Raw genomic sequence first — 144,179 nt, 5'->3', positions numbered from 1 at the left:
TGTATCCGCTGAGATGTTTGCAGAGGTCTTCTGAAGTTTGTGCACTCTTAATCTGTTACAGCTTTGTCGGTGTGGCTGGCAAACTGTCTACTACACTGTCCAGATAGACTTTGCATAGACTTGCATTCTCTTTCCAAGTCTGGCTTTGCATCTGTAGCTGTGGCTGGAAGAGGCGCTCTGGACAGGGTGTCAGCTGTTATCACTTTTTTACCTGGGACATGGATGATGTTGAAATTAAGTCTGAGCAGCCTAAGTCTGAATCTGATCATCCTTGGCAGGAGGTCATCCAATGCTCTGGACTTCAGGCCTCCTTTTCTATTTGAGCATATCTTGATTCAGTTTTAGTCAGACTTCTAGAAATGAAAAGGACAGGTCTCCACTCACCATCTGTCTGTGTGTCAAGACACCTCCTAATCCATATGAAGAGGGATCAGCTGATACCATGGTTTCGTAATTTGGGCTGTACTGGGCTAACACCATCTCTGACCCGAATTCTTTTTTTGTCTCAAGAAATGCTTTCTGTTGAGGTGCTCCCCATGTCCAGCTGTTCTCTGTCCTTAACAGGTCACGAATGGGCTTTGTCAGATCAGGCAGGTGTGGCAAAAATTGTTTACCATGCCCATGAAACAGCAAACATCCTTTGGCTCAGGCATATCAAGGATTGCCTTCATTTTACCATGGTCTGCTCTGATGCCTTGATTATTTATGACATGACCCAGGAAGCGGATTTCTGTCAAAGCAAACTGGCATTTCTCGTTCAGTGTGAGTCCAGCCTCTCTGAATTTTTGTAACACCCTGTGCAGCCTGTCATCGTGCTCTCCCCAGTCTTTTTCTATAACAAGGACATCATCAGCATGGCATAGAACCCCGTCAACACCACCAATCAGCTGAGAGATCCTCTTCTGTATATGTTCTGGTGCCGAACACATACCGATAGGTAGCCTTTTGAATAACGCCCCTCTGGCGTAATGAATGTGGTCAACAGCATTGAGTCTTTGTGGAGTGGTACCTGCCAGAAGCCTAATGTCGCATCAAGCTTTGTAAAAAAGCTCCTTCCAGCTTGGCCAGTGTCTCGTTCATTGCCGGTAGGATATGTCTCTCTCTGATGACACTCTCTGATGACTCTCTCGTTCAGTCCACGTAAATGCAAATTTTCCTTGACAATTTCACTATCGGGACCATGCCTGCGCACCATTCTGCCGGTTCTTCAACACAGGCTATGACTCCCATCTTCTCCATTCGGTCTTGTTCCTCTTTGACTTTGGCCCGGAGAGGAATGGCTACACGTTACGGTGCAGAGAGGGCATAGGGAGTTGCATTTTCCCTCAGCTTAATTTTGTACTCCCTCTTAAGGTTACCCAGCCCTTTAAATACATCTGGGTAAGTTGAGCGAAAGTGAGTCTGTGCATCGTCAATGCTATTGAGCTGGGGGATCATCTGTAGTCTCGGATAGCAGGAAGACCCAATCAGAGTGTGGTCAGGTCTTTCACAATGAACAACTCGTCAATCTTTTTTGTCCCCTCTCTGAATGACTGCATGCACTTGCCCTTTAACATCCAGAGGTTGGTTCAGCGGGACCCAGTAGCGGTCTGTGCAGTGCTGCGTGTCTGCCATATCTATCCAGTGTGAATTCTGATTCTGGGATCGCAGTCACAGACGCACCAGTGTCCATTTTAAAACGCAATGGGCTGCTGTTTATGGTAAGTATTTCAGTCCATGTGGATGACTGTGGATAGTCAAGCGCCCCAAGATAAGCTGCTCCATCCTCTTCAATTGAATCCAGCTTTTGAACTGATCTGCACAGTCTTTTGCTGGGCATTCAGTCCATGAATATTTTGGGTTTTTTACCACACTTCCTGCACTGTTTTGACTTAGTTGAGGTAGACTGAGGCTGATAATGGCTTCCAGGTTGAAAAGATTTTGTTCTTTGAGCCTGTCTCTTACTGTAATGAGAAAGTGCATCTATTTGTCCTGGCAAATCAGCTGACCGCAGAACAGTTTGTGTCAGGATGGGCCGGAAGGGAGGACTCAAATGCAGGACACCGATGTAAATAATAAAAGTCTTTAATGAGCTCAACACAATAATCAAGCAAGGCAGGCAAACACTCAGAGTGATAAACAGTCCAATAATCCAGTACACAGGCAGGCAGAGTAATACAGGGCAGGCAAAAACACAGAGTAAAGAACATTCCAACAATGCGGTATACAGTACAGGCAGGCAGAGTAACACAGGGCAGGCAAAACACAGAAACTAGAAACAAACTGAGTCAAACCAGACAGGGCAGAACAGGAACAAGGCTGGGTGAATCGCAGATCATGAGGCTAGCTAACGATCTGGCAAGGAACCATGTGAAAGCAGCATCCTTATATAGTGCCTGACACCTAAAATGGTCGCCGCCCTGGAAATGCAAATCCAAGATGGCCGTAGACCTGGAAGTAGTGCAGCAAACCAGGAAGTGCTGACAGCTTGTTGCTTTTTACTTCCTCGTGCTGCCTCACATTGATCTATAGCTGTAGCTAAATCCAAATTTGGGTTGAGCTGCAGTTTCTCAGACAATTTAGCATCATGTATGCCAACCACAATCATATCTCGGATCATTTCCTCATGTAAGATGCCGTATTTGCAATGTTCAGCTAGCTTATAAAGTGAGGTAATAAAGTTTTCTGAAAATTCGCCGACACTTTGACATCTTTTATTAAACTTAAATTACATTATGCATGCATAGTCCTGGTGGCGTGACAGTAAACACATAGTCCATGCTGTTTGCTTTTAGCTTGCCGCTAGCCTGTTGTTAGCTCTCACTTGCTCTCTCTTGCTCCACACACAGGGGGGAAGTAACGGAGTAAAAATACTTCGTTACTGTACTTAAGTAAATTTTTCTGGTATCAGTACTTTACTCCACTATTTATTTTTCGGACAACTTTTTACTTTTACTCATTACATTTTTACACAAATATCTGTACTTTTTACTTCTTACATTTTCAAAACGGACTCGTTACTTTTAGTATTATTTCTTCTCATTGAGCGCTGTTTCCAGCCTATCATCCTATCATTGTGCGTCTTTTTCCCCATGTGATTGGTGTACTGTATTATTTACTGGCTATCAGACATAGACTAAGGATAGCGGAGCTAACAATGAGCAGCACGCCTACAAAAGGAATGGCTAATGTTAATTCAGAGGGAGTCACCAATGTTAAAATAACTAACAACGAGGACATTCCTGATCACACATGGCCATATATGAGGGAGATGTTTGAAATAATTGGCGTCAAAAAGGATTCCTGGCGAATGCGTTGCAAATTGTGTCAACCAGGAGTGGTTCTAGTCCTTTTTTAGGTTGGCTTAAGCCCCCTGTCTGTAATCTCAGCCACCCTAAAACTATAAGTATAATTTTTATTTTCATAAATAAACAATAAAAATTACATGTCGTCGGTGGGAAAGAAAATTATTTATCAGTTTGATCCAAAAGCAATTTTTTTTACTTTGCTTTTACACGCATGTGTTGTAGTCTTTCAAAAGTGCATCTTCAGCTGTCTGCTTTATTAGAACGGAGAAGCACAGGTATGCGCAGTGTGCACGTGCAGTCAGAGATGGAGGCGTTTGTCTATAACGTTAATCGGCGGAAAGACGCAAAGACGGCAACCAGAAGCAGTGAAATTTCACTTATTACCAGAGTTGTCATATAATATATAATATATAACTCTTGTTTTACATTCTCACTGAGGGCTAAACCCCCCTAAAGATGAAATCCTAGAACCGCCCCTGGTGTCAACCCAAAAAACACGAAGTGCTTAATTTAATTAACATTAATTTTTTCATTTATAAAACATCACAATAATTTTGAGTTGTTTTCAAGGTCAGAGCTGGATTCTCCCTACTGTTTGGGATATGGCCTTGGTGATACACTTGGTATACATTATATAACATATATTTTATAGTACTTTGTTTATATTCCCCTTTTTTCCTCATCCTTAATGTCATTTATTATCCCATTTAGGATTTTCGTTCTTTTCCTGTCTTCTAATTTGCTTTTCCTTTCATTTCTGATAAAAATTATAGGTACCTGCTCCTGCCCAAAAAAAACAAAATAACTTGGCATAATTTGCACAATTGTTGGTTTATTTATCTTCATTATTTGTTTCATGACAGTGTATAAGATGAGTCTCATCATTTGATTAATCACAGTTGAACAACATGGAGACTCATTGAAAATTTCTGGATTTATTTTGCAGCGGTGCTGATATTCAGGTTTCTTGCACTTTCCTGCTGCATCTTGTGTTCTGCAAATAAATATATGAGGAAACAGACAAACAACATAACAAAAAAGAGAATGTCAGAGGATTTGTAGATGATTGTGTGTTTAAAATCGTAATACGGTATACTAGAAATGGTCATCCTGTGCTTGTATAATCACTGTTGTGTTTACTTACCCCATACAGCAGGTCAGAGCTCCAGGCTCGCATTTGCAAAAGTGACATTTGCTGTTCACCCAGGTTTGTCCAGGACCGTACATTTTATTATCAATCCTATCACGACAAATTGAGAAAACTGAAAAAGAAAGAAGTTATGGCAGCTCAATATGAGCAGACATGAGCACAGCATGACATTTACATGTGTTTATTTACCTGCTTTCTGTTGCGTGCATTGAGCAGCGTTGGTCACAGAAATGACCGCAAACAGGACAAAACACAAGAGCACTGCCTTCTTCATCATGGACTGTCCAACAAACCAAGTAAATAAAGTAAATAAATATATCAGCATGACATGTAATTATATATAGAGCAGAATCACAAGCAATCCCAATAATGTTGGAATGCACACTCACTGTTTCGAAGTTAAGTCTGGATGATCCGATACTCCAAAATCTGCAACTGAAATCTGTCTTTATATACAGCAGAATAGGGGGCTGTGACAGGCATGTTAATATGGCTTTGTTAGTCTAATTATAATGTTTATATAAGGATTTGGTGTTTGTTTGCCTCTACTGGTAACATACCATGTAAGCCAAATTAAACTGGTTAGAAAACGGGAGTGGGTTGTGGGTGGGTCTTTGTAGGTACAATTTCCGTTTTCATTTATCTTACATGACCAAAAAGAATACAATTTATGCATATGCTATTTTAACTGAAATGTTTTATGACATTTGTAGTATTTGAATTCAGAGGTTATTATGAAGGTTGTTTTGTGTATTGATTAAGAGGTTTTTCTCTTCAAAGTCCTCATGACATTGAAACTGATGGTTATTTGTCACACTGTACAACACAGTCCCAAGAATTCATTATCAGACTGTATATTAACATGTTCTCCAGATTGCACTGTAAAAGCCCTCTTCTCTCAATTAATTAACTGTGGTATGTGAACCTTGGTACAATATCACTATTACTGTGAGCTTGAGATAATAAGTATATTTTCCTAACATTAACGTTGTTTGAATTTCAGTTGAAATATGTATTAAAAGTAATGTAATAAAAGTGTCTGTTTTCCAATCAGGCATGACATTAAAATCATTGACTTCTGAAGTTAATAACATTGATAATCTTGATACACTGCCTCCAGTCAAGGGGCAATACATAATGCCCCAGGTAAACAGTCAGTTCTCAAACTTAATGTTTTGGACAATAGTAAAAAAAATCATACTATGGTGACCAGCTACAATGAGATCAACCTGGTGGCCTGAGTTCCCGAATCTTTGCCCTCTAGCTCTTCCTGGAGGCCCCCTGTGCTGAGCTTTTCTAGAGGCCAACAAGGCGGCATACAGCGCATGCATTACACTGAGATGTGACATCCCCAACCATACTCCATGCCGAAACCAAAGTGATAGTTTCTCAGGACCTGTTTCCAACCATACTTCCTGCTGAGGACAGATTGGCAGCCTCATACTGTAGATCCTGTTATGAGCCCTGTTACTGCAGAGCCTAACACAGTAGCCTCCCAGGCCCTAATCCACACCCCACCCCAGGCCCTGTCCCAGGCCGTGCTCCACAGCCCACATGTTAGAGACATTTTTCCCACAGGAGCAGGACTACTGTATGGGTGCTTTTGGTTGAGAGCAGAAAAATTAGCTGTCCAGTGTCTACAGCTTTATGGAGCTCACTTCAACCTCTGTTCTGTGTTGTCCGTTGTTTGTTTTTGTAGCCATGTGCCTTTGGTTTTGATTCTTTTCCTGTCTCCTGTTTCACTCATGCGTCATGATTAAGCTGGCCGGTTTTCAGTTTCGCTCTTGATTACCGAATCTATTTAAACCCTCATGTGTGTTATAGTCTTTGGGAAGCAATGTACTAAAGAGAGTAACAGAGTACATTGTACTTCATTACAAAGTACTTCAAGCTTTAGAACACAGAACTTCATTCTGAAAACGAAAAAGCAATGTAAGCATACAAACTATTCAGCTTGGACAGACAATTATTTCCTTTCATAAATATTCATTTCATCCATCAATATAATTTATTTGATAGCATATTTGCCTTGCACCTCTAGTGTTGGGATTCCCACCTTCACCCTTTGTATGCAGAGTTTGTTTGATTTCCCTGTGCTTCAGGGGTTTCCTCTGTATACTCTGTATACTATGTGATTTTGAACCAGTCGAAAGATATTCGCTGTGGGCTTGTTGATGTCTCTAAATTGGTCATGTGTGTACCTTGCCCAGTGTGTCTTCTGCCTTATGATCATATTTTCTTGTCCTGGTTAGAACTCTGGCAGCTGCATTTTGAACTAACTGTAGTCTATTTACTTAAGATGTAGGACAACCACCTAGTAATGCATTACAATAGTCAAGTCTAGAGGTCATGAATGCATGAACTAAAACTCAAGTTGAACAAAAAAGACAAGTTGCAGTCTAATATAACACCCAGGTCATTCACTGTTGAGCCAGCAGTTACAGTACATCCCTCTAAATGTAAGTAAGTCCAAACCAGTCTGGAACCAGTCCAAAGATATTTGCTGTAGGCTTGCTGATGTCTCAAAATTGGCCATGTGTGTACCCTGCCCAGTGTCTCCCGCCCTATGCCTCGAGTCCACTGGGATAAGCTCCAGCGTCTGTACAAACCTGTATAAGAAGTGCAGTGCAGTAAACGGTTTATGTTTTAGCTTATTTAGGTTTTGCTCTATTTAGTCTTATGTGTTAATGGTGATGACACAACCTTGTTGCTTTATGGTTTAAGATACAACCTTTCATCACTCTTACCATAATTAATGGCACAAGGACCATGAAATATAGGAAATAATATTTCACCTTACAAAACCAGATTGATGATTCTTCTCATCCTCCTGTGATAAAACTCCAGTATTTCATAGGCTGTCACCTACAGTAAATATCCTTCAGCTCATAGCTGGTTATCCTGCAGATTTATTAGACTGTCGAACCATTTCAAGGATATCAAAGATAAAGGCGAGGTTTAATACTAACATAGAGTTTGACAGCCAACAAGGGTCAAAGTTATTTTAAATCATTGGTATAATAACCTGCTAGCTTAAATGGTTTATCTGTCAGAAATTAAATTATATTTAAGTTACATATATTATATTTAAGTTAATAAATTAAAGGTAGCTGTTGCAGTCCAAAAGAAAACAAAACAAAATTGCGCAATTTGCATAATGCATTGTTGCTTTATTATCAATCATATTTGTTTCATGACATTGTATAAAAGGAGTCTCATCATTTGATTAATCACAATTGAACAACATGGAAACTCAAATCCGTCATTGTAAATCTCTGGATTTCTTTTCCAGCGATGCTGCTATTCACGTTTGCACTTTCCAGCTGCATCTCTTGTTCTGCAAATAAATAAAATAGAAAACAGACAAACAACTTAACAAAAAAGAGAATGTCAGAGGATTTGTAGGTTTTACAGGCCGTGTGTTTAAAACAGTTATATTAGAAATGGTCATCCTGTGCTTGTATAATCATTGTTGTGTTTAATTACCCCATACAGCAGGACGTAGCTCCAATCTCGCATTTGCAAAACTGACATTTGCCGTTCACCCAGGTCTTTCCAGTACCGTACACTTTATTATCAATCATATCGCGACATACAAAGGAACCTGAAAAAGAAAACAGTTATGGCAGCTCTATATAAACAGACATGAGCACAGCACGACATCTAAATGTGTTTATTTACCATGCATCTGTTTTATGCATTGAGCAGCGGTGGTCACAGAAATAACCGCAAACAGGACAAAACACAAAAGCACGGCCTTCTTCATCATGGTCTGTCGAACAAAACAAGTAAATAAAGTAAATAAATATATCAGCATTACATGTAAATATATAGATCAGAATCACAAACAATCCCAATAATGTTGGAATGCACACTCACTGTTTCGAAGTTAAGTCTGGATGATCCGATACTCCAAAATCTGCAACTGAAATCTGTCTTTATATACAGCAGAATAGGGGGCTGTAACATGCATATGTTAATATGACAATGTTAGTCTTATTATAATGTTTAAATGAGAAGTTGGTCTTTGTTTGCCTCTAATGGTAACATACCACATGTTTGCCCAATTAAATTGGTTAGAAAAAGGGAACAAGGTAGATGGGGCTTGGTGGGTACAATCTCCTTTATAATTTGTTTTAAATGACCAAAAAGAAGACACTTTCTGCATATGCAATTTTAACTGAAATGATTTATGACTTTTGTAGTGTTTGAATTTGAAGGTTATTGAAAGACGTTTTGTGTAATCTGTATTTCAATGGTACAATATCACTATTATTGTGAGCTTCAGATAAGTATATTTTCCTAACATCAATGTTGCTTTCAATTTCAGTTGCAATATCTATTAAAAGTAATGTAATAAAAGTGTATGTTTTCCAATCAGCCATAACATTAAAATCACTGACTTCTGAAGTTAATAACACTGACAAAATTGATACACTGTCTCTAATCAGGGGGCAATACATTATGCCCCAGGTAAACAGTCACTTCTCAAACTTAATGTTTTGGACAACAATAAAACAAATCATACTTTGGCGACCAGCTACAATGAGATCAACTGTGCTGAGCTTTTCTAGAGGCCAACAAGGCGGTATACAGCGCATGCATTACACTGAGATGTGACATCCCCAACCATACTCCATGCCGAGACCAAAGTGGTAGTTTCTCAGGACCTGTTTCCAACCATACTTCCTGCTGAGGACAGATTGGCAGTCTCATACAGTAGATCCTGTTATGAGCCCTGTTACCAGCCGAGGCTAACACGGTGGCCTCCCAGGCCCTAATCCACACCCCACCCCAGGCCCTGTCCCAGGCCGTGCTCCACAGCCCACATGTTAGAGACATTTTGCCCACAGGAGCAGGACTACTGTATGGGTGCTTTTGGTTGAGAGCAGAAAAATTAGCTGTCCAGTGTGTGCAGCAGTCTACAGCTTTATGGAGCTCACTTCAACCTTTGTTCTGTGTTGTCCGTTGTTTGTTTTTGTAGCCATGTGCCTTTTGTTTTGATTCTTTTCCTGTCTCCTGTTTCACTCATGTGTCATGATTAAGCTGGCCGGTTTTCAGTTTCGCTCTTGATTACCGAATCTATTTAAACCTTCATGTGTGTTATAGTCTTTGTGAAGCAATGTACTAAAGAGAGTAACAGAGTACATTGTACTCATAGTTTTAATGTATCAGACACTTTCAGCTATTCTTACTGTTTCAGCTACTTTCAGAAATGTTCTACTATTATCATCAATTCTTGAAGAATTCATTCAGCATTCCAGCTTTCACAGGGCAAAGAGACACATCGTGCAGCCACTGTGAGCCAATACACAAATTCCAAGGGGCCATTAAGTCACAGACAAATGCCTGGCTTGTCTATTGTATCAATGCCAGGCCATTAAGATGTAGATGTAATGATCGTAACATCTACTATGTAGTGATGGGAACTATTCATTGTGCCGAGCCATATCTTTCTACAATACATGTAGAAAGTCACAGTGTTGGGAAACGAGTCTGTCAAATTGACCAGTGACTTAAAATCAAGACAAATGAAAGTAACTTTTATTTGAGCATTGTTTTTAAACCAAAAATGAACACAACAGCCAACCACAATATAATATTGACTGGTTCTGGCATGTGCTGCTTTCAGCATTTTTGTGCAAAGTGCTCATGAGAATAAAGTTTTTCCCTTGTTGGGGCATTACAGTAAGACATTATTGTTGTTACTGGCTGTTCTGAGCAGTATGTGAAGACAAACATAGACTTTCTCTTTAGAAGCTCCTGGCCCAGGTTGTAGTTTGTGTTCAAATTGTTACCATTTATGTTGTTCCAATCAAAAGTCATAACAAAATTGCATTTTTGCACATTATAGATGATGTCAAGACAATATAGGTGTGTGTGAGACTTAAATATGTCTCACAGCTGCAAACAAAAAAGTCCTACAGTATATGACATTTAACCCTACAGTACTCTAACCCTACGACTGTAGGGAGGGTTATGTGATATTCAACAATTATATTTTACATGTTGAGGAAGTTTTAAGCGGAAAAAATACTTTTAACTATTTGCAAAAACTTGTAGGTCAATTTGCCCTGCAACATACTGTAATAAGAGGGTTAAAGTCTAAACAGGTCCTAGATGCATGTCCTGAAAATATCTTGTCCTCGGTTCAAATCACACTCTTGGCATACAGTATATTTGTCCTAGTTTTCATTTTGGTAAGTAAAAACACATCAAATTTGTAAGAATGCTTGATGGTAATAAATGATCCAAAATCATTCTTTTTTAATTTAAGCATAATATGTCTGTGAAGATTCTCAGTCATCCAGGTGAAGTTTTCTGAAAGTTGTTCTCAAGGCACATCATTCTCCCAGAAGGCAGAACAGTAAAAGGAGGATGGTGAGAACATTGCTGATAACACCAATCTCTGCTCCCCTAGTAAGCATAACAATGGGGTGTTCTCTCCCTCACGTCTCACAGACAGATACTGTAGGTCAATTTGCAAGCTCTGGTATTCACCTCCTGCAAATCTGGGGATTCCTATTAAAACTGATGTCTCTAATAGTACAGTGTTGTTACGCTTGGTGATGCATGTTTTAATATATATATAATAAAAACTGACTTTAATTTGCACAAGTTCAAAACCCACAGTGTCACCAAATACAACATCCTGTCTGTCTTCTCTCTCCAGTGTGTGATAATGTCAATAAAGTTTCAGGTCCTTCCTACTATCTTCCTGCTGGACAGGTAAAAGGTGAAAGAGAAAACTGCTTCGATACTCTTAAAAAATGTTGTCTCTCACCTGTAAGGTCAGGGTCAGAAAGTGTTTGTGAGCAAATCCCCATCTTCTGGTTGTGCCCTGGAATTGCATTATAACAGCTAAAAATGGGGGTGGCTACATTAGAATATTCACACATCCTTGATTGCCTGTAGAGAGGGGGGCTCATGACAACCGCCTGATAACCGTGTGATGAATGTCTGACTAATGTCAGCTACACGTAGAAAAAGAACAATTTTGAACCGCTACATCTGTATTTATATATTTTATCCAGAAGGCACAGTAATTTATTTGATAGCATATTTGCCTTGCACCTCTAGTGTTGGGATTCCCACCTTCACCCTATGTATGCAGAGTTTGTTTGATTTCCCTGTGCTTATGGGGTTTCCTCTGTATACTCTGTATACTATGTGATTTTGAACCAGTCGAAAGATATTCGCTGTGGGCTTGTTGATGTCTCTAAATTGGTCATGTGTGTACCTTGCCCAGTGTGTCTTCTGCCTTATGATCATATTTTCTTGTCCTGGTTAGAACTCTGGCTGCTGCATTTTGGACTAATTAGGCAAACATGGTATGTTACCAGTAGAGGCAAACAAAGACTAACACCTTATTTAAACATTTTACTAAGACTAACAAAGTCATATTAGCATGCATGTCACAAATGCAAAAGCAAATGTCAGTTTTGCAAATGCGAGCCTCTAATTATGACCTGCTGTATGGGGTAATTAAACACAACAGTGATTATACAAGCACAGGATGACCATTTCTAGTATATTGTATAACTGTTTTAAACACACAATCATCTACAAATCCTCTGACATTCTCTTTTTTGTTAAGTTGTTTTCTCTTTTATTTATTTGTAGAACACGAGATGCAGCTGGAAAGTGCAAACCTGACGACGGGCCCTCACAACCAGACTGCGTAACAGTTTCTTCCCACAAGAAATCAGACTTCTCAATAACTGAACTGTACTATACTGAGCACAACATACACACACATCATCTGTATGGACTGCATAGACCCTCACAAAACACACACTGTTTTGCACACTTTTCTGCTGTTTTTGCACATACTGTCCAACATTTCAGTTGTTTTTGCATATATTGTACAATATCTCAGCCATTTCGCACATACTATACAATATTTCAGTCATCTGCTGTTTTTTGCACAACTATATATTATCCAAAGGACCTGCTGCTAAGAACCTGCTGCTGTTCATTCTTTTACTGCACAAAATATTGTTTGAACATTCAGTATTTACACTGGTCGGTCGGCGCTGTTTCTGTTACTGTTTATTGTCTTTTGTGTATTGCATTATTGTACTTTTTGTATTGTCTTGTAACTTAATGTCTGCACTGTTTTTTGTACTGCACTGTCTTTTGTCCTGCACTGTATTGTTTGTCTTGTCCTGCACTGTTTGCACCAGGTTGCACAGTTGCACTTTATGTGGCTAAGACTACTTACATGTCCTTAGCCCTGTCTTTGTTTTATGTAGCACCTTGATCCTGGAGAAACGTTGTCTCATTTCACTGTGTACTGCAACAGCTATATATGGTTGTAATGACAATAAAAGCTTCTTGACTTGACTTGACTTGACTTGACATGAATAGCAGCACCGCTGGAAAAGAAATCCAGAGATTTACAATGACGGATTTGAGTCTCCATGTTGTTCAACTGTGATTAATCAAATGATGAGATTCATTTTATACAATGTCATGAATCAAATATGATTTACAATAAATCAACAATGCATTATGCTAATTACGCAAAGTTTTTTTTTTGGCAGCAGCAGCTGCTTATAATTTATTAAGAAAATGCACATTAGAAGACAGGAAAGAACGAACATTTTGAATGGGACAATAAATGACATTAAGGATGAGGAAAACAAGGGGAATTTAAACAAATTACTGTGAACGTAATAAGCTAGGGCAAACACAAAGAGCACACACAGAAAACTTCACTACAACTCGCTAGGAGCACTTTGCATTCTGAAAGTCTGTATAATTTAAAGTGTGTGATTTCAAACTGGTGTTTCATGAGTGCTGTAGTGTAGTGGTGAATCCTGGGAAGTGGAGTCCAAGGTGGTAATCGGCAGTGACATGACATTTTCATGTCCATAAATGTTATCCACTGTCTTTGTAACTTTACACACTCTTAAAATAACATAGGTAGCAGAAATTGATAAGGCATGAAAATTAAAACCTTTTAATCTGACAACTATTTTAAAAATAAAGTCGCTCCAGTTAGAATTTCTTTGATAAGGCATTTTTATAATGGTGTGTGTGGTCTCGTATAATACCCCCCATCTCCATTCACAGTGAATACTGTAGATGCCACTCTGCAAATTAAAATATGACAATCAAATGCAATGATCTTCATCAGATTTCATCCCTGTTGAACATGACAGGAGATTTTGGAGCAATGCGCTAGACAGTGCTGACGGTGCTACCATCACCATCATTTACTTTAGGCCTATGCAACTGTGTTTACTGGGCAAGTTTTTTAAAAGGAAGGCCTGTGTTCTTAAGTCCTTGAAGTACTTTACTACAGACAGAGCTATGTCACTTAATCGTCAGGGGAACTGAAAGACACAGTGACATAACTTTGCAAATACTACAACACACATGAGATTCTAAACAGATACGTTAAACAAAAACAATACTGAAAATAGGTCAGCTTAATCATGACAAACAAGGGAAATAGGAGACAGGACAAGAATCAAAACAAAAGGCACATGGCTACTTACAAAAACACTGAACAATGCAGAACAAAAGTAGAAGTGACTTTCATAAGGCTATAGCCTGCTGCACACACTGAACAGCTTAGTTCACTGCTGTCAGCCGGTAGCAGCCATACAGTAGTCCTGCACCTGTGGGACATTGTCTCCACTTCAAAACATGGTCACAAGGCAGGCACAGACTTTATACAGGTTTCTTGTCCAGGAGCAGGCAGTAAGTTCAGGGCATGGGAGAATAACCGGAGCAGGGCAAGAGACGGGGCCTGGAGTGGAATGTGGTGTGGTGCAGGACTTGGCAGAGGGCCTGGTATGAGGTGTTTTATCACAACCTGGGACAGGGCCAGGGTGGAGTGTGGATTAGGTGCTGGGAGGCCAACATGTTATCCTTGGCAGGAATGAAGGCTTGGAACAAGGGCGCTAATGCTAAAGAGGCGCTAAGTGAGCTATACGAAGCTATTAGCGAGCTACAGAATGTTCACCCCGACGGACTGTTTATCATCGCCGGAGATTTCAATCACGCAAATCTAAAGTCAGTGCTCCCTAAATTCCATCAACATGTGGACTTTCGAGATCGTCAAAAGCACCAAATTTCTGGGTGTTCATCTAGCGGAGAACCTCACCTGGTCACTCAACACCAGCGCCATCACCAAGAAAGCCCAGCAGCATCTCTACTTCCTCCGAAGGCTGAGAAAGGCACATCTCCCTCCCCCAACCCTGACCATGTTCTACAGAGGGACCATTGAGAGCATCCTGAGCAGCTGCATCACTGTCTGGTTTGGGAACTGTACGATCTCGGATCGCAAAACCCTGCAGCGGATAGTGAGGACAGCGGAGAAGATCATTGGGGTCTCTCTTCCCTCTATCATGGACACTTACACCACACGCTGCGTCCGCAAAGGCAACAGCATTGTGGATGACCCCACACACCCCTCACACACACTCTTCACCCTCCTGCCGTCTGGAAAAAGGTACCGAAGCATTCGGGCCCTCACGACCAGACTGCGTAACAGTTTCTTCCCACAAGCCATCAGACTTCTCAATAACCGAACTGTACTATACTGAGCACAACATACACACACATCATCTGTATGGACTGCACAGACCCTCACAAAACACACACACTGTTTTGCACACTTTTCTGCTGTTTTTGCACATATTGGACAATATCTCAGTCATCTGCTGTTTTTTGCACAACTCCATATATAATCCAAAGGACCTGCTGCTAAGAACCTGCTGCTGTTCATTCTTTTACTGCACAAAATACTGTTTGAACATTCAGTATTTACACCGGTCGGTCGGCGCTGTTTCTGTTACTGTTTATTGTCTTTTGTGTATTGCATTTTTTGTACTTTTTGTATTGTCTTGTAACTTAATGTCTGCACTGTTTTTTGTCCTGCACTGTCTTTTGTCCTGCACTGTCTTGCTTGTCTTGTCCTGCACTGTTTGCACCAGGTTGCACAGTTGCACTTTATGTGGCTAAGACTACTTACATGTCCTTAGCCCTGTCTTTGTTTTATGTAGCACCTTGATCCTGGAGAAACGTTGTCTCATTTCACTGTGTACTGCAACAGCTATATATGGTTGAAATGACAATAAAAAGCTTCTTGACTTCTTGACTTGACTTGACTTTGCTACGAGAGGTGAAAACACACTGGATCTTGTTTACACAAACATTCCCAGCACATACCGTGTGGAACCCCGCCCCCACCGTGGCTACTCAGACCATACAGACCACTCGTCAGGCGCTCAAAACCGGTTCTGAAGCAGGTGAAAACCTGGCCAGCAGGAGCCACCTCTGCTCTGCAGGACTGCTTTGAGTGCACTGACTGGAACATCATCAGGGAGGCTGCAACCAATGGCGACTCCAACAACTTGGAGGAGTACACGTCAGCAGTGACCAGTTACATCGGCAAGTGCATTGATGACGTGACCGTCTCCAAGACCATCACTACACGCTCCAACCAGAAGCCGTGGATGACTGCTAATATGCATGCGCTGCTGAGGACTAGAGACCTAGCCTTCAGAAAAGGGGACAGAGCAGCCCTAAGAACAGCAAGGGCCAAACTGTCCTGAGCCATCAGAGAGGCAAAGCGTGCACTCGCCCAGACAATCCACAGCCACTTTCAGGACATCAGAGACACCCAGCGCATGTGGCAGGGCATACAGGCGATCACGAACTACAAGATCTGCTTCACCTGATTGTGATAGCGACGCCTCCCTCCCAGATGCGCTGAACGACTTCTTCACTCGGTTTGAGGTGCAGAACAACGTAGCGGCATGGAAGACCATCCGTCCCCTCGACGACCAGATACTCTTGTTCGTCATGAGGCACATCAAGACCCAGCTACCACCCTCACTGGACCCCCTACAGTTTGCGTAACATCCAAACCGCTCCACAGATGATGCCATTGCCACGGCCCTCCACTTAGCCCTCACCCACCTGGACAATAAAGACCCTTATGTATGAATGCTGTTCATAGACTTTAGTTCAGCATTCGATACAATCATCCCTCAGCACCTGATTGAGAAGCTGAGCCTGCTGGGACTAAACACTTCCCTCTGCAACTGGATCCTGGACTTCCTGAATGGGAGATCTCAGTCAGTCCGGATCGGAAACTGAAAACTGGAGCCCCTCAGAGCTGCGTGCTCAGTCCACTGCTGTTCACCTTGCTGACTCACGACTGTGCAGCAATGGCCATGGTGGGTCTCATCAACAAGAACGACGAGTCAGCATACAGGGAGGAGGTGCAACAACTAACTGCCTGGTGTAGAGCCAACAACCTTTCACTGAATGTGGATGAAACTAAAGAGATGGTTGTGGACTTCAGGATAGCACAGAGCGACCACTCTCCGCTGAACATCGACGGATCATCCGTAGAGATCGTCAAGAGCACCAAATTTCTTGGTGTTCATCTAGCGGAGAACCTCACGTGGTCACTCAACACCAGCGCCATCACTAAGAAAGCCCAGCAGTGTCTCTACTTCCTACGAAGGTTGACAAAGGTACATCTCCCTCCCCCCATCCTGACCATGTTCTACAGAGGGACCATTGAGAGCATCCTGAGCAGCTGCATCACTGTATGGTAAACTGTACTGACACATCAAACTGTTTGCATGCTGCTTACAACCCATCAAACTGTTTACATGCTGTTTTGCACACTTTTTCTGCTGGTTTGCACAAACTGCCCAATATCTCAGCTGTTTTTGCACATAGTGTACAATATCTCAGCCATTTTGCACATACTATACAATATTTCAGTCATTTGCTGTTTTTTGCACAATTCTATATATTATCCCAAGGACCTGCTGCTAAGAAAAATTGTTCATTCTAATGTTACTGCACGAAATATTGTTTGAACACTCAGTATTCACACGCAGTAGTCACACACAGTATTCACATACAGTATTTACAATGGTTGGTCGGCACTGTTTCTGTTATTGTTTATTGTCTTTTGTGTATTGTATTTTTTGTACTTTTTGTATTGTCTTGTAACGTTTTGTCTACACTGTCTCTTGTCCTGCACTGTCTTGTCTTGTCTGTCTTGTTTTTTTTGTCTTGCACTGTTTGCACCAGGTTGCAAAGTTGCACTTTATGTGGCTAAGACTACTTACATGTCCTTAGCCAAGTCTTTGTTTTATGTAGCACCCTGATCCTGGAGAAACGTTGTCTCGGGCAAACATGTGGTATGTTACCCTCCTTATTTAAACATTATACTAAGACTAACAAAGTCATATTAACATACATGTTACAGCCCTCTTTTCTGCTGTATATAAAGACAGATTTCAATTGCAGATTTTGGAGTATCGGATCATCCAGACTTAACTTCGAAACAGTGAGTGTGCATTCCAACATTATTGGGATTGTTTGTGATTCTCCTCTGTGTATATGTACATGGCATGCTGATGTATTTATTTATGTTATTTACTTCTTTTGTTCGACAGACCATGATGAAGAAGGCCATGCTTCTCTGTTTTGTCCTGTTTGCGGTCATTTCTGTGACCACCGCTGCTCATTGCAAGAAACAGATTCATGGTAAATAAACACATTTAGATTTCATGCTGTGCTCATTTCTGTTCAGATAGAGCTGCCATAACTGTTTTCTTTTTCAGGTTCCGAAGTATGTCGCGATAAGATTGATAATAATATGTACAAACCTGGACAGAACTGGGTGAACAGCAAATGTCATTTTTGCACATGCATGCCTGGAGCTATGAGATGCTGTATGGGGTAATTAAACACAACAGTGATTATACAAGCACAGGATGACCATTTCTAGTATATTGTATAACTGTTTTAAACACACAATCATCTACAAGTTTTCTGACATTCTCTTTTTTGTTAAGTTGTTTGTCTGTTTTCTCATGTATTTATTTGTAGAAAACGAGATGCAGCTGGAAAGTGCAACAAACCTGAATAGCAGCACCGCTGGAAAATAAATCCAGAGATTTACAATGAGGTATTTGAGTCTCCATGTTGTTCAACTGTGATTAATCAAATGATGAGACTCATTTTATACAATGTCATGAAACAAATATGATTGATAATAAAGCAACAATCCATTATGCAAATTACGCAGTTTCTTTTTGGCAGCAGCAGCTACCTATAATTTATTAAGAAAATGCACATTAGAAGACAGGAAAAGAAGGAAAATCTTGAATATGATAAAAAATGACATGAATGACGAGGAAAACAAGGGGGAATATAAACAAATAACCATAAACGTAATAAGCTAGGGCAAACACAAACAGCACACACAGACTCACAAAACTTCACTACAACTTGCTAGGAGCACAATTTTGCAGTCTGAAAGTCTGTATTATTTAAAGGGTGTGATTTCGAACTGGTGTTTCATGAGCGCAGTACTGTAGTGGAGAATCCTGGGAAGTGGAGTCCAAGGTGGTAATCGGCAGTGACATGACCTTTTCATGCCCATAAATGTTATCCACTGTCTTATTTACATTACACACTCATAAAATAACATAGTTTATCTGGGTAGCAAAAATTGATAAGGCATAAAAATTAAAACCTTTTAATCTGACAAATATTTTAAAAATAAAGTTGCTCCAGTTAGAATTTCTTTGATAAGGCATTTTTATAATGGTGGATATGGTCTCGTATAATATCCAACCCACCTCCATTCACAGTGAATACTGTAGATGCCACTCTGCAAATTAAAATATAAAAATCATATGCAATGACCTTCATCAGATTTCATCCCTGTTGAACATGCCAGGAGGTAAAGGTAAGGCTCGCACTCACTGCTTGCCTGGTGCTCGTGTTCTTGATGTCTCTGCACAGGTACCTAGAGTCATGAGCAGAAACACCAGGGGTCTCATTTATAAAGCGTGCAAAGTTTTCGCGCAAAGGTTGTGATCTATAAAAATCAAACTTGACGGGAAAATGTGTGCACCTATAAGCAAACTTTGAGACGTGCGTACGCACATTCTGGAGGCAAAGGGAATTGGCGACACAGATGGTGAGGTCGTGAACTGAAGTTAGATTGTAGAAAATTCATGTGAGAAGAACGATTATAAGAATTATTAACATTTAATTTTCCATTTCATATGTTATATCCACATTATCATGAAGATTAAATCCAACAGTGTTATTTGTGCCGATTGTTTTAGGCTATATACATCTAGCAAAATCCAAACGTAATTCAAAATGTATTAAAAATAAAATAATAATAATAATCAGCGCTACTCCGTCCAGGGTGTATCCTGACTTGATGCCCAATGACGCCTGAGGATAGGCACAGGCTTCCCGTGACCCGGGTAGTTCGGATAAGCGGTTGAAGATGAATGAATGAATGAATGAATGAATGAATGAATAACCAGCGCTTACAGTCACATTGTCCACAACGGGAGCGCAGATGGAGATGGCGCGACTACGTGATACATAATAGTATGAAATACCCTTTTATTAGAGAACTACAGAACACAGTGTACAAACAAAATATTTTCCTTTATGTACATTATATCATAAAATGTCAAAGTCTGCAAATACAGTCATGAAGCACAATCGCTACTAATCATCGGTCCTAACTATTACGGTGTTCATTACAAGAAGAAGTTCACTATAACATTTTCGTCTTAAATCTTCGCCCATGAATTAATTCTGTGATTTTGTCAAGGTGTTAACGCCCAGTCTGATTGCTAGAAACATATAAATCCTCCGGTGACCCGGGTATGTAACACTTCATGATGGCACTGCTGGCACTGTTGGAGGTTTATGCCAATGGCAGAATAAGGAGAGAACAAGTTTTCAGGGACCATGATGATTTCCTGGCCCATGATGATGACTGGCTAATAAGCCGATTTAGATTCCCTAGAGCTGTGCTCTTAGATATATGTGTTGAATTGGGTCCAGTATTAGAGAGGGCAACATGCCGGAACCATGCCATCCCAGTCCAAATGCAAGTCCAGTGGGAATTGGCAGACAGGTAAATTGTTTATATAAAAAAACTACAAGTAATCCTCAACTTTGTGTCTAAGACCTTTTTGTATATGAAATAATTCTATTGGAATCTATCATCTCACCCTATAGGTCTGGTATATCACAGCCGTCCCTGAGCACCATAATATCTGTCGTTTTGAATGGTATACTTAATATGGGTAGTCGATACATCAGGTTCCCCTACACTGTGCAAGAACGGGCCGAAATTAAAATGAAATTTTGCAGCAATGTCTGGTTTCCCAAATGTAATCGGCATCTGAAATGAAAATGAATTTGCTTATGTTAATAGAAAGTAAGTGCATTTTATTAATGTGCAAATCATATGTGACTCCAACATGACCCTCACAAACATTGTGGCACGCTATGGTTCAACACATGATTCCTTTATCTTGACATATAACAGTGTAGGGAACAGACTAAATGCAGGCGCAGTAGCTACGTGATGGCTGGCTTCTTGGTGAGTTTAACAATATTAAAAAGTAGAAAATGTAACAATTTTGTTTTTAATATAATTATAACAGTGTTGCTTTTAATATGATTGTAACCTGCAGGCGACAGTGGCTACCCCTGAGACGCTGGCTCCTCACCCCATTTTTAAACCTGTAGAGTGCAGAAGAAACTCATTATAACAAGGTCCACTCTCATGCCCGCGCAGTGATTTGCATTGACTATTTATGGTTAAAAATGGGCATGTACAGGGCGGGATATGTGGATGGTTTATGTCTGTGATTTATAAAGGGAACATTGCTTACAGGTGTGCGTACGCACGGTTTTATAAATCTGAATTTTTTTTGCCGTACGCCATTTTTGGCTTTTGGGCGTACGTAAACTTTTAGTACGCACAGTTTTATAAATGAGACCTCAGAGCTGTGGTTCTTCATGTCGGCTCGAATGACACCAGCCTGAGGCAGTCGGAGATCCTGAAGAGGGACTTTAACACCCTGGTGGAGACGGTTCGCAGCACAGCGCCCACGCCGATAATCATCATGTCTGGACCACTTCCAACGTACCAGCGAGGAATTGAAAGACTTTTCGCTTTAAATGAGTCATGGTTACAGTCATGGTGTCAGGCTCAGAAATTACTCTTTGTTGATAATTGGAATGTTTTCTGGGAGCGTCCTAGGCTATTCCATGCTGACGGTCTGCAACCCAGCAGAGTTGGAGCGGAGATCCTCTCGGACCACATCTCCAGGGCGCTGAACACCTTCTGACTGAAAAAATACTCACTCTCTCATTTTCTACCACTTTATCCGAACTACCTCGGGTCACGGGGAGCCTGTGCCTATCTCAGGCGTCATCAGGCATCAAGGCAGGATACACCCTGGACGGAGTGCCAACCCATCGCATGGCACACACACACACACTCTCATTCATTCACGCATTCACACACTACGGACAATTTTCCAGAGATGCCAATCAACCTACCATGCATGTCTTTGGACTGAGGGAGGAAACCGGAGTACCCGGAGGAAACCCCTGAGGCACGAGGAGAACATGCAAACTCCACACACACAAGGCGGAGGCGGGAATCGAACCCCGACCCTGGAGGTGTGAGGCGAACGTACTACCCACTAAGCCACCGTGCCCCCCTGATAAACTACTCTTTAAAAGTTTAAATGAAATACTTCAAAAATAATAATATATTGTAAAACTAAAAACAGACAAAACAATATGGAACAACCACAAAAGGAAAATAACCAAAAGATAACTTAGAAACCCATTGGAAACAGATCTGAAGACAGATCTGGAAACACGTTTGGAAACAAATCTGGCAACCGGATTTAAACCCCGTTTGGAAACTTGATTAAAAAACTCACTGGAAACAGGACAGCACTGCAGCCATACAAACGCGGAACACGCCAACTGGAATAATTACAGGCCGTCACGACACCTATAAACAAAGTGAGACTGTTACTGTTAGACATGTTCTCCCATTCTAATGCATATATGACTAAATACCTACCAATCGCAGATGTCAATGTTTTATAGAAAGAAAATGGAATCTTTCAACGCCGATACAAAACAGTGATCCAGCACTGTGTCAGGTTCTCACAGCTTCTCCAATATCTATGCCCAATTTATGTGACAATACTAAGCAGACATTGCAGCGCGACTCGTAGGGTCAATGCAGAAGTGCTCTCCAAACAAATCGCAGTCTCTAAAACACATTAAAACAGTGCACTTCTCATAATCAAGCACATGCAATAGTCAAGAAAACAACCAACAGCGCGTTCTCCTTACCGTCTCAAGCACTCGCATCTAGTTCCGGGAAGTGACGGAAGCGTGTTAGCAAAGCAGCAAATAACCAAGGGACGCATCACAGGTAACCGTGCATGCTCCTGTTTTTATAACTTATAGAGCTGGCAATCAGCTAATGCTGCACCTGCACCGTGATGTAATCAAAGTCAGTCCCCCTGCCACACTGAGATTCATGCATTCATGACCTCTAGACTGGAAAGGATTTCTAGGCGCAGTCGGGGGCCGGAGGGAGTCCGGTTTGGGGACCACAGGATTTCGTCTCTGCTTTTTGCAGATGATGTTGTCCTGTTGGCTTCTTCAAATCAGGACCTTCAGCGTGCACTGGGACGGTTTGCAGCTGAGTGTGAAGCGGCGGGGATGAGAATCAGCACCTCCAAGTCCGAGGCCATGGTTCTCAGCCGGAAAAGGGTGGCTTGCCCCCTTCAGGTTGGTGGAGAGTTCCTGCCTCAAGTGGAGGAGTTTAAGTATCTTGGGGTCCTGTTCACGAGTGAGGGAAGGATGGAGCGGGAGATCGACAGGCGGATCGGTGCATCTTCTGCAGTAATGCGGTCGATATACCGATCTGTTGTGGTGAAGAGAGAGCTGAGCCATAAGGCGAAGACCTAGGACACACTGGAGGGACTATGTCTCTCGGCTGTCCTGGGAACGCCTCTGTATTCCCCCAGAAGAGCTGGAGGAAGTGTCTGGGGAGAGGGGAGTCTGGGTGTCCCTGCTTAGACTGCTGCCCCCGTGACCCGGCCCCGGGTAAGCGGTAGAAGATGGATGGATGGCAGGCAGTGAGTTCAGGGCAGGAGTGGGTAGCCGGAGCAGGTCAAGAGACGGGGCCTAGAGTGGAATGTGGTGTGGAGCAGGACCTTGCACAGGGCCTGGCATTGGGTGTTTTAGTAGAGCCTGGGACAGGGCCAGGGTGGAGTGTGGATTAGCTCCTGGGAGGCTGCCATGTTAGCCTTGGCAGGAATCAAGACTTGGAACAAAGTCTGGGATGCTGCCACATTGCCTTCAGCAGGTAACAGTGTTTGTCACAGGATCTGGGAGGCTGCCATGAATCCAGCTGAGGCCAACTCAGCTGGATTCATGGTTGGGACCAGGTCCTGGGAGGCTTCCGCTTTGGCCTCGGTACGGAGTATGTGTTTGGGTGTCACGTCGGCCTAATGCATTTGCTGTATGCTGCCTTGTTGGCCTTTGGCAAAGCTCAGCACAGGGGACCTCCGGAGGGAGCTTGAGAGTGGAGACTCAGGAACATAGAATAATTATGATGAACTACTTTCAATAACCTTCAAATTGAAACAATACAAATGTCATAAAACATTTCAGTTAAAATAGTATATGGAGAAATTGTCTTATGTTTGGTCATTTAAAACAAAAAACATTATAGAGGATATTGTACCCACCAAGCCCCACCTACACCTAGTTCCCTCAAGCTAACCAATTTAATTGGGCAAATGTGATATGTTACCAGTAGCGGCAAACAAAGACCAACTCCTTATATAAACATTATAATAAGACTAACAAAGTCATATTAACATACATGTTACAGCCCCCTTTTCTGCTGTATATAAAGACAGATTTCAGTTGCAGACTTTGGAGAATCAGATCATCCAGACTTAACTTCGAAACAGTGAGTGTGCATTCCAACATTATTGGGATTGTTTGTGATTCTGATCTATATATATTTACATGTCATGCTGATATTTATTTACTTTATTCACTTGGATTGTTGGACAGACCATGATGAAGAAGGCCGTGCTTTTGTGTTTTGTCCTGTTTGCGGTCATTTCTGTGACCACCGCTATTCAATGCAAGAAACAGTTTCAGGGTAAATAAACACATATAGATGCCATGCTGTGCTCATGTCTGTACATATGAAGATGCCATAACTGTTTTCTTTTTCAGATTCCTTAACGTGTCGTGATAAGATTGATCGTAATTCGTACTTTTCTGGACAGACCTGGGTGAACAGCAATTGTCAATTTTGCAAATGCGAGCCTGGAGCTCTGACCTGCTGTATGGGGTAAGTAAACACAACAGTGATTATACAAGCACAGGATGACCATTTCTAGTATATTGTATAGCTGTTTTAAACACACAATCATCTACAAATCCTCTGACATTCTCTTTTTTGTTAAGTTGTTTGTCTGTTTTCTCATATATTTATTTGTAGAAAACGAGATGCAGCTGGAAAGTGCAAACTTGAATAGCAGCACCGCTGGAAAAGAAATCCAGACATTTACAATGAGGGATTTGAGTCTCCATGTTGTTCAACTGTGATTAATCAAATGATGAGACTCATTTTATACAATGTCATGAAACAAATATGATTCATAATAAAGCAACAATGCATTATGCAAATTACACAGTTTCTTTTTTGGTTTCTTTTTGGCAGCAGCAGCTTCCTATAATTTATTAAGAAAATGCACATTAGAAGACATTAAAAGAACGAAAATCCTGAAAGCAATAATAAATGAAATAAGGATGAGGAAAACAAGGGGGAATATAAACAAAGAACTGTGAACATAATAAACTAGGGCAAACACAAAGAGCACACGCAGATTCAAAACACTTCCCTACACCTAGCTAGGAGCACAATTTTGCAGTCTGAAAGTCTGAATTATTTAAAGGGTGTGAATTCAAACTGGTGTTTCATAAGTGCTGTAGTGTAGTAGTGAATCGTGGGAAGTGGAGTCCAAGGTGGAAACTGGCAGTGACATGACATTTTCATGCCCATAAAATTTATCCAGTGTCTTGTTAACTTTACACACTCATAAAATAACATAGGTAGCAGAAATTGATAAGGCATAAAAATTAAAACCTTTTAATCTGACAACTATTTTAAAAATAAAGTTGCTCCAGTCTGAATTTCTTTGATGAGGCATTTTTATAATAGTGGGTTTTTGTCTTGTATAATATCCCCCCACCTCCATTCACATTGCATACTGTAGATGCACCTTTGCAAATTAAAATATGACAATCTTTTGCAATGACCTTCATCAGATTTCATCCCTGTTGAACATGACAGGAGATTTTAGAGCAATGCGCTAGACAGTGCTGACGGTGCTGTCGACCACCATCACCATCATTTACTTTAGGCCTATGCAACTGTGTTTACTGGGCAAGTGTTTCAGAAGGCAGGCCTGTGTTCTTAAGTCCGTGAAGTACTTTACTACTTTACTAAATACAGAGCTATGTCACAAGGGAAACAGGAGACAGGACTAGAATCGAAACAAAAGGCACATGGCTACTTCTAGAAACAGCGAACAATGCAGAACAGAAGTGGAAGTGAGTGCCATAAGGCTGTAGCCTGCTGCACACTCTGCACAGCTTAGTTCACTGTTGTCAGCCAGTAGCAGCCATACAGTAGTCCTGCACCTGTGAGAAATTGTCTCCACTTCAACACATGGTCACAAGGCAGGCACAGACTTTATAAAGGTTTCTTGTCCAGGAGCAGGCAGTGAGTTCAGGGCAGGGGTGGATAGCCGGAGCAGGGCAAGAGACGGGGCCTGGAGTGGAATGAGGTGCGGGGCAGGACATGGCACAGGGCCTGGCTTCGGGTTTTTTAGTAGGGCCTGGGACATGGCCGGTGTGAAGTGTGTATTAGGTCTTGGGAGGCTGCCATGTTAGCCTTGGCAGGAATTACGTTTTGGAACAAGGTCTGGGATGTTGCCACATTGCCTTCAGCAGGTAACAGTGCTTGTCACAGGATATGGGAGGCTGCCATTTTGGACTCAGCAGGATGTATGGTAGGGAACAGGTCTTAGGAGGCTGCCGCTTTGTTTTCGACATGGAGTATGGCTTTTGGTGTCAAGTTGGCGTAATGCATTTGCTGTATGCTGCCTTGTGGGCCTTTGGCAAAGCTCAGCCCAGGAGACCTCCGGAGGGAGCTTGAGAGCGTAGGCTCAGGAATGTAGACCACCAAGTTGTCCTCATTGTCACATCAGGAGGAGGAAGACAGACCCAGATTCAGGATAGCTTCAAATAAATACGGTTTAATAACGTAAGGACATAAAACAGGAACAAAGACAAAACTAAACAGGACAAAGAACTAGGGTACAGTGACAATGATTCACAGTTAAATAGACATAATGATTAACAATAGGGAGGAAGATGGGGTGAACAAGGCACATGTATGCTGCCTTGTTGGCCTTTGGCAGAGCTCAGCACAGGGGACCTCTGGAGGGAGCTTAAGAGCGGAGACTCAGGAACGCAGACTAATTATGATGATTAATGATGGAAGAAGAACATTTTTCTTTAATTCCAGACTTTTTGCAGTGTAATCTGGAGAACATAGTATTTTACAGTCTGATACTGATTTCTTGGGACTATGTTGTAGAGTGTGACAAATAACCTTCAATGTCAAATCCATGAGGACTTTGAAAAGAAAAACATCTTAATCATTTCACAAAACTACTTTCAATAACCTTCAAATTCAAACAATACAAATGTCATAAAACATTTCAGTTAAAATAGTATATGCAGAAATTGTCTTCTGTTTGGTCATTTAAAACAAAAAACATTCTAAAGGATATTGTACCCACCAAGCCCCACCCACACCTAGTTCCCTCTAGCTAACCAATTTAATTGGGCAAACTTGGTATGTTACCAGTAGCGGCAAACAAAGACCAACTCCTTATTTAAACATTATAATTAGACTAACAAAGTCATATTAAAATGCATGTTACAGCCCCCTTTTCTGCTGTATATAAAGACAGATTTCAGTTGCAGACTTTGGAGAATCGGATCATCCAGACTTAACTTCGAAACAGTGAGTGTGCATTCCAACATTATTGGGATTGTTTGTGATTCTGATCTATATATATTTACATGTCATGCTGATATTTATTTACTTTATTCACTTGTTTTGTTGGACAGACCATGATGAAGAAGGCCGTGTTTTTGTGTTTTGTCCTGTTTGCGGTCATTTCTGTGACCGCCGCTATTCAATGCAAGAAACAGTTTCAGGGTAAATAAACACATATAGATGCCATGCTGTGCTCATGTCTGTTCATATAAAAATGCCATAACTGTTTTCTTTTTCAGATTCCTTAACGTGTCGTGATAAGATTGATCGTAATTCATACTTTTCTGGACAGACCTGGGTGAACAGCAATTGTCAATTTTGCAAATGCGAGCCTGGAGCTCTGACCTGCTGTATGGGGTAAGTAAACACAACAGTGATTATACAAGCACAGGATGACCATTTCTAGTATATTGTATAGCTGTTTTAAACACACAATCATCTACAAATCCTCTGACATTCTCTTTTTTGTTAAGTTTTTTGTCTGTTTTCTCATATATTTATTTGTAGAAAACGAGATGCAGCTGGAAAGTGCAAACTTGAATAGCAGCACCGCTGGAAAAGAAATCCAGAGATTTACAATGAGGGATTTGAGTCTCCATGTTGTTCAACTGTGATTAATCAAATGATGAGACTCATTTTATACAATGTCATGAAACAAATATGATTCATAATAAAGCAACAATGCATTATGCAAATTACACAGTTTCTTTTTTGGTTTCTTTTTGGCAGCAGCAGCTTCCTATAATTTATTAAGAAAATGCACATTAGAAGAAATTAAAAGAACAAAAATCCTGAAAGCAATAATAAATGAAATAAGGATGAGGAAAACAAGGGGGAATATAAACAAAGAACTGTGAACATAATAAACTAGGGCAAACACAAAGAGCACACGCAGATTCAAAACACTTCCCTACATCTAGCTAGGAGCACAATTTTGCAGTCTGAAAGTCTGAATTATTTAAAGGGTGTGAATTCGAACTGGTGTTTCATGAGTGCTGTAGTGTAGTGGTGAATCCTGACTCATAACCCGACGGTTGTTGGTTGGAGTCTCGGGCAGGCCACGACTGAGGTGCCCTTAAGCAAGGCCCCAAATCCCCCCCAACTGCTTCCCAGGTGCTGCAGAATAAATGTGAGTATGGGTCGCCGCATGTCACTTCACTTCAGGCCTATGCAACTGTGTTTACTGGGCAAGTTTTTCAGAAGGCAGGCCTGTGTTCTTAAGTCCATGAAGTACTTTACTACTTTACTAAATACAGAGCTATGTCACAAGGGAAACAGGAGACAGGACTAGAATCGAAACAAAAGGCACATGGCTACTTATAGAAACAGCGAACAATGCAGAACAGAAGTGGAAGTGAATGTGGTGTGGAGCAGGACCTTGCACAGGGCCTGGCATCGGGTGTTTTAGTAGGGCCTGGGACATGGCCGGTGTGAAGTGTGTATTAGGTCCTGGGAGGCTGCCATGTTAGCCTTGGCAGGAATCACGTTTTGGAACAAGGTCTAGGATGTTGCCACATTGCCTTCAGCAGGTAACAGTGCTTGTCACAGGATCTGGGAGGCTGCCATTTTGGCCTCAGCAGGAAGTATGGTAGGGAACAGGTCTTAGGAGGCTGCCGCTTTGTTTTCGACATGGAGTATGGCTTTTGGTGTCAAGTTAGCGTAATGCATTTGCTGTATGCTGCCTTGTGGGCCTTTGGCAAAGCTCAGCCCAGGAGACCTCCGGAGGGAGCTTGAGAGTGTAGGCTCAGGAATGTAGACCAATGTAGAATGTAGGAATGTAGTTGTCCTTAGTGTCACACCAGGAGGAGGAAGACAGACCCAGATTCAGGATAGCTTCAAATAAATAGGGTTTAATAGCATAAAGACATACAACAGGAACAAAGACAAAACTAAACATGACAAAGAACTAGGGTACAGTAACAATGATTCACGGTTAAATAGACATAACGATTAACAATAGGGAGGAAGATGGGGTGAACAAGGCACATGTATGCTGCCTTGTTGGCCTTTGGCAGAGCTCAGCACAAGGGACCTCTGGAGGGAGCTTGAGAGCGGAGACTCAGGAACGCAGACTAATTATGATGATTAATGATGGAAGAAGAACATTTTTCTTTAATTCCAGAGCTTTTGCAGTGTAATCTGGAGAACATAGTATTTTACGGTCTGATACTGAATTCTTGGGACTATATTGTAGAGTGTGACAAATAACCTTCAATGTCAAATCCATGAGGACTTTGAAAAGAAAAACATCTTAATCATTTCACAAAACTACTTTCAATAACCTTCAAATTCAAACAATACAAATGTCATAAAACATTTCAGTTAAAATAGTATATGCAGAAATTGTCTTCTGTTTGGTAATTTAAAACAAAAAACATTCTAAAGGATATTGTACCCACCAAGCCCCACCCACACCTAGTTCCCTCTAGCTAACCAATTTAATTGGGCAAATGTGATATGTTACCAGTAGAGGCAAACAAAGTGTAGCAAGGTAACAAAGAGGGGCGGGGTCTCTAACCCCATTACAGATTGCTAATAAGCCGCACTTATTTAAAGGACAGGCGAAAGCGAAGGGCAGCTGGGGGCCTGTAGCTGTGTGGGACCGTGAGTCCCGGTGTATTTTCCCCGGTATAAGTATTTTATTCTGTTTTTAGTATGTGATAGTTTGAAACTCAGGATTATTGTGGATTTGCTTTGCCAAGGTATGTTTTGTTTTATTTGTTTTGTTTGGGTGTTTGGGTATGAGTGACGTATGAAAATGATTTAATTTATTTAGAATGTGTGTGCTTGATGTTCGGGACCACCGTGCAGTTGGTTGGTTGGTTTCGTCTTGTTAAGGTATGTTTAATTTTTATTTAGTTTGTTTATTTGAGTGTGACTGGTAATAATTAAATGATCGGAGACAGGGATTGATAAAGCCCCAACAGGTTTTGTGTGCTTAATTGTGTGATGTATTGATATTGAGGGTGTATTATTAATGATATGTGGTGGGTTTATGGGGTGGAGATTGCTGTGCTCATACAGTTTGCAGTGAAACTACTCTCCCTGTAGGAAGCTCAATTCTTTTGTCTGCTGAGTATACCATCTAAAGGAAGCTGCTCTGGTGGGCTGTTTCCGGTCAGGGTGAATGACCCAAATTATTTTAATGCTTTGTTAAATAAAGTTTAATGTGCTTTCTATTATCCTATGCTTACTGTGGTGGATTTTCTTTGTATGCACCTAAGTTCCCTGGGTGTTTGGGGTGCTACATTTTGGCACTGTGAGCAAGGCTGCGATTATTTTGCAGATTTGTGTTTTTGGGAGCAGTTCAGTTGCTTTTTTTTTTTTTTGTTTTTTTTTGTTTTTCTATTTCTTTTATAAGCTAGAGAATAGCGGCTAGAAAGATCAGCCTCTTCTTCTGCATCGTCGTCTGGTCGCTTGGTAAGCCTTCAAAATGGAAGAGGAGCTGTGACTATGTGCTCAAATGGAGCAGCTCACGTCGGAAAATCAAAGACTCTTGGGGCCAAGTCAAGTTGGGAATGTGAGGGAAGGACATGCTAGTGGTGGTGGTGGGGGGGGTGTTTCTTCATCACGCAGAGAACAAGCTGTGTATCTTCCCAGAGAATGTAAATGCTCTAAGTTTTCTGGATTTTCAGCTGTCTTTTGAAGAATGGATAGAGGAGGCTCAGAGTATTAGGTCAAGGTGCATGTCTGAATGGGACCAAGCTCTCTTTCTTTTGGATCATTTAAAAGGCGAGGCCTATAATGAAATTAAATATCGGCCTCAGGGAGTGAGGGAAAACTCTGAACAAATTTTTGAGTATTTGAAAAGTGTATGGATGTTCAAAATCATGTTTATTGGCAGCAAAGGTTTTTTGATCGAAGTAGAGGGATGGGGAATCATTATACGAGTTTTCACATGCCCTGTTGGCTCTAATGGAACGTGTAGAGCAGTGCAAGCCAGGTGCTATACCCAATACTGATTCTGTTAGAGATCAGTTTTGTGAAAGTGTTACCACATGCTTCGCAGGGAGCTGAAAAGGTTGGTACGAAGTAGAGAGACTGTCACTCTTAGAAGTACGATGGGAGGCCATCCAGTGGGTTGATGAAGGGCAACCTAACAGACAAACGGGTACGCTCTACCCCATATACTTATGAGACACACGTTACACCTAGTTGTGAGGTTCATTTTGTTCAGTCTTCTACAGAGTTGATAGAACTTAAGAATATAGTCCTGAAACAACAGGCACAGTTGGACTTGTTGGTAAAGCACCTTGCTCCTGCTATTAGTAAACCTTCTGGTCAGAACAATCGATTTAAGCGTGCACCTGATGGTAGACCAATCAGTATTAAATGTAACAGACCTGGGCATATTGCTCGGTACTGTGATACTGGTTTGGATACTCATGGGGGGGAACCAGTTGGAGAACCCTCTGGGCTGTCTGAAAACTAGTGACCCCCAGTGTATTGAGCCATACGCTGGGAGGAACGGTAGAGGGCTCTTGTGCAGATTCTTCAGTTTATGATCGGTTAGTAGGACAATGTCCTCCTGTAGGTGTTAAGATGGATGATGTGAATGTTCCATGTTTAGTGGACACAGGTTCTATGGTCACGACTGTGACAGTTTCTTTAATAAATATCTTTCTCATGTAAAAAAGCAAGATTGTGAGTGGCTTGGTTTAAAAGCTGCTAATGGGCTTGATATTCCTTATATAGGTTATGTGGAATTAGATGTGAATGTTTTAAATCAGTGCATTCCAAGGTGTGGTATTTTGATTGTGAAAGATCCTATACATACAGCATTACAAACTCATAAGACCATCACCCCAGGTATCTTGGGGATGAATGTTCTGAGGGAATGTTATCAGAGTCTTTTTGATCAATATGGGGCTGGGTTATTCCAGACCCCGCTAATACAATCAGCCACTCCGGGGTTTCGTCGTGCACTTAGGCAGTGTGAGAAAACCGAGGCCGTTCTTAATTCAACAACTGCATTTAAGGTAAAGGTGTTAAGAGATCAGCCTGTTTGTATCGCTGCTGGAACTCTTTCTATGGTACCTGTGACATGTCCCCAGTTTCCTTTAGCAGAATTTGTTAGAGCCTTTTTGCCCAGAAGAAGGTACCCTCCCTGAGGGGTTACTTGTCTCCCCAGCCCTCCTACAAGCATAGTACAGTACATATATGCTCCTATTACGAATGTTGGTTCTTTGGACGTTTGGCTTTTTCCACAGAGAGTGGTCGGTACAGTGCAGGTGGCATCAGTGGAAGTGGAGGCCCCTGCCCCTCTGGCCTTTTCAGTTAGCCAGACTGCCTCAGAGTGTGTCTTGATGGACCACACTGTAGAACGTTTGGAGTTTCCTTCATTTGAAGGGTTAACTGAAGAACAAGCCATGCAAGCAAAGTCTCTTCTTCTTAAGTACTCTTTTTTTTGTTTGTTTGTTTGTTTGTTTGTTTTTGTTTGTTTGTTTGTTTTCTAAAGATGAGGGAGATATAGGGTGTACTGAGCTGATTGTTCATGAGATTCCGTTACAGGATCATATTCCTGTTCGCCAGCCCTATCGTCGCCTTCCTCCATCACAGTATGATTTAGTTAAACACATTAAACAGCTGTTGGATAGTCAAGTTGTTAGGGAAAGTATTAGTCCTTTACTCTTCCCCTATTGTAGTAGTGACTAAGAAAGATGGAACTATCAGGTTGTGTGTTGACTATAGGCAATTAAATGCAAAAACTTGTAAGGATGCCTATCCACTTCCTAGAATTGAGGAGCAATCTTGATTTGGCCAGTGGCTATAACCAGGTACCAGTGGCAGAGAAAGATAAGTTCAAAACAGCCTTTTGTACACCTTTCGGCCTATTTGAATTTAATCGTATGCCATTTGGCCTCTGTAATGCGCCTGGCACATTTCAGCGCTTGATGGAGCACATGTTTGGTGACCAGCGGTACCATTCAGTGTTGCTCTACCTTGATGATGTGATTGTGTTTTCCAGACTTGAACGACAAGGATTGAAAATTAAATTGTCCAAGTGTAATTTTTTTCAGAAACGGGTTAAGTACCTAGGACATGTGGTGTCTGCACAGGGAGTGGCAACTGATCCCAATAAGGTAAGGGTGGTACGGGAGTGGAGACGTCCTATGCAATTGGTTGAATTACGATCGTTTCTTGGATTTGCTAGTTATTACCGTTGCTTTGTTAAGGGTTTTGCTTCTCTAGCGGCTCCATTGCATCAGCTGGTGAACAGGATGAGTGGGCCCAAACGGAAGGGTAAAACCCCAAAGCTTCCACTAGGGTCAGAGTGGAATGAAGTGTGTGAGAATACCTTTGAATCCCTGAAATTGCGTTTGATTACTGCCCCAGTCCTGGCCTATGCTGACTTCACGAAGTCTTTTTAGAGGTAGATGCCAGCTATGGAGGGCTGGGAGCCGTACTTTCTCAGGAGCATGATGGAAAACTTCGGCCTATTGCGTATGCTAGTCGGGGGCTGAGGTCCACTGAAAGAAACATGAATAATTATAGCTCCATGAAGCTCGAACTTTTGGCAGTGAAATGGGCAGTAACCGAAAAGTTTCGAGAATATTTGTTAGGGAGTAGCTTTACTATTTTTACTGACAACAATCCATTAAGTTATCTCCAGACTGCAAAATTGGGTGCGGTGGAACAGAGATGGGCTTTTCAATTGGCTTTGTTTAATTTCACTATAAAATATCACCCAGGTCATAGTAATGGTAATGCAGATGCCCTGTCGAGGCAATACTTAGAGTTTTGCTTCCGGGACTGACATTCTGCCAGTTTTGGGGGGGGGTCTCTTTCCAGAGAAGCATGGAGGGAGGTGGAGTGTAGGGAAGCTGTTGCCTTGGCCGGGCGGACGGTTGAGGACCTTTCCTTGCTTCAGAAAATTGATCCAGTGATTGGTCCAGTGTTAAAGTTTTTCGTTCTAGGTGTCAGCCTAGACCTGGAGAGCGAAATGTGATGTCAGCAGGGAGTAAGGAGTTGTTGTGGCACTGGGGTCGGTTAGTGGAGAAAGGAGGTGCGCTGCATCGTGTAATACGACTGCCAGGAGAGTGTAAAGAGACCTTCCGGGTTGTGCTTCCCCAATGTTTGCAGGATGAGGTGCTTCAAAGTGTGCATGATGGCCATGGGCATCAAGGCATTGATCGTACTTTCCAGCTGGTTCGTAGTCGGTGCTTTTGGCCAGGTATGACAAAAAAAGTAGAGCATTGGTGTCAAAAATGTGAAAGATGCATTTTAAGTAAGGCAGTCCAACCAAAGATTCGGTCATTTCAGGGTACGCTTCAGGCCTCTGGTCCCCATGAGGTCTTGGCAATAGACTTCACAGTTTTGGAGCCAGCAAGTGATGGTCGAGAAAATATACTGTTTTTTACAGATGTTTTCTCCAAGTATAAGCTATTGTGACCAGAGATCAGAGAGCTAGTACTGTTGCTCCGATGGTGCAGCAGTGGTTTCATTGTTTCGGACCACCAAGTCTAATTCATTCGGACCAAGGGAGGAATTTCGAGAGTATGGTGATTTCAGCAGTTGTGTAAAATTTATGGTGTCCAAAAGAGTAGGACCACTCCTTACCACCCTCAGGGAAACGGGCAGTGCGAAAGATTTAATCGCACCCTCCATGATCTGTTGCAGACACTGCCACTAGCGCAAAAGAGACACTGGCCCTGTCATCTGTCGCAGGTTGTTTATGCGTATAATACCACCGCCCATCATGTGACTGGCATGACTCCCTATTATCTGCTGTTTGGATGTGACCCTAGTCTCCCAGTGGATTTCCTGTTAGGGAAGGGTGTTATGGAGGATAGTTTTGGTGCCACTGAGGACTGGGTGCAGGATCATCAAGAGTTTAAGGGTAGCACATAGTCATGTAAGGCAACAGTTGCAAGCTAAAGCAGAGAAGCAGAATAAACAACACAATGAGAAAGTAAATGATCAGGGATTACAAGAGGGACAGCTTGTGTATCTGAGGAATCATGTTGGGGGAAGGAATAAAATTCAGGATTTTTGGGACCCATGTGTTTACAGGGTGGTCAGAGGTCCTTGTGACATGGGGCTGTGTACTCTTTAAGACCGGTATCATGGGAGGGCCCAGTTAGGACAGTGCATCGGTCAGAATTGAGGAGTGCTATACAAAAATCAAGTATTGATGCATCTGATTTGCCAATTGGACCGGGTACTGGACATTTAGCCTTGAGGATGAGGAAGAGACATTTAGGGGGCCTCTTGTAATGGTGGTGGAAGATCAGGTAGATGATGATCACTTAGATGAGCCAATTTTATTTCCTGACTTGGTAGTTGCGACAGAGGTAGAGCAGCCACAAAGTCCGGGTCCCTTGTGGCGGTCTAGTAGGACTTCTGCTGGTTGTCATTGTAACCCTTACAGATTGCCATGTTCTGTGGTTGCAGAGCAGTCAATTAATAATGAGCATTTTTTTTTTTTTCTTTTTCTTTTTCTTTTTTTTTTTTTTTTTGTCATTGGGGCAATGACAAGAATTCCAGGGTGTGGATTGTAGAAAGGTAACAAAGAGGGGCGGGGTCTCTAACCCCATTACAGATTGCTAATAAGCCGCACTTATTTAAAGGACAGGCAAAAGCAAAGGGCAGATCGGGTCCTGTTAGCAATTGCTCGTTGCTCGGCTTGTAGCTGTGTGGGACCGTGAGTCCCGGTGTATTTCCCCGGTATAAGTATTTTATTCTGTTTTTAGTATGTGATAGTTTGAAACTCAGGATTATTGTGGATTTGCTTTGCCAAGGTTTTTGTTTTGTTTGGGTGTTTGGGTATGAGTGATGTATGAAAATGATTTAATTTATTTAGAATGTGTGTGCTTGATGTTCGGAACCACCGTGCAGTTGGTTGGTTGGTTTAGTCTCGTTAAGGTATGTTTAATTTTTATTTAGTTTGTTTATTTGAGTGACTGGTAATAATTAAATGATCTATTTTGTTATAGGTTGTTGGATGATGGTGACTAGTCGCTGTTCTCTTTTGGGTTTTCTTTTTTGTAAAACTGACTGCTCCCTGTTGTGAATGTATGTTAATTCCCTAGCCAGCTGGTGTTTTGTTTCTTTTTGAATTATTAGGTTTGTGTAATTTGGTTTAATGGTTGGCTAGGGGATTTTGTCTTTCTTTTTTCTTTTTTTAAGTGCATTTGATTTTTTGTTTTCCTGTACCCTTTGGGTATACCCCTTGGGTAGCTTCCCACCACTTTGTGGGGAATCGGAGACAGGGATTGATAGAGCCCCAACAGGTTTTGTGTGCTTAATTTTGTGATGTATTGATATTGAGGGTGCATTATTAATGATTTGTGGTGGGTTTATGGGGTGGAGATTGCTGTGCTCATACAGTTTGCAGTGAAACTACTCTCCCTGTAGGAAGCTCAATTATCTTTTGTCTGCTGAGTATACCATCTGAAGGAGGCTGCTCTGGTGGGCTGTTTCCGGTCAGGGTGAATGACCCAAATTATTTTAATGCTTTGTTAAATAAAGTTTAATGTGCTTTCTATTATCCTATGCTTACTGTGGTGGATTTTCTTTGTATGCACCTAAGTTCCCTGGGTGTTCGGGGTGCTACAAAAGACTAACTCCTTATTTAAACATTATAATTAGACTAACAGTCATATTAACATGCATGTTACAGCCCCCTTTTCTGCTGTATATAAAGACAGATTTCAGTTACAAACTTTGGAGAATCAGATCATCCAGACTTAACTTCGAAACAGTGAGTGTGCATTCCAACATTATTGGGATTGTTTGTGATTCTGATCTATATATATTTACATGTCATGCTGATATATTTATTTACTTTATTTACTTGGTTTGTTGGACAGACCATGATGAAGGCCGTGCTTTTGTGTTTTGTCCTGTTTGCGGTCATTTCTGTGACCACCGCTGCTCAATGCACGCAAAAGATTCAGGGTAAATAAACGCATATATATGTCATGCTGTGCTCATGTCTGTTCATATAAACTGTTTTCTTTTTCAGGTTCCTTAACGTGTCATGATTGATAAATCATACTTTTCTGGACAGACCTGGGTGAACAGCAATTGTCAGTTTTGCAAATGCGAGCCTGGAGCTCTGACCTGCTGTATAGGGTAAGTAAACACAACAGTGATTATACAAGCACAGGATGACCAATTCTAGTATATTGTATAACTGTTTTAAACACACAATCATCTACAAATCCTCTGACATTCTCTATTTTGTTAAGTTGTTTGAATGTTTTCTCATATATTTATTTGTAGAAAACGAGATGCAGCTGGAAAGTGCAAACTTGAATAGCAGCACCGCTGGAAAAGAAATCCAGACATTTACAATGACTGATTTGAGTCTCCATGTTGTTCAACTGTGATTAATCAAATGATGACTCATTTTATGTCATGAAGCAAATATGATATGACAATAAAGCAACAATGCATTATACAAATTACACAAATTTCTTTTTGGTTTCTTTTTGGCAGCAGCAGCTTCCTATAATTTATTAAGAAAATGCACATTAGAAGACATTAAAAGAACAAAAATCCTGAATGTAATAATAAATGACAATAAGGATGAGGAAAACAAGGGGGAATATAAACAAAGAACTGTGAACCCTAATAAACTAGGGCAAACAAAGAGCACACACTCAAAACACTTCCCTACACCTAGCTAGGAGCACAATTTTGCAGTCTGAAATTCCTATTCTTACCCTTATTCGTGTGTACATACACACACAGCCTAGACAGAATAAATATGGATGGACATACAGAAGTGTAATGAGTTTTTGGGTGGTGCAAGGATGCATGATTTAAAGTGGTCCAAATTAGTGCAAAACACAGAAGAAACGTGATGGTACAGTGATTAACACCATATCAGCTGTTCAGTGCAGAAACACTTTTTTAAAATCTCCTCAAGAAAATATAGGTGCTGTTGTGCCTTTTTGATCAGGATGGAAGGGTTCAGAGACCAGGCGAGGTCCTCAGAGCAAGAGCAAAGTGCAGAATCCCCCCCCAACTGCTCCCTGGGTGCTGCAGAATAAATGGCTGGCCACTGCTCCCTGTGTGTGTTCACTGCTGTGTGTGCACTTTGGACAAATTCTGAGTATGGGTCACCGTACTTCACTTCATTTACTTTAGGCCTATGCAACTGTGTTTACTGGGCAAGTTTTTCAGAAGGAAGGCCTGTGGCAGGGCAAGAGACGGGGCCTGAAGTGGAATGTGGTGTGGAGCAGGACCTTGCACAGGGCCTGGCATCAGGGGTTTTAGTAGAGCCTAGGACAGGGCCAGGGTGGAGTGTGAATTAGGTCCTGGGAGGCTGCCATGTTAGCCTTGGCAGGAATCAAGGCTTGGATTAAGGTCTGGGATGCTGCCACATTGCCTTCAGCAGGTAGCAGTGCTTGTCACAGGATCTGGGAGGCTGCCATATTGGCCTCAGCAGGAAGCATGGTTGGGAACAGGTCCTGGGAGGCTGCCACTTTGGTCTTGGCATGGAGTACGGCTTGGGGTGTCATGCTGGCATAATGCCTTTGCTGTATGCTGCCTTGTTGGCCTTTGGCAAAGCTCAGCACACGGAACCTCCAGAGGCAGCTTGAGAGTGGAGGCTCAGGAATGCAGACCATTAAGTTGACTTCATAGTAGCTGGTGGGTATAGTAAAAAAAAATTTTAACATCGTCCTTCCATTGCCCACATTTGGTACAGACTAACCACTGCTCACAATGAACACCCCAAAGAGCCTGGTGCTTAGAAATGCTCTGACCTTCTAGACATCACAATTTGGCCATTAGTTTCTGACTCTTGCCCATTATTCCTGCTACCAACACATTAAATTTCAGAACTAACTGTTTACCTGCTGCATAATATATTGACCCCCTTGAATTGTGGCAGTGTATCAAGAGGAACAGTTATAAATAATTCTAGTTTCATTGGTTTTAATTTTTCTTTGGCTGTTTAGAGTGTATATTCAGTTTTTTTGCACTACATAAGAGCAACGGTTTCTTGTTAATCACTTTACACAGCTTGCGCTTGTCTGATTCCATATTGTGTTCTAAATAAAATGTATAAGGAAATAATGAAACAATTTATAGGTGTGTCTCACTTCTATGAACAACTAAACTACATAATCAGCTCCTTAGACATTTAAACCAGATTTACACTGTACATTCGTATACTGAAAACAACTATGACTACAGTAAAGGTAGGAAAGACAAATAAACAAAAGGCTCTAATGGAGGAAAAATATATACTGTATATTACCTGAAGCTCGGCATAAGTGATATAGAGTTTGCATACCACAGTTTCTGTTTGAGAGCTTCTTTACTGCATGAGCTCGGATTATGATGATAATGATGGAAGAAGAACATCTTTCTTTAATCCCAAAGCTATTAGATTAGATTCAACTTTACTGTCATTGTGCAAGGTACATGTACAGAGCCAATGAAATGCAGTTAGCATCTAACCAGAAGTGCATAGATAGCTTATTTACAAGTGGCAGTGTAATAAATAAGGGTATGAGGTTATACAGTAGGTGTAGTAATGTGTACATATAACTGAATAAGGGTATATATAGTGTGGTTTTTATATAAGTATGATAGAGTATCAAGTGGTATGACAGATATAGTTGTACAAAAAGGAATGTTATTATGAAATTGTGTGTGTGTGTGTGTATGTATATATATATATATATATATATATATATATATATATATATATATATATATATATATATATATAGACAGACTAGACAGAAGAAAAGTGATGCTTCAGTGCAGAAACAGCCATGGGAAGGAAGCTATTTTTCAGTATATTTGTTCTGGCTCTGAGGCAACGGTAGCGTCTGCCTGATGGGAGAAGTGTAAACAGTCCGTGTTTGGGGTGAGAGGGATCTTTGATGATGCCCCTTGCCCTTTGCAAACAGCATTCTCCAAGGTGGGTAGTTCAATACCGATGATTTGTTGGGCGGTTTTCATCGCCCTTTGAAGAGCTTTACGATCTGAAGCTGTGCAGCTGCTGTACCACACTGAGAAGCAGCTTGTGAGGGTACTCTCAATGGTACAGCGGTAAAAGTTCTCCAGTATCCTGTAGCACAGACAAGACTTTTAAAGTCTCCTCAAGCAAATATATGCGCTGTTGTGCCTTTTTGATCAGGATGGAAGAGTTCAGAGACCAGGTGAGGTCCTCAGAGATTTGTATTCCAAGGAACTTGAAGCTTGTTATATGCTCAACAGCAGTTCTGTTGATGAGTGTGATTGCCAGCATGTCTGAAATCCACAATGACCTCCTTGGACTTTTTGGTGTTAAGTTCCAGGTTATTGTCCTCACACAATGCTACTAGGTGCCGGATCTACTCCCTGTAAGCCGTTTCGTCGTTACCTTCAATCAGGCCTACCACTGTGGTGTCGTCTGCAAACTTTAAAATGCTGTTTGTTTTACAGTGTAATCTGGAGAGCATGTTACTTTACAATCTGATACTGAATTCTTGGGACTATGCTGTAGAGTGTAACAAATAACCTTCCATTTAACCCCTTGAGTACTTTGAGGAGAAAAACCTCTTAATCAATACACAAAACAACCTTCAATGTCCTTCACATTCAAACACTACAAATGTCATAAAACATTTCAGTTAAAATAGCATATGCAGAAGTTGTCTTCTTTTTGGTCACTTAAAACAAATTATAAAGGATATTGTACCCACCAAGCCCCACCCACCTAGTTACCTTTTTCTAACCAATTTAATTGGGCTAACATGGTATGTTACCAGTAGAGGCAAACAAAGACCAACTCCTTATTTAAACATTATAATAAGACTAACAAAGTCATATTAACATATGCATGTTACAGCCCCCTTTTCTGCTGTATATAAAGACAGATTTCAGTTGCAGATTTTGGAGTATCAGATCATCCAGACTTAACTTCGAAACAGTGAGTGTGCATTCCAACATTATTGGGATTGTTTGTGATTCTGATCTATATATATTTACATGTCATGCTGATATTTATTTATTTTATTTACTTGTTTTTTGGACAGTCCATGATGAAGAAGGCAGTGCTCTTGTGTTTTGTCCTGTTTGCGGTCATTTCTGTGACCAACGCTGCTCAATGCCTGCAAACGCGAACAGGTAAATAAACACATGTAAATGTCATGCTGTGCTCATGTCTGTTCATATTCAACTGACATAACTTTTTTCTTTTTGCAGGTTTGCTGAATTGTGTTGATATCTTTGATGTTAAATTGTACAGTCCTGGACAGAAGTGGGTGAACAGCAAATGTCAGTTTTGCACATGCCTGCCTGGAGCTATGAAATGCTGTATGGGGTAATTGAACACAACAGTGATAATACAAGCACAGGATGACCATTTCTAGTATATTGTATAACTGTTTTAAACACACAATCATCTACAAATCTTCTGACATTCTCTTTTTTGTTAATTTGTTTGTCTGTTTTCTCATATTTTTATTTGTAGAAAACGAGATGCAGCTGGAAAGTGCAAACTTGAATAGCAGCACCGCTGAAAAAGAAATCCAGACATTTACAATGACGGATTTGAGTCTCCATGTTGTTCAAGTGTGATTAATCAAATGATGAGACTCATTTTATACACTGTCATGAAACAAATATGATTGACAATAAAGCAACAATGCATTATGCAACTTACACAAAGTTTTTGTTTTTGTTTTCTTTTTGGCAGCAGCAGCTACCTATAATTTATTAAGAAAATGCACATTAGAAGACATTAAAAGAACAAAAATCCTGAATTTAATAATAAATGACAATAAGGATGAGGAAAACAAGCGGGAATATAAACAAAGAACTGTGAACGTAATAAACTAGGGCAAACACAAAGAGCACACACAGACTCAAAACATTTCCCTACACCTAGCTAGGAGCACAATTTTGCAATCTGAAAGTCTGTATTATTTAAAGCAGGGGTGTCAATCTCAAATTCACAGTGGGCCAAAATATAAAACTGAGATAACGTCATGGGCCAAACTGAATATTTATTGAAAAATTAACTGCAACTGATATGTAATGTTCAACCTTTTTCATATGGAAACAAACTTTAGTTTTGCTTAAATACAGGATTTGGAACAACCAGAGCTTGATATTACAAACACATAAGAAATTAAATTCTAAATAAAAGACACATCAGTGGTGTTCATTTCGCAAACTTTGACCATAAACTTTTTGACAAACTCTCCCTCATTAAAGGGCCAGGCAGATTTTGCTGTCTCTGCTGCCACAATAAAACTCACCTTTACAGCAGCTTCACTTTTTGATTTTGCTTTCATGAACATAGTCTGCCGGGAAACCAGACTTTTTTTCATCTCCTCCGCCTTCTGGAGCTTCTGCTTTACGTCCAGGTCCTTATACTTCTCATAATTCTTCGTTTTATAGTGTCTTCTTATGTTATATTCTTTCGTTACAGACACATTAGCTCCACACACAAGACAAACAGGGCTGTCCTTTATATTCGTGAACAGATAATCTGCCGGAGACTCAGGAACGCAGACTAATTATGATGATTAATGATGGAAGAACATTTTTATTTAATTCCATTGCTTTTGCAGTGTAATCTGGAGAACATAGTATTTTACGGTCTGATACTGAATTCTTGGGACTATGTTGTAGAGTGTGACAAATAACCTTCAGTGTCAATTCCATGAGGATTTAAAAAAAAAAACCATCTTAATCAATTCACAAAACTTTCAATAACCTTCAAATTCAAACACTACAAATGTCATAAAACATTTCAGTTAAAATAGTATATGCAGAAATTGTCTTCTGTTTGGTAATTTAAAACAAAAAACAAAATAAAGGATATTGTACCCACCAAGCCCCACCCACCTAGTTCCCTTTAGCCAACCAAATTAATTGGGCAAACATGATATGTTACCAGTAGCGGCAAACAAAGACCAAATCCTTATTTAAACATTATAATAAGACTAACAAACTCATATTAACATATATGTTACAGTCCCCTTTTCTGCTGTATATAAAGACAGATTTCAGTTGCAAACTTTGGAGAATCAGATCATCCAGACTTAACTTCGAAACAGTGAGTGTGCATTCCAACATTATTGGGATTGTTTGTGATTCTGATCAATATATATTTACATGTCATGTTGATATATGTATTTACTTTATTTACTTGGTTTGTTGGACAGACCATGATGAGGAACGCCGTGCTTTTGTGTTTTGTCCTGTTTGCGGTCATTTCTGTGACCACCGCTGCTCAATGCACGAAAAAGATTCAGGGTAAATAAACACATGTAAATGTCATGCTGTGCTCATTTCTGTTCATATAGAGCTGTCATAACTGTTTTCTTTTTCAGGTTCCTTAACATGTCGTGATAAGATTGATGATACATCTTACTTTTCTGGACAGACCTGGGTGAACAGCAATTGTCAGTTTTGTAAATGTGAGCCTGGAGCTCTGACCTGCTGTATAGGGTAAGTAAACACAGCAGTGATTATACAAGCACAGGATGACCATTTCTAGTATATTGTATAAATGTTTTAAACACACAATCATTTACAAATCCTCTGACATTCTCTTTTTTGTTAAGTTGTTTGACTGTTTTCTCATATATTTATTTGTAGAAAAAGAGATGCAGCTGGAAAGTGCAAACTTGAATAGCAGCACCGCTGGAAAAGAAATCCAGAGATTTATAATAACGGATTTGAGTCTCCATGTTGTTCAAGTGTGATTAATAAAATGATAAGACTCCTTGTATACAGTGCCATGAAACGAATATGACTGACAATAAAGCAACAATGCATTATGCAAATTACGCAAAGTTTTTGTTTTTGTTTTCTTTTTGGCAGCAGCAGCTACCTATAATTTATTAAGAATATGCACATTAAAAGACATTTAAAGAACAAAAATCCTGAATGCAATAATAAAAATGACATTAAGGATGAGGAAAACAAGGATGAATATAAACAAAGAACTATGAATGTAATAAACTAGGGCAAACACAAAGAGCACACACAGACACAAAACACTTCCCTACACCTAGCTAGGAGCACAATTTTGCAATCTGAATGTCTGTATTATTTAAAGCAGGGGTGTCAAACTCAAATTCACAGTGGGCCAAAATATAAAACTGAGATAACGTCATGGGCCAAACTGAATATTTATTGAAAAATTAACTGCAACTGATATGTAATGTTCAACCTTTTTCATATGGAAACAAACTTTAGTTTTGCTTAAACCAGAGCTTGATATCACAAATAAAAAGAAAACTCAAAAAACTTCCCTACACCTAGCTAGGAGCACAATTTTGCAGTCTGAAAGTCTGTATTATTTAAAGGGTGTGATTTCAAACAGGTGTTTCTTGGTGGATATCGGCAGTGACATGATAATTTCATGCCAATAAAATTCATCCTGTGTCTTGTTAACTTTACACACATAAAATAACACAGTTTATCTTGGTAGCAGAAATGGATAAGGCTTAAAATTTTTAAATTTTAACCTTCATTCACAGTGCAAACTGTAGATGCCATTCTGCAAATTAAAATAATGACAATCATATGTGATGACCTTTATAAGATTTCATCCCTATTGAATATGACAGGAGATTTTGGAGCAATGCGCTAGACAGTGCTGACCACCATCACCATGCAACTGTGTTTACTGGGAAAGTTTTTCGAAAGGATGGCCTGTGTTAAGTCTGTGAAGTACTTTACTACAGACAGAGCTATGTCACTTAATTGTCAGGGGAACAGAAAGACACAGTGACATAACTTTGCAAATTCTACAACACACATGAGATTCTAAACAGATACGTTAAACAAAAACATATGCTCACAAGGCAGGCACAGCCTTTATACGGGTTTCTTGTCCAGGAGCAGGCAGTGAGTTCAGGGCAGGGGTGGAAAGACAGAGCAAGGCAAGAGACGAGGCCTGGAGTGGAATGTGGTGTGGGACAGGACCTGGCACAGGCCTGGCATCGGGTGTTTTATTACAACCTGGGACAGGGCCAGGATGGAGTGTGGATTAGGTGCTGGTAGGCTGCTATTTTAGCCTTGGCATGAATCAAGGCTTGGAACAAGGTCTGGGATGCTGCCACATTGCCTTCAGCAGGTAACAGTGCTTGTCACAGGATCTCTGAGGCTGAAATATCAGCCTCAGCAGGAAGCATGGTTGGGAACAGCTCCTGAGTGGCTGCCACTTTGTTGTTGACATTGATTATGACTTTTGGTGTCAAGTTGGCGTAATGCATTTGCTGTATGCTGCCTTGTAGGCCTTTGGTAAAGCTCAGCCCAGGAAACCTCAGGAGGGAGCTTGAGAGCGGAGGCTCAGGAATGTAGACCTCATTGTCACACCAGGAGGAGGAAGACAGACCCAGATTCAGGATAGCTTCAAATAAATAGGGTTTAATATCGTAAAGACAGAAAACAGGAACAAAGACGAAACTAAACAGGACAAAGAACTAGGGTACAGTGACAATGATTCACGGTTAAATAGACATAACGATTAACAATAGGGAGGCAGTTGGGGTGAACAAGGCACACGGCAAGGCCGATGGGGAGCAAGAGACACAGCGAGGCCGACGGGGGGAGCAAGGCACAAGGCAAGGCCGACAGGGGGAGCAAGGCACACAGCACCGCAGCCAGAGAGAGCTGAGCGATGTCCACAGCCAAGTAGAAGGGCCTAGCGACTTTCACCGCCGAGCAGAAGGGCCGAGCGACATCCACAGCCAAGCAGAATGGCTGAGCACAACCCCCGACACATCGTGGCCAGACCACGTCTCGAAGACCAGAATGGAAGGGAGGGAGGGTGGGAAAGAAATATGCACCCAATAAGCCGTTCCAGGCTTATCCTGCTGAGTCCAAGTTAGTGCGGAATCATTTTGTCACAGATTTAGGATAGCTTCAAATAAATAGGGTTTAATAACGTAAAGACCCATAAAGATTTGTGTGCAACAATGGATGATGAATTACATGAATTGAGGGATTTGGTATCCCAATTAAAAGCAGATAACGAAAGGTTGCAACAGGCACAGGTATTAGATGCACAGCCAGGTCCTTCTAGTGCTTCTTTACCCATGGTTGTAGATCCCCCACTCTCTGGTGCTGGTCCGTTAACAACTGCGCGTTTGGTTTTTGTCCCTCGAGACCAAAAGTGCCCAAGGTTTAAGGGGAGGTCAGGCAATGGCCTCAATGAGTGGGTGGAAGAGGCTCAGGCCTGTATATGGCTTTGTTATCTCTCCACAATTGATTAGGTATTTTTCTTGTTTGATCACTTGGAGGGAGAGGCTAGGGAAGAGAATCCATATCCATCAAGAGACGAGAGGGAGGATCCGGATGTTGGCAGTGAAGCTTATGGTATTCAGTATGGTGTACAGGGACATCCGCATACAGAGAGTAGTGGTGTTGTGTCATTTGTTGAGTTTAATGAGTTAAGAGAAATTTTGAGAAAGCAGCAACAACAATTAAATCGGTTTACCTGGGATGTGGCTCAGCTTCAAAATTTCCAGCCACATACGCAAGTATCCCAATCTAATCAGATTATATGTCAAAAGTGTCAGCAGCCTGGTCATTTTGCTAGAAAAATTGCCATGGGGAGCGGAGACCTTGTTTTCCACTGGCCTGTGTGGATTCAGCATTTAAGAAGAGTGTGCAGTCACAGACTAGGCAGCCATTGGAAAACTAGCACTGAGTTGGTTGGGGAAAAAGGCAGGCTTGGATGTATTGAATGGTTCTGATTTTATGTCTCGTTTAATGTCTACTTGCCCTCAAGTCATTGTGTGTATGGGGGGTTGAGGTACTGTGCGGTTATATGGTGTCCACTATTACAGAGAGTTGTTTTTTGGCACATTTTTAATCTTGGGGTCAGGAACAGCTCATGTTGTGTCATTGGTTACAGCTCCAAGCAGCAAATGTCCTCTAAGTCCCATACGTTGGTTATTTAGAACTTGATGGAGAGCTTTGTGGGCAAGTTAGTTTGTGCAGGGTGCTGGTAATGAGGGACCCTCCATGTGGGTTGTGTGCTCAGGTTCCTGGGGTGTTGGGAATGAACATCTTGAGCCACTACTACCAGGAGCTCTTTGGCAAGCATGGCACAAGTCTTTTTGATTTGCCGGTTGTAACAAAGGCCCATAGTTATGTTTCTCAGGCCCTTCAATATTGCCATCGAGTGAGCTGTAAGGCCAACTTGGGACCGGGGGTCGATTTAAGGTACATGGACGTTAGGCGTGTAGCATCCCAGGTGCTTCCATGAAATTGGTTGTGGCAACCTGTTCTGTACAGTATTCAAGGGGTACAGTATTGTTTGAACCATCATAGTCAGGTCTTCCAGCAGGGTTGCTGGCATCACCTGCCTTAGTAAAGGTAGAACGTGGCATTACTTATATGCCTGTGGTTAATGTTGGTATAGCCAACGTGGTACTCTATGCTAGTACTGTTTTGGGTACTGTACATTATGCCCATGTGGTTAGTCTACCCCAGCAGGTAACGGAAGATCAGACTTGTGTGGCTACAGTAAGTACACAAGTTGGACAGGGGTCCTCCACTATTTTGGAGCAGCTTGCAATTGATTTGTCTGTGTTGTCACTTGAGCAGCAGGAAAAGGTGAGGGCATTTCTAGCTAAATACTCGTCTGTGTTTTCTATGCACAATGCTGATCTGGGATGCATTAATCTCATTGAGATTAACCAAATTCTTGAGACTCAGGTAATCAGAGAGTGTTGTAATCCTTATGTTTCACCTATTGTCCTGATTAAGAAGAAGGATGGTAATTTGTGCATGTGTGTAGACTACCGGCACTTAAATGCTAAGACTAGGAAGGATGTTTTCCCTTTAATCAAAACTAATTTTATTTGTCACATACTGTACACATGCATACTTTACCTCATATTGAGGAGATGTTGGACTCCAAGGCCGGGGCCCATTGGTTTGCCACCTTGGACCTGGCTAGTGGGTACAATCAGATTACTGTTACAGAGATGGATAGGGGTAAGACTGCTTTTTGTACTCCATTTGGTCTTCTCGAATGGAATCGGATGTCGTTTGGGCTTTGTAATGCCCCTAGTATGTTTCAGCAAATAATGGAATACTGTATCAACAGTGTCATTCCCTCTTCTTGAACCTTGATGACATTGTGGTGATTTCATCCTCTGTAGACCAACATCTTTCTTGGATGGAGGTCGTTTTGAGCCGTCTGCAGAAAGAAGGGTTGAAAGCAAAATTATAGAAGTGTGCCTTCTTTCAAAATAGGGTGCGATATTTGGTACATGTGATATCCGCTGAAGGGGTCTCCACTGATCCAGGTAAGACAGAGACACATTCATAGTGGCCTCAGCCAAGTAACATGGTAGAGTTGCATTCATTTCTTGGCTTTGCCAGTTACTATCAGTGTTTTGTGGAGGGATTTGCCAAGTTAGCAGCTCCTCTACATAGAAGCGCCATAGAAGTATGGGGCTCCAGATTTTGCTGAAGCCTGGTCTGCAGAGTGCCTGCTTAGCTGGTTGAAGGGTAAACTTAACACAGTTCCAGTTCTTGCCTATGCTGACTTTTCTCTTCCTTTTAGTTTAGAAGTGGATGCAAGTCATGGGCAGTTAGGGACAGTCCTTTAACGCCAACTGAATGCAATAAATCTAATTACAGCTCTATGAAATTGGAGTTTTTGACACTAAAGTGGGCCATGACTGAAAAGTTTAGAGAGTACCTACTGGGTCAGAAGTGTGTTGTGTTTACTGACAATAACCATCTTAGCCATCCTCAGCAAAGAAGAGTGCCCTGGAAGAGCGTTTCACTGCCCAGTTGACTGCCTTTGATTTTGACATCAAATATTGGTCAGTTAAGAGTAATCGCAATGCTGATGCATTATCATGCCAAAATCTGGTGGGTGTGAAAGAGGTACAGGATTGGTCCCCAGGGGTGGTTGTCCCAACTTTGTTAGAGGTGTTCACTCTTCTTCTAGTTTCATGGGACATTTACAAGTGGCACGGCCTAATAAAATCTTGGCCTTGGATTTTACTGTGTTTGAGCCTTCAGGATGTGGCCTGGTGAATGTGCTAGTCATGACATATATCTTCACAAAGTATACTATGGCCATACCTACTAGGGTTCAGCAAGCTGAAACGGTGGCACAGGTGTTGGTGGTAGAGTGGTTTTGTAAGTTTGGGGTTCCTGGCTGTATTCATTTTGGCCAGGGCCGTAACTTTGAGTTAGTCCTTATTCAGCAGCTTTGTTTATATGGTGTTGAAAATGTACAACTCCATACCATCCAGCAGGAAACGGTCAGTGTGAATGTTTTAACAGAACTAAGCACAATCTGTTGGGCATGTTGTGAGTGCCAAGGAAAGGATTGTCCACTTTGTCTCCCACAGCTACTTTTTGCCTTTTACACAACTCCCCTTTAAGCGACTGGGGAATCTCCACATTTTTTTTATGTTTGGTCAAGAACCTAGACTTCCAGTAGATTTTCTGCTGGGTAGAGTTGAAGAACCTTTAGTAGGCAGCTTACACCGGTGGATGTTGGAGCATCAGGATTGCATACAGTTTGCTTTCGAGGGCGCTCATGAGGGACTGGGGGTCATGGTGGTCTGTCGAAAGGCTCGGCATGATCTGTACATACAACATTTACATTTACAGCATTTGGCAGATGCCCTTCTCCAGAGCGACGTTCATTTTAGATTTCATGTCCCAGGCACCCTAAATTTGAAAATCTACTCCCCAATTAACCGATGACCACTTTTATTTTTACGATTTTATTGAGGGCTACACCCACAACTGGCTCCAGAATGTCTGGAGCCTACACAAAGACCAGATAACCCCATGCAGTTTCTCCGATTGAACTCATAGGGCCCTAACCCAGAACACACACACACACACACACACACACACACACACACACACACACACACACACACACACACACACACATACCACAATGAGACATTCCTTTTACTAATAAAACCCAAAGATAAGGTACTCTAAGGTTCTCATTCTTATAACCCTTTTTGTAATGTGTCCTTCTTTTAAGGCTTGCCTGACTTAAAATTATTTGCTCCTTAATTTCCTGACAAGGGTGTATTTTATTCATGTGTCAGAAAACAACATTGTATTTTAAAATCAGTTATACTCGAATTACTGATCATAGCATGTTAATGTATACCTGTTCTAATGCCGTATGCCCCTTTAAGGTCTGATGTCAGAATGTATACCAAGCTATCGTTTTCTTTTTACTTCCCTAAGGAAAGTGCATTTTGTTCTGTGTTTCATTTTTGTTTCTTTGCCTTTATAAGAACACAATATCGTATTGACATCAGTTACCCTTCGATTACTGATCTGTGTATGTAATGTACCGCTGCCGTTATACCGTCATTACCCTTCATGTTTAGTATCCAAATGACCACAAAATTATCGGTTACTCATTTTTCAAACAATGGTGTATTTTAATTGAGCACGAAAGGCGCCATACCGTCTTAATACACCTTGGATAACTTTTTTTAAAGTCATCTAAAAGTTTGATAGCTAAACCACGCCCACAGACACCTGAAACAAAGGGAGTTTTTCCCTCCAAAACCTTGACCGAAGTATTGGTCATCTCCCCAAAGATGGATGGAGTTCGAGACCTTTAAATTGTCACAAACACCACTAATCCGTGGTCAGACTTTCGGAACAGCTTGGAGACGACTCCATCTTCCTTCAAAGAAGTTCCAGCAAGCTTCACTTCCAAGAACGACAACTGCTCTGATCTTCCGGAGAACTTGGAAGAACGTCTGACCCCACCCTAACTGACTTTTCAGAGATTTCTCTGTTGCATCCGGACTCTTGTGGAGTAAGCCAATGCAAGTAACCGTTTCCTTTACCAACCAATTTAGATGCGTAATTTTAAGTACTAATCTTTCATTGAATCTTAAGGTGAATTTAAGTTTCTGTGACGATTTCCCAGTTAGGGTGTTTAATTTTGAAGTTTAAGCTTGCCATTCCATTCCTTTCTTTCTCTAATTTCTTCTTTCCAGTCTCTTCCTCCCTTTCCCCAATTTTAATTTCTTTTGTTTTATTTTATTTTAATCTTTGTTTTCCCTATTTCTTTTGTTTGTTTGTGTAGTTTATGTTGTGTTTGTCTCATTCATTAAATGCCATATTTTTGTGCCAAATAAGTGACTGTCTCTGAGTATCGCTCACAAATTAAGGTACCTGCAATATATGGTCTGAACTACATGCTCTATTGAGTTAATTTAATTTAAATTACGGTATACAGTAACAGGAAAGCGAATCTTTCTTGGCCGGGAAGATACCGCCTTCATAGAATTAATAAAGGTACACGGCCTGTTCGCCGGACGAACAGACCAAAGAAGCGTAACGTTAATTCCAGTACCGTTAATTTCAACTTAGGTTAAAATATTTAGAAGTCACTATAACACGTTATAGTTACTTATAAATATTTACCTTGCTTCGCGAGCCAAAATCGCTACAAGTGCTTAAATCTCTAACATTGAATACATTAATGCTGGTTCACTAGGTTACATACTTAAGATACCATGAGTTTAAAACATTTGTTCAAAGTTACAATGAAAAAGTGTCAAAGTTTTTTTTTTTTAATGCAAAAGATAAGGAAAGAAGTGCTGGTTGAAGTGTTTCCTGAATAAGTGGGTCTTCAACCGCCACTTGAAAATAGCCAGTGACTCAGCTGTCCGGACCTCTAAGGGAAGTTCATTCCACCACCTTGGTGCCAGAACAGAGGAGAGTCTTGTAGTATACTTGCCTCTTACCCTGAGAGATGGTGGAACCAGTCGAGCAGTGCTGGTAGATCGGAAGTTGCGGGATGCAGTGTGAGGAATGATGAGGGCTTTGAGGTAAGAGGGAGCTGGTCCATTTTTGGCTTTGTAGGCCAGCATCAGTGTTTTAAATCGGATGTGTGCAGCTACCGGAAGCCAGTGGAGGGATCGCAGCAGCGGGGTGGTATGTGAGAACTTTGGCAGGTTGAAAACAAGCCAGGCAGCTGCATTTTGAATCATCTGCAGAGGACAGATTGCGTTCATAGGTAGACCTGCCAGCAGTGCATTGCAGTAATCCAGTCTAGAAATGACAAGAGACTGAACAAGTACCTGAGCAGTCTGTGTGGACAAAAATGGCCGAATCCTTCTAATGTTGTAGAGAAGAAACCGACATGAGCGAGTCACATTAGCAACATGAGAGGAAAAGGACAGTTGATCGTCCATGGTTACCCCAAGGTTGCGAGCTGTGGCTGAAGGGGAGATCAGATCGTTGTGCAAGGACATAGCAAGATCATGACCTGGGGATGAATCACCTGGGATGAACAGCAGTTCAGTTTTGCTAGGATTGAGCTTTAACTGATGAGCAATCATCCATGATGAAATTTCTGCCAGACATGCTGAGACCCGGTCAGAAGCTGTGGCATCTGAGGGTGGGAAAGAGAAGATAAGTTGTGTATCATCAGCATAGCAGTGGTAAGAGAACCCATGTGATGAAATAACTTCACCAAGAGAGTGAGTATACAGGGAGAAAAGAAGAGGACCAAGTACTGAGCCCTGTGGGATGCCAGTGAAGAGTCTGCGTGGAGCAGATAGTAAGTAAGCAAACCATTCCCCAGCTGATCCGCAAATCCCAAGACTCTTGAGGGTGGATAAGAGAGTCTTGTGGTTGACTATCAAACACTGCTGAAAGGTCAAGGAGGATAAGGATGGATGACATTTTGGCTGATCTAGCAGCATGTAGCTTCTCAGAGACATCCAAAAGGGCTGTCTCTGTAGAGTGAGCTGCTTTAAAGCCAGACTGGTTGGGGTCTTGGAGGTTGTTCTGTGAGAGATAGACAGACAGTTGATCATAGACAATGCGTTCAAGAATTTTTGAAAGAAATGAGAGAAGTGATACCGGTCTGTAGTTACTGATGTCTGATGGATCCAGAGCAGGTTTCTTTAGGATGGGAATAACCCTTGCTCTCTTGAAAGTAGTTGGTACCTGTCCAGATGCTAAGGATCTATTGACAATAGTGGAAATGAAGAGCAATAGGTCTTGCGAGATGGTCTGGAGCATAGTGGTAGGGAGTGGATCCAATGGGCAGGTGGTAGGATTGCAGGACTGGATGAGTTGTAAAATCTCTTCTGCTGCCACAGTTGAGAAATGTGACAACGAAGGTGTAGGGGAATGCATACTCTGAGATGTAAGTGCAGTCGGGGCTGAAGTGAACGTCCGGCAGATTTCCTCAATCTTCTCCTGGTCGAAAGAAGCGAAGTCTTCTGCAGTCAGGGTGGATGAAGGTGGAGCCGGGGGGTTGAGCAGAGAAGAGATGATGTTGTGGAATTTCTGAGGGCCATGTGAGGAAGCTTCAAGCTTTTCGTTGTAGAAGGAAGTCTTGGCAGAAGTCACATCTGAGTAGAACTTGACAAGAAGTGTTCGGTAAAAATCAAGATCTGCATCTGATTTCTTCCACTTTCTCTCTGATGATCTTAGCTCTTTGTTTGTTGCGCAGCACATCTGAAAGCCAAGGAGCAGAACAAGAAGTTTTCTTGGGTTTAATGAACATAGGGCAGAGGAAGTCCATAGTTGAGGAAAGAGATGAGAGGAAAGTATCTGTGGCTGAGTCCAAGGGTAGTGAGGAAAAAGACTCAGGATCAGGAAGGGAAGAAAGAGTGCCAGAAGCTACAGATGAAGGGGAGACAGAGTGAAGGTTGTGGCGGGTAAGAGCGAGGGGGTGAGAGGTAGTTTTAGGTAGGATAGGTAGAGTGTTGTGAAGGATACCAGGTGATGATCAGAGACGTGTAGTGGGGTAGCAGTCACGTCTGTAACTGGAGAAGGATGGGTGAAAACCAGGTCCAGGACATTGCCTCCTTTGTGTGTGGGGATGTAGCTGTTGAGTGTGAGGGTGAATGAGTCGAGAAGAGACAGGAGGGAAGAAGAATGTAGCTTGTCAGAGGGGAGGTTGATGTAACCAAGCACTGTCAGGGGGGAGCTATAGGAAGGGAAAGCCCTAAGCAGTGAGTCCATTTCTTTCAGGAAGTCTCCTAGGGGACCAGGAGGGCGGTAGACAACAATGATAACAAGGTTGATTGGAGAGGTAACTGAAATGGCATGGAATTCAAAAAAAGAGATGGTTAAATGAGAGAAGAGGAGAGGTGTAAAGCACCATTTCTTTGACAACAATAAACCTGTACCACCACCCCTGCTTGTTTCTCGTGGTGAGTGAGAGAAAGCATAGGCAGAGGATAAAGCAGCTGGTGTAGCAGTGTTCTGTGGGGATATCCAGGTCTCTGTTAGCGCAAGGAAATCAAAGGAGTAATGGGAAGTTAAAGCAGAGATAAAATCAGCTTTCTTTACAGCAGACTGACAATTCCAGAGCCCACCTACCACCACTGTTTGAGACCTACACAACAGAGGAGGGTAGATGAGGTTACTGGGATTGTGACCTCTGCTCTGTGGATGAGAGTGTCTGCGAGAGTAGGCCTTGAGTACAGAGATGTGTTTAAGGCACATATTTGTAGTCAAACAAGAGTGAGAATTAAGGTATGGTAGAATATATCAAACAGTACTAGACACTAATGTTAGAGAGAGATACTGACAAACTTTCAATTTAAATAGGTACGCCCTGCCCCCAATTCACACCTTAAGGGAGACTGAAACTACTCCTGATTAATCAGCTGAGAGAACAACAAAGATCAACACTATAAAATCAACAATGGTATAGAATATAACACAATTCAAATCACACTACTCTAGAACAAAGTGAGTTAAGCAGATAGTATACAAAAGACAGGAACCTACTTTACCAGAAGACAATATAATCCAAGAAGCACCATTGAAGAAAGGTCAGAGAGATCGGCATAAAATCCAGGACCTGTGGAACTCAGTGGTGTACCAGGTTATAAAGGCACCCAAGGAGGGAGGTATGGTATATACTATTACACCTATAACAGATTTGAATAAGGTTAATCACATGCATCGATCTTTGTTGAAGGCTCGGACCTGTAGGAGTCCTCCAGACTTGCCAGAAAGTCTGGTAATTGAATTGGCGCAGCCAAGCAAAGAAGAGATTGATGAGGACGATTTGTTCGTCTTAATGCTCAAGAAACCGCAGGATGGTTGTGCTCCACAGGGTTCCATGGAGATTCCATCTGGTGAAACCTGTAAGGTGCAGGGAGGGCCTGAGGTTGAAGTGGCCTTGCAGCCTCAAACTTTCCATTTAATTCTCCTGTGACAGTGGGTCATTTTTCTAGGTCAAACATACTCCATTGATAACCCTGATGGAAAACAGCATGAGATGGATTCCACTTGGATAAACTTGCAGTGCTAAAAAATGCCACTGCACGGCCACTGGCATGACCTGTTGCGACACGTAAGAAAACCACTTCTCATGTTTGTCTTTTCATTTAAATATTGAGTAAGAAACAGTTAAAACAGTATTTAATAAATAAAAAAATAGAATTGTTGGTATATGAGATAAAAAAAACAAAAATGTTAGCATATCGTTTATTTTGATGTACTTATATAGCGAAATGTTTTCAAACCGAATTTGAAGTTATTACTTCAAATTAGAGATGTACCAATACCACCTTTTCTCTTCTGAACCGATTCCGATACCAGCTTTTGCCAATATCGGCCGATACCGATACCGATCCCGATCCGATATATGTATTCTTTTCTACCTTTAAAACTAAAGAATGTATACAACTTGCATAGTTATTAAGATTTATTGTCACACAGATGGTGAGGTCGTGAACTGAAGTTAGATTGTAGAAAATTCATGTGAGAAGAACAATTATAAGAATTAATGACATTTAATTTTCACTCCATTTCATACGTTATATCCACATTATCATGAAGATTAAATCCAACAGTGTTATTTGTGCCGATTGTTCTAGTAAAATCCAAACGTAATTAAAAATGTATTAAAAATATAATAATAATAATAATAATAATAATAATAATAATAATAATAATAATAATCAGTTTCTAAATACGCTGACCCAATTTCCCCTTATTTCCCATTACCTTTCACCCACATGCTCATTTATGGATTTTCCTTCACTTATTTTTCATGACCTCAGACTAAACACCTGGGCCTTCTTCAGTCTGCACAACAAGTTTATGAGCACCACATGCCCATTTATGGATTTTCCTCCCCTTATTTTTCAGGGCCTAGGTCTGTGGACCACTGTTTTTTTTTTTTCATTCTACATAACATGTTATTGCTATGGACCAAGGTCTGAGAACCATGGTGTTCTTCATTTTCCATAACAATTTATGAGCTAAGGTCTGGGAACAATGGTCTTTTCCCTTCTACATAACAAGTTGTTATTACAAATGTGCTCAGACTGACTAGGCCTGACAGCCCCGAATCTGGTTGCAATAAACATCTTTGGCCTACAACATCACCTACATATGTCTTATGACAGCAATTGTAATATTTTGCAAGGCCTAATAATTTACTTTGGTTATAGTATTGTAAGGAATAATATTTTAATTATTTCTACTAAGATTTTTTTCCAACACCGTCCAGGGTCCATCCTGCCTTGATGCCCAATGACGCCTGAGGATAGGCACAGGCTCCCCGTGACCCGAGTTCGGATAAGCGGTAGAAAATGAATGAATGAATGAATAATCAGTGCTTACAGTCACATTATCAACAACGGGAGTGCAGGAGTAGATGGCGCGACTACATATCATACAGAATAGCATGAAATACCCTTTTATTAGAGAACTGCAGAACACAGTGTAAAAACAAAATATTTTCCTTAATGTACATATATCATAAAATGTCAAAGTCTGCAAATACAGTCATGAAGCACAGTCGCTAATCATCATCGGTCCTAACTATTACGGTGTTCATTACAAAACCGTCATGAAGAAGTATGTGTTCACTATAACATTTTCGTCTTAAATTTTCGCCCACAAATTAATTCTATGATTTTGTCAAGGTGTTAACGATCAGTCTAATTGCTAGAATCCTCCGGTGACCAGGGTATGTAATGCTTCATGATGGCACTGCTGGCACTGTTGGAGGATTACGCCAAAGCGAGAATAAGGAGAGAACGAGTTTTCAGGGACCATGCTGATTTCCTGGCCCATTATGATGACTGGCTAATAAGCCGATTTAGATTCCCTAGAGTTGTGTTCTTAGATATATGTGTTGAATTGGGTCCAGTATTAGAGAGGGCAACATGCCGGAACCATGCCATCCCAGTCCAAATACAAGATCTCACGACTCTGGGGTTCTTGGCAACCGCTGTTTCCAGAGGGAATTGGCAGACAGGTAAATTATTTATATAAAAAAACTATAAGTAATCCTCAACTTTGTGTCTAAAACCTTTTCATATATGAAATAATTATATTGGAATCTACCATCTCACCCTATAGGTCTGGTATATCACAGCCGTCCCTGAGTGCCATAATATCTGTCGTTTTGAATGGTATACTTAATATGGGTAGTCGATACATCAGGTTCCCCTACACTGTGCGAGAACAGGCCGAAATTAAAATGAAATTTTGCAGCAATGTCTGGTTTCCCAAATGTAATCGGCACATTTGACTGTGCTCATGTTGCTGTAAGGGCACCATCTGCAAATGAATTTGCTTATGTTAACAGAAAGCATGTGCATTCTATTAATGTGCAAATCATATGTGACTCCAACATGACCCTCACAAACATTGTGGCACGCTATGGTTCAACACATGATTCCTTTATCTTGACACATAACAGTGTAGGGAACAGACTAAATGCAGGCGCAGCAGCTACGTGATGGCTGGCTTCTTGGTGAGTTTAACAATATTAAAAAGTAGAAAATGTAACAATTTTGTTTTTAATATAATTATAACAATGTTGCTTTTAATATGATTATAACCTGCAGGCGACAGTGGCTACCCCTGAGACGCTGACTCCTCACCCCACTTACTGATTTTTTTTCTTTGTATTCTCAAATGACAATCTTTCACATTTCAATACAAAAGTTCTATTGCTGAAAAGGATCTTTTGCCATGTGCACTGATAATACCACTAACACTACTTTAATAACAGTTTTAAACTATGAATTTCAATATGTTGAAAATGTAAATATTATTTGAATTGCAGCTGGGTCTAGTCACAGATCTGCTGTTTTCCCCCCCAAATATTTATTTATTTATTTATTTATTTATTTATACATACGAATCAACAAATTGGGGGGCACGGTGGCTTAGTGGGTAGCACGTTCGCCTCACACCTCCAGGGTCTGGGTTCGATTCCCGCCTCCGCCTTGTGTGTGCGCGGAGTTTGCATGTTCTCCCCGTGCCTCGGGGGTTTCCTCCGGGTACTCCGGTTTCCTCCCCCAGTCCAAAGACATGCATGGTAGGTTGATTGGCATCTCTGGAAAATTGTCCGTAGTGTGTGATTGCGTGAGTGAATGAGAGTGTGTGTGCCCTGCGATGGGTTGGCACTTCGTCCAGGGTGTATCCTGCCTTGATGCCCGATGAAGCCTGAGATAGGCACAGGCTTCCCGTGACCCGAGGTAGTTCGGATAAAGCGGTAGAGAGTGAGAGTGAATCAACAAATTCTGACCAAATAGATTCCAGAATTCTACAGCGCACTGTTTTAGGCGATTCTTAAAAAATCCAGTCCGGGTTTTATGCGCACTAATCCGTTAGATTTAGTTTCAGTTGAAATCCGTTTTGGGTTTTATGTGTCTCGCGTAGAGGCGCGGTAGCAAAACAAAAGCGAGGCAGCCATAAATATACCGTGAGGCTAACGTCACATTTCCTTTTTTAAATAAGTTTTTTGTAGCTTCAGCTTGATAATAACTTCTATATAATTATCCTGTCATCTTGAGGACGTGATAAAAAAACGAAAATGACGTGAAGATACGTGTTGTGGTGACGGCGGATTGGGAAAAGAGTAAGTATGCTAACATTGATTTAGCTACATGCTAGCTAGTTGTAGCTACATGCTAGCTAGTTTTTAGCCAGCATACACGTCGAGTTAGTGTTGAGATTTTTATCTTTTATTTATCGTTTATTTCCTCAATTTTGGTTGTTAAAAAACAAACATGTTGCCAATTTTTTTTTAGCCTGAGTGTAAGTGTAATTCAATGGGCGGCGTGTTGTGTTTAATCAGCGGTATATCATGTAATATCGCGATATTTCAGACCATGCGGTTAAAATTTATGGTAAAAACCGATTTTTAGGATTATTTTTCAACTAAGCACCATCAGAAGGATTTCTTCATTTCTCTCCTTGTCATCTTTGTACTCCTACAACTCATTCGTGCCTTTCGACCTCTGCATCTGATCCAGAATGCTTTTAACCTTCAACCAAAGTTCTTTCACACCATCTCATGACTACATTCCCTTCACTGGCTTCCTCTATATGCCTGCATCAGATTTAAAACTAATGAATTTCTAAAAAGCCAAAAAAACAGTTGTTCGTCAGGGTTCTTCTTTGTTCTGTCACTTATTTGGTGGCATGAGCTTCCATTAGATGTCTGACCAGCTGAGTGACTGGTGATCTATGACTAGAAGTTTATATATCCTGCAATATAATAAATATACTATGTAAATATGTAAATCCTTACTGTTTACGTCTTTACTCTTCTCATGCCAGATATGTATATATTTATATATGTGTGTATGTATCAAGAGGACCTTAAAAACGCCAACAAATTCCTTGTGTGTCTGTGCACACGTAGCGAATAAATCTGATTCTGATTCTGATATATTCTTGAGCTATACTATACTTCCTCTTCAACTGGATTTTGATTCTGACTGTTCTCTTAGTCCGTCCATGGCTTAATAAATCCGTAGGAGTATGAAGAATGTGTTAATTGCGACTTCAAAGTAGTTAATACAGGCTGAAAAAGTTGCTAGAAGCCAACAGAGGACATCATATGTACTGAATGCTTGCTTCTGACATTGTGACTCTCCACTGATTTCTCCACAGCTCTGTCGAGCTCATGTTTGAGCTGAATGCACCTCGTTTCTGTGGGACCTTCAGTGCTCCCGTTTGCCTTTAGAGAACCATGTACCGCGTCGGTGGAGAGCGGGAATTTCAGACGTCGGCCCGCCGCATGGGCACGTCGCTGCTCTTCCAGCTGTCGGTGCATGAGAGAGAACTGGACCTGGTGTTCCTGGACCACAGCTATGCCAAGCCCTGGAACGCCCACCCAGATGCTAGCAGTGCTCGGCCAACCCGCATGCTTTTCGTCACCCCGCGCCACCAGCAGGACACCTCTGTGTGAGTAATGGTGTTATTTTGACTCCCTTTTTTATGTTTAAAACAGTGTTTTGTCTTTTGAAGAACTTTAATTCACATTAGTGACATTGTAGTAAATTTGCATCACTATAAAGATAAATGTGAAGATGCAGTAATTACCAAACCTCACAAGTTCATTACTATTGTATATGTACTTTCTTTTACAGGGAGTCTGAGATGTCAGTGGATGTCGAGACGGTCACAGCCACTCCCATGCCTCTCTATGACAACCAGAAAGCCCGGAGTGTGATGAACGAGTGCGAACGTCACGTTCTCTTCGCTCGGACCGTTGCTGATGGACCACTGCCTCCAGATGACTGGGAAGATCACATTAACAAGTACGAGAACTACACTGAGGTTTCTGATCAGAATCCAGGATCTTTCTCAATGACATTCAGTTTGGTGTGGTTTTTATATATGGCTTCCTTTCCTATTATTCCATTATTCTATCATCATTCCACCATCATTCTATCGTCCTTCTATCATCCTTCCATCGTCCTTCTATCATCATTCCATCATCCTTTCATTCTTTTATTTACATTTTTTCCTTTTTCTCTTTTCTTTCTTTTTCTCTTGTCTTTTTCTTTTAGTTTTCTTTCTTTTCTTTTTCTTTCTTTCGTTCCTTCCTTCAATATTTCTTTCCTTCTTTTTCTTTTTTCAGTCTTTCTTTCTTTTTCTTTCTTTTTTCTTTCTTTTTCTTTTTTCTTTTTCCATCTTCCTCTCAACTTTTGTTTTTCTTTCTTTCATTTTCTTTTTCTTTCCTTTTTTGTTTTTCTCTTTTTCTATCTTTTCGTTTGTTTTTCTTTCTTTCCTTCTTTTTCCTTCTTTCTTACTTTCTTTTTCTTTCCTTTTTTCTTTCTTTCTTTCTTTCTTTCTTTCTTTCTTTCTTTCTTTCTTTCTTTCTTTCTTTCTGTCCTTTTTTCTGTCCTTTTTTCTTTCTTTCATTCCGTCTTTCTTCTCTTCCTTCCCCTCCCTTTCCTTCTACTAACTGAAATGTAATTAGCGATGATCTTACATAAGCCACACTAATTTACCAGTGATTATTATTTTTTTATTTGTTTAAAGTTACATATCATTTAATTGAATGTTGTGGAACGTGGGTGATGGTCAGTATTGCTCTGGTATAAAACCAAACAAATAGTTCACCTATGAATTATTCATGAATTGTTCACATATCACGTTATTCATTGTATAGCAGTGTGAGGTGTGAAGATGTCTGTTCGTTTCTCTTTTAGGACCGGGTGGACGATGGCTCAAAACAAGCTGTTTAATAAAGTCCTAAAGGCTCTGCAGGCCGAGAGACTTGCCAGGCTGGCTAATGAAACTGTGAGTCAGCTAGAATTAAGCATGGTGTTTATTTTTATTTTATTATATTTTTTTTAAATTATTTTTTTAATAAAAAGCCTTATCATTGAATGCAGCATGGTATACTTAACCTAGTCAATTAAATATCACAATCAAATAGTTCATTAATTCTATGCACTGAATGTTATAATCGATGGGCTGTACATTGTTTGTTTATTTATTTATTTAATATTTCCGGTTGACACATTTAGATTAATTTACATCAGTAATTCGTGACCAGGAACTTTTTCCTGCATATGAGAATTTTATGGTGTGCCTGTGTGTCCGATCCTCCTTCAGGTGTGTAACGAGCCAGTCCTGCGCCGGATTGCGGTGGATAAATGTGCCCGTAAGGTTCGTCACGCGCTGGCCAGCGTGAACTGGGATACTAAACTAACTCACTGGCTACACACCACCCTGGTGGCATCTCTGAGCCTGGCCATGTTGGCCGCCTACCTGGACGTCCTGCAGACCCTCAAAAGCAAGGTGAAAACACTGTCCTCAAAATTATCCTGAGATCCACCTTATAGACACGGGCTCATTTCGTTTTTTCTACAATTTATCAGGTTCCTTCTCTGATCGAGCGGATGCTGTCAGCGTCATCCACTAAATCGGGTGCGGCGGGGGCCGAGGCGCTGTCTCTGCTCCTGAAGCGGCCCTGGGATCCAGCTGTTGGTGTGCTGTCCCAAAACAAACCGGTATGTGTAATGAAGGCGAGTGTATTATATAAATGATTAGCTGCTGATTAGATGATGTTTGTTTATTTACATAAACTGCTGAGATCTGATGTGTGTGTGTTCTTATGTATTTAGAGTAAACTTCCTGGTTCACCTCTGATCCTGATGTGTCCATCAGGACCGATGGTGCCCACCTTCTCTACTTCCCGCAGAGTGAGATTCTGGCAATCGCAGCTCTCCTGTTTAGGCAAAGCAAGTTTTACACACACGTCATGCAAATACACACACACAGACATGCTTTTTCTCTCTTCTCTGCTGTTCTGTCTTTGCCTCTCTGCTGCTATCTGTCTCTTTCTCTTGTTTTTTTTACTGCTCTTTTTCATGTCTGTCTTCTTTTATCTTGTTTCTTTTGTACTGCCTCATTTCCCCTGTATGTTTTTTTTACATACCTCTGTGTCTCTCTCTTTGTTTATCACTTCTTTCTCTCTCTCTCTCTCTCTTTGTATATCTCTTCTTCTCTCTCTCTCTCTATATATATATATCTCTTCTTTCTTTCTCTTTTTGTACATCTCTTCTTTCTCTCTTTCTCAGTCCATCTTCCACACTGATTTCCACCTTTTTAATCACACTTTATAAATGACTTATGACTTCCTTTGTCTCAGGTCATTCCCATAAGCACTCACGTGGGCAGTGGTGCTAATATCGGCATCACTCAGTGTCTGGAGCACTTAATTGCCACCGTCAGGGGGAAAGTCATCGAGGTGAGAGTTTGTCTGAAAAAGAGCCCCAGAATTCTGACTGATGAAACACTTGAAGCTTAAGGCTGATCAATGCTCACTTTTGGAATAGGCTTCCGAATTGATTTGGTCATTTGGTTTCAGATACACAGTCACTTCCCTCACAAACCCATCATCCTGGTTGGCTGGAACGTTGGCGCACTGATCGCTTGCCATGTAAGTCAGTTTAGACACAGGTTGTCATTTGTAACACTTAAATTGATATGTATCGGAGTAAATATTGAGTGTTTTTACTTTACGGTACCTGTAGGTGTCACTTATGGAGCATGTGACTGCAGTTGTGTGTCTGGGTTTCCCTCTGCAAACAGTCAGTGGATCCCGAGGGGTAAGTCCTGAATGTCGTCACCTTATTTTCTTAATAAATGAAAATTATTACACTCTTTTTGATGTCAAAATACGGAGGCAGTAAGAATATGTTCACGACCGTGTGCTTGTTTGTTTTTTTTTCTTCCGGGCAGGATGTGGATGACCCCGTGTTGGACATGAAGACCCCTGTGCTGTTTGTGGTGGGCCAGAATGCGCTGCAGTGCAGCACAGAGAACATGGAGGACTTCAGGGAGAAGATCCGAGCAGACAACAGCATGGTGGTCGTAGGAGGGGCTGATGACAACCTTAGGTGTGTCGGGTCATAAACAGTGTGTGTGATGGCTATTACATTAGTGTTTGCTGTTATTATAATCCTGAATGCCGAATCACTGTGTGTGTGTGTGTGTGTTAATTGTCTTGTACAGTATTTAGTTAGCAGTTTTGGTTGCAGCACAAAGTCACCTTTCAAATGACATCGTGTAATTTCCCCATTAAAGCAGGATTAAAGCATGTATCAGGTCACAGCTGAACTCATCTCGCTCTTTTTTATTTTTTATTTTCTCCCTCTGTCCACGTCGCAGGATCTGCTCCTCAAAGATGAAAGCCGAAGGCCTGACACAGACGATGGTTGATCGCTGCATTCAGGTTCACACGTCTTTTTTCATGTAAAACACAGAAACCAACATCAGAGATTTTAATGGCTTCAGGTTCTTAACTCCAGGTCATGTACATATTACATATGTGTGATGTCATGCAATGAAATGGTTTTTCTTAACTGCTACAGCGCTACAGCGAACAGTAGATAATATAATAAACACATAGTAAGATATAGAATTCCATGGAGGGTGTAATGGAAAGTATACTATATGCAGTGTTTGTTTGCCTGCCATTGATGTCATGATGCAACTGACATGACACACACAAAAAAATGATAAGTAAATGTTTTCTGATAAGTTGACCAATGGTCTGAGATTTCTTTTGTTTGTTTTTTTCAGGATGAGATCGTGGACTTCCTGACAGGCATTTTGATGCGAGCAGAGAGTCCCAGCCTCACCTCCGGGGAAACACGAGATCTGGACGCTGAGAAGAAAAAGAAACCACGTCGTGAGTTGCCCTTTGAGACAGAAAGATCGCGACCGTCCTCACCAGCCATCAGGGTTCCCATCTCCCCCTCAGGATCAGAGGTTAGATCACAAATTCAGTGGGTGTAGTGATGGTGTGATCATATTGAAACTTTTATATTGTTCCTACTGGCCGAAAAAAGTAGGACCGATATTTTACAAAAAGTCATTTTGTTGAGGTGTCTGTGATCAAGTGACCACAGTGGAGTCTTGTTAGTTGTTTAGAGTGAAGCTCATGTGAGGAATAAGACACTAGGGGGCGTGCTATTATAAGACAAGGTAGTGTGATGAGACCTGATGCAAGGAAGCTTTTGTTATTCTTTTAAAACAGCTCAAACCTTTTATCCATTTAATGTTACAAATAGATGAATGTTGTGCAATGCCCTCAAATGTTTTGAAACACCTATTATTCCTTACGTTATAGCACGTTTAGCCTCTCTTTCTCTCAGCTGAAATGAGCACAACACAACTTGTCACATTACCATGGCGTGTCCATCATACTATTACTCTAGAAAAGATAATCTATTAGAATAAGCGTAACGATCTACACCTGTGATATTGCTGATTATTGACAATTAATCAGCGCCTTCTGACTAATAAGATTCAAGGGTATCAGATTTTTTGTATCTCGCTATAGAAGATAAGGACTTGAGTTTCCCATGTTGGTGTCACCCTGTAGGACATGTCCAGTGTGTGCAGCAGTCCCACTGCCAGTCCCAAACCCAAGTCCACCATGTCTTCGGCTCAGAAGTCGAGCCTCATCACCGCCACACAGCTCCTCAAATCACACATGCAGCGATCCGGAACCGTGCTCACACACAAACAAGCTCAAGGTGAGGAGGAAAGAATGTGCACACTGATAAACACAGCATAAACCACACACAATCACACACACACGCACTGTCTGTGTGTGTGTGTGTGTGTGTGTGTCTGACTTTGTGTTTTTGCGTTGTTGAATCAGGTCTCTTTTTAATTAGTTGTAGATTAGTTGTTAGTTCTCTCCACTGTAAGCAGTCACCTTTCCTCAGTTCATTTCACCTCCCCATGATGTGTACACCGGACTGTTTCCTTTTTTCCTCTCCTTTTTCTCTTTCCCCCCCTTCATTCCGTGTACCTTTGTCTTCCATCCACTGCAGCTCAGTTCGCTGCGTTTATGAAACAGAACATGCTGGTGAGGAAGAGTCTTCCTCCTGGCAGCCCTTCCTGTCTGTTTGGTGAGTATGTCTCCCTTCTCCTTTTCTCTCTCTCTCTCTCTCTCTCTCTCTCTCTCTCTCTCTCTCTCTCTCTCTCTCTCTCTCTCTCTCTTTCTCTCTGCATCACTCATCTAAAAACTTTTTTCCTTTGTTCTTTTTAATCCCTCTGAAGTTCAAGCTCTTTAAGTAAAGAAACTTGGCTTTGTGAACCCTTTGCTCTGTTTGTGGGGAAAATACATTGACAATATGTACACATTTAAAGGGGAAAAGAAATCTAATTCCAGTAGTGCGGAGTAGTGTTTGGGCAATCAGATGAATTGATGGTGTGATGGATTACATTGCCCTTTTTGAGGATCATCGATATAATAATATGGCAGTGCTTCAGACGTCCTCGTAGCTTTAAAAACCGTTTTGAATCTGATTCAAGTGTCCTTCACTGGAACTGTCAGTCAGAGACACACAGGGCAAACAAAGACAGTGAGACATAAATAGTACCTCATAAAATGCTGTTGGATTTGTTGCAGCTGTATCAGAAACACAGTATAATGAGTTCTGTCCTCCAAACTGAGTCTGATAATCATTAAAATCCTAATTTATAGTATCAGACTTGGCAAATCCCGTACCTTGCTCTTTGTGTGCCGCTGCAGTGCCCGTGTCTGGCGAACAGGTTGAAGGTTTGGAGCAGAATGACCAGCGGCTCCATTTGAAGAGGAGGCAGACCCCTAGTCCCACCATCCCCACAAAGCAATCCAAACGAGCCAAGATCAAAGTCACCATCGTCTCCCACGCTGACGCCGCCGGTGCCACGGTGCCTCCTGGCATCCAGGAAGGTAAACACACAAAAAGTGTATAATATACCTTTTATTTTCATTATCTAAAAGCACAAGTAAAGCGAGAAAATTACGATCGTAGCATGAAAATACACAGGAAGTAATTGAATACTTATTTTTACTTTAGGAGTATCTGGAAAACCCCTTACAGTCACAATGGGCCAAACTGTATCAGGTGCCAAAGATCTTTCCGGACTTTTGGCCACACAAAGGTTTGTACATAATGTTTTTAGTTGCTCAGACAAATGTATCTAAAAGGTTTAGGGTACATACACAACATGCTGTAAATATGAAGGTATGATCGATGCAGTTAAAATATCATGTTACAGATATGATTGTTGGTGCTTTTAATGCTTTCATGCTAATTTGCTTGTGTGTGTTTGTAGGGGTGGAGCTTTGACTGATGTTTCCGGAGGTCTCAGCTCGAGTGGAGCTTCCTTCCACAGCCTGCAGGGCGGAGTCATGCCCACCTCCTCGTCCACCCCAGCACAGGTCCAAACCTCTGCACAAGGTAAAAGGGAGATACTGCAGAGCCAATAGTCCAGAAGGAGAAGTCTGAGCTGGAATTATAATCTGATCTCGAAATTATTATACCGCATAATTATCCATCCTGATTCACACTTGGTTGTCTTTGCCCCTTGGGCTTGTGATTTGACTCCAGTCAGGTAGAGAAGCTAGAAAACCTCCTACACACTTTTGGTCGTGCAGTGAGGAGTACTTGGCCTACAGTTGCATAAAGCCATTGTTTTGTAATGCTTATGTCTGACTCTTACTGTGTGTGTGTGTGTGTGTCTCTCTCTGTAGCTACCTCTGCTAGTAGCCTGTTGCAGGGCCTGAGCTTCAGCCTGCAGGAGATCGGCACTAAGTCCCAAGTTTTACCCTCTAGCACACAGGTACAGGCTCAGAAGATATGCCTTAGTGTCTATTGTTGCAGTCTGTAGTGTACTTTGTTGAACATACAAACATCCAACATCCCTCCCTCTTTCTTTCTCAGACATCAGTAGGGAAGGCTCCGGCTCATGGGCAGGTGTTAACCTCACTCAGTCCAGCAGGTGGCACTCTGATGCGCGCTGTTCCCGTCGTCTCCGGCTCCGGAGTGCCTAAAAACACAGCCATTCATCAGCTCCTCTCCAACAGCAACCTGGCAAAGCTGGCAAACAGCCTCCCGGGATTGGCCCACGTAGCCAATCAGAGCGCGGGTACGTCCTTATCAACATCGCGCTCCACCAAACAGAGAAGACCTCGCTGAGTAGGGTTCAGGGAAACGTAGCCATGACTACCGGCTGTAACCTGGCTTAGCAAAGCGACCCCAACTGCCAAGAAGCGAGAAGACGAAAAAGTGCTTACTAACAGAAGTAGGAGAGGGAAAATACTTTTGTATTTAGTAATAAAATAAAATGTAAAATCCACGCTTGTACATATGTATCATAAAGGAGGACTGCTTACATTATAGAAAAGCATCATGCAGCCTAGTTCGATTTCAGGTTTAGACAGAAGGCATCAACACCTTTCCAGTTCACCGATGAAGGTCGGAAGAACTACATTACGCTTGATGTTCATGTAGTTCTTAAGTCACCATCTTTTTTTTGTCTTTGTGTGTTCTCATTATGTTCATGTTCTTATGTTTTGTCCTTTTAATTTTTGTGTGTTATTTGGCGAGACACATGTACTGTTTTCAACATTCACTCACAAATGCATTCATTAAACAAAAAAAAAAAAAAAAACAAGAAACCAGCATCACTGATGTCAAGCTTTGTCATTTTTCCCCCTCATCTTTTGCCTTATGTAGATTTTCTTTTCCTCCAGAGTAAACAAACACACACTGTAATTAAAGTGGCTTGCAAATCATCTTCTGGTCAGCAGAGGGCGCTGAGCAACCTTTATATTATTATATTCACATCATCTTTAGATTATGATTTACTTTCTTTTCTTTATAAACTGATTCTATCACACACACACACACACTTATTTTTTTTAAACCATTTTCTGTTCATTCTGGTTTAGTTTTTGTTTGTTTCCCCTTAAGCCATTCATTTCTCCAGTACATTCAGACCTTCAGGTGTATAATCGATCCAAAAGCCACATTATACTTCATCATATAAAGATACAACACCACAGCATACTGTACATATAAAGCTTGTGTCATTTATTGTGGCATGGTGTCTTTGCCATTATACCGTTTTCCACAAGCATAAGCAAATAAGTGAGGTACTGTAGTGGACCTACAGCAGATACCGGTATTGATATCAGATTTTTTTTCCCCTTTCCCCCCAAATACAATAATTAAAAATGATTGACACTCTTACAGATAATATTTAAGGATATATTTTCAGCTTAGCGACCCTTGTAGAAGGATCTACAAGGATTAGTTAGGTTCAAATCTGGAGACCGAGATCATGAGATATTCCTTTATTTAGAAAGGACATGATTTACATTTATATTATTTCCTGTCCAGTTTCACTCAAATGAGGACGAGGTTCCGTTCTCAGTCTGGTTCCTCTTAAGGTTTCTTCATCATAACATCTCAGGGAGTTTTTCCTCACCGACGTCGCCTCGGGCTTCTTCATTAGGGACAGAAGGATATATGTTAGAGATGTATAGTAAATTAATTTTAAGTTTTTAAATGTTTATTCTGTTTCTGTACTTCTGTAAAGCTGTTCTTTATTTGCTGCTATTAACCATTTCTGTGTTGATTTGAAAGTACTGAAGGAACTCTTATTGGGGGTCACATTTTATACTTGTGGTGGAGGCAACCAGGTTTTCAGCTAAAATCTGTGTGTGTGTGTGTGTGTGTATGTGTGTAAAACAGGTCTTAAAGCCCCCACTACAATCACGGTGACGTTGAGAGGTCAACCGAGTCGAGTTCCAGGTCTGGGCCACGTCGGAGCCATACTTCCAGCTCACAACACACCTGAGCAACAGGTGGGGTTGTGGCTTATCATTTAAACAGCAAACAAGAGTGCGGTTTTACGGAATACCTGCACAGAAAGAAAAGAATCCAAAGAAGCCACGCTTACTTTATAGCACGTCAACTAGGCAATGTGCTTCTGGGAAAACTAACATCTCTTCTACCTGTTTATCTTCATCGGATGAACTTTCATATCTGAAGTCCAAACCTGCTTATATTATATACAGATACTCTCAGAGTTACGATAGTTCGGCTTACGAATTTTCGATATTGCGATGTACGATAGCGATACGACAAAATTGTACAAATATTTTACATTTCGCACGGCAGGCGATCGTAGCAGCGTATATGGTACGATACGTTGGGAACCCGCCCTGATTTGTTTCAGTGTCAACGTTAGCGTTTTTTCAGTTGTTTTTTTTTTGCTCCTTTATCATCGCCCTCCTCATCTTCTGACAAACTAAGTTAATGTAGCCATCAACAACCTAACATTGTTCAAGTATGCAGATGTCGGACAGAATCTCGGTGAGTACGATACGATATGATACGATACTTGTATATATGATGCGAAGCTTAAGCAATTTCATTTTAGAGTCACCACCATTTGTTAAAGTTTTTATAGCAGGTAGGATTATTTACTGAACAAACTTTCAATTATATTGCAATACTAAATGGACTAATTTGTTCGATTATTAACAATGGGTGTGAGGATATAGTGTGTTCTGTCGAGTAAGTGAACTGATGGCAAATCTACAGAAACGATCCATCATATCGAACTAACTCAGAGGTGTCGTGTTACTGGGAGGTGAAAATTTCTGCAATTTTTTTTTCTAATTAATTCATTCTTTACTTTTTTTTTATTTATTATTTTTTTTGTAAAGACCACTTAATTGCACCACCACTAAATAAACATAACATCATCAACGTCTAGCAGAAGACGTACCACAGAAACATGATCCATATTCCACATTTCATTCTCTGGTGTGTAAAATCATTTTCTTGTCACTTGTCATTTCATTCACACTCATCTTGTCATTACTGATAGTGTTTTTGTTGTTTTTCTAAAAAAAAAAAAAAAATCCTCTTCACACTTGATCACAATTAAGGGCTTTTCATTTTACGGTGTTGAAATTGATTGGTTTCATCCGAGCGGTTGCTATAGTAACAGTCTCTATGACCGCACAGAGGAATGAAGAGCTAATTAGCTAATTAACATGCTGACAAGTTTAATTACACACATACCCGTTCCAAAGCGAGAGGCACATGACTCGTGACTTTATGTTTCATTATAAACACTAATTTAATTATTTATTTATTAATTTTTGTATTGAAAGCGTTTTCTTTTAAACGTATTTGTCTGGTGTGACAAAAACGGCTCAAGATACGACAGAAAACTTTCAAATTAATTCTGATATAGTGATTTTTAAAAATCGACCAGAGTCTGGGATTATACCTTGTAAAGGCAGTACAGATATATTTCAGGAAATTGGAACAAAAATGTGCACAATTACAGCAGAATAAATGACTCAACTCTATGGTAGAAATTTAGTTCTAGTTCGAGACTCTGATGCAAAGCATGCTGTTAAATTACTAGATTTATTTTTGTTGTTTTTATTTGTTTATTTTTTACCACTTTTGCATACTGAATTATCACATATTGATTTTTCAACATTACTAATATTGCAGATCAAAAAAAAATAATCGAAATGTCTCTGTAGTCTCTCTCGTAAATTGCAGCAATTTTATTGAATATTAATGAATTTATTTTCATAAATTAACAGTTCACCACTATCCTTCCAGTGAACACAAGCTCCATGGGAAAGGTTCACGCTGTGTGAAGTGCCCTTGACGCTCTCGATGGCTTTGTCTGTAAACAGAGAGCTGAGGCTCTGAGGAAAAACGCTTGGATGTCGCTGATCGCCGCCTGACCGCACGGTTCATCATCTTTACCTGCTTTACCTCCGTGAGCGGGTTTGGACCAGCTTTGTACTCCATTCAACGTATGCTTTTGACCAGCTATGGTTCTAAAAAGAAGAAGGACATGAGGATATAATATCAGTGTTTTACTATAAATGTAGGATGAATGAGTCGATGATTAGTCAGTGAACATGGTACAGATGTGTATACTCTGTGGATGACAATAAACTTTAAACTGGAGTACATTGTGAGAAGATTTGTGCGTAGGTTCGAGTTACTTTGGAAACATGTTCTCGTTTAGTGTTTAGCGTTAAAACCTTCGTTTAGTGTTTAGCGTTAAAACCCAATCAGCCATTATCCTAACCACTTCAAACCAAGCACATTTATAATATTTTACCTTACAAAAAAATTTTTTATTGACTTCCATGCTATTAAAAAGTTCATCCTGTTGACATTTACGGAATTTGGCAGACGCCGTTTTGCAGAACGACATACAAAAGTGCTTTGAATTCATCAATGAAGTGAAGTGACATACGGCTAAATACAGTGACCCATACTCAGAATTAGTTCTCTGCATTTGACCCATCCAAAGTGCACACACACAGCAGTGAACACACACACCGTGAACACACACCCGGAGCAGTGGGCAGCCATTTATGCTGCGGCGCCCACGCCCAGTTGTTGGGTTCGGTGCCTTGCTCAAGGGCACCTCAGTCGTGGCCGGCCCGAGACTCGAACCCACAACCTTATGATTACGAGTCAGACTCTCTAACCATTAACCATGACTTGCCCCAATGATCAATGAATACATTAACACTGGTTCACAAGGTCACAAAGTTACTAGGTTACTTCAACCTAAAACTATGATTGTTTTTTTTTTTTTTTTTAAAAAAGGTTAAGTGCTAGTTTATGTATTTCAGTAACAGGTCGTTTGAAGACGGTCAGTGACTCAGTTGTTCAGACATCTAGAGGAAGTTCATTCTATCACCTTGGTGCTAGAATGGTAATAGTCTTGCTGTATACCTACCTCTTACCCCGAGAGATGGTGGGATCAGTCGAGCAGTCTTCTTCCCGTTAGGGGTCACCACAGCGAATCATCTGTTTCCATCTCACTCTATCCTCAGCATGTAGTACACTATTAACCGCATGTCCTCATTTAACAAATCCATATATCTCCTCTTTGGCCTTCCTCTTTACCTCTTACCTGGCAGTTTCATCTCCAACACATCTCCCTGTACCAGTACTAGTAGAATATTCTAAAGTTTCTAATTTAATTTGATGATCGTTTTTATGTTAGAGCAGCTATATAACAGTCGTTCATTTACCAGCCTCTTTTTTTTTTAAAGTCGGAATAACAAAACACACACACACACACAGCCTGTCAAGTTGCTGGGGGAAAAAAAACGAAAAAGAGGATTTCAGAAAACTTTGGCACTGGAGACTCCTTCCATGAATATTAAATAATTGTCTTCTCATATCATGTAATAGGAACTACAGCACTACAGACAGAGGTGTGGTTATGAGAAATGAATCATTAATCATCATGTCTGATCAGATTACTGATATTTCAGTAGCATAGAGCATCTGACCTCATGCTCTGACAGAGGTTTCAATGATCCACTGGCTTTCTGCTTCTGCTGTTTTCCTCTGTTAGTGGAACTTGTGGAAGGAGGAAGACAGACAAGTATTCTCTCTGGTTACAGTTAAGCTGTTGGTCTAATAAATATGAGAAACATTTGGGTGACAATTTTTTTAAAATCATTTCACACTGAAACTAGATTTTTTCATAAAATGAATATTAAAAAAGAAGAAGATGTATTTCTATATCAACTGGTATCCTGAGTAGAAGCTTCTTCTTCTGAGTCACTGCTTGTCTGCATGCTGTTGAACAGAAGCTGTCCTTGAATCATCATAATGATGATTATGCTAACAGCAGCGATAACAGCGCTACATGATTATAATAGCACGCCCGTGATTGTAGCGTAATTAGGGAGATGGAGAGAGAGGACAGTAAATTCCTTTCAACAGGGTTTGATCATACGGCGTTAATCAGGCACTTAACCTGCTGTGTGCCAAATCTACACCATTAATGTGGATCCCGCTGTTTGTATTCTCACTGAGAGTGCTGTATAGAGTCAATGCATATTCCTACACATATAGGTCCGATATAACTTAAGCCTATATCGAAGTTTATTCGAATGTAAAGAATCCCATCCAAGCATATTAAACAAGGCTCAGGAAGTACAGTATGTCTAGCATCAGCCAGTATTGTACAGATTGCATAAGAATTCACCCCCTTGGAATTTTTCCATATTATCTGTTACAACTTGGAAGTGAAAATAAATTAATTGGTCATTTTAAAATGTAATGCACTCCATAAGTTACTGTAGGTTTCACACATTTTCACACGTGGGCTTTTGTCCACACAATGCATTTCATTTTTTATTTTTTTCCCCAATTCATTCATTTTTGGTGTGATTTTTTTCAGAAATTTTTTTATTTTTATTTTATTTTATTTAGGACAATTTTTTTCACATGATTTTTGTTAATGACAATTATTTTTTTTATGTCAACATTCATATTATTTTCATTTATTAAAAAAATATTGCATTATTTTTTGTACATTCGTTTTTCATTTTTTTCCTCCTAAGATTCTGACATAGTTTCATGTGACTCTTTTTCACAATTTATTGATGTCTCACATGATTAATTTATTTTGATGCACACATTTTACACAACAGAATTCACCCCCTTGATAGAACCAATTACAGCTGCAGGTCTTCTGGATGGAGATATGGTGATGATTTTATATATATATATATATATATATATATATATATATATATATATATATATATATATATATATATATATATATAATATGTCTATCAGGTAGACAATTCCTATACTGAAGAAGGCTGTATGAAAGGGAAAGTTTTTTCTTTTCACAGATAAATGTATGGAAAAATAAAACTCTATTCATGCTCGTGGAAATCAATTTATGGAATTTTCCTCATTTATGCATGCATGAGCCATTTAAGCATATCTAATACATTCACACTCTTTCTCAGCAGTTGAACATTCCTTTACCAATCTAAGGGAGTTTTTCCTTGCCACTGCTGCCTGAGTCACCTCAGACTTGCTCATAGGGGGATAAATACATACAAATTGTGAACTATATATATATATAATAATAATCTTGAATTTTTTATTCTGTTAATACTTTTTCTTTTATTATTCGTTATTTCTTTTATTATTCCTATGTTTACCTTCTGCTCTATGTTTATGTTCTGTAAAGCTGCTTTGAGACAATGTCTATTGTAAAAAGCGCTATAAATATAAACTTGAATTAAAACTTGAATTGAATTGAACACATATGATATTATTAAGAAAAGGGCAACAGATGGTGCCCAGATCAATAAAAACTGTCCGATAGGAATAGTCAACTATATTCACAGATCATACAGGCTTGAATTTTCGTGAACTAATCAAGAATAAACGATAATAAAACAAAAAGCATCCGGTTTAAACGGTCTCATTCATTCAGGTACTTATGTGAAAATCAGTGAAAGTTCCATGAGCCTTTTGGCAAGAACCAACAAGCTGTAATTTTATGTTGTAAAAATGTATCTCTTCCCAAAATGTGTATTTGCTCATGACTCATTTTCTCCTGACTTGTATAGAGACCGGAAACGAAGCCTTATAAACAGTTACACAATAAATTGCACCATTCCATAGTCCAAACATCGAGTTACATAAATATATACAAATTGAAGTACAAACTGTTCACACTTTTGCTAGTCGTCTATGATTCGTTATGACTCATTGGACAGTATGATTCATTTAATAGTAAATATTACACCTTCCCAAAACCACTTTAGTATTTTCTTGTGAAATGAAGCACTGCATAAAAAAAGAAAAATTCAGGAGAAAGGCTCATCTGCAAAGCTCGTTCTCTTTCCTCTGGGCTAAACGTGACGTGGCAGAATAGCAGCACTGTTCATCCGTCGATGACTCAACATGTTAGAAGATTTGAGAAATAACTCTGGCACTTGGACTTGATGCTTTCACTCAATCTGTGCTTCCAAAAAAGCCAGGCACATGAGGAATTTTCAGTGATTTTCCTAAGCAGGTCAGATTTAGCACAACTCAAAGCAGGCTGTATTTAGGGTATAATTGGTTTTCTGGCAAAAATAGTGGTCAGATATTCTGAAGATATCAGTGGGAGTTCAGAGGCTGAGATTCTATGCTAGTAACCATGCTAGATACTGTTGAGAGAAACTATTTTTGTTGGGTTTTTTGTTGTTGTTTTTGTCTCTTTTATTTCACATGCAAGCAAATAAATATATATATATATATATATATATATATATATATATATATATATATATATATATATATATATATACATCTCAACAACAAAAAACAAAACAATGGGACACGTAAAAAAAAAAGTGGGATCTTGTGATGCCACAGCAACTTGTCAACAATTACAGTTTTTTTTATTTATTAAGAAATTATATATACATTTTTATTAATTTAAAGTTACATTTAATGCTGTTGAATCTTCAATCAGAAACCTGAAGACTTTCCAGTGTAGGAAAACTTTAAAACTTTTCCTTTTACATCTTTTACAAAGTTTATACTATAAAAGATATTTTACAAAAGTTTTACTATAAGTTATACTATAAAAGTTATCCTACAAGTCATACTATAAAAACTATACTATGTACACTGTACTATAAATGTTATTTTACAAAGGTTTTACTATAAAAGCTATACTATGTACGTTGTACTATAAGGTATAAGGTACAAAAATTAGACTATAAAAGGTATACTGTGTGTTACAATATAAAATTTATTTTACAAAGTTTATACTATTAAAGAAAAGTTGTACTATAAAACCTATACTATATAAGTTCAACTATAAAAGTTGTCTTACAAAAGTTACCGTATACTATAAAAGCTATACTGTGTTACAATATGAAAAAAGTTATTTTAAAAAATGTATACTATAAAGGTTTTTTTTTTACAAAGGTCATACTATAAAAGCTATACTATATGTTAAACTATAAAAGTTATTTGACAAAAGTTATACTATAAAACATATATACTATAAGCTATTAATGTTTGCTTACAAACATTACACTATACACTATAAATTAGATTTTTTTTAAATCACACTACTGTACAAATTATTTAAAAAGATTACACCACAAAAGCCAGCTTATAAAAGTTACTATGAAGGTTGTTTTACAAACATTTTACTCTAAAGTTCAGCTTTTGGGTTATGTCCCAATCGGGCCAAGGTCACATTGAGCCTTGAACTTTTTCCCCAAAGTCTATAATTCTGGACTTGTGCGTGTGTTCTCCCTGTTCATTGATTTATAGTGGATGCTGTGAGAACATGATTACAGCATCTAATTAGTCAAGTAATAAAAATGGCTTGCATGATTTTACTGCAGAAAGAGTTAGAACAAGACACAAAGGAAACAAATTGAAGGTTATGCCTTAAATTAAAGCTTATATCTTTACAAATAATTATTTATTGTGAAATAATTAAGTTTTAACAATTTTGTCAATTATTTAATGCTACTATAATACTAGTTTAATCAAAAGAGATCTGTTTTGATCCTGAAATTGTGCTGTTTGACTTCGTCTCTAAAACAAAAAAAAGTATGTTATTAATTTGACCACATTTAACCAGAAATATACCATCACTCTTCCAAAAATAACAATTATTTGAAGTCATAAAATTAGTAAAAAAAATCTTGTTTAAAGTAAAAACTATTTCTTAAAAAAAAACAGGAATAAATGTATCCATGGCCATTAAATTCTCTTATTATTTATCTTAGAAGTAATTTTTAAATTGTCATTAAAAAATGTATTTTAAAAACCGTAATGGTTCTTTGGTGTAGAACCCAACAGATGTGTCTGCTTGGAGGAATCTTCATCACTCGCTCGAGAGGATTCAACAGTTTATAAACATCTTCAAGATTATTATTATTATACTTCCACATGCCTCTGCTTTACTAATCCAAGATATTACTCATTAAGCTCCTTCAGCTCAATAGTCAAATTTATACAGAAACATCAATTTCCGTTACAAACAATTTATGGTCATCCAGATTCCCACGTCACTGCGGCCATCTACCGATCTCAAAAAAGGACAATTGACTCATTTCCCAAAAAAATGACACATAATGCGATGACACTTGAAATAAACCTCTCTATTGGGAACTAACACATAGAAAACAGGAAGGAGACAACTAGTAGTATTTAGTCATATTGGTTAATAGAATATACCAAAAATCATGATTGTGATTAAAACACCAGACTGAGTGATGGTAAAGTGGTGGGAAATTTGTATTATTCTAAAATTTCTGGGGAAAAAATATAGTAAAGAAGGATGAATAACTGTAAGATGTAAACACGGAAAAAGTAAATTTTTACCTCGCGTTGACTTTTATTATTATTATTTGTATATGGCCAAAGGTTCATGGTTCATTCTGTGAAGGCTTTCCACTACAGTATATGTTAATGCATGATTGTGTGGATTTGTGTTCATTCAGCTACAAGAGCGTTAGTGAGGTCAGGCACTGATGTTAGGCAAGAAGGCCTGGCTGGGGTGTTGTTGGTGATCCAATTAATCCCTGAGGTTTTCAGTCGGGATGCAGGACAATCGAGTTGTTCTACGTCAACCTTGGCACGATATATCTTCATGGAGCTGGCTTAGCGAACAGGGTCCTAGGTATTAGACATGTGTTTGCTGGCCAGGCGTGCACAAACCTTTGGCCACGGGATCGTCACTATAACAGATACAAAGAGATCAACAGGCCTTTTCATAGCAATCATGTCGGACTGTCTTTGATAAAAGACTCTGACTTTGTAATTCATTCCCAGCAGACAGGCGTGGGGAGGACAGTGAATTAAGAACTGAGCAGCGTTATCCATCTGTAATCTGATGGTTTTAGGGTGGGACAGCACATTATGCATTCTTTTCAGGCGTAGTTGAGTTCTATCTCTCCTTAATGCTTGAGGTACACACACACCTCAAAGTATCATACAAAGATAGACGGAGACACGTTCGGGGCTTTGCTGAATCCATTCAACCTTTGCGTATGTTAAACGCTCCTCTAACTTCGCCAGCGACGTCAACGTGCGACGTCTCAGCATCACACCACCAGGTCAGAGCATCTCACAGCCTCGGATTCTCTCAGGAACAGCACAAAAACAGCACCAACCAAACAGTGATCACCACAATCCCTAAACACACAACTTTAATTTGGGTTCATTAATGTTTCAGGACCAACTGGAAGGTTGTCAGCTATGAATGGAAACCTCAGACAGAATGTCAGTTAATAAAAGCTTAAAAAACAGTGAATCTGAGATAAACACAAAGCTGTTCAGCTGTTAGCTTATGCAGAAAGCAGGTCTGAGACACCACATGGTTGGTCATGAATCAAAAGTATCGACACTCGTCTGGTTCGATTCACGTATCCGTGTTGGTTCGAAGGAACCGAGTCGTTAAAGTGAGTCATCACGGACATCACTAAGTAAAACCCGCCCTCGAGACGGATCTCGTCCGTGCGTCCGTCCCCACACCACTCACCCCCCCACCCCCTCTGAAACCTCCCATTTCCCCCCTCCCTCCCTCTATCATCTGTCTCTCCTAGTAGGTCTTTACCTCTTAGCGCTGCTGCTGCTGCTGCTGCTGCTGTGTATCTCACCGTGTCGCCCCTCCGCTGCTTCTCCGGATCATGGAGCTCGCGACGCGCTGCTTGTTGCTGCTCGCGAGCCTCGGCGCGGTTTCCACGGCCACCGACTGGGACGCGGTGGCGGATCCGAGCTACTACGACGAAGCGATGATGAGTTCTCCAGAAGCGATCGACTACAAAGACCCGTGCAAAGCCGGTGAGAAGAATCCGCTTTTTTTGTTTTCTTTTTCTTCCCCTTCTTTTTTTCTTCTTTTCCTTTTCCTTCTCACACACACACACACGCACACACACGCACACACACACTCCTTCACTCCCCTCGTCCTCGTCTGCACAAGCCACGTAAGTGACAGCGAGAGAAAAAAAAGCCCCAAACAACAAAAACAAAGTGTGTGTGTGAGTGTGTGTGTGTGTGTGAGTGTGTGAGAGAGAGAGAGAGAGAGAGAGAGAGAGAGAGAAAGTGTGTGTGTGTGTGTGTGTGTGTGTGTGTGTGTGTGTGTGTGTGTGTGTGTGTGTGTGTGTGTGTGCGCGTTTGCAAAGAGTTTTGTTTGGGTTGTTTTTGTTTTTTTGCACCTCACTTGGCACAAAATTGGGCAAAATCACATAAAGTAGCACGAGACATGGACACAAAGTTTTTCCTCTTTTTTTTCTTTTCTTTTCTTTCTTTCTTTCTTTCTTTCTTTCTTTCTTTCTTTCTTTCTTTCTTTCTTTCTTTCTTTTTTTTGGAAACTTTCCAATCTGGGTAGTAAAAAAGGTCTTAGATTTATTTATTTATTTGTTTGTCGTCCCCCCCCCCCCGCTGTCAGATCTTGACACTGTGTTAAGAAGCTTTGCCATTATTCAGTGACGCAACATCTATTGGACATTGTGTTTTCTCTGATGCCTTGCTCTAGTGGTTGTGGCTCGATGTGGAACATCCTACACACATTTCTCAGAACTAAAGTACTTTTCCGTGTCGCTTTGGATCCGAAGCTACTTTGAATACGTAACTTTTAACTCGTGCGTCTGATGTGTCTGAAAAAGAAAAAAATACAGGATTCCTACCTAAGACATGACAAATCGAAGCGACGACAAGTCGAAAAAGTCTGTTTTATTCCCAATTTTAATGTCACTCATGTATGACATCACCTCATCGCCTCATATGTCACCAAATGCCAGTGATGAGATGAAGCCACGAGGGAAATAGTTATGATAGATCTGCTGTTATTGGAACAGTTTCCTATTCCTTAAAGTCCAATGTGTCTGATTTTACTCCTAAGATGAATCGATGTTGGCTAATTAACCTCAATATATCAATTTAAACATGAAGCGGTGGCTCTTGGGCTGAAGGGTAGTGATTAACTTTAGGTCCCTGTGGTCCTCGTTACCGTTCTTTCTGTCACTCAATTTCTTTAAGGAATAAATCTTTACGGTGTGTGTGTATATAAATGTCTGGTTTATCCTTGCTGATTTTGTTGAATTCACTGCTGTAGATGATGTTAAAGGTTGTTGCTTTGTTATTTGATAGCCCCCCCCCCCACACACACACAACCACACACACACAACGACAGAATCACGAACTTCAGTCTTCTCCGTGATCTCGGCCTCTATTAACTTCTTTCCGGCTCCTGTCCTCCTCTCTGCGTCTTTCCCTCCCTCCCTCTCTTTCATCCTGCTCTTTTTCGCTCTTTCATGGCCCAGCTTTCTGCCTTGTCCTCATTTGCAGCTGAATGGGGGCCCTTGGCTGTTCATTTTTACGTTTTCACCCCTTGAAAAAGACAGGGTCCCCTATTACTAGTGGCTGTGGGACAAATTGGTATTCTGGTCTCATGCTGTCGGTTTGACCCACAGACACGCCAGAGCTCATCTGATCTCATCTTTTAGATCAGAAAGTAGTCCTTGGGATTCGATTCGTTCTCAGCAGCGGTTTTGTGCCGCTTGTGTGTGTTTTCTCAGCTGCTGCGAATTACGAGGACGTGTACGTTTAGTCTTTTCTTAGCCGTGTTTTTGTCTGTGTTTTTGCCTTTGCGTGCTGAATCTTGGATGTGTGCCTCAAGTATACTCCGACGTGATGCTTCATCGTTTACGTTACGGCTTTGTGTCACGTACACACGTTTGACAAGGCTTGTGAAAGACTATGACGTAAAAACGTGATCTTTTTTACACGCTGCTCTGTGTAAACAAGCACATCTTCGCTAAGCATTCACAGCCTGTCCTTCTGCCTCGTCTAGTTGGCTTGACGTGTCCACTCGGAAGCTTGCGCAGGAAGAACCGATGTCTAAGAGACCTGTATGGAGTGAACTATTATAGGAAGATAATTACTAATAGATCACGGTTATGTGGTTGATATGAGCAGTGTTTTATTCCTGTTATTCCACATACTCTTACCATCGAAGACTTATTTAAATGAAATCAAATAAACATTAAATTTGAACTGTTTATTGTTGCATTTAATGCATATGCAGTACCGTGACCCATTCCAGTTGTTTCCTCACTACCCTTTTGTTTTTCGTCTAATAGAACAAACAAACAAACAAACCAACAAACCAAAAAAAAAAACTTGAAAAAAACGCGGTGGAAAACTTCACTCTTCCAAAATGCAGAAATTGACGACTCCTTCCGTAAACGTTCGCAGAAGAACACAGCGTATCACAGATCATGGGTTTTGTTTTTAACATAACAGTACGTTTTAAAGTTTCTGTCAATAAGCCGTTACTATAGAAACGACAGCCCTCTAGTGTGACCCAAATGAGGATGAGGTTCACTTTTGAGTCTGGTTCCTCTTAAAGGTTTCTTCCTCTTCCATGTAAGGGAGTTTTTCCTCACCACAGTCACCTCAGTCACCTCGGGCTTGTTCATTGGGGATAAACACAAACACATTTAAATATAAGTCTAATATTAATCTTGACTTTTGTCTCATTTTAATCTATGTATGAATCACTTTTTGTACTATGTTTCTTCTGTTCTGTCCATCAAATAAAATTGATTTGAAAGCGTACATGAAGGAGCACATGAATGTAAGTCGAAAAACAAACGCACGAGTCGTTTAAACAGAGCTGTGGTGCAACAGACCATTAGTAGATGGCAAAAGCAAAATTGAATTCATGCCAATTCTCAATTTCTTTACTAATTTTAATAAACAGAACATTTAGCGCTGATTCGTCCCCCCCCCCCCTCCATCCCTTCGGGGCTGATGGGAAAGTGCTTGAGAGCATCCGTGCCATGGTGGAGGTTAGAACAGGGCAGTTCAGCATGCCTTGGACTTCGAAGCCCAGATGGCGTGTTTACACACACACTCAGGATTGAGTGACCCCGAGTTCCTCGTCTCCTCTTTGACAAACAGTCCTCGTACTTGCCACTAATTGATCTGCTTACGCAGTAATGTTCCCGTGCTTTCAGAGAAACCAAAACAAGCACTAAAACCCTGTTTCCTGCTGTGATTCCTGGACCCTGTGGATTCGGTTATCTAAGTTAAACATTCTTTTTTTTTTTCAACTGACCGCTTTGTTGAGGGGAAAAAACTCAGGGAAGTGTAGCAAAGATCGTGGCTACCATGATATGACCACAGCGCTGATGCTTCAAGTTATACTGTTTTGCTCTGGTTGCCATGGTGATGTGAACGACATCCTGATCGGTGGTGGGCGGCGGTCCGGAATATGCAAGTCCTGTTTTTTTTTTTTTTTGTTGCTGTATGTTTATATACTTTTTTCTGGCCACAAGCTTCAGAATGTCGAAGCTTACAATCCGATCGGTTCTCCAGACTTCCGTGAGACAGTGAAATTTCAGACCCGAGACACAGTCACTGGATGTCAAAGAGTTTAGTGTGAAGAACTCGGTCCTGAGTAAACCAAAGAATCTTGGGTGTGTTTGCTGACGGGCTGCAGGAAAGGATCTGTCCGGTGTCAACTAAATCCAGTTGCCTCTTTCTGAGAAAGTATGCAGATCTCAACCATGTTTACTGATGAGAGAGAGAGAGAGAGAGAGAGAGAGAGAGAGAGAGAGAGAGGTGTGTACACTCACATGCACGAAGACAGAGAGGAACAGACACAGTGAGAAAGAGATAATAGCAAATAGAGAGAGAGAGACAGAGACAGAGACAGAGTGAGAGGAGAAGACACATGTAGTGAAATAAGACATACATCGAGACTGAGAGAAAGACACTTGGAGTGAGAAAGAAACACACGCAGATGGAGAAAGAGGTGGGGAGAGAAAGCTAGAGACGGGGTGGGGTGGGGTTGGGGGGTCACACTTGCGTTGAGAGGGACTTGCACAGATAGAGAGGGATGTATAGTGAGAGAGAAAGAAACACATAGAGAAAGAGAGTGAGACATTTTGAAACAAAAAGAGAGAAGAGGGGAGACAGTGAGAAAGAGACACAACTGAGAGAGAGAGAGAGAGATACAGAGAGAGAGAGAGATACTGGATACTGAGATTGAGGGATGGAGAGAGACACACATGGAGAAAGAGAGACACAAAGACAGGAAAAAACAGACCCATGCAGAGGGAGGGTGAGCAAGAGAGAGATTCCAGTCTATTTCTAAATAGAGAGATGAGAGAGAAACGTACAGTGAGAAAGAGAGAGAATATATAGAGACACGAAGAGGGAAAGTTTAATTAAAATTAGGCACACACACACACACACACACACACACTCTCTCTCTCTCTCTCTCTGTCTAAGACTTTAAGTCTTGTTTTCACAAAGCTAGAGGTTATTTTTTATAACCGTCTCTGTATTTTGGAGATTCTTGACATTTCTGTTATTTTGCTTTCTTTCAGTCTCAGAAACGCTTGAAACTTTGTTGTCATCCTAATTTAAGGTTAGTGTGAGTGGTTTGTGAAGTCAGAGCGACGCTATTAACGTTTTAAAGATCCTGACCTGCTTTCATCTGTTTTGCAGATGTCCTCCAAGTGCTTGAGGGAAACGGCACTTTAACACACACACACACACACACACACACACACACACACACACACTTCTGTGCAATGCTTCTTGTCCCTGTTTAGTGCTCCAGTTTTCAGACAAACACACACACACACACACACACACACACACACACACACACACACACACACACACACACACACACACACACACATTTCTTGTGTGGTTTTTAATAATGGACAGAAGATGAGACACTTTGAACTAAAACTCTGTTACAGCTTTCACTCAGAAATGTATTCCAGTCTCCAGTTTGCCTCCAGATGTTTCGGGTGCAGGGCGTAAAACCACAAGGGTGAGCAGCCGAGGCCAGTGCCAGAGTGTGTGGCATCATGTGGTCTTACAGCTGTAGTACTGTGCCAGAGTGGCAAAAAAGGAGAGAGAGCGAGAGAGAGAGAGAGAGAGAGAGAGAGGGACAGTGAGAGAATGTGAGAGCAAGAGAAAGAGGCACATGGAATGATTCAAACAGAGGGACTTGGAGACAAAGAGAGAGAATCAGACACACACCGGCTCAGAAAGACAGACAGACAAGCAGACAGACAGACAAGCAGACAGACAGACAAGCAGACAGACAGACAGACGGAGACAGTGTGAGAGACATGTGCATCCAGAGAGCTGGAGGCACAAAGAGAGACAGACACATGGAGAGAGATACTGAGAGAGACTGACGGATGGAGAGAGACATAAAGAAAGACAGACATGTCAGAAGACATGAGAGAGAGAGATAGAGAGAGTGTGCACATGGTTGTACGATGAAGTATGGATGTTAAAACGGATGCCAGCTGGAGTTTGGAGTCCAGAGTGTGAACGAGAGAAACAGTGTGTTCGCTATAGAAAGATTATAGGATTAAATAGTAAATGTAAGCATTCGCTTTTCATTCCTCAAAGAATTGCAGCTGCATTCGGAAAAAAAGTGAAACTATCGTCCTTCTTCACGCAGACAGGATGCGGACAGCTGTGATAAAGACCGAACAAATGGAAAGCTTAATTAGTCGTTTCAATAGACGATCCGTTGCGTATTAAATCCCGGCAAACGGAGCGTAACGGACAAAAACGTACATTTTGTTATGAACAATGAATCGTTTTGGTTTTGAACACGCAGCTCGTTTGGAGTTACAGTGAAGTCGATGTTGTTTTCTCCACTACTTGGAGTTGTGTTTTTCCTCTTATTTCATTGCAGTTTGTTATTTAAAGAGCGAAACGTGCTGTTTATCGCTTTATCGTCGCGTTTAATGTTGCGGAAATCCTGTGATCTGGTTTTGTTATAGCAGCTACACAAAGTAATGCGTCCGTTTATTGAAAACATCAACGTCAGTATTATTATTATTATTATTATTATTAGTGCGGCAGTTGTTGTTGTGTCTGCTGTTTTCATTGTTATTGTTACTGTCGTTGTCGCTGCTTTTGTTGTTGTTAATGCCTTTGCTGTAATTTCAGCTGTTGTATTTGTGATTGTTTCTGTTATTGCTGTTGTTGTTGTTCATCCAAATTTCAGGCTGTTTTTTTTTTTTTTTTTTGGGGGGTCTGTCTTTTCCACAATTTAGCTCCTCCATCCATGACCATATTGCTGAAAACAACAAGCTCGTGTCTAGTGTATTGTCCAAACATCATCGACGTGTTTCCAGCCGCTCGGGTACTGCATCGATGTGAGTTCATTTGAACAGAGACACCCGTATTTGGTTCGTTCGCATTCAGATCCGATCGGTCTGGTCAAGGAAAGCGTCCCTATCTCACTTTAACCGTCATCCTTTTGCTTCTTGCGGAAGTTTTCCTTCACTTTCGAGAGATGTAACGTAACAACCAAACCACCACAGTGCCGTAGTGCTTGTGCACAGGCATCTTTCCCTTTGACTGGAGGTTTTCGCAAAGGGATTCGATCTCAGCTGTGCAGTTATGTAAGCCTTTTACAGTACACGTTACTTGGCGTGTAGAGTGAAGAGAAATGATCTCTGAGTGACAGGACTGCGATGAGTAACGAAGTAATGACGTAACGAGTAATAAAGTGTTGTTGCATGAAGAAAACAAGCTGAAGTAAGTCCAACCCTTTGGGTATAACATCATAACATCTGGCTCTCCTTTCAGGTGCTAAGATTAATTTGAGCCTGGGTTTTGTTTGCGCTTTACGTAATGCTTTATCCGAGCCAGTTTTAAGGAACCCGAGGAAATGGACTTATCTTCACTTCTCTTCTTTATGTATGTATTATGTTGTCTTTTCTCAACAATCAGAGAAGTGAGTTTTCCTCATTTCTGATGATGATGATGATGATGATGATAAAAACTTACTAAAATTATGCTGTTGTTTGAGAAACAAACCATATTGTCCATGATATGGTAAACTTTCTGTAAAGGTGTCTGTTTTCCGCCACGGGAAAGTCTTCGGGAAAGGAGACGATGCTTTTTTCTGCCTTTTTTTTTGTTTTTTTTTAAGCCTCATTAACTTCAAAAGAGAGAAACGAAAAGAAAGGCTGGTTAGACAAGTCCTGCTGTTGTATAAGAAGAAGAACTAATCACTCGGGAAGTCTCGGGAAACTTCCGTCTGTTAACAGCGGCTGCACTTCATCACACCGTTCTATCATTGAAACCGACAACTGTTTTATTCCATGTTTCGTGACGTCTACGCACGGCATAAGCGAGAAGAGAAAGAGCACGAGAAAAGAGGAGGTGAAGAAATCGAAGTCTACAGACTGTAAGTTATTCAGCGTGTGCCAGGTTTGGCAAGTTCAGGGATTCGAGACTAACCGGGACGTGTCTGCTTCGGCCAGCCGACGTGACAGCAGGTCATTCAGGGTTCTCTTGGCTAACTCATCACAGCGTATTTACACTAGAGCTTGAGCTGACGGGACTCCCTCTGACTGATCCGGGACCAGTTTTATTTTTTACGCTACATCAGACTAGGATTAGGATTGGAAGTTTGAATCATGCATGTAACCTCAAACAGGCATTCATAATTACGGTCGTTTCATAGTTTTTTTTACAACCTCGAGGGGTGTGCTGTCAGTGATCGAACGGCGTGAAGTTTTCCGAGTGATTTATTATGAGGTTTCTTTTGATTCTTGGATCCACTTTATTAGGGCTGGTAAGGGAATGTCTGGTTATAGCTGCTCTAATGTAAGCGATCACAGGAACTGACTGGTCTCACTTATTATTATCCACAACATTATATGTGACTTTTAGTGTCAGAAAAGTACAGCATGTTGTTTACTAGTGATTTTAAAACCTGAAGATTGCTGTGGTATAAAAGAAATAAAAACACACCTAGAAATTAATTTTCTGTAACAGCACATCCATCCACTGGTGTTTTTATATCATTTATTCTATTATATACAGTACTGTGCAAAAGTTTTTGGCAGGTGTGAAAAAATGCTGTAGACAAAGAATGCTTTCAAAAATGGAAGTGTTAAACATTCATTCATTCATTCATTCATTTATTCATTTTCTACCGCTTATCCGAACTACTCGGGTCACGGGGGGCCTGTGCCTATCTCAGGCGTCATCGGGCATCGAGGCAGGATACACCCTGGACGGAGTGCCAACCCATCACAGGGCACACACACACACTCTCATTCACTCACACACAATCACACACTACGGACAATTTTTTCCAGAGATGCCAATCAACCTACCATGCATGTCTTTGGACCGGGGGAGGAAACCGGAGTACCCGGAGGAAACCCCCGAGGCACGGGGAGAACATGCAAACTCCACACACACAAGGCGGAGGCGGGAATCGAACCCCCAACCCTGGAGGTGTGAGACGAACATGCTAACCACTAGTGTTAAACATTTATTTTCATAAATGAACAAAATGCAATGAATGAACAAAAGAGAAATCTAAATCAAATTAAAAGTTGGTGTGACCGCCGTTTGCCTTCAAAACAGCAGCAATTCTTCTAGATACACTTGCACACAGTTTGTGAAGGAACTCGGCCGGTAGGTCGTTCCAAACATCTTGGAGAACTGACCACAGATCTTCTGTGAATGTCGGCTTTCTCACATCCTTCTGTCTCTTCATGTAATCCCAGACACACTCGATGATGTCGAGATCGGGGCTCTGTGGGGGTCGTGCCATCGCTTCACGCTGGTTTGTAGGCAAAAGTTAGTAACACCAAATATTTATTTGATTTAGATTTTCTTTTGTTTGCTCACTTCGCATTTTGTAAATTGACAGAAATAAACACTCGTTATTTAGATTTCTGAAAGCGTTCTTTGTTTACAGCTTTTTTCCACACCTGCCTAAAACTTTTGCACGGTACTGTACATCTGCTATTTTTTCAGTCTTTTTGGAGGTTTATTTAAGGCCTTATCTTTTGGATCACTGTTTTGTTATAATATCTTTAAATTTGTAAATTGTGACTTACACATCCTGCTGTTTCTGATTAAACGGTTTAATAAATTAAATTCAAGTGTTTCCTTTCCTCCACCTAGAAAACATTTAAGATGTCCAACGTAAGACTTATGACTTTCGGCCTGGATAAAGGAGTGAGACGATGACGACTTCTTGGTTTTATAAAGAAATAATAAATAAGCGTTGTCTGCTAAACCCAAACCCTTACCTTAAAACATGTGCACTGGGAAAGAAAGGTTGTCTGTTTGCATTTTTTTATTGGCCGGATATTAAGTTTGTGTTGTAACGATGATGTTTCACAATATAACTAATAGATTAGACATTGCATTGAACGGGACTTTTACAAAAACAGTGTTTAAATGCGAAGTTTGCTTCTTTATCACCCTGATTATTCCTGCCAAGAGACAGCAGGGCTGTAAAAACACGCTGATAAAGCGTACATGATTACGTTTAATCGAGATTAAAAACACACATACTTAGCGAATGGTCCAAAAGTTTACACACCCTCTCGCTTTCCGAGTGAAAAAAGGGCGAAGTCATTTGGACACGTTGAGTAATTCAATCATCACACACAATGCAAGCCTGAATTTGTTTATTTATTTATTTATTTATTTTTTAGCTCTCTACATCCTCACAGAAAGAAGAAAAACACATGCTGTCTATTCTTCCTGGTCTAGTTTACCTCCTACTGAAACAGCATCGAAGGTTAGGAATATCACAGGAGTGCATTTCCAGGCTTAACGAAGACCGGCGCCTATTAACAAGAACAATATGCTTTGTTGTCGTTGGGGAAACAACCCCGAAAGCCTCAGGATTGCACCAATTCACTCACCTCTTTTACAGCTAATTAGGCCCAATAATTAGAGTGCAAACTGACAGGGGCCTTGATTTGCAGCGTCAGCCCAAGCTGTAAAAGAAGCCGTCTGTAAATGTATTCACTTGATGCACGTGAGTGAATTTTGTATGAGGTGTTCGTGTCAAAACTGGAACATTTATCTCACGGTGTTTGAAAACAAAAATCAAAAATGAACTCGATGAACACAATGAAGCACAGGCAGACAGACAGATACTGTAGGAAGACAGAGGGGCAGGGAGACAGAAAGACAGGCAGACAGACAGACCTTCCGACATATTGACATACAGCTTACTAGCACCTTTGCCAAAGAGCTTACTTGTGACGGCAAAGCACAGCGCTCAATCTTGAATTCCTTGATGCAGCGGTGGACCGCATGGCCTCATGTCTTCAGGGACCCTTGTTTGATCCTGAACCGGGGTTACTGTCTGTCTCGAGTTATTAATCTGTCAAGATGTTTTCCCAACTCTCTCCCAGTGTTCTTGGAATGGGCTTTAAACCCATCACATAAAGCAATCACTAAAAGACTTGAAAGCAGTGAAAAAGTACTAGATTAAATGTACAAATGAAAAATTGTGAAACTTTCTACTTAAAGCAAAGGGTAGTTACTTATAAAATATATCTTTGTAAGCATAACAATAAATAACCAAGTTACACTCATCTCATGACGCATGTAATAAACTTTAAATCTCGGTCACGTGTCAGAAGCGTGCGGTTCGATGGTGTGTTGGATCAATAGCTCTTTGTGTTGGCAGTAATGGGGTTGTGGAGCAGTAATGGGGGAGTTCACTGAATTCAGTCACTTTTATGACCCCTTGCTGGGTTCATGACACCTGATTCTGTTTACGAGCGTGCGTTTGTGCATAGCAATGGCAGGTTCGGCCTCATGTTGTTATATCAGTGTACTATATATGCCTGTATCATGGCTCTCAAATCAAACATGTGTAATGTTGTTAAAACTATTAGTATGTGTGGAGGGGAAAGAAACAAGCCAAGGTTTTGAAAGAAGATATTATAGGAAACCAAAACAAAAGGGATTGACAAGTCCTAATGGTCCCAAGTCCTTTACTTGATGGTCTGTCTGTCGCATTTAAAATCTTTTGACAGCCGCTGAACTGAGCTGGAAGATGTTTTCAAGCAACTTCCAATTGACAGACACTTCTAGGGTCATGAGGTTTCTGCAGCCGTCTTTCCTGCCCTCTGGTAGTCTATTAGTTCAGCCGTCTTTAGCTCACCCCCTTGTCATGAGACTTTTTTTTTCCTGGTGTTGCTCTGGGAAGCCCTGAAGGCATATGTTTGCTGTGGAATAATTCACCCCTCCCCAGTGTTTTCATCCAGCGGCTACAAGCTTGTGCTCGTACGTTTCCAATAGCCCCAATAGCAAGGGTTCAGCTTGCATCATTAACGAATACCGAGGTAAGAATTTACCGAAGACGAGCGTATACATTAGAGCCGCTTTTACGTCCAAGACGAGCAAGCTCGCAAGACAAACCGATCCTCACGACGGAGAGCATCAGACGAGGGCCGTAATCAAAAACAAGAAAGGCTATTTTCAGTGTAAGAACCTGAAATTACTATGATTTGAGTCCAAACCCTCAAAGATTCTAAATTTAAAGGAAGATATACAAAATCCTTCAGCATGCAAAACCAACAAGCAGTTGAGCAGTCTTTGAGTTGCCTAAAGCAGTCAGCCTTAATTTAGCGATGGATGAAATACGCTGGTTCTTTTGTGATCCGTGATGGTTGTCCCACCTCCGTCTCCTAATACACGGCAGCCATTCAGATGCAAACGTCGCGTTTGTATTTAATGAGCCTAAACAGGAGTAACTGTATTGTCATGCACAGTGGGCTTGTAGTCTAACCTCGGGTCTGTCTTAAGGTTTAACCTATTAAACCCCCAACACACACACACACACACACACACACACACACACACACACAAGATTTCACCCTCTTTCCCCAACCATCTACCTCAAAGACGCCAGTGGGGGTAAAAGCAAATTTCTGGTTTAGTGGGCAGGGATTTTAAGTAAATACCTGTCTAGACTGCTCATGTTATGCTCACGGGTAATAGCTAAACTACTTTCCAGGTGTGCATGGATGCCTTTTGTTTCTGGTCTCAAGTAGCTAAGGAGAAGACAGTAGAGATTATGCAAGATATAAAAAAGATTGAAAGTAACCTGAGGTGAAGGGGAGTGCTGCCAAAGACATCAGGTGTTCTGAATTGTGTCTCGCCAACAACGTTCCCAAAGCATTTCCACTCATACAGCTGGAACATAGTTTGCTTGATCTCTTCAGATCACATTCTGCCTCTTTAGCTGTCTCTTGGTGTTTTGTACTTAGGGCATCATGTTGTGATCGACGCTTTGTCATGCTTTGCCAGGCAGAAAGAGGTTCTCTTGCAGCTGACTCTGGCTTAATTTGTAAGGGCCTTTTTACACCCGGTCACTTCATGTGTTGTCTCTGATCCGATAGCTATCTGATTTGTTAAAACTGTTCCATTTACATCAGGCCACATAAACTCCTCTCGGCGAATCGGATATCGATCCGATCTTTCTACTCCCGCCCAAAATGCTAATATATTTTACCTCATTTCCGGGGTAATTATAATGGAACACGCTTTGGTGTATGTGGTTGCTACAAAAAACAGCAATTACTGTTTGCTGCATTTTTGCTGGCGGCAGCAGTGCATTTTAAGACCCGACGAGGCGCCTGTGTGAAAGATCGGAGCCAGCACCTGCGAGTGACGTACTTCCGTTTGGGAGGAGTATAGCGCTGATGTATGTGGCTTGAACAACCACATGCATTTACACCTGTCCAGTTTCACCTGAAACGTGTCCCAGACCTCCTCCTGAAGTGGTTTGAACCATCGGATTTATATCAGTCTCAAAAACGTTTCAGAGGGAATTTAGACCTGGTCTTTTTACCATCGGATAGCTATCTGATCACAGAAAACGCATGAAGTGACCAGGTGTAAAAACCCCCTAAAAGATCCCCTCCAAATCTAATGTATACTGGTTAATCCATGCTAATACAAACTGTCATTGTTGTTGAAATGAAACCTTCTTGCTTCAATAAGGTAAAATATTGCTAAAGGCTAACCTTCCTCGCTCAGGCGATCAAGATACGATGTTGATCATTCGATAATACTCTCGATCATGAATTCCATGGGTGCCAGGGTAAAGCTGCAGCTGTTTGGATGCTTGCCAAACACATTCATTACGAAACAACTCCACAGACCATCTGCTGCTCCACTCTGCTTCATAAAACACTTTATCCCCATTTCTTTGTGAGGTATTTATTTAAGTTCATTAGTTCGTGGCCCTGATTGGAATTGCTGCTCAGTGTATTTTCAGGGCGATTTATCACCTCATTGTTGGTCTTTCTTTTGCCGAGACACGTCCAGGGCTTTCTTGTAACAGTCAGGATTCTAGTTACCATGGTCAAGGGCTGTGGCTGAGGGGATTAACGCAAGAAAAAAACACAGCGTCACCGGGACAACCCTGCATAAGAAAGCGAAGACAGGCTGGTGTTGGGCTTACTGTTTTTTTGCTGGCTTGTTTTCTTCAGTCTTGGCCCCAGACTGAGAACAATTACATGCCAGATTAGGAGCTTGGCCACACTGGAGATATGCATTATAGGGTCTCGCTTCTTGTTGGGGATGGATTTAGGCTCCCTAGAGAGTTCTGGAAAAAAAAAAAGACAGTGTCGTACAAGCGTTCCATCCTCAACATGTGCGGTTCCGTCTTCGGTGTGGTGGCTTCGCTCTGGAATCTGAAGATGTCGCTGACTATTGAATTCAGATATACAAAAGTGAGCAGGTGGCTTGACCTTATATTCGCATGTTTGTCGGTACTGTAGGATGTGCGGCACTTCATTTAGCGGTTCAATGGGGCAGTGGTGCTTTTAAACGATTAAGGCTCTGTGTTACTGATCAGAAGGGTAGTGGTTCAAGTCCCTGCACTGACATGCTGCCACTTTTGGGCCCTTAAGCAAGGCCCTTAACCCTCTCCGCTCTAGGGGCTCTGTATCACATTGTGTTGTATTGCATATGCGACAAATATCTTCACCTTCAAAAATGGTCATATGTATTAATCACAGTGAAATCTTTTAGTGAAGGATTTTCATTTAAGACCCATATTCTTATCATCCAAGATTTTTAGTATCCAAGTTCAAAGAATTATTTAGGGCTTGCACGTTTAACCGAAATTCATTTCTCTTCTTGGCTTTGGGTGCAGGAATCTGTCCTTGATGTCAGCAGCGCCTCCCTCATCACATTTCTCTGGGGTGAAATAAGTTTGGAATATCTGTGGAATTTCCTTCTGTGGTGTTACCCTTGTGTTCGGCTTCAGAGGTGCGGTAATCTTCTAACCGACGCTGGTTTTCGGCCACTTGTTAGTTTGATCTTGATGCTTTTGGAGTATAGCTAAGATCAGCCAGATAAATCGAGGAGGTATAATCTTGCCTGAAACTCGGGTTAATGCCATGCTAGTCTGCTCATGTGCTTTTCTCGCATGTGGTGCTTTTGACTAGCGGTGAAAAGTGTCGGGTTTTTACTCGATTTATTAATGGAGGGTTAGTGTATGCGGTGGAATTCTATACAGATTTTCACTCCCTTGTTGTTTTTCACTCCGCCTGACTCTTTATAAAAGAAATGAAGTGGATGATTTGGTCTTCTGTGTAAGATTAAAGGTGTCTCTGTGACAAGTCTGGACTTGCTAAAAGAAACCTACGTGTTTTCGCATATGCACTCAATTATCGTTGTACCCTCGGGACTTTTTTTAATCCCTTATTGAATTAAAGACCTCTTTGGTAGCATGATACTTCTTCCTTCCGACTTTCTCTCTGCTTTCATATCCTTCTCTTGCATTTGTTTTGACATTCAATAAAAACCTATCCTTAAAATTATAGCACTATTCAGATTAGAAGCAATCTTGAACCTTTCCAGCTGCCCACATTGGGATTAGCCATGGTTCCCACTGCCTGTCTTTCTTGGCACACGTGCTAGCCTGCAGAAGCAATGAGTTACCCTGTTATTTTCAGGCCTTTTAGCCATATTTAGTAAAGGTTTGCTTTCTAGCAGCCCTCAGTGAAGCAAAGTCGGTTTGCAGGCTCTGAGATGAGCTTCCCAGAGCTATTTTTTTGGGGATTTGATGGCAAGAGCAAGTGTGAGTGTGCGCTTGGATGGGTTTAGTAGCAGACATTGGTAATTAAGGTCTGTTTTCTTTATTAATACAGGAAACTACAGGGTTTACACTGTACCCTCAGGGAAGGGGTTGTTGGATAGGCTGGGGCTGGTTCTGATGGTGCCTGTACACACACACCTACAGATATCAACCCCTCTAGCACTGAGCTAGTAAACTCTACATGCACGTTGGTGTTATAACTTGTAAAAAGTGCATGTACCCAATCAGACGCATCGCCACTGGCATACAACATTTACTAAACCATCTTGTAACTGCTCATAAAGACGCTAATCTCCACCTTCTTGGCCATATTAAGTTCAGGAATGCATTCTACTTCCCAGGCCTTTGCTGACTAAACACTGTTTATCTTATTTCTTTTTATCTAGTCCATCTTTTGTTTGGGTCCCATTACTGCACGGATCTGGCAGCTGATTTTAACTAGGTATGAAGAATCGCAAATAAACGAGACTAGGCAAGCCTAGCAAACGCAGCCTGTGTGGAATGCTGACTGGGAAAATTTGAAACCTTTATCCTTTGACTTTCTGCCCTTTGGGGACTGAGAAAATGAAATCAGTTTTTGTCTTATAGTCACTCAGTTTATGGAAACACAAGACCCCATGTAGTTTTAAACGCAGGCTACCATGAGACAGGCTACTTCCTGTTATCACTTACACACTTATACTCTTACAAACATCTAACTTCTATAAACACACAGAGCCAAAAAAGCCCTCTGTCCTGAAGAACTCGTACTGAAGGCAACTTTTGTAAAATGAAAGTCTCCTTTTATTGCATAATTACACAACTTAAAAAAAAAACAACGACCCAATTTAACAGGAATGAGGAAGAACTAAATACAACGTACTAAGAAATTACAAAACAATAGAAACGGCGTCAATATTGTGATATATTAGGAACAAGGATCAGGACTGTCTTTTCAAGATACATTCTGTTCTTTGAAACTTTTCTAAGAAACGTGTCTTGAAAAACATGTCCTGATGGAGGGAAACGTGCTTCGGAGCTCCTTTTGACATCTCGAAGAAGAATAAATAACAGATGTTTAAGATTAAAAGGCTCATTATCAGGGCGTATTTCTCTTTCCATTGCTCTTCAGTTCGGATTTTTGGCTCGTGGTTTAATTTTAACACTCGGACTTTGGTTTGTAGCGTTTTTCCAAATAGCCGGTTTGTTCGACACGTCACCTTGTAAGGCAAAGTGTTTTAGGTCTCTGAGGTCTCAGCATTTCTGTGATGAAATGTTCTATTTTCTTTAAATTCCTCAAGGTCTGCAGCAGGAGAGATGGAAGTTACAGGCAAACTTTATGGGAGTGCCAAAACAAACGTTGACCACACTTCGGCCTGGTTGTGTGAAGTGTCCAACTGAAGTGTTTGTCATACGATATGCAGAACTTTACTTTACCCCAAACCTTACTTGCCTCCACTCTCATTCTTGTCAGGATCTTGTTATCTGTCTTCTGTCTTGGCGTCTCTGTTAGCGAGCTCTCAATGTAATCCTCTGTTTCCTGAGGCACAAGTGGCTTGTTTGTGAATCTGAGATTTTGGCATGTAAAGATCTTTGTGTTTCCTATTTTGTCATGTTTTCAGGATCCAAATAAACCGATGTTTTTAGAAAAGGATAAATTAAATTAATTTGAACTAATGCAGAGCAGCACTTGAGAGCGTGAGAGTGTGTCATAAAGAAGCCGGGGGTTTATGCTCTGTACGGTCACCGTGTTAAGGCTGGGAGTCAACGTTAATAAGAGAGAGTCTTGTTTTACGGACTGTAGACGGAAAAAAGACATTTGGAAGAAAAACAGCCACAAAACTAAAGTAAATAGTCTATGAATGTTCAACACCTGCTACTTTCACGTAGCCTAAACTCTTTTAAAACGAAAAACGTTGTCATTTCCAATTCCTTAACCCTTTTTTACCAGTTATTTAATTGACTTATGGGACATTTGATAGATTTTATTTCCCTAAGTTTGATCTAAAATGAGTCAGGATTGACTCGGTTTTTAGTCTGAGATGTGTTTTTCCCTCTGTTGATAAACTTGTACTGAATTTTTGTGGTTCATTTTAAGATAAACACCTCCAAATTTTAGGTGCTTATGAACGAGCACTCGGGGCATCTCAGAGAGCAGAAACGGGGTCGATATCAGCATTTACCTTGAAGGTACAGACGTGTGCGTAGGAAAAAATGGATCCTTTTGTTGTTGTTTTTTATCCTTTTCTATGAACATTTTGCCCCTTGTATGTGAGGTAAAAGCAATAATACTTCTAAAATAAATGTAAAAAATTCGTAAAGCCATGAAAACGTGACTACTTTCATGCGAGCTTCATATTAACCACCACTGTGGAGTGGGACATGACAGAGACATTCAATGATAAAAATGGACACAAAAACAATCCAAGAGTAAATTCCATTTTTTTTCAGACTTTCCGCCACTCTTCCATTCTTTTGTCCGACACACTCGGTTTTTAATCCTAATCAGTTCACGTTAAATTCTTAATCCTGATCTGTCGTGGAATCATTTTCTCGAACAGTATACAGTATATATACCCCTCATATTATTCCTCATATGGCAGCCTGGGTCTATAATCATCTATAATTTCCCAATTAGCTTGAAGGACGTCTTTCTGAGACATTTTTTGCTGCTGCTCTTTTGGAGCTTATTTCAGAAACGAGTCCCTGATGAGCTAATTAAAGTCTATACGTACCTTCTGATTTAAGGTCAGCACGACTCTTGTGTAGCAGCTTCGCAGTGATAACAGAGTGACAACACATTTAAATCTCTGTGCATGATTTATTTAACTCAGAACTAGCTATGAGCCGATATACAGCGTCTCAGTTGGGTGTTTCCCAGTCGTTTCTGAGCGATGCCTCTATTACACATTTCATCAAATCCGAACAGTCTAGAGACTTACTGTTTGTGTGTTTGTGTGTGTTTGTGTGTGTTTGTGTGTGCGTGTGGTTTTTCATTAATTTTTTTTATTAATATTCCGAATATATTTAACATTCCAGACAAGCGGCATTTAAATGAACCACATTATTATTTTTTGTCGATTGCAGTCGCCTATCTGGGGGACATAGCGCTGGACGAAGAGGACATGCGCATGTTTAAAGTGGACCGCATCGTGGATGCCGTCCAGAAAACGGTGATCAACCTCAATCGCACTGACACGGGTAAGTTTACAGTGAATCGGAAAACGACGTCTTTAGAAATTCCGTATTAGAATCAGAATTTCCGTGGTTAAATCCGAAAAAGCGGTTAAATTCGAATCCAAGATGGTTGGCAATTTTTCTCTGATGATTTGTTGATGAGATTTAAGAGACCTACATACACACTGTCATAAATGAATACACTTCGTGGCTTGTTACAGCTGCCACATATAATCCATTTGCAATGAGTAGCAACATAAAGCAGCACTGAATGCATGAAGTGGATGATATTTTTGTCAGAAGAGCTTAGATTGCTAATAAAGCTGACTGGCAGACCGTAATTTCCACTAAATGAGAGAAATTCAGCCACGCAGCTGATTTGTCAAGTTATTTAAGGATAATTATATGAGAAAAGAGGATTATGGTGATGGATGTGATGAGAGAAAAAACGACAAGGTGCGTTTTTTGTCTTATAAACACCACATAAAACCCCCTTATTTAAGTTAATAACAGTTAGAACAGGAACACAGAAGCAAACTGAAGTCCTATGTGCTATAAGTAGAAGGAGAATACTCTCACTCGGCTGTCCGTCGTAGAGACGCTAGCCATGAGGAAGAGCGCTTGTATGAGGTAGTGCTTTCCGCTGAGTGTGTTACGTTGCCCTGTGATGCAGCAGGAGCAGCAGTTTGAAGTAATGTGCGGAGAACTGGGAATTGGCAGGACTAATTGATGGAGAAAAATAATATAAAACATTTAGGATGCATCTTCTTAAAAAAATACCCAGTTGTAATAGTCGTCAAAAAGGTGCTGTGGTGTAAAGGTAAATAAAACATCTCAAAAGGAGTAACAGTAACTCTACTAGTAACTAATAATAATAATTAATAATAGTAAGTAACTAAACAGGCATTTTATATCCTTGAAATTCCTAAAAAAAAAAAAAATTATCAAAAACACAATTTTACAAATACAGAAAAACCGACAAAAAAAACAAAAAGTGAACATTTATTTATTTATTTATTTATTTATTTATTTATTTATTTTTTTATTTTAAGCAGAGACTAGCCCAAACACTGGCAGGTCCAATCAGCAGGTGGCGTCACGGCGCAGGAAGCGGGCCGCGACATCCCGCCCTGAGAGGGTGTGGCCCGAAGGTGTCATCCCTTACGTTATAAGCGGCAACTTTAGTGGTAAGTATGTTAATAATCTCTTTAATAAGTTTTATGTATGTGTTCTCTCAATTAGCAGGGGTTGTGTGTGAGGGTTTTTCCTAGTGGGTTAGATGCAGTGTGATGATCTCAAAGAGCTAAAACTCCTCTCCTCTCCTCTCCTCTCCTCTCCTCTCCTCTCCTCTCCTCTCCTCTCCTCTCCTCTTCTCTTCTCTTCTCTTCTCTTCTCTTCCCTCCTCTCCTCTTCTCTTCTCTCCTCTCTTTTTACCTTTCCTCTTCCTCTTAAAACTTTACGTGTAAAGTTCATGTAAATATCTCACATGAGTATATGCTTACGTGTGTGTGTGTGTGTGTGTGTGTGTGTGTGTGTGTGTGTGTGTGTGTGTGTGTGTGCTCTGCAGGTAGTCAAAGGGCCATCTTCAGGCAGGCTATGAGACACTGGGAGAAACACACGTGTGTGACGTTTATTGAGAGAACCACAGAGGACAGCTACATCGTCTTCACCTACCGGCCGTGTGGGTAAGTGTCAACACAAGTGCTAGTGTGTGTGTGTGTGTGTAAAGTGTGAACATGTGTCTGTGTGTGAAAATGTGTGCGTTTATATAAAAGGCACAATATTTTTATTTTCTGGATCTATGTGACTGAAGCTGTTTCAGCTATTAGCTGGAATAAAAAGGTGTATGTTTATATGTGTGTATATGTGCGTGTGTGTGTGTGTGTGTGTGTGTGTGTGTGTGTGTGTGTGTGTGTGTGTGTGTGTGTGTGTGTGTGTGTGTGTGTCTGTCCACCCAATAGGGGTAAAGGAACCTTTGACTCTTTCAGGAAGAAATGGTCCTCACTCACTCAGTGGGCGACCATCCTTTTACTTTTCTTTCCCCACTTTCTTTCCTTTTCACTCACATCTTCCTGATTTCTCGCCTAAGTGCTTTTCCGTCCGTCCTTTTCCACATGGCCATTGTTCTGCTTTTCCTTATTCTCCTTGTGTGTGTGTGTATATGTGTGTGTGTGTATATGTCTGTGCATGTATGTGTCTCCCTGTGTGTGTGTGTATCTGTGTGTGTCTCTGTGCATGTGTGTCTGTGTGTATCTCTGTCTGGGTATTTCTGTGTGTATCTCTTTGTGGGCCACTGTGTGTGTGTCATGGTGTGTGTCATAGTGTGTCTCGTGTGTGTCTCTGTTTGGTTTCTCTCTCTGTGTGTGTGTGTGTGTGTGTGTGTGTGTGTGTGTGTGTGTGTGTGTGTGTGTGTGTGTGTGTGTGTGTGTGTGTGTGTGTGTGTGTGTGTGAGGCTAATAGCCACCCTGCTGTCTTGGCACAGAAATCATTAGAATAGGAGCAAGTCTATTTGTCACTCAAACTTCTTATTTAAACGCCACTGCACATTTGTTGCACACACGTGCACACACACACACACACACACACACACACACACACACACACACACAAATCGTGTGTCACAAGTTCCATTTTTAGTTTCTACAGAGTGCAGTCAAGCTTTTCTCTTCCTTGTTATTTTGACCTCAGCTCTGAGTTCGGCTGCTTTGGTCTGGCACGATGTTACCGAGCCATAAATAATAATCTTTTTCTCCAGCAGGCCATATGTTTGCAAACTCCAGTAATAAAAATCTCCACACAAAAACTTTTCCATTACAGGAGAGGAAAAAAATGGTTTAAATTAATTGAGATGATGAAAGAAAGGTAAAGTTAACCTTCTGATTTAGAATATCATACAGAATGTAAAGGAGATCTATCTATCTATCTATCTATCTATCTATCTATCTATCTATCTATCTATCTATCTATCTATCTATCTATCTATCTATCTATCTATCTATCTATCGTTTATTTTAAACTAATTGTTTGTAATTCTTTACAAATTTGTGCTCATCCACACATCAAGTCATTATTGAACCTAGTGGTCAGAAATGGAAACTGCAACCAGCTCTAATGGGTAGCGTTTGGGGCAGGAATCACACTGCCCCATGCTGAGGGAAGGAGCAGCATTCAACTTACCTCAGATTTGTTTACATGTTGAAAATGCTTGAAAAAGAACAATTTGTCCAAATGTTTACATTTTTGCATTAATTTCAGGACCTTTAGTGTTGTTTTAAAGACTTTGTTAAACTCTAACCACGTTCTAGCCTCTCTTTTTTTGAGGTTATGCCGTCCTTAACGTGATCTTACACCTCAAACATCGAGGCTCTATGATGCAGTTCTTTTCAGTGGAGCACGAAATGAATGGCTTATTCGTTTAATAGCGGCTTTTTACTTGAGAAACTTGATTTATTTCACATTTAATTACATCACATCCTGTCAGGCCGAGTTTATTTAGCTATAAGATGGATTTTTGAAATTGTGGTTTTATTTATTTATTTATTTATTTATTTATTTATTTATTTATTTATTTATTTGGAAAACTTTTTCATGAAAATCCCAATTTTTTGAGCCGGGATTAAAACAAACTGAAATAGAACAGAGGCGAGAATCTGGAGGCCGATGTGATAAAGTACAGCAGTGTGTTTTCCGCCCTGTGCGTCTCACCACTAGTCATTTTTAGCTTTGTGGAGATACAGGGGGCCTTTTCTCAAAGCGCAGCAAATAGCAGGGTATGTGCGTGTGTGTGTGTGTGTGTGTGTGTGTTATTTATACAAAGGGCCTTTTTCCTTCCATGCAATCTATAGTTGCTAACAGGAAACCCATATTACTTGTGTGTGTCTGTGTGTGTGCGCGTGCACAGTAGTGTGTATTTGCATCTGTGCATGTGTTTTTGTACAGTTATGAGTGTGTATGCATCTGTGTTTTTGTGTGCGTGTGTGTGTGAATTTTGCATTTGTGTGTGTGTGTGTGTGTGTGTGTGTGTGTGTGTGTGTGTGTGTGTGTGTGTGTGTGATCTTCCCACAGTGTCAGGTAATCTTCTTTCAGTGTTGTAGCGTTTGCCCTGTGCATTAACACAGACACAAAAACACTGTTTTTTTATGACAGTTGGTGGTTATTGTCTCTGCAGGTTCAGGATTATTCCTGACCTGTTTTAAGACAAAATAAAATCACAGGTGTGAATGCACCCAAGATGCGGTTATAATATAGATTTTAAAGTCAAATTTCTTCAGGAGTTTAATGTTACTTATCCCAGTTATCCCATTGCTTCAGTCTCAAACTTCTGTAGCTTAAAGTCCCTAATGATGTTTCTTCACCAGGGCAAATGTGATTCATCATAAAATGTGTTCAGTTTATTATCCAGACTCTGAAGTTGCATTTTGTGAGTGATTGTTTCTTTGGGAAACTTTGGGACCTTGAGAATCTTCTACACTTGCACATGGTAGTGATTTTCCCAGCTGATTAATTACCTCAGGTGTATTTTGCAGACCGTAGCGTCATCCAGGACCATGGCTTTGGATCTCTACCAGAGAAAACGTGCATAAACTGATTTGGAAAAAGAATCAGGAGCTCATGTGACTAGTGTTGACATTCTGGCATAAAAGTGATTGGAAATGTAACAGAGTAGCGTTTGGTTGGTGTGTTGGCTGATTATGGTCCTCCAGAGATCATGTTGTCTAAGGATTTATTTCATTAAACATCGGATTTTAAATATCTGATTAAAGATGACAAGCTGTGATCATGTCGAATCAAAATACTCCAGTGATTCAGTTTGCAATCAAATTACTCATTTGTGAGTCTACATCACTGAGAACCTCACCATCGCCATCCACCGCCCACCAGACCAGTGTTTTTGTCATGGGCACTGCTAAATTAAACAGCCTTAACTGTCTGTTTCTTAAAATGGTCTGCCAACATCTACACCTACTTCTTGCAAAATCACGATTTCAGACGTACCTGCTGTCTTTAGCACAGAGGACTGGCACAGGAAGTTGGTGTTGTAGCGTTACAACCGGATTTCTAAATTGTGTGAGACACAACAATCTTTGACTCCATGTGTAAACGCAAGTGCTATCATTATAGCATCCAGAAGACGTATGAACTGAGCAGGTCCTTGTGTAAATTCACGCTAGTTACTTTGATGATAGCAGACAAAACAATGGTTAGTGTCTCAGTAAGTGCCAAGTACTTTAAATGAGTGTTTTGAAACATGACGACTCTGAACTCTGTAACTCTTCCCCCTCAGGTGTTGTTCGTATGTGGGCCGTAGGGGAGGAGGACCTCAGGCCATTTCCATTGGCAAAAATTGTGACAAGTTTGGAATCGTGGTGCATGAGCTCGGGCATGTGATCGGATTCTGGCACGAGCACACGCGGCCGGACCGAGACGACCACGTCAGCATTATACGGGACAACATCCAGCCTGGTAAGATAAACTTCACCTTGTAGTGGCTAACCAAGCAATAAAAATAAAATATAAAAATGTCGAAACTCAACAAAAAGTGATTTATTTCACTGGTTTTGTCTGTTTTGCAGGCAACGTATCACTGAAACTTATTCATTCGCTTTAAAAAGGTTTAAGCTCCACTTACCTTTATTATAAGAATTATTAGAACTTAGAAAAATAATTTAATTGGTACATTTTAAAATGACTTAATTTATGCATTTTAAAATGAGAAAATCCTTACATTTTGTATTGAAATCACTTTTTATAACAGTGAATATCTAGAAATTATTTATGCAAATTTATGCACACTTGCCTAGATGAAGTCTTATTTGCATAAATAAATTCACATAAAAGGTCAAAGTTTCAGTTTAAAACTACTTGTAAAATGACTAGTAGGCAAAGATCGTTGTTTTTGGGGTTTTTTCCTCTTTAGTGTCTTGCCTCAAAAGCTCTAAAGGTTTAACCCAAAAGTAAAGTTACATAATTTTCCTGTAAAATGTTTTTCTTTTTGTTTTAGGAGCTAGAAAAAAGAAAAGAAAAGAAAAAAAAAATCTGTTTGCTGAAGTGATTTAGCCACAAAATGGCTGCTACACAGACGACTTTTTAGCTCTAACGTTTTTTTCTTTCCCTTTTTTTTTTTTTTTTTTTTTTAAAGATTACAAAGTGCCAGAAAAATGTAAATATTTGGGCTGTGTTTGAGATCCTGAACAACTCGAGACGTGTATAATTATGCCTACAGTTTATACAGGATTATAACCGGTAGCTATAGGCTATAAATGTTAGCTGTGTTCATTCTGTAGCTTTAGTGTAAAACAAAAGACACTAAACAGGGCTGTTTCTGAGGTAAAATTTTGTCTGAAATGAAAAGAAGGTGTTTAAAGACAGAATGCAAGTTTTTTTTTAGCCTGAGAAACTCAGAGAATATTACTTTAATATTCTAACAGCACTTCACTGTGTTACACACGACCAGGACACGACTAACATGGCCATCTTTTCAGTTCTCGTTCTTGGCTACATCACAAATCCATGTGTAATCCATGTCACTAAGAAGATTGGATGAAATGTCTGTTCTAGTATTCAAACCTGTCCAACTTGCCCCAATAGCCTTCTCCTTACTGTGATTATATGCTTCACGTGCCAGTTCAAGCCAGAATTTCATGCTCTAAATCTTAGGTGTGATCTAGCATTGTAAGTGAAATCCTTCAGGGTAATTTTGGTATACGTGAACACATGAGATTTACTGTGAATTTATGACTTGCTTGTAAAATGAGCGTTCGGACTCGCCGGACCCCCTTATCTCTTTAATGATGCTTTTCTGAATACCCGCCCCACCCCCCCCACCCCACCCCCCACCCCCGCTGAGATTTCTATTCATTAGACACCTGCCGAACATGAGAATGAAATCTGGGATTTGACTCTAATCCCAATAAACAGCCTATTGATTACTACGAGCCAAACAAAACATACAGTCCCTCTGAAATCATCGGCATCTGTTGTCATCTCTGTTGAGATCATTTCCTGTGGAACTTCTGGAACATTCAGGCTTCATGTCGAGATTTTTTTCCTGTGTTTTATTACATAGGACAGGAGTACAACTTCTTGAAGATGGAGCCCGGTGAAGTGGACTCGCTAGGGGAAGTCTATGACTTTGACAGCATCATGCACTATGCCAGAAATACATTTTCCAGGTAAGAGGCCGGATTGCTTTCTAGTTATCGCTGCGGATTTGGTTTTCAGCGGTTAATTATGCATTATTGACTGTCAGGATGTTTAGCTAAAGTTAGATAATTCCGGCATTTTTATTTTGGCCTCAGTTTATGGTCTAGAGTAATTCTTTTTACCAGGTTTTACATATCGGGTGTTTTTATGTCTCCCTGTAATATCTTATAGAATTTTAAGTCACCTGGCATTAATATCTTATCTTATCTTAGCTTAGCTTATCAGTTTTATGTTAATGTTAATCAGTTTTATGTTAATCTCTGAGAGATGTGATGTGACATACGGCTAAGTACGGTGACCCATACTCAGAATTCGTTCTCTGCATTTGACCCATCCAAAGTGTACACACACACACACACACACACACACACACCCATGAACACACACCCGGAGCAGTGGGCAGCCATTTATGCTGCGGCGCCCGGGGAGCAGTTGGGGGGTTCGGTGCCTTGCTCAAGGGCACCTCAGTCGTGGCCGGCCCGAGACTTGAACCCACAACCTTAGGATTACGAGTCAGACTCTCTAACCATTAGGCCACGACAGAATGTTTGCTTGATTTTGTTTTAGCAAATTAGCAATTACTGGCATTTCGTTGGGATTTTTATTCTTAAACCCACAATGACTCCCTTAATGAAATTACACAATTCTTCTGGGCTGTGTCTGTTTTTAGTTCCAAAAAATATTTTTCCCCACATAAACATTTCTATCTTCTAAGTAAATATCGATATTACACCAATTTCTGCTCACACCGAGCGCTTTTACATAAGCATCTAAAATCTGAAGGTGTTTATCTTCAAACACTAAAATTCTGTGTAAAGTTATCAACAGAGTTCTGACTCAATCAGATCAGACTCAAGGAACTCATAAAATCCTTCATTCCTTTATACCGATGTCCGTAACGTAGATTTCCAGTGTGCTGGTGAAAACGGTCATGTAGTGTAACACAGCCATAACTGACTAATATTAATATTGAAATAATGTTTTCTTTTTTACAGAGTTTAGTTCATAAAATCAGTGTTTTTAAATGTCTATGGACTATTGAGTCCAAAAGTTGTTTGAGTTTTGGGGCTGTTATCTGGGCTGCCCATAAGGTTGCCAGATTAAGTTTTTTACTAACGAGATGGTATGTAGATGAGAATGTGCACGAGGAAAAGAATGGGTTTCATTTTTCTAACCAATTCCAGGTCAGTGTTGACTTTGGCAGTTGTGGTAATAGAATGGCATAATAGAGTGTCTTGGAGGGTAATATTTATACAGTGAAAATTGTGTTTTGAGACTCTTGCTTTATTGCATGGCCTGGATTTGGAGGAAAGCCAACTTGGCGTATTTCCAGCTGCAGCAAAGTTTCAGCTTGTGTGTGAGTGTGTGTGTGTGTGTGTGTGTGTGTGTGTGTGTGTGTGTGTGTGTGTGTGTGTGTGTGTGTTTAATAAGCTCAGTGACTTTCCACATCTTTAAAACACATGACCATGTGTGCTATTACTCAACATTTTTTAACAAAATCGCCAACACAGCTGCATTCAACATCGATGTATACACACACTCAGTAATGTGTACTTGTAGCTAAAGACTCACGACCGAAGACATGCATGCAGTATTTATTTATTTATTTTATTTTGCCTTGTTCTGCTCAAAAGACTGGAAAAAATTGTACGTGTTTGGATGAGAGCGATGATCCTGTCATGTCGTACAAAGAAGATTTCAACATTGTGTGTTTGGGTGGTGACGAATGTCCGATTACTGAATGTCTGAAAACATATCAACCTCAAACATACACATAAATACGTACAAAGATGTCCACACATGGACACAGAAAATGCTACCACATCTGCAGGCATATAAACCTGTACACACACACACACACACACACACACACACACACACACACACACACACACACACACACACACACACACACACACACACACATAATCTGCATTATACAGAATAAATCAGCATTTACATGCAGCATAAATGCTAACACATGCATAAATGTAGTGTATACACACTGTAAACAAATGTATATAAACCTGAATACACATACAGTATTTACACACACACACACACACACACACACACACACACACACACACAATGCTAAAATTATCCGCACATGTATTCACACAGTATAAATACACACTCACAAATAAACAATGTATACACACCAACATGTGCACACACATCTGTACACATACAATGACATACACACACACATGCATGAACATGCATTTATATACATAAACACACAGAAAACAGAAAAAATGCACATTTTATCCATCACACACACACACACACACACACACACACACACACACACACAATCACTCTGAAGCGTTGTGCAAGTTTCCACAGGGTGACCTTTTATAGATGCAGTGTTAGTGATCCACAGGACTGATATTGTATCCGTGCATCTTTCTCTTCTTACATTTTCAAGCTGAGCTTCCACAATGCAGCTTTTGTCCTCTTCACGTGCCAGGCCACACTGAAGAGCAGGCTAAGCAGGAGGGGTTTCGGTATTTATATAAACATCTCAAAGTGAGACATGGTGAGATTCTCAGTCTTTAAGAAACTCTTGCGCTCTGGTTTGGGATTTGGAACTTCTTATTGCATGCTTTTTTTCTCTTTGCTACTTTCTTTTGTTTACTCTTCTTTTCTTTTCTTTTGCTTCTCCTTCGGTACTTGCTGGAGCCTCTGATGGCAAGCAGCCAGTAAACCCAGTTAGGTTTTAATCATCCCCAGTCGCCCTCATTGACACTCGCAGCTGCTGCCGGGGTCCGTCTGGCTTTTTAGCGCTTTCTCTCTTTTCTCGCTCTCTCGAATAAAACCAGGTCTAAAAGAAGCAAGTTCACAGCTTGAATGGCTTTGTCTCTGAACTTAGCCTTTGAAGGCGTCCTTTGAAGGTTGGTAGCCTCTGGGCTGTTTTATGTGGCATCTTGAATGGTGGCATGGCCATGCAGGAGAGATAGGTGGTCATGTGTAGAAATGCCAAGTTCATTTGTTTATCTAAAGACCGAGCTTTTGATTCCTTTGTCTGTGGTGATATTTAGGGGTTATGGCTTCATAGGCCTTTCTTTCTTTCTTTCTTTCTTTTCTTCCCGTGAGGGCCGAAGATCGTTTGCTGTTTTATTGGGATCCTTTTGAAATCGAAAACTACAGACATGCATTTTTTTTTTAGCTGTTTACAACCTCAGTTTCTAAGAGAAAGTGAAGCACGTGTGAATAATTGTTCCTCATTAATGACTGACTGCTTTGTGGTTTGTTTTTTGTCTTTGCGTGAATGTTAAGCTGCTGGCACGTGTGCCTCACTAACTATGATACAAAAGGATTATAGAATTGGTTGTGTACCATGTATTTTAGGTCTAGGATTTCAGAATGTTTTGTAACAAAAAAAAAAAAAAAAGAATGGGATAGATTGCAGTGTAGACTTTTACTTTACTTTTATTTCAACGTAACAGTCCGCTACAAAAAAAACGACATTGTGACGTCATTCGATCTCTTACTCTGCTGCTCCTGTGAACACGTTCTGAGCTACTGATCTAAAGTAAACCTTTATTATATACTAAGAGCAGAGATAAATTATCATTACTTCTAGATTGATCTCTTTGATTCCCAGGATTCCAGTCAATTGATAAAATGTTAGAGCGTCTCTTGCTTTCCTCTGCTTTGCGGTTAAAGGCAGGGTCTCCGATTTTTGAGAAATGCTTCAGAAAACTGAGTCGGGCCGAATAATAAACAAAAAGAAAAACAAACGTGTAGCCAATGAGCAGAAAGGGGCGGGGCTTGTCAATATGTGGCAGAGAGAGTGTTCAGTACGCATGTGTGACATTAGCAGAAAGCAGTTTTAACATTCACATGGAGGATAAAAACAAAGAAAGAAAGACTTACGATAAGGCAAGAAGTAGGACGTGTTAATATAGGATCAGCTTTCCAGCGCTGGAGGGAACTGAAGGAGCAGGAAGTTGGCCACATATTCACAGATTGGAGTTTCCCGAGTCAATAACTCCTGAGCTAAACGCTGTTACTACACAAATAACACCTCTTTTCTATCGTAGTAATGTAGAGAGGCAGCTACAACCGCGTTTTGTGTAGTAACAGCGTTTAGCTCAGGAGTTATTGACTCGGGAAACTCTGACCTGTGAATATGTGGCAGACTTTACTTAAGTTTGCTTACGACTTTACTTTACTTTTTACTTTTTTCCTTCTCGATAGGTGAGTAACGTTGGTTTTGCTTTGTTACACAGAACTAATCTATGTCTTTGTCCTTTACATGATTATCCTTGTGTGTCATTTTTGCTTGTTTGTTTATCTACAATCGTATCGTTCTTCCCTTCAGCTATGATAAAGACACTTTTCTTTCCAGTAGTTGCCTGGGTTACGTATGTATGTGTGGGCGGAGCTATCGATACAGGGGTGGGACCTGTTTGGGTTAGGGGCGTGTTTGTTTTGGTGATTTTATATGTGGACATTGGCTTTCAAAGATCGGAGACCCCGCCTGCAATCCTAGGAAATTGTAGACATTCAATGCAGTTCAGTTTATTATTGTGCACTGATCCTGTTGCCATGGATATAACTGACTCTGATTTACCATCCATTCATCATGGCATAATGCATTATAATTTCCCTATACTGGAACTAAGTGGCCCAAACGTGTTCCTGCATGACCCTGCCTCTGATGGAGTGGAAGTTTGAATGGACTTCAAAAAGCCTTAATCTCTGGGATGAACTGGAACACTGACTGCACCCCAGACCTCCTTGCACATATCACCAGAGCCATGATCCAAAATCTATTGCAAAGCTTTTCCAGAGGAACAGAGCTTTTATATACCAATACATAACTGGGATGATCAGGTGTCCGAAAATTGTCATTTTTCATCATGCCAAGTTTAATGTAGCAGTTTAGTTTGGCATTTTCTTATCCCTGTTCCCTTATTGCTCTGTTTTATGATCCCCCAGTTTATGTAAATTCTGTTTCAAAAGAAAGAAATCATTAATAGTGGAAAATGACATAATGTCGTGTGGTGAAGAGGACTGTTGTTGTGACATTTTCTCTGAGATGATGAAGTAATACCTCTTAGAGAGGAAGTGGACCATGTGCTATGATGAATAGCTTTAAGAGAAGCACTTTATTATGTATAAGGCACTCGAGAATAATATTTTGTATCGTACACTCTTGTCTTTTTTTTTTTTTTAATTTCTTTGAAAGACTGGAGGGGACACGGTGGCTTAGTGGTTAGCAAGTTCGCCTCACACCTCCAGGGTTGGGGGGTCGATTCCCACCTCCGCCTTGTGTGAGCGCCTCGGATAAGCGGTAGAAATGAATGAATGAATGAAAGACTGGAACTGATCGAGGTAGTTAACTGGCTTGGTTGTGTCCAGAGGCGTTTTTTGCATCCAATACTACTCCTGTTTGTATCCCTTTAGCTCTCGTTATCTATGCAGAACTTGTTTTCACATAAACATGCTATAAAGGGTACTGACTAAAGGAAGGTGAAGCGACTTTGTTTTATCTGAGTGATTCTTCAACCTCGTTTCTTGTCCTTGCACACAAAGACTGTTTTCTTCTCCTTTGTTTATTGGGTCAAGGCATATATATCATGCAGCTGCTATTTCTGGACTTCTTTCTGCAGAACCAGTGTTAGCCATGCTAATACTAGCATGTCAGCTAACAGCACACTTGACCAGCATCCCTTGTATCTGCAGTCAAGTTCATCATGACACATGGAAAGGCAAATACAGTCATCCAGACCCTGAAATACCTTGAAGTTGTTGCTATTTGGTCATCTGTTTGCAAGAGTTTGGCTTTGGAAACTCTTCAAAGCAAAGGATCAAGGAGTTTTTAGGGGATGAATGATAGTTTTCAGGATTTCAGAAAAGTCAGGACAGAGGCATAGCATGAAAATAAAATCCTAAGGTAAGGATTTGAATGAAACCAGACCCAGAAAAACAGTGCCGGGAACAGGGGGGATGATGGGGAGGAGGCTTAGTTTAATTTCTACAGTGCCTTTGTATGAGAACCAGATGGCTTCTCTTCTTTTTGTTCTTTATATTTAGCCCTTGTTTTACTCCCTCTCTTTATTTTCTCCATGGATTTGGGCAGGTGTGCATCAGATGAGTAACTTATCAAGGCTATATGATTGAGGATGTTTGCACAAATTTGTAATCAGGCCAATCGATAATGTTACATGGAACAGAGACGGACCATCTGCTGATGTGGAAGGTCTTATATGTACTGTATACCCAAAGGTTTTTCAGTACCTTGAAACAGTCTATGTCCATACTGTCACTTGTTTTAGTGGACAATCTCACCTGGATGCCATAGATTTGTTCATAAAACCTACTGCTGTAATCATAAACGCGGTCTTGTTTTCATCCCGGGACTTTTATTAACAGTAGACTTTTTTACGCTTCTACACCCGTATACCATTATGATTTGTAATCCTGCTGTCTGGTGTCACAGAGGAAGTCATCTGGTGTCATTTACAAACAGTTTTTTATTGCCGATATTGCCTCTGGCTTGATCGTCAGGTATCTAAACTTACATCCGGATTTCTGTAATGCTGCTTTGTGACAGGGTCTATAGTTAAACACGGTGAAATGAATAAAGAATTTGAGCCTGGATTTAAAGTTACAGCAATAAATAGTCTGTAATTACAGCTTCGCAAACTTCTACTCATTCTAAGGAACACCTGAGGACATTTTGTACAGTAAATTAAACAATTCAGAGAGCAACAATGCTGAAGCTTCACTCTGGTTATCATCAAGTCATGTTTTGGGAGTTTAAATGAGGTAAAAAAAACAATCCCAGAGGTAAGTGTTTATAAAAGCTGGCCTGGTTACTTATCTTCCTTTGTCTTATGAATAGGAAAAAACGACAAAGGGAGAATTTGATGGATATTTTATGCTGTTTATTATTTTTTTTCCGTTCCGTTCTGTTCTGCATAAGGACAGGATTATACAACAGTACTTTCCAACTTTTGTATTCTAACAAGGCTGACATTGTAAAACTTTCTCAGGTCTACAGAAGGCATCTCCGGCCACCTTCACTTCTTCCACTTAGTCCCTTTTCTCCGTGCTTTCCAGGGATGTCCGCTGGTCTCCAAAATCTTTTCCCATCATACATTTCTGTGTTTGAAGAGTACTCGTACTGTAAATCCCCGTGGGGAGCCGGTTCATGTGTCTGTGACTGCACTAGGAGGTTTTCAAGGCATGGTATAACTGTTTTGGGTTTTTTTTTGGGTTTGTATTAGCTTTTTTGGGTGTTTGACTGGGGCATGTTTTCTAATCTCCTGGGCAGATTCTTGCCCCCTTAGAGATACTTTAATTTCTGAGTCTGGGTACATATGAAGTGAAGCCAAAGCAAATAAAGATCTACCAACTCATCCTTTGTGTGAGCTGACACCAGTTAGCACGCTAGGGTTCACCTACACAGCCAGCGCCTGGCTTTGAGTAAAGCTTGGATGTAATTGGGTGGGTGGGTGGGGGGCAACCTATGCTAATTTCCTCAAAAGAACATGCTGATTCCTTCATTCTGGTTAGCCTACTAGGATAGAATGCTACAAATGGTGTAGTTTCTGTGCTAGTAAAAACTGTTGTTAGCTGTTACCTCAGATTTGTGTCTGACAGGCCAGACTAGCATAAACTTACTGATTATTTTTCCCCCCTAATGGTTAGTGCTGCCTGCTTGTCTGAGCATGCCTGCTGTTGATAGGACGGTTCCCATGGGAACGAACAAATGAGACAGCCTTCGTCAGCGAGGACGGAGAGAAAAGCAGGACGATAAATTAGCTGAAAGTGTCAAAGTGAGAATTAGAGGGTGAGAAAAGGGACAGTTTTTTTTTTCTTTGATACAGAATCATCCATGTGTACTGTACACATTTGTTCCCAGTGCCAGGCCTTCACGTGATCGTGCTTTTGTGCCTATTTGTGTGCTTTTCTGCCCCGATGTATGACTTTAACTAATACAAAAACTATGTTTTTATGTTTATCAGTGGGAAAACTTGTGTCTGGTATCTTGAAGACACACATGCTCATTCTCATGATGTCATGAATGACCTTTCAGGAAGTTAGTCATAGCCCAAGAGGACAAAATGGACTGTGGTACTACTTGGGAAGTAGTTCCTCACATTCAGCTGTTATATGATTCCAGATGTAGTTATACTGATCACATAGATTTTACAGATTATTATTCACTCACTCTCTCTCACTCATTTTCTACCGCTTATCCGAACTACCTCTCAGGAGTCATCGGGCATCAAGGCAGGATACACCCTGAACGGAGTGCCAACCCATCACAGGGCACACACACACACACTCATTCGCTCACACACTACGGACAATTTTCCAGAGATGCCAATCAACCTACCATGCATGTCTTTGGACCGGGGGAGGAAACCGTAGTACCCACACACACAAGGCGGAGGGGGGAATCGAACCCCGACCCTGGAGGTGTGAGGCGAACGTGCTACCCACTAAGCCACCGTAGCTACCCACTAAGCCACATCAGACGTCCAAAAGTACAATGACGATTACACAGCTACGCTGTTATCAAGCTAGCTAAATAATGAAATATATAGCAAGTGTGTAGCAGCAGCTTCTTGGTCAGAATCATTACAGAATCATAACAACACAAAATGTGTAGTTCATAATTAATTTCATAATAAGCTAGCAAGATGAATGTAGAGAATGTAAGCTAGAGAACTAGATATCTAGCTAGCTGTTACCTACTAATCTGTAGCTAACTAGCTGGTTATCCATCCATCCATCTATCCATCCCTTCTCACCCATTTCTCTCTTGTGCTCTCTCTTTCCTTTCTGTCTGTCTGTCTGTCTGTCGCTTAAGTTAATGCAGGAAAAGCTGTGATAAAATCTAGAATTCTTAAAGTTTAAGGCACTGAATTATGTATGTAGCAAATTGAAAAATAGGGTGAAACAAAAATTGAAGTGGTGGAACAAGAGGAATCATGGTTATTAGCAGGATGTACGCAGGACGTGAGCAGGAAATGGTGAAAACGATGAACAAAACGATTAAGAGGAATCATGGAGCTAAACATTCAGTAGCTTTTTTTGCAGTAGATCTCAGGGGAAAAAGAAACATAAAAGAAAGGACACATTAGAGAGGATGCATGTTGTAGGGTTTTACACTCACACACACACACACACACTGTGATGTCTGTCCATTCAACATTTCAAAATTCCTTTCTAACTTTTCCCACAGAAACCCTCACACTCTCGATACTCTCTGTAGCACTTCCAATCCACACCATTTATCTCACACCTTCAGTGCTGTTCAGTTCAGATGAAACAGACACTCTTCAGTCAGTGAACCTTTGAGGCTCTATCTGTAGATAACCAGCGCTTGGCTTTGGTCCAAGTCGGCAAACCGTGAGCCTTTGACGGGTGACTGCGTAGCCCAATGCTGCATACATGATGCACTGTAGCGTTAAATCACGATTCCGAACACAATAAGAGTCATTATTTAATCCCCATCCTTCTGAAAGCACATAAATACTATACTTTGTGTTTGGATTTTGCAGTAAAACAATGTTTTTGTGTTATTTTCAGAAAAAAAATATTCCTGAAACCTGTGATTGGCTTTTGTGTTCAGTATTAGTGTTGGTTTATTTCACTATTAGAGAAAAAGCAGAACACCGAGCGAACGTGGGAGGAAAAAAAGGGAGGATGTAGGAGTATAGCTAAGAGAGTACATCTTGTTACAGTGTAGGTGTCATATCTGGGGTTTTTTTATGACTCAGTCTGTCTCATTTTCCTGACTTTTTCATTTCTTTCCATTTCTTTAATCACAGGGGGATTTTCTTGGACACCATCCTACCACGATACGACATAAACGGCGTCCGTCCCCCCATCGGCCAGAGAACCAGGCTGAGCAAAGGAGACATCGCTCAGGCACGCAAACTTTACAAGTGTCCAAGTAAGAACTCTAGTTCTGTTTGTGTTATCGCATCATGTTTTACGTGCTAAATACTACTTTAAAACAAAACCAAAAAAAAAAAAAAAAAAACGAGAAAGAAGTAAATATGAATCATGTAATACAAAAAAAAATCATGGGTTGATTTTATTTATTTATTTATTTTTAATCATTCAATTTTGTGCTAGCTTTTGTGCCACCCAAAAAAAAGAAGAAAAAAAAAGAAAAGGACTTCTCAAATGTTATTGTCTTTCCAGAAATGTTTATGCACAGAACAATGTAAAATGCAACCTCAAAAAAAAAAAAAAAAAGGTTTCCCAGATGCACTTTGCTTTGTCTGGAAATAGTCGAGTGTCTGCGATTGATGTGGTGTGGCATCTTGGCAACGGTCGCCTTGGCTACCGGGCTTGGGGCAAGACAAGTAAACACTGAGTGAGCACAGGAAGTTTGCCTTCCCTCATTTTTTTTTTTTTTTTTTTTTTTGGGTAGATAAAGAAGGAAATCGAGTATGGCTGCTTTATAGGGTAAAGACGTGAACCTGTAAATCTAATAACATTATCATCTGTGTAGCTGATTCGTCAGAATAAGAGTCACAGGTCATCAGGTGATATATAGATGTTTTAAAACCTTTTTTTTTTTTATTATTATTAAAGATTTTGTCTGTTTTTAATGTTTTTAATTTTATATGGCTGATCAAGTCTACATTAAATAATTGTTAGAGATTAAGTAAAAGCTCGTGCACTATCGTGATTAATACTACAGTGTTGAATTTTTGAATCTCTCGAATTTTCGAAATCCTCTAATTTTCTATCAAAGCAGTTCGAACAGCCGTATGACTCACTAGAATTTAGTTGTTTTTGTAATGTTATTGTCACCAGAGTAACAATCGGTCGGACGTTCAACTTATGACCTCGTACTGAAACTTTGTGTGGTGGGAAAATTATGACCGTCTATCTGTTAATGCTGCCGAGGCTGAATTCACCGCATATTTGTACGGGAAATGTCAAAAATGAGGAGGAACCGTGAGAAAAGGAAATCTATGGTCAGTTATTCTGGTGGGAAATGGACACAACATGTCTGCTGTGAGATCATGTTCACTACAAGATCTGTTCCGGTAGAATTAAAGTAATTATTTCCTCGATCTGATGAAAAATGGAAATGAACTATTCCTTTATCTGACCTAATTCAGTGTCAGTTGTTGCTGATTGGGTGCTCCTCGGTGTATTTAAAGACGTTTTGACGAGACACGTGTCACGTGACTTTGTGTCTGCGGTCTGCCTCGGTCAGAGCAGATGATGTGGCGTAGCGAGCGGCAGGCTGACGCAGGAACTCGGGCCATGGAAAAAAGGAGAAGAAAGCCTCCCCTGGTTGTGTGGTGGATCTGCGTTTTGCAAAGCATTCCATGGCGTGGCAGTCACTCCCCTGTGGCTCGACAGGCCGCTTGTTAATAGTCTTAAACATCGTGGGCCTCACTGATACGCCTTAGCTGCATGTGCTCGAAGCAGATTTGCCTTTATATGACCGCAGAGCAGCGTTTGTAGGAAAGTAACGAGTGCGAACCGAGTAACAAGGTGTACTTATGAGCTGCCTAAGTGAAGGGTGGGGGAATACCCTGGGGGCATTTCTAAAACTACAGTCAGAAGATTTTGAACTTGTTTCAGTTTGTGCTTCCATTAGGATTTTTAAGCGCATTCACGTGTTTTTGCTCGATACTTACGTTTTTTTCCCCCCCTGATTTCAGTTCACATGAACTGCAGTGTCTCTGTGTTCTCTGGGTAACCGTTTTTCGTTCTCCAGCACATCGTGTACAGTGCAGCGCTTTTCCTTAGAGAGGATATATTTATAGCGATCTTGCTCCTATATTTAAAGAGGATGCGCTGTGCTTCGAGTGAATCCTTTTAACGCTACCAGGTCATACTTTTGTACATTCGAACGTTTTCCGTGGATTAACTCGGCCGGTTCTTATTTACAGCGTGTTAATTCGAGCTCGTTTATTACCGGATGAGTTGTGAGAAGTGGAATTGGCAAGAAATATGCACCGTGGTGTCGATCCCGGCCCTGGATTTAAGAAAAAGCTGCTAATTAACTAAGGAATAAAATACTTAGCGGTTTGCTGTTATAGGAAAATAAAACCTCATGAAGTCTTTTATTTTTCCAGTTTGACCACACCAATGATTAGTTTTTTTTTATTATTTATTAAAGAAAGACACATTATTTTATCGTTATTGTCGGCTATAAATAGTCTGTTTTTTTCTCCCTCTCTCTTGAAAGTTAATAAGGAAGAAAAAGTGCAGCTCATCATGCTACTGGGAAACAGGAACAGCTTCTTTATTTCGTAAGGGAGAAAAACTTGCTGTTATAAAGCGCTGATACTGGAGACACCTTTCGTAAATGTTCGATAAAAATAAATCTGTAAGTCTGTTTATTATCGTTAGTCCTATGTTGTTCATTTCCAGTTTAATCAGATGTCACAGTAGCATTAGTAAGGGTTAGATGATTTAAATTACCACTGAAGCTACAGACAGAGTTACTGTTTCTGACTAAACAGATTCAAGTATAAATAACAACAGTGCTGCAGTATGAAGCTAAAATTCCAGATTTAATGACATCAGACGTTGAATGTGACTTGTAGCATATCCTCTGTTATTAAAACCACATGTGTTTCATAACATGCAGGACTGAATGGGGGACGAGTCCATTTAGGCATCAAGATATCCTTTCATCTTATTATATGACCTACATCTTTCTCAGTGTATAAATACTTCAGCATGCAGCACTCTGACCCTGTCTTTGCAAACGCATATTATAAATCACCTTTGACCCTGGGCTTTTTTTTTTTTTTTTCCTGTGTGTTTCTTTAAGGATGTGGAGACAGTCTGCAGGACAGCAGTGGGAACTTCTCCTCTCCTGGGTTCCCCAACGGCTACTCGGCGTACATGCACTGCATCTGGAGAATCTCAGTCACGCCAGGCGAAAAGGTGAAAATCCCAGACCGACTGGCGCATCTAGACGTAATCCGGTCAAGCTAAGAAGCTTTGATTTGTCATTTAAACCAGAAAACAATTAGATTAAACAGCATTTCTCCCTGGTTTTGGTGCCACATAAAACACAGAACCAAGAACTAAGTACTCTAACACGATACTACATAAAGTGCATGAGGGATTATGAGAAGAAACCTTAGTAACACAGTCTGGTTGCTTTTCCAGACAGCAGGAAGGTGGTGAGTGTGTGTGAGGGGTGTGTGAGATCATCCACAATATCTGTGATGGAATGACAGAGAAACTCCGGTGACCTTCTCAGCTGTCCAGGGTCCGCTATTCCCAAACCAGGCACTGACGCAGCCGCTCAGAATGCTCTTGATAGTCTTTCTATAGAGCGCTTAGAAACGAAGAATGGAGTTTCTTCAGAAGACTTATTTGGGAAATCAGTCAGAAGGTTCTCCAAAGGTCTTGGAGCTACCAGAGAAGTAGTTTTAAACAGATTAACAGGATAAGTGGATCGACTACACACTGAACACTTTAGACTTTGTTTATAAAACTGGATACTGTGAAATTTATGTAATAATAGAAGTAAATAAATGATTAAGTCTAGAAAGGTACTATTCCTGTAATTACATTTAGTTCTAAAAAAAAAAACCCTTCCTATAAGAGTGGGCTCCTGAGTGGGTAAATTTATATATACGGACATGTACGTGACTCATTACTGATGGCATTATGCCGTACTACAGTTTACGTAACTCTCTGTCATATCCGTTATGATACATTTTGCCAGGAACTAATACAGACATGTTTTCCCTTCTAGATCATTCTCAATTTCACGTCCATGGATCTATATCGGAGTCATCTGTGCTGGTATGATCACGTGGAGATCAGAGATGGATACTGGAGGAAAGCCCCACTCAAAGGTCCATATCTCGCAACGTAAAATCTTCGACGTTTTTATACGATTTCAAAAAGTTCTATACTAAGTTCAAAATAAATTTGTCTCCGTGTTCAGGTCGATTCTGCGGAGACAAGCTTCCCGAGCCGATCATTTCAACAGACAGTCGTTTGTGGATCGAGTTCAGGAGCAGCAGTAACTGGGTGGGCAAAGGCTTCTCAGCTGTGTACGAAGGTAAACATCTGGCTACTCCGAGCGAACCGACCAATCAGGTTGCGAGATAGAAGCATAGAAGCCTTTATTATAGCCACATATAAATTACAGCACAGAGGAATTCTTTTCTTCACATACCCTAACTAAGGAGGTTGGGGTCAGAGTGCAGGGGCAGCTATGATACAGCACCCCTGGAGCAGGGAGGGTTGAGGGCCTTACTCAAGGGCCCAGCAGTGGCAGCTTGGATGTGCTGGGCCTTGAACCCCGATCTTCCGATCAACAAAAATGGCTTGTGGTTATGCGTGACTTTGAAAGGATTTATGAAGTGTTAAATAAAAATTATGTCCCTGCCAATATTCCATGATTTCAATGTAAAAAAATGTATAATGTATAATCGCTGTTAGGGATGCGCCAGCAGCTCGTTCCTTCTTTTCTTGATTTGATGCCTCCAAAGTTATAGAGAAGACAAAAAACATCAGATATTAAACTTAATCTATATTTAAGCTAAGCACTAGTCCAGGACCTGTAAGTGTATTGTTATTGGTGGTTGTCTTGTGAGCTTATTTCTCCAACCAGATCGTTTTCTGAAGAAGAAGAAAAAAACAGTGAGATGTTAATTGGCATTAAAATGGCAGCCTGGCTGTTGAAATTTGCTTTCAGTAATTAGAAGTTTGGGACTTTATTTCCCAGCACTTCCAACGGACCTGTGTAATGGTGTTGAGCAAATCCCTCAAACCCTTCAGATCGGATTCTGTACGTCGCCAGTGAGTCGGGTTCGGATAAAAGCGTCTGCCTAGACAGTAAATGTACATGAATGAATAAATGTATTACCTTTCAGCTATCTGTGGTGGTGAAGTGAAGAAGGATAATGGGCAGATCCAGTCTCCTAACTACCCAGACGACTACAGACCCAATAAAGTCTGTGTGTGGAAGATCACTGTTGCTCAGGGCTACCATGTAGGCCTCACCTTCCAGTCCTTTGAAGTGAGTAACATAGTCATAAATACTTTATAAGCACGCCGATGTTGCTTTATAGCATCATGCAATTAAACTAGACTTTTGTTCATTTTTTTTAATATTTTATTTCTCCAGCGATATATTTTTATAGTAAAAATATATATATATATTTTTTTTTAACAGCAGTTCTGCCAGTAGACTTGGCTGTAATTCAGTTTCACAGGCAATTGTATGGTGGACAAAGTGAAGAAATATCTATAATTATTAGCCGCATCAAACTGCATACTTCTGCACTATCCTAGCAAGAACAAGAAGTGCGAAAATACGTCATGCACTTAACGCTCGGTGCTTTGCTTACGTAGTGGAATAGGGGCGGGGCTACCATGTTTAATGCTTGATGAGGAAACGTTTCAAGACGGTTGCCGACACTGGTAGATGTGATCTCTTATAAATGTCTTTCAGATTAGCTCACGTTCTGTGATGTTATTTTTCAACAGCGATTGATGGCGTTATTTGCAGTCGACCGGACGACGGATTATATATCAGCCTTGTAAAATAACATTTGAACCGATACAACCATTCTAAAACGTATACACTAGACACTAGAGAATGTAGTGTGTAATCATTTGGGACTTATACAGTGAAGTTTTCTATAAGGGGACATCTATAACATTTATGTAAGGGGTCTGCAGTGTCGATGCCCCAGTATGTGCTCTTTCATGATAAAGTCTTGTTTCAGAGACTGGTGAGGGAATGAATGCAGTAACAACAGAGAATTCTACAATTTCCAGTGCCCTAAACATCTATTGTAGCTGTAAATAGATCATATATACAATGCATGCTTTAAGAAATTAAAAAAAGTTTGTAGTTTCTGTGGTAAAAGACATTTACTTAACACTAAGCAATGCTTTTCATTTGCTTTTGTCCAATCACTGATTCCACTCCTCCGTTCCAGCAGACTGTCTTGGGGTTTGCTTTAGGTTCGGTCCTGCTTTCCAACCAGCTGGTGCAAATAAAGACAAAGCTCCACGTGATCCTCAGTTTACGAGCACAGGCTGTTCATATTCTGTGGCTTTGACTCGAGTCAAATGAAAGCATTATATAAAATCTTGCATTACGTGACATAAAGAAGAGTGGCGGACTTACATCTTTTTCTTTTAGTAGAAGATAGTAAAAATCCTTTCTTCCTTTTCTTTAGATCGAGAGGCATGACAGCTGTGCTTATGACTATCTAGAAGTCCGTGATGGGAACTCGGAAAACAGCCCGCTGCTGGGCCGCTTCTGTGGCTACGACAAGCCAGATGACATCAAGAGCAGCTCTAACCAGCTGTGGATGAAGTTTGTGTCCGATGGCTCAGTCAACAAAGCCGGATTCGCCGCCAACTTCTTCAAAGGTGTGGATTTGAAAACGCATCCTAATGCCAGACATAACATTCGCATCTGTTGTGACTGCTGTGCTTATGTTTGCGTTTCATATTCTCTTACATGCTCCCAACTTCAGTTACTTCATTAAATACGGCACATTTACTATGAAAATAATGTTGTTGTTGTTTTTTTTTCATAAAGGAGAGGTTTAAATAATCAACATCACCACTTAGTACAATAATGCTGATTTAGTGCATACCTATAGTGTGGTTGAATCCTCGATTCTGATTGGTCAGATTTTTGTGTTTATGAACTGCAGAAATGTGATCTGTTAGCTAGCTGTTAGAATGGATGTGATAACAGGAAGTACCTCATTTACATAGATAGCACTTTTTTTATTTGTAGTTACAGTTCTGTGTTGTAACGAGTGGAAGATCGATTTAAACACTTAATTAGATTTTTTTTTTCATGATACGAACTTGTACAATGATGTTTGTTTCTTACGCTCGACTTTGCTTTGCAAATTCCGAATTGAATTTCATTATGATGTATGATGTCGGTGTTTTAAATTTTATTTATTTATTTTTTCCAGAAATGGACGAATGTTCGAGACCGGACAACGGTCGCTGTGAGCAACGCTGTGTAAACACATTAGGCAGTTATAAGTGTGCTTGTGATCCAGGCTTCGAGCTGGCCGCAGACAAACGAAGCTGCGAGGGTGAGTGCACCATGAATACTAGCTTCAATATGGTTGACTAATACCATATGTCCACAGTCGAACTGTAAAAGACAAAGAATGGCTTCGTTCCTTTGGTTTCTGTTTCCCAGAGTGATTCCACAAAGATTCAAACAAACCTTCATAACATTAATATTTTGCTAATTCGCATTGACGGTGCAAAGAAATCTTTCTCCTAAATGTCTCTGCCATTTTTGGAACAAATCATAGTTGATTACATCGCAATGCACAATACCGTAACGCTGATTCGAAGCGCAACAGTGTCGATTTCTCAAATCTGATTGGCTAGTGGGTGTTGATTCATTTTCTGTCACTGCATTTTCGATTATTTATATTGATGCTGAAGTATCAGCGCACGCATAAAAAAACACTAAAAAACAGATAAATGAAAGATTTCTGTAAAGAAATGTTTATTTATTTGATGTCTATAGAAGGAGTAAGTACATTTTCCACATCAAAAAAGTCTTCAGGACTTTCAGAAGTTTGCAGTTTATTTGTTTATTGATTTTTCAGTAAAAGGAGAAAGAGAGGCGGGAAAGTTATAATAATCTTGAAATCGAAGAGATTGAAGCAGATAAAATGATGATACGCTGTCGCACATTAAACCAGCCATTTTTTCAGAGTTCAGGGTTCAGTTTCAAGGGAAACAAATTTACTATTGATTGTTGTGTCATTCAACTCTTTGTGTTATAGAGGTTAAGTCTGTGTATAGATGGATAGACAGACGGACTTTATTGAACCCTTGGGGGAAATTCTTTTTATAGCATCAGTAATATAAAGAGTATGTCAAATTAATCAGTAAATACCACCCTGAACGTCCACCGTGGACCACGTTACGCTGTTATAGACATTCATTCATTCATTCATTTTCTACCGCTTATCTGAACTACTCGGGTCACGGGGAGCCTGTGCCTATCTCAGGCATCATCGGGCATCGAGGCAGGATACACCCTGGATGGAGTGCCAACCCATCACAGGGCACACACACACTCTCATTCACTCACACACTCACACACTACGGACAATTTTCCAGAGATGCCAATCAACCTACCATGCATGTCTTTGGACCGGGGGAGGAAACCGGAGTACCCGGAGGAAACCCCCGAGGCACGGGGAGAACATGCAAACTCCACACACAAAAGGCGGAGGTGGGAATCGAACCCCCAACCCTGGAAGTGTGAGTCGAACGTGCTAACCACTAAGCCACCGTGCCCCCCCGTTATAAACAGTTTGTTTATATTATTACTAGAAAGAAAGAAAGAAAGAAAGAAAGAAAGAAAGAAAGAAAGAAAGAAAACATATTTCAGAACAAAGTTCTCGGGAAGGCGTGTGTTTATATGATCAGGGATCAGCTGCTGTAAGTATTGCTCCTAAGTGCTTCAGACACCTATTGAACTTGTGATTCGATTTTAAATCTAATGTAGCAGTCAAATCAGTCCTAATAGTTCTTTCTGTAACTCTATATTTTTGCTCCATTTGCCCTGTAAGAAGGTTTGGACATGAACATATTTCGTAACTAATTAAACTTAATTTTTAAAAATAGTTCACACAAACGGATCGACTTCTCCAAGTCTTGCGCTCTCTCTCATCTCCAAACCTGACCACACACTGCCCCTAGTGGCCACAACACGTTTACTGCACATTTGTCCTGGAAGATTGAATGGCAAACCAACTTCCTTAGATATTTTTGTCGTTAGCACAAGATTTCAAAACCCATATGATGTGACACTTTTCCAAATATTAGCTAGAAGTCTCATTATAAATTCTTTTAATAGGTTTGTCTTTGATCAGGAGTTTTTAATGGATGGGGATTTGTGTTCTGGACAAATACAGGCATCAGTAAGCAAAAAAGCAAGAAGGTTCAAGTTTGAATCTTTAGCTTAAAGAAATTTAATGATAACATCGATCCTTTTTTTTAATCAATTTATTTTCTTCATTTGTAATGGACTTGTTTCGCTGTCCTACTCTATCTAACGGTGAGGAATCAAAGCCGACCTCTTCACTTCATAGATAAAAGAATAATCATGTTACGGATTCCTCTGTAAGACAGACAGAAGGAAGCTCTGAGGTCAGACTGAAGCTAAATGTAGATGCGGTCCAACCTCCCAGGCATATACGCTGCCGTCTGATGGCATCTCATAGTGGCATGGTGGTAACCATGGAAACGGCTCTCATCCCCTCTAATGCCGCTCGTGGTCCATGATGGACGTTCAGGGTGCTATTTACTGATTAATTTGAAGCAGGCAGCAAATTAGCACTTTTTCCCTTGCGTTCAGTCCTCGAAATGCTTGAGGGACAGTTGCCTTATTACGTTTGATTAACACAGGATTGTTATTAAAAGCAAACCTATTTAGTTTAAAAGCACTGAATTCTACATAAACCCCTATTTATGATCGCTTTCTGTATGAAGCAGTGCTCATTGCCGTTGTTTTGTCTTGGCTCGTGTTTTTATTGCCACCTCTGAGGACAATTTCTTCTCAAGCACTTGCCATGTTTCACACACATTCTGTGCTGTAGCAATTTCTCATTATTGCAAGCTGTACTGTTATAAAATCTCATTTCTTTTGCTTTTTTTTTCTCCCTTCCTCTCTAACAAGGGCTTCATCTTTCCTTGTACCACAGCGCTGTTGAATTCTCAGTTCTGATTGGTCGGTTGATTAGGTGCTGATTAGTGTTCAAACAGCATCTCTGACAGTAGCATCGGCTGTAACTTAAATGATTTTAAATTAGTCATACTCTTAATGTAATATTAATATATTGATTCGATGCTTCTGATAGGTTAGTGTTGTTTTTAAAGGGTTTACTCCACATTGCTCATATCACATGAAAACCAGGACGTAAAAACGATGCTGAACAAAAATCGGCTTGGAAGTTCTGAATTACGCGTCCAGATGTTGGATGTTTACGAACATCTGGTCAAGTGCTCTACAAACTTAATAATGCCAAAAAAGTTTTGAAAGCTGTGAAAGATAATGATATCTGCTTGCGTAAAGAATAGCAGAACTAAACTTTTTTTCACTGGCTGATGCAAAAGTGTGAGGTTGTATTTATTTAATCATGGTGGTCGATGCAGCAGAATATGCAAATAACGTAAGACCACGTTTAGAAATGAACGGTGTGAAACTTCAGATTAGGAACGCTAGGATTAATTAATTATTAACCCTAGGTAAAGTTTGAGCAGTGTAAAAGCATGAAACAAGATAAGCCGGGGTTCTGTTTTCCGAGGGTTTTCTATGGACGAAGGAAACTATCCATATATTACTCACTAGCATTATTCATATACTTCATCACAAATGATAACAGGCAGTAATTTATTTCTTCCTAAAACCGCAATAACTCCTTCATGTTTTGCTCCTGTGTTGTGTTTTGTCACCTAATGTGTTGTCAGTGATTCAGATCTACAGACATCTGTTTTCTATTTTGTTGCGTATACTGGCGAGATAACGAAGCATCTGAATGTGTTTGCAGTGGACGTGTCAGTGTTGACACATTTGTCTTTCTCTGTTTGTGCCTCTAGCTGCATGCGGTGGCTTCATCACCAAGCTGAACGGCTCCATCACCAGTCCCGGCTGGCCGCGCGAGTACCCGCCAAACAAGAACTGTGTCTGGCAGCTGGTGGCCCCCACGCAGTACCGCATCACACTGCTCTTCGACGTCTTCGAGACCGAGGGCAACGATGTGAGCGCTAGGTTTTTGTCTCGCCATGGGGTGGGTTTGTCTGCTTCATTTCTGTCAGAGTAGGTGGACTGGGCACGTAGTCTCAAGGGCAGGTTCTGTGAGTGCATCAATGTCAGAATTCAGTGGAGGTCGGGGGGGGGGTGTCAAAGTGAGACCCAGAGGAAGTGATGTGAAGAGAATTTTTATGATTTGATGACGAAAATGCATGAGGAACGCAGGAATGTCAGCTTCATCAGTTGAGACTATTGGTTACTGATGCAGATGTTTAAAATTAAACCAGTAACGTTCTGAAAACAAAAATGAAGGGGATGAAGCAGGAATGGAAGGATTACCAAAGCTGGATTTCTTGGGTGTTATGGAAGCTGTTGGAAGATGTTTGAAGATGGTGGGAGATGTTTGAAGATGGTGGGAGATGTTCAATGTTAAAATTAACGTCACCAAGATGTGATAGATGGAGCTTAGCACAAACAGAACTGAACTATTCCTTTAAAGAAATGGTTGGCCAAATAGTCATCCTCACACACCACATGTTTAAGAGTGTAATTCAGCTTTAGATACCTCCTACATTTCAACACCGTATTTGACTCTTTTCATCGTCATCCCTTGTGTAGGTGTGCAAATACGACTTCGTAGAGGTCAGAAGTGGACTTTCTGCAGACTCCAGGCTACACGGCAAGTTCTGCGGAGCCGAGAAGCCGGAGACCATCACGTCTCAGTACAACAACATGCGCATCGAGTTCAAATCGGACAACACGGTCTCCAAGAAGGGCTTCAAGGCCCAGTTCTTTTCAGGTATTGATTTGCAATGAGTGTGTGAGTAAAAATTGAGTTGTGTGAATATGCGTGTGAGATCACCGAGACTGTCTGTTCCTTCACAGATAAGGACGAGTGCTCGAAGGAGAACGGTGGCTGCCAGCACGAGTGTGTGAACACTTTCGGTAGCTACAGCTGCCAGTGCAGGAGTGGCTTTGTCCTGCATGAAAATAAACACGACTGCAAGGAAGGTGGGAAAATCATCTGCACTTCTATAGTGACGTATGTGGTATAGTATAGAGTTAAACATTAGATATGGATTAGGGTTAATTGGGTAAATGGAAGCACCAGTGTGCCGAAGTTATCATGATTTATTAGCCTGGAAAAATGACTAGGCTAAAAGGTTGTAGCTAACATAACGTAACAACGTATAAAGAGCTAGAGAAATGAATGTATATATGATCATGTAGCACAACAACACGTATGTAAGCTGGAGGCAAAAAAGTCAGATACTGATAGACCTTCTGTTCAGTTCTGACCTCATTTCACTAGTAAAAGATGTTCAAATCAACTCAATAATTTGCTTTTTCCCAGTACACCGGGGTTCAGTTCCACCAACAGTTTCAATCAGTGTAAACAAATGAATTATTTTATGGCCAGATGAAAGTCTAATATAAAATGAGTCAGGACTCTGTTGGCATTCAGTGTGAGACGTGTGTTTTTTCCCTCTGTAGAATTTTAGTGGTTGAATAATGCCTTCAAAATTTAGTCGATTATGAACGTCTGGCATCTCAAAGAGCAGCAATGGGTTTGATATCAGCATTTACTTTGAAGATAGAAACATTTGTGTGTTAAAAAAAAAACTAATTGTTTTTGTTTCTATGGAACTTTTCTTTAAATATATTTACCCCTAGTAGACTAGGTTAAAACAGAAACGGTCTTTGTATTGCACGTAAAAGATAGCAGAGCTCTTATTTCTGCTGATGAACGTAGCGCCTCGGATGCTGGGTTTTGGAACGAATTACTTGAGCTGTAGTTATAAGATTGACGAACTGGCGGTAAATTTGATTTCAAACATTAGCTACACACCGAAGGAAAACATTTGATAACGCAAAGCAAACGCTTGCCAAATTGGCAATTATGAATTTAAAAAAAAAAACATGAATAAGGTACACCTGGGCAACTTATTACTGCTAATTAAAACTTTTCCCCCTTAACATTTTGCTTCATGCTTGGAAGAAATTCTGTCTGAAGGTCTGTTCAGGCTGAGATAAAACTGTAGCAGATATCAGAGACCTCAAGAACCTTCGCTTGACTCTAGAAAGTGAAGAGCAAGCGTGCTCAGGGTTATTTAAAACCCTCCCCATCGATTTCAGCTCACTGACACTAAATGCCAGGAGGATATTTTTAGAGGATCCTTTCCCTATTGTGGAGAGACAGAAGAGGAAGACAGAGAGAGTGAAGAGAAGAGAATGGGAGGGTAGACAGATGGTTGGTTCAGGCTGCCAAAAACAACACTGCTTTTCAGAGATGCAGAGGGAACAAAAGAGAGAGAGAAAGAAAGAAAGAAATATACAGTGCAGAGGGCCTGGTTGTTGGATGCTTTGTTGACTTGTGGGTGTGGGTGTGTGTGTGCGTGTGTGTGTGTGTGTGTGTGTGTGTGTGCGCTACAGCCGGCTGTGATCACACGGTGAACAGTGTGAGTGGAACCATCACCAGTCCCAACTGGCCTGATAAATATCCCAGTAAGAAAGCGTGCACATGGGCTCTATCAACCACACCGGGACATCGCATCAAAATCGTACGGAAAAATTTGTTTTCTCTGAAGATAATTATCGAGCAGAGCTTAATAACACTTTATACTATTTCTTTGACGTTTTTGCTTCACTCACTACAATGTTATAGTACGACCAGTACTGTACTATGTGGGTTATTACGCAGCCTTGGATTCTCTCTGAACATGAAATAAGTTAGAGCTTAATCCACACAGTGTTACTAAACCATCCCAAGTTCTCCAATGGGATGTTTTTAGTCAGCAATGATTAAACACACTTTGTTCTGCTAATCACAAACTTGCTATTTACAGTAGTTTAACTAGCATTTCCAAAGATAAGCTAATGTATTGGTTAATAAAATCTAGCAGCTATGTTCTCTAGCAAAGTTATATATATAATTTAAATAATATAATAATAATATTGCCATTTTTATTGAGTGAGAGATACCAAGAATTTGACCAAATCATCATTTCTTAGTCATTGATCAGCTAAACTATAAGAAGGCAGTGCTGCTTATTTTGTTCCATACCATCTCTCTTATCATCAATCTTTCTAACACTCAATGGAACACGATTATGCTTTGTGCAGGCTTTCAATGAAATCGACATGGAGCCTCATTTAGAGTGTGCGTACGACCACATCGAGATCTATGACGGACGCGATGGGAAGGCGCCCAGCCTGGGACGGTACTGCGGCTCCAAGAAGCCTCCTCCGGTCACATCGAGCGGGAACAAAATGTTCATCCGTTTCTTCTCTGACAACTCCGTACAGAAGAAAGGATTCGAGGCCTCGCATACTGCAGGTGTGTGGAGTGCTATTCACAGCGTTCACAGCCACCACTTAGAATGAATCACATTAAAGTGCAAATTAGGGGGTTTGGGGGAAATCAGTTCTTTTTTTTTTTAGGCTGTTTCATTTGACATTAATTATTAGTGTAATTGAAGCGTAAGATGTGAAAATATCCTTAATTACAATTTTGCTTGAAGGTTTCTCACAGCTTTTAATAAGTATAATGAAGCTAAGTACATTTGCATAAAGGCTCTGTAGATGCAGTTTTAGTTTTTGACACATTGTTCATTCAGCCCATTTGTACCAGAATTCTACATTTTTGATTGGTGTGTCTAATATCGTTCATGTCCCCTAAAACAGCTCTGACCCTTCAAGGCTTGGACTCCACAATTTGAGACACAGTATAAAGCTGCAGTTTGTTTGCACAGGTCTGCCAGAAGACATCTACCTTCTTACCAATCAAAAATTAAGAATTCTGGTTTAAAAAAAAGCTGTGAGGAAACCTGAAAATGTGCCGTGGTACCTGGTACCAAGATGTTCTCATCGGATTCTTTGAGTCCTTAAAGTTGTTGAGTGGGTCCTCTATAGATCGGATTTCTCTGTCCAGAACATCCCACAGATGATCAATCAGATTGAGATCTGGGGAATTTGAAGGCCGTCACCTTGAACTCTTGTTTCTCAGACTACTCTCTCACTCACTCACTCATGTTCTACCGCTTATCCGAACTACCTCGGGTCACGGGGAGCCTGTGCCTATCTCAGGCGTCTTTGGGCATCAAGGCAGGATACACCTTGGACGGAGTGCCAACCCATCACAGGGCACACACACACTCTCATTCACTCACATTCAATCACACACTACAGACAATTTTCCAGAGATGCCAATCAACCTACCATGCATGTCTTTGGACTTTTACTTGGTCTGCAACAACGGTTTAGGAACGTGTCCATGCGACATCCACATCAATTCCAAGACCCAAGGTTTCCCAAGCATTCCATTGCACTGTCTCCACTGTGTCTCCCATTACACTGTCTCCACTGTCTTGTCTTCTTCATATAGTGCATCCTGGTGCCATCTCCTCCAAATGTGCTTACTTGTAGAATGTATTGTAGGTGCCTTTTTTAGAATTGTGAAAATCGATCAGAAATGGTTTGAGAAACATGAAAAGAGATCAAGAAGTTGGCTTGGCCTCTAAATTCCTCAGATCTCAATAGGATCTAGTATCTGTGCTGGACAAACTAATTGGATCCTTGGTGGCCCCTTTATGTAATAATATAGACTAATTTTTGTAGGACAGATCTGGGTTAGAGACTGTAGCAGTGAGGAAAAAAACATGAGGCAGAGATGGTGGTAGCAAAGATGAGGATTTTGAGGTTCTCTTTAGGAGTAACGAGGATGAACAGGATTAGGAACGAGCACATCACAGCTAAGGTTGGCTGTTTAGGGGACAAGGTCAGAGAGGCTATAGAGGATTGGTTATAGTGAAAGTGGTTACATTGGTAGAAGGATGTTGAAGATGGCGCTGCCAGGTAGGAGGTCAAGAGGAAGGCCAAAGAGGAGATGTGTTAAAAGAGGACATAAAGTTAATTGGTGCGAGAGTTAGGCAGAAACAGATGATTCGCTGTGAACAGGAAAAGCCGGAAGTAAACGAAGAAAATTATTGTAGGACGGATCCTGCAGCACAGCTTCTGAGTTCTTTTGAGTCCATGAGCCAATTTTTCTGCACAAGTGGGACCCAATATTAATGGCCGTTTGATGTTTTTAAAGCTCTAGTGTTTAACTGCTGATTATGTCTTCAGAGTGCGGAGGGCAGTTGAAAGCTGAGGTGAAAACCAAAGACCTCTACTCACACGCCCAGTTTGGAGACAACAACTACCCGGGCGCATCAGATTGCCAGTGGGTGATCTCAGCTGAGAAGGGGTATGGTGTCGAGCTCATCTTCCAGACGTTTGAGATCGAAGAAGAAGCCGACTGTGGTTACGACTACATGGAGTTGTTTGACGGAGCCGAAACCAAGGCCACAAGGCTCGGCCGCTACTGCGGATCAGGGGTAAGCATTCAAACCCTCTTTGTTTTGACATTTAGGGAATTTTTTGTACACCATACCATGTGCAATGAATGAATGCAAATCAGCTTTATTAAGAAAATTGAATTCTTAAAGAAAAAAAAATTCTTAATCAGCTTTATTAAGAAAATTGTCCAATCAGCAGACTCTATAAAACCTACCAGCCAATCCATAGGTAAGGGGGTGAATTTGGTTTGGATACAAGTGGAGAACAAATACCGCTGTAGTGAAAGTCCCGGCTAGTCTTTATCTCTTTTATGTAAGTGGTTCAAGTTTGAGGAGTAAAGCACCACCTAGTGTACGGATGACCCCAAGTGACATATGTGCATTAAATAAACCAGTCAATCAGTCATTGCGATAAAATGCGAATGTATTTTTTGATTGTGCCAGAAATTTGAGCCAAACAATGACTTCACCAATATGCATCATTGTGTGTAAAACATAAATATAAAAATGAACACAGGAAGCACAGAAGTAAAATCACAACCTCTCATTTATTCTCTCCCCACAGCACATCTCTCGATGGTCCAGTTCAGTTGGATTTATTGTTTATTGTCCTTTAGCACTTAAAGCTGAATAATGAACAGCAGGACTTTCTGCTCCCTTCTTCTCTGCGAAGTTGTTAGGTAAAGCGAATAAGGGTTTAGGTGGCACTCTGCCAAATCTACAGCAGTCATAGTGAGAAGGAACGAGAGGCTGAACTCAGTAGGTCACTCTGAGGCTTGATATCATTTAGCTGGGATTAATAATAAGGGCTGCTTTTTGGCATGATGGCTGGGTTTGCTCAATAGGGGCCTGTCAGAGGTGGAAGGGTGACGGCAGTTTGTGCTGCACTCAGAGGCCCGGAGCCATTAGGAATATATGCTTCTTAACTAAAAGAGTCGTTTGGCTAATGAGGTGTAGAAAGGCGTGGTAGAATGAGCAGCGATTCGTTAGATTCATGTGATGCAATCACAGCTCTCACTGTTGCTATTATGCGCTTAGAGTTAAAATGTACTTAATATAAATGATGTCGATCATTTCGACTGCTGTAATGTGGGTTTCATTGTAAACATTATTCTGCGTAATTGATCAGAGGAATGAACACGAGTCAGACTTTATACATAGAGTACGCTTGATTGAATTCTCCATTTGTGCTGGTCAGTGGGCGTTATTATTATCCATAACTGCGCCTCAGACAGTAGTTTCGGGTTGCATGGTTTAGATTAATGCGCTCATTTTGATGTGTTTCTGTGTTTGTAACTGATTCACAGGGACTGATTTAAGTGTTATTTACAAAGTAATATATGTATATGATGTAAAGCGAAATGGACATTTTTATTAACTTTCTCACCTGGTTTTCAGAAGAAGGAACACAACAAACTCCTTTTTTGTCCTATTAACTTCAATAGAGAGGAAAAGAAGAGAGATTAGTTTGTAGCTGAACATTTTTAATAATTTTTATATTGCTGTGGTGTAAAAATGTTTAAAGACCTCAGAACATGCTGTTAACTGAAAAATAATCAACCTTAGTGTGGTACGGGATTGTCATGGATGATTTTGCTGTTGTTTCATTTTGAAAACCTCATGTAAGCTGGTGAATAAAGAAATCAGACTTTTTATACAGTCTGAAAATTAGATATTAAGGTAATTCTAATGTTTTTGTGGATTTCTTTCTTTCTGTGTGTGTCCGTATGTCTGTCCGTGCTCTCAGCCTCCCGAGGAGATCTACTCGGCCGGCGACTCCATCGTCATTAAGTTCCGATCAGATGACACCATCAACAAGAAGGGCTTCCACGTGCGTTACACCAGCACCAAGTTCCAGGACACTCTGCACTCACGGAAGAAGTGACCCCTAGTGGCCGGGAGGGGCCACGCAGGGCCCAGGGGGAGGAGTCGAGGCGCCAGGCGGAGGGCGCAACCCGTCGCTCGGAGCCCCCCGGCCGCCAATGCCAGCCGCAAGAACGATGCCAACCGCACCTCAGTAGCTCGCAGGGGCTCTGGCGCCCCCTACTGACTGTGAGGAGTAAAGCCATTCCGCAGTAGACCTTGTTTTTACCTTTTTTATGATTAATGATTTGGTTGGAGTTTGGGGTAGGAAGAGGGGACTATATTTGGATTAGAGGAATATTTGGGATGTAAGTGGATCATGGATGGGGCATGAATGGATTCTTCTTCTTTTTTTTTTTTTTTTTAAATGAGCCGAAATGCAATTTCAACACACACACACATACACACACTGAGGGCCTGCAGGATCGCAAGCAGGATGATTCAGGTCTCATCGAGCCAGAGAGCAACACCACAAATGGAGAAAGAACGGATTGATGACTGGAAGAATTAAAGGGTGGATCAGTGTGTTTTTTGTTGTTTTTTTCTTCCCAGGGCATTATGGGAAACCTCCATCTTTTTCACACACACAGTTGTTCCCAGCTAGTCTGAAATCCACTACTTGAGTTACTGACACTGTTTGTCAGACAGATGCATGTAACAACAGGAAGAAAAATAGCAAACTGGGCTTTTTACGTGACTGCATAAGCCTTTGTAATTTTTTTCCCTGGCTAGCCATCCAGGAAGCTTCCTTCCATTTTAGCATTACTGAGGAAAGTAAAAAAAAACAAAAAAAAAACAAAAAACATATGAAAAAAGAAAAGTCACAGTTATCATATTAAAATATAATAAATGAAATGTGGCCCATGTCTGATGGCTGATTGCTTTTTCATAAAAAAAAAAAAATTGCAAAAATGTGATTATTTTGACCTTAAATACACCTTTTTAGGCTTCTGTTAATGTCTCTCTGTCCCCAAGTCATTTATTAGGCTGTGGGTTCTTTTTAATATCAAGAGCAATTTCTATTCTTCAAATGAGATGCAGTGCAAATAATTTATTTCAGCTGTTTAAATTACATGGTACTCACGTCTCTCTCTCTCTCTTTCTATGTTTAACATTACATGCTTGTCCATGTTTTTTTACCCTCGAAAATATTGTGTACTCTTTCTTGTAAAGCCTTAGTGCTTCACATTAACCTACTCAATTTGCCTGTTCTGTAATTTCCAACATCTTTTTTAAAAAATATTTAATTCACTAGTATGTAACACGCAGTTTAACGTACCCCCCGAACAACCTTATGTTTTTTTAGCAGCTAACTCCTCTAGGATGTCTTTTCTGATTGTTGTGAATGAATTAGCACCATGCTAAACTCGCTTGTTTTCCTTTTAAAATTCTCAGTGCTTCTGTAAAATACTGATCTGGCGAATATTATGTATGAGCTAAGAAGTAGAAAATGACACAGTAAATGTTAGCTACAGAACACGCGTGCTAAACCAGCCTGCTAGCTAAATTTGCTAATGTTTCTGATTATATTTTTGACCTTGTAACTGAAGTTACTGAAACCAGATCTCACTCTTGTCAAATGCAAGCTAGTTTTATGCCAGTTAAATAGCTAGCTTAGTACTTTAGCTAATGTTACTGATATTTCTTGTCAGGTTCTTTTCTGTTAAATAAATCTGTGAGAATATAACCATGTGAATCATCTTGATCATACGCAAACTTGATCATATTCATTTGTCTACCTGAGACAAATGTAAGCTAGCTGTCTAACTCTGACCAGCTAGATAACATAGCCAATTTCACAGATATATTTTGGTGTATTTGGCTATTGTTTAGTCTCAGATATTGAAACTTGATCTCGCTTTTCTCTACCTGAGGCAAATGCTAGCTTTCTAGTGATACCCAGCAAGCTAAATCTTGATAATGTTATTGATCTGACAATGTAAATGAAGATACTGAAACTTGTTATTACTTGTGTCTACCTGAGGTAAATGTTTGCTAGTTTTCTAGAAGTTAACTAGCTGGCTAGCTATATTTAGTTAATTTTCCTGACATATTTTTGCGGGTTAGCCAACGGTTATATCAGTGAGAATTTGACTATGTAAATCAAGATCCAGATACTGAAACTTGACCTCACACATGTGTCTTCCTGTGCTATTTATCTAGCTATTAACTAGCCAGCTAGATAACTTATCTATCCTTGCTAAAATACATTATTGAGTATATTATGATGTAAATCAAGACTCAAACTTCATCTCACTGGTGTGTCTACCTTAGACAAATGTGAGCTAGTTTTCTAGCAGCATTAACTAGCCATCTGTGTAACTCGGTTTACAATACTCATGTATTTTAGAAGGTTTGCTTCCTGTATCTTGTAAACAAATATTTTTTGAGCATGATATTGTGGACACTGAAACCTGATATCATTCTATTTGAGGCAAAGGTGAACTAATTTTCTTATTAGCCAGTTAGCAGGAGGACATGAAGACTAGAGGTTTAGTGATGTTCTACACCATTTTAGCTGTTTTTTTTTTTTTTTTTTTAGCTATAAAGCTGTTTGGGGGTACTTTAAATGGATAATGGAAAGCTGAGCTGGATTCAGATAGACTGTTCGAGCATACATAGTGTGAAACAGATTAACTGATGTGAGTTAAGGTGCAGATAGAAGTTTTGCCTCCTCAGTTTTTGCCGCCTCAAACATTTTTTTTGTTTGTTTGTTTGTTTTTTGTGGTATACCTCAGGCCTCAGCTATTATTATTATTATTATTATTATTATTATTATTATTATTATTATTATTATTACTGGTCTAGACCCAGCTTTGTCCAACAACTAACATATATCAACTTGGACCACCGTAGTACCTCAGTGAAGAAGAGCAATGCTGAGTGGTGCTTCTGCAAAAATGAGCCTAATCAGTTTTGTGGACATGGTTTGCATATATTCACAGTACAGTCATTAGTTCATGTATTGACCTTTAAAAGTATTATAGGCTATCTAGCTCAGTTTCTCATGATTTATATGGTTCTAAGGCACAAAAAGCAGCATGTTGAGATGTTACTGAGGGCGGTTGTTAAGCAGTTTAAGACTTAGACCTCGTTGCTTCCCTGCTTTGCAGTATTGATTCACATGTCAAGCAGTTGCTACAAAATGTAGCTCGCCATCCTCCAGTAATGGTACAGGTGTACCAACTGTTCTTTCCTTTTCTCACTCATTCCAATCTTGTGTTTTCCAGTCATCCAATCGCGATGCAATTTGTCCAAGCCTTTTCAGGGGCAGAAGCTGATTACAAGGCCTGTCAGGCTGGTGAAGGTGTGTGTGCACTTGTGTGTGTTAGAAGGTACACAGACCTTGCCTAATTGGTCTGGAGCGTGCCAGCCGGAGACCGAGCCTCTCTCTGAATTATTTACCAACCAGCCACCTTTTTTGTTTTGTTTTTTTTGTCCCCCCCCCTCCTCCTCCTCCTCCAGAAATCCTTTAGAAGGCACCTGGCAAATGTACTTTCAACTCATGCTATGATCGTATTTACTTTCTGTGTGTGTCACATTTCTTTCACAACTTTGAGTCTCAGGTTCAGGCTTTATTCTTCCTTGGGACCTGCTTGATTCCATTTACTTGACTGTCAACCTTTAGGTGCAAACTGGTATATGGGTTAAGGGGGTGAACAGCTTTTCAAAAGAAAAGTCATGCAGTATGAATAGCAATGTCAAAAAGGAAATTGAATAAAAAGTGCTATTTCCCTCACCTTGTATACAGACACTTCTGATCCCTGCTTTTATACCGATGCAATGTTTTGTTCCCTGAACGTCAAGCACCAGTGTGATGCTCACTGACTTACCAAATCTGTTGAAGTTTTCACAGTGATGCGTTTGTATTAAATGTTTTATTCTTAGCCTTAGCGTTTTGGTTTCAGTGGTGGAATACTTCTGCTAACTTCTGCCCACTGTAACATTGTGGCTTCCGTAGAATTTATAATTGAACAGAAATAGTGTTTCTAATGTCTCTTGATTTGTAGATAATTAGATTCATAATCTGATGAAAACAATTGTGTTGTAGCGGGTATTTTAATCCAATGTGGACGAATAAGCTCCATGGCTCAGATCTGTCTACTTTAACACCTGTACAGTTGATCTAGTTGCCCTGATTGATCAACATCACTTTATAGAATATGGAATATGTTTATGCCTTTCATTACATGTATGTATGTAAATATGTTTGATTGTTGTATTCCGAATACACTAAACCATAATAACCTGTTGAGAAAAAAAGGCTTTGTGTAATTGCACACACACAATGCAATTTATTTATATTGTATAGCTGATTATGGCTTATGTATTTGCACATAGTATTAACAAGTGCATCTATTTCATAAAGTGTTATTTTCATTTCATGAAATGCCTCATTCGTTACATTTTCTTAATAACCTAAAACTCACTTTTTTAAACTCTCAAATAATAATAATATGTACAATAATGATAGAATGCATATTGAAATTTATTAGTTAATTTAGATGCTGGCTAACTTTGTAGGAATTTCATGTCAGTATGTTTTATATGGAATAAAATACTTGGGACATGCAGTTCTAGGAAAATAATGAACAGCAAGGTTGTTTTGATATGAAAAATGGGTTTACTGTTAACGCCCTGTACCTGACTGATTTCCTGTAACATCTTTTTTATACTGCAGCAGTTTCCCAATGAAATGTACTAGCAGTTTTCATGTAATAGCATTTTCCTATTCAGGCTAAAAAGACACATCAGCTCATCATCTTAGACGCTAAATGAATATTACCTGTGTCAGAAATTTAAAGCTTCCTGGAGCACCAACACTGAAGTCTTCTTCCAAAAACATTCAGTAAACCTCACTATATGTTTATAACCCATTCGTTTGGAAGGTTATACATAAAAGGTCATGTGTAAGTCGATACTAAAAAATTATTTTATTAATAGAACAAGCGTGATAATATAAACTGTGATCTTGAGGCCTATACAACTGCTTTTCTGTGGCAATTCTCTGCTCCTCCCACTTACTACGGTGTGTGCTGAACAGACAGCACCACTTTAGCACCCCTAGTGTTGTGTCTAGCCAGGAATTACAGGTCTTCAGCACAGAAAAAGCATGCCAAAACCTCTACAGCCAATCGGAGCAGTGTCTTTCACCCACACACTCCCCACCCAGATTTTAGCAAATATTGCAGAATCTCATGGAGGCCAGCCTTCGGCAGCAGGTGGTGACCCAGGAGCTGTCCCACAGCAGACACATGGTGACTGGTGAGCTTGTGGCCCTTTAAAAATCATGCTTTCTCCATTCCCAATTCTTCCCGTTATGCCCATCACCAAGATGAGCTGGGAAAACAACATTGAGGCCTATCTACAAACAGGACTGGGCCCATATCCTGACCCCCTATCTGTCTGAAGAGTCTCAAATAGTCCACTCTGTCTTGAACTCCAACAAGGCTGAAGACTACAAGAATCTCAAACAAGAAATTATGGTTCATTGTGGGTGATCCCCCACTGATACATCCCCTGAATTCTTTAAATCCTCAAGCCTAACCAGCTTTCCATGGCTGAGGTGAATTAAGGAGTTGTGATGGAACGCTTTCTTTGGGCCATACCTAAAAAAGAGCACAAGGAAGTAGGGCTAAAAGAAGCCACCCAGGAGGTGCTGGAGAGTGCATTAGCAACCCTTGAATTCAGCAAGGGTAACAGTCAGGAACCAAACCCTAGGTCTTGGCGAGTACTACATTTTTGTTGTCTATATTCCACCCAGACTTTCCTCGCTGCACATCGTAAATAAACCTTGCTCACTAAATCCTCGTGTTGGGTGTCTTTATTCAGCCCTCGCAGCTTGAGTCACAACAAAGCTGATGCAACTCACAGAGCTGTTAATAATACAGAGAATAAAGCAAGACTGAAGAATCAGTAAATTCACATTTACAGCATTTATCCCTTATATCCAGAGCGACTTACATTTTTATCTCATTTTATACAACTGAGCAATTGAGGGTTAAGGGCCTTGCTCAGGGGCCCAACAGTGGCAGCCTGGTGGAAGTGGGTATTGAACTCACAACCTTCCAATTCGTAGTCCAACATTCTGTCTTCTATAAAAAGTTATAGATTTCTATGCTTCTAAATAAGTACAGTTAAAGAATTTGCCTAATTTTTCAAGCTGGGATAAAAACAAAATAAATAGAGGTGGCAGGGGGGCACGGTGGCTTAGTGGGTAGCACGTTCCTCACACCTCCAGGGTCGGGGTTCGATTCCAGCCTCCGCCTTGTGTGTGCGGAGTTTGCATGTTCTCCCCGTGCCTCGGGGGTTGCCTCCGGGTACTCCGGTTTCCTCCCCCAATCCAAAGACATGCATGGTAGGTTGATTGGCATCTCTGGAAAATTGTCCGTAGTGTGAGAATGCGTGAGCGAATGAGTGTGTGTGTGTGTGTGTGTGTCCTGCGATGGGTTGGCACTCCGTCCAGGGTGTATCCTGCCTTGATGTCCGATGACGCCTGAGCTAGGCACAGGCTCCCCGTGACCCGAGGTAGTTCGGATAAAGCGGTAGAAAATGAGTGAGAGAGTAGAGGTGGCAGGTTTAACCAGCAGCTTCCAGGGCCACAAAGAAAGAACCCGGAAATTAAACTTCCTCTCAAATGCAGTGATTCGAGCAGCCATGCGGGCAGCCAAACAGCCAGTCTCAGAAGAAAAGACATGCAAAACCTAAACCAATGCATCTTTCAAGCTCAAAAATATTTTTAAAGTATACAGTAATCTTTATAAAACACATATGGACCAATCCTAAATTCAGACTTGTACAGTGCTGGTTACTGAAATCCGAATGTATATATAATGGTTAAACCTCTTTTGTGTCCGGTGTCATTTGAGGACTGAATGAACTGTTGGATGATTTGATTTCCAATCAACTCCTGATTGTCCAAGGGTTTGGTTACAAGCCAAACATTGTCTAAAAATCATTAACATCAATAAACTGGTGCAAAGAGAACATTTGGAATAATTTATCTAGCATTTCCTGCTATAAGTGTATTAAAAAAACAATTGTAATGTTAATAAAATTAAGGAAGTACATTTTCCGAATGCTACAGAGAATAAAAATGAACAAAACAGCCCCAGTATTTCAGCTAAGCAAAAAGATCGTATTAGCTTTGCTTAATAAACTGTCCAGTTTAACAAAAAATAAATAAATCTAATCTATGGACAGAAAATGAGCTAGTAGATGTTTAAAAAAGTTTAAATGCATTTAAAATTGTTAAAATCCTTCCAGTGAAATTCTGGATTTTTAAAACTTCTAAAATATCTTTTTTAGGAACAGCTTTAGTTTTGCACCTTATATCATAGAGAATCCATCACTACAAAAATTAAATCTAAAATAGAAAAACATTGAAAGCATCAGGTTTTGCTAAAAACATTTCTGTCTTTGATAAAGTTTACCATTTCTTACATATGATGAGATTAAAAGTTCAGCTCAGTAACGAACAAACAGATAGATAGATAGATAGATAGATAGACAGACAGACAGACAGATAGATAGATAGATAGATAGATAGATAGATAGATAGATAGATAGATAGATAGATAGATAGATAAAGTAAGTCTATGCCAGGGTACTGGAGAGGAGAATTCGGCCGATAGTCGAACCTCGGATTCAGGAGGGACAATGCGGGTTTCGTCCCGGTCGTGGAACACTGGACCATCTCTATACCCTCACCAGGTTGCTGGAGGGTTCATGGGAGTTTGCCCAACCAGTTCACATGTGCTTTGTGGATCTGGAGAAGGCTTTCGACTGTGTCCTTCGTGGTGACCTGTGGGGGGTGCTCTGGGAGTATGGGGTCCGGGGCCCTCTGTTAAGGGCTGTCCTGTCCCTATATGACCGGAGCAGGAGTTTGGTTCGCATATGTCTCTCGGCATCCCTGCTTAGACTGCTGCCCCCGCGACCCGGCCCCGGATAAGCGGTAGAAGATGCATGGATGGATGGATTTATCATTAGCACCAAATTATACATCAAGGGTCTTGAATCTTATTCACAAAGAACCAGTGTTGCTGCAGGCTTTCATTCCAACCAAGCAGGAGTCACACCTGATTCCACTCGTTTAATCAGTTCATTTTGGTCTCCAATCAACTATCAAGTGTGCCTCCAGTTTGCTTGGAAAACGAGTGCCTGTGGCCACAATTAAAGGAACAAGACCTAAAGTAGGTCTTGATGAAATGGAAATTTCAGAATTTTAGAGTTTTGGTAATGACAAGAAAGTATTAATAGTTATATTACATCTTTCTAAAGCCTTACAGTGTTTCCAGGATTCAAATGATGTAATGATGTTCTCACTAAAAAATGTCTTTTTATTATAGGATTTATTCCTTAATGATTATAGGAATTCAATCACATGAAAATGTATTATTCATTCTAATAGAACTTACTTTGTGGCCTTGAATCAAAGACATTTGTAGTTTGACTTCCAATTCACCTCAGAGTATGTGTGAGTATTTCTTATCAATTGTATACAATAGAATATTAAGTATCAGTGCACTTTGAAGCAACTGTTCGAAATTCCCTCTAGCAAACCCTCACATTGAACCAAACCAATTTTGGTGCCATCTCCTTGAACGTATCATCGGAGCGACCTGCATCATGAATTTTTAATGGTGATCTTTGGTTTGGGCATTAATTATGAAGCAGAATTGATGGAGACGTCCAAATAAAGTCCAACATAAGCTTTATTTAAAATGAAGGTGATTGATAACGGAAGCAAAAAAAAGAGAAATATTTAATTTTAAATGTTTAATTTTAACAGCAATTGGAATTTTAAATAATGAAATTTAGGAAATATTTACATTTAAATCATTAAAATGTAGTAAGTCATAAGTTAAAAATATGTTTTTTAACTTATATTATATTATATTTTATATAATATTCCATTTCTATTGGATTAACTTCCCTAAAAATTAAAGTAGTTTTATTTTTATGTTTGGGGATTCACTGGTTAAATTCTGTTTGAATAAATAAATAAAATGATGCTTTGACTAATTTGTTTGATTGGTTAAAAAAATATAATAAAATCATAATAAAAAGTAAAATGAAATAAAACTCACTTAAATATCTAAGTACTGAATTATTAAATATGAATTTGTGGTCAAATCCCTGATCTGATCAATAAATCTGAAATTAAACTATTTAAAATTTAAAGGTGGCTCAAGCTAAAGAAATAATTAGAAATGTGTGGTTTTGAATGGAATATATTGTAATACTGTGGGTTTCGAAGTAATATGTAATAATTTTTCCACACATAATCGATCCCTTAGAGTTTGGGATTGGATCTGTAGATTCTGGAGAAATCAACACAACTCTGTCATCTATTTGAAATAAAATGTTCTATTTGTAGTCTCATCAAATAGTCATTTTCAAATGAGAAATTACAGAATAATAAGACTCTAAGATTCAGACTGTCACCAGTGTCCAACTATCTTGTCACCAACTATCTTGCATAATTGTAATGAATTTGAGCAGAATTTTACTTTTTTTTTTTTGGAATTTATTTGAGTTTAATGTGGATTTTTAGAATTTTAAAACAAAAGAAAATGTAAATTAGGGCAGTAGCAGCTCAAGTGGTTAAGGCTTTGAGATTTTGACCAGAAGGTCAGGCATCAAGATCCAGCACCGTCAAGCTTCCACTGTTGAACCCCTGAGCCAAGACCTTAACCCTCTCTGTGCCCGAGGTGCTGCATCATGGCTAACCCTGCGCTCTGACCCCATCTTCCAAGGATGGGATAATGCGAAGAAAGACTTTCCTGTGCTGTAATGTATGTGTGACAAAGATAAAGGCTTCTTCTAAATGGAGTTCATCCCTTGACTAGACTGAAGGTACAGTATTAAAGTAGGGAATGTATCAGTATGTGCTTTAAAGGTTTCAAGACCGCTACTAATATTTTTACCAGATCACCTCTAATATAAAATAAAAAAAAAGAAATAAACAGTTGGTGCATCAAGAAAGGTCCTTATCTTAGTTAAGGCAAAATCTATTTTCCTTTTTAATCTGTTTTTTTTTTTTTTTTTTGTGCAGGAATGTTAACAACCACACGTTTCAAATGCAATTTCCAGCTTGAATACTTTTTTGTTTATGGTGATACTCTAAACTCTGTGAATGATGTATAATATGTGGCTCTGACAGCACAGTGTTGGTCATGATGGAATTTAAATTGATATAAAATGCATTTATTAAAAATTTTATTTATTACTGTAGGAGAAATTCCTTTGGGAGCAAGAGAGGAATTATATGCAAAGTGATATCAAAACATTTACGGCCCATTAAAGCAAAAGATGGGAAAGAAAAAAAAAACCTTCCCTAATGCAGTCATGTGCATTTGACTGAAAAATTGACTTCATCTTGTTTGAAATGTTTTCAGACCAACATGCACGTTTTCTTTAGCATCTGCTTTTCCTGCTATTTTTTTCCACTTGATCGGACCAACCTCGAGCTCGCCGCCGTGGCAACTAGCGAATATATTGCACGACTAGTCTATGCGATCCTTAATGTCCATATAAAGGTATGTTTAAGACAAAATCTGCAACAACTGCAGCCACTACTAACAGCCATCTTTTCTAAGGAGATGTTCTCTGTAATGGTTAAATACAATCTTTAATACCAGGACAGGTTCAAAAAGGGGGTCAAGACATGCAGCGTTTTGCTCGTAACTTTCAAAAAAAAAAAAAAAAAAAGACACATCACAAACTACAAAAGACTGTAAATCCCCTCAAGGTTAGTGTATTGATTTGATGTATGAGAACCAATAGCATAGCATTTATACAACACTACACAGTGTATAAAGTTTTTTTTCTTCAACAAGAAACATGTCAACTACTCATACAGATTTACAGTGATATAAAACCAATAGAACAGCTTGTTGGTCAGTTTCACAAAACAAATCCTTATACAAAATACTTACAATAGTAGATAGTACTTAAACCTAGCGATGGTTACACAGTACCATCAACTGACTACAATGAAAAAGGCTATATTTCATTTGTGTATGAACTCCGTGTCAGTTTGAATGACTTTTTCTTAATAATATTTTTAAAGTCCAACTTTTCTTCAGCGGTCCCACAGGATGAAGCTGAAGCATAGTAAAATATTTTTATTAGACTCAATCTTCTTTTATTGATACTTGAACAGGTTCTT

At 40.3% G+C, this 144,179-nt stretch overlaps 3 protein-coding genes and 4 long non-coding RNA genes across 12 annotated transcripts in view; 5 read left to right on the top strand and 2 right to left on the bottom strand.

Annotated features, from left to right (window-relative positions):
* Positions 1 to 7,611: 7,611 nt before the first annotated feature.
* LOC113645566 lies at positions 7,612 to 8,203 on the bottom strand. Its single transcript, XR_003441258.2, has 3 exons — positions 8,119 to 8,203; positions 7,924 to 8,041; positions 7,612 to 7,774 (listed from the first exon to the last, which is right to left on the bottom strand). It is a non-coding gene; the product is annotated as an uncharacterized LOC113645566 (long non-coding RNA).
* A 9,537-nt stretch (positions 8,204 to 17,740) lies between these two features.
* LOC113645485 lies at positions 17,741 to 18,489 on the top strand. Its single transcript, XR_003441236.2, has 4 exons — positions 17,741 to 17,767; positions 17,877 to 17,967; positions 18,045 to 18,162; positions 18,313 to 18,489. It is a non-coding gene; the product is annotated as an uncharacterized LOC113645485 (long non-coding RNA).
* A 5,674-nt stretch (positions 18,490 to 24,163) lies between these two features.
* Positions 24,164 to 25,002, top strand: LOC113645558. Its single transcript, XR_003441253.2, has 4 exons — positions 24,164 to 24,268; positions 24,376 to 24,466; positions 24,544 to 24,661; positions 24,812 to 25,002. It is a non-coding gene; the product is annotated as an uncharacterized LOC113645558 (long non-coding RNA).
* A 5,674-nt stretch (positions 25,003 to 30,676) lies between these two features.
* Positions 30,677 to 38,086, top strand: LOC113645559. Its single transcript, XR_003441255.2, has 3 exons — positions 30,677 to 37,148; positions 37,258 to 37,522; positions 37,673 to 38,086. It is a non-coding gene; the product is annotated as an uncharacterized LOC113645559 (long non-coding RNA).
* A 20,931-nt stretch (positions 38,087 to 59,017) lies between these two features.
* kansl3 (KAT8 regulatory NSL complex subunit 3) lies at positions 59,018 to 71,928 on the top strand. 5 transcript variants are annotated; one of them, XR_003441285.2, is made up of 22 exons: positions 59,018 to 59,243; positions 60,284 to 60,577; positions 60,763 to 60,933; positions 61,831 to 61,921; positions 62,240 to 62,425; positions 62,506 to 62,637; positions 62,752 to 62,868; positions 63,279 to 63,377; positions 63,498 to 63,569; positions 63,664 to 63,738; positions 63,872 to 64,029; positions 64,301 to 64,364; positions 64,715 to 64,903; positions 65,520 to 65,673; positions 65,977 to 66,054; positions 66,681 to 66,863; positions 66,991 to 67,075; positions 67,250 to 67,374; positions 67,668 to 67,756; positions 67,858 to 68,062; positions 69,673 to 70,296; positions 71,572 to 71,928. XR_003441285.2 is itself a non-coding variant. In XM_047800136.1 (22 exons), exons 2-22 carry the CDS (start codon positions 60,363 to 60,365, stop codon positions 71,607 to 71,609), a joined length of 2,658 nt encoding a protein of 885 aa, XP_047656092.1. In that variant the 5' UTR covers positions 59,018 to 59,243; positions 60,284 to 60,362; the 3' UTR covers positions 71,610 to 71,928. The 5 variants fall into 5 exon arrangements, 3 of the variants coding, with proteins under 3 accessions (XP_047656092.1, XP_027007289.2, XP_047656093.1); XR_003441286.2 differs by having other exon boundaries at positions 71,553 to 71,928; XM_047800136.1 differs by having other exon boundaries at positions 69,673 to 69,785; positions 71,553 to 71,928.
* Positions 71,929 to 79,372: 7,444 nt separating this feature from the next.
* Positions 79,373 to 137,391, top strand: bmp1a (bone morphogenetic protein 1a). 2 transcript variants are annotated; one of them, XM_027151486.2, is made up of 20 exons: positions 79,373 to 79,602; positions 97,772 to 97,885; positions 98,917 to 99,048; positions 99,429 to 99,546; positions 103,146 to 103,324; positions 104,928 to 105,033; positions 114,865 to 114,989; positions 117,849 to 117,964; positions 118,788 to 118,890; positions 118,983 to 119,099; positions 119,917 to 120,062; positions 121,234 to 121,429; positions 121,993 to 122,118; positions 125,654 to 125,814; positions 126,426 to 126,606; positions 126,693 to 126,818; positions 128,241 to 128,368; positions 128,931 to 129,144; positions 130,932 to 131,182; positions 132,891 to 137,391. In XM_027151486.2, exons 1-20 carry the CDS (start codon positions 79,449 to 79,451, stop codon positions 133,026 to 133,028), a joined length of 2,931 nt encoding a protein of 976 aa, XP_027007287.1. In that variant the 5' UTR covers positions 79,373 to 79,448; the 3' UTR covers positions 133,029 to 137,391. The 2 variants fall into 2 exon arrangements, with proteins under 2 accessions (XP_027007287.1, XP_027007286.1); XM_027151485.2 differs by having other exon boundaries at positions 98,914 to 99,048.
* A 5,912-nt stretch (positions 137,392 to 143,303) lies between these two features.
* The window catches only part of disp3 (dispatched RND transporter family member 3), a 47,917-nt gene continuing 47,041 nt past the window's right edge, over positions 143,304 to 144,179 (bottom strand). Inside the window, exon 21 of the mRNA XM_027150950.2 lies at positions 143,304 to 144,179. This exon is cut by the window's right edge and continues 1,335 nt beyond it. The gene's annotated coding sequence lies outside the window, so the exon portion shown is untranslated.

The sequence above is a fragment of the Tachysurus fulvidraco genome, chromosome 14 (assembly GCF_022655615.1).
Source record: "Tachysurus fulvidraco isolate hzauxx_2018 chromosome 14, HZAU_PFXX_2.0, whole genome shotgun sequence".
Taxonomy (NCBI): Eukaryota; Metazoa; Chordata; class Actinopteri; order Siluriformes; family Bagridae; genus Tachysurus; species Tachysurus fulvidraco.
This window is presented reverse-complemented; position numbering and strand designations above follow the sequence as displayed.

What these genes read in the sequence shown, in the direction of transcription:
- kansl3 (XM_047800136.1), top strand. Translation starts at nt 60,363, where the DNA reads ATGTACCGCGTCGGTGGAGAGCGGGAATTTCAGACGTCGGCCCGCCGC. An exon ending in GCGCACTGATCGCTTGCCAT is followed by an intron (nt 63,570 to 63,663) that starts GTAAGTCAGTTT and finishes CGGTACCTGTAG; the next exon opens with GTGTCACTTATGGAGCATGT. An exon ending in CACACACAAACAAGCTCAAG is followed by an intron (nt 65,674 to 65,976) that starts GTGAGGAGGAAA and finishes CATCCACTGCAG; the next exon opens with CTCAGTTCGCTGCGTTTATG.
- bmp1a (XM_027151485.2), top strand. Translation starts at nt 79,449, where the DNA reads ATGGAGCTCGCGACGCGCTGCTTGTTGCTGCTCGCGAGCCTCGGCGCG. An exon ending in CAGTCACGCCAGGCGAAAAG is followed by an intron (nt 117,965 to 118,787) that starts GTGAAAATCCCA and finishes TTTCCCTTCTAG; the next exon opens with ATCATTCTCAATTTCACGTC. An exon ending in CGAGGCCTCGCATACTGCAG is followed by an intron (nt 129,145 to 130,931) that starts GTGTGTGGAGTG and finishes TTATGTCTTCAG; the next exon opens with AGTGCGGAGGGCAGTTGAAA.